At 39.2% G+C, this 144,179-nt stretch overlaps 7 protein-coding genes, 1 long non-coding RNA gene and 1 pseudogene across 12 annotated transcripts; 5 read left to right on the top strand and 4 right to left on the bottom strand.

Annotated features, from left to right (window-relative positions):
* Window positions 1-10,750: 10,750 nt before the first annotated feature.
* On the bottom strand, window positions 10,751-14,091 carry LOC149767809 (uncharacterized). The gene is made up of 4 exons (XM_089930393.1): window positions 13,006-14,091; window positions 12,430-12,723; window positions 11,642-12,297; window positions 10,751-11,108 (listed from the first exon to the last, which is right to left on the bottom strand). The coding sequence occupies exons 1-4, from the start codon at window positions 14,089-14,091 to the stop codon at window positions 10,751-10,753; spliced, it is 2,394 nt and encodes a 797-aa protein (XP_089786519.1).
* Window positions 14,092-42,127: 28,036 nt separating this feature from the next.
* LOC103708897 (transcription factor GTE9-like) lies at window positions 42,128-55,431 on the top strand. 5 transcript variants are annotated; one of them, XM_039118244.3, is made up of 11 exons: window positions 42,128-42,308; window positions 43,042-44,334; window positions 44,416-44,464; window positions 44,563-44,718; window positions 53,153-53,223; window positions 53,405-53,474; window positions 53,569-53,646; window positions 53,747-53,862; window positions 53,958-54,024; window positions 54,110-54,240; window positions 54,334-55,431. In XM_039118244.3, exons 2-11 carry the CDS (start codon window positions 43,096-43,098, stop codon window positions 54,598-54,600), a joined length of 2,244 nt encoding a protein of 747 aa, XP_038974172.3. In that variant the 5' UTR covers window positions 42,128-42,308; window positions 43,042-43,095; the 3' UTR covers window positions 54,601-55,431. The 5 variants fall into 5 exon arrangements, with proteins under 5 accessions (XP_038974172.3, XP_038974170.3, XP_038974171.3 ...); XM_039118243.3 differs by having other exon boundaries at window positions 42,142-42,308; window positions 42,419-44,334; XM_088720058.2 differs by having other exon boundaries at window positions 42,142-42,326.
* Window positions 55,432-56,071: 640 nt separating this feature from the next.
* LOC103708896 (3-oxoacyl-[acyl-carrier-protein] reductase 4) lies at window positions 56,072-74,350 on the top strand. The gene is made up of 11 exons (XM_008794000.5): window positions 56,072-56,514; window positions 58,008-58,150; window positions 60,360-60,413; window positions 64,934-65,014; window positions 65,116-65,161; window positions 65,239-65,333; window positions 65,426-65,458; window positions 72,957-73,091; window positions 73,177-73,270; window positions 73,784-73,866; window positions 74,077-74,350. The coding sequence occupies exons 1-11, from the start codon at window positions 56,352-56,354 to the stop codon at window positions 74,107-74,109; spliced, it is 960 nt and encodes a 319-aa protein (XP_008792222.1). The 5' UTR covers window positions 56,072-56,351; the 3' UTR covers window positions 74,110-74,350.
* A 5,903-nt stretch (window positions 74,351-80,253) lies between these two features.
* On the top strand, window positions 80,254-81,293 carry LOC103708895 (TLC domain-containing protein At5g14285 pseudogene; annotated as a pseudogene).
* Window positions 81,294-86,297: 5,004 nt separating this feature from the next.
* On the top strand, window positions 86,298-87,856 carry LOC148714104 (uncharacterized). The gene is made up of 2 exons (XR_016400312.1): window positions 86,298-87,471; window positions 87,574-87,856. It is a non-coding gene; the product is annotated as an uncharacterized LOC148714104 (long non-coding RNA).
* An 8,401-nt stretch (window positions 87,857-96,257) lies between these two features.
* On the bottom strand, window positions 96,258-110,042 carry POLA2 (DNA polymerase alpha 2). Its single transcript, XM_008793998.5, has 16 exons — window positions 109,860-110,042; window positions 109,670-109,745; window positions 106,818-106,949; window positions 106,306-106,672; window positions 106,132-106,227; window positions 105,811-105,890; window positions 105,609-105,684; window positions 105,344-105,514; window positions 102,662-102,766; window positions 102,478-102,573; window positions 102,302-102,394; window positions 101,941-101,982; window positions 101,820-101,861; window positions 97,232-97,362; window positions 97,013-97,139; window positions 96,258-96,673 (listed from the first exon to the last, which is right to left on the bottom strand). Exons 1-16 carry the CDS (start codon window positions 109,933-109,935, stop codon window positions 96,521-96,523), a joined length of 1,863 nt encoding a protein of 620 aa, XP_008792220.3. The 5' UTR covers window positions 109,936-110,042; the 3' UTR covers window positions 96,258-96,520.
* Window positions 110,043-115,204: 5,162 nt separating this feature from the next.
* LOC103708893 (lysine histidine transporter 1) lies at window positions 115,205-119,569 on the bottom strand. The gene is made up of 7 exons (XM_008793996.6): window positions 118,784-119,569; window positions 117,708-118,091; window positions 117,135-117,528; window positions 116,340-116,445; window positions 115,967-116,058; window positions 115,693-115,761; window positions 115,205-115,607 (listed from the first exon to the last, which is right to left on the bottom strand). Exons 1-7 carry the CDS (start codon window positions 118,948-118,950, stop codon window positions 115,509-115,511), a joined length of 1,311 nt encoding a protein of 436 aa, XP_008792218.2. The 5' UTR covers window positions 118,951-119,569; the 3' UTR covers window positions 115,205-115,508.
* A 1,577-nt stretch (window positions 119,570-121,146) lies between these two features.
* On the top strand, window positions 121,147-131,057 carry LOC103708892 (stromal 70 kDa heat shock-related protein, chloroplastic-like). Its single transcript, XM_008793995.6, has 8 exons — window positions 121,147-121,811; window positions 123,700-123,952; window positions 126,129-126,208; window positions 127,348-127,490; window positions 127,581-127,679; window positions 128,058-128,247; window positions 129,300-129,698; window positions 130,323-131,057. The coding sequence occupies exons 1-8, from the start codon at window positions 121,254-121,256 to the stop codon at window positions 130,752-130,754; spliced, it is 2,154 nt and encodes a 717-aa protein (XP_008792217.3). The 5' UTR covers window positions 121,147-121,253; the 3' UTR covers window positions 130,755-131,057.
* A 1,704-nt stretch (window positions 131,058-132,761) lies between these two features.
* Window positions 132,762-138,659, bottom strand: LOC103708891 (uncharacterized). The gene is made up of 2 exons (XM_008793994.6): window positions 136,875-138,659; window positions 132,762-134,352 (listed from the first exon to the last, which is right to left on the bottom strand). The coding sequence occupies exons 1-2, from the start codon at window positions 137,583-137,585 to the stop codon at window positions 133,021-133,023; spliced, it is 2,043 nt and encodes a 680-aa protein (XP_008792216.2). The 5' UTR covers window positions 137,586-138,659; the 3' UTR covers window positions 132,762-133,020.
* Between the last annotated feature and the right edge of the window lie 5,520 nt (window positions 138,660-144,179).

The following is a 144,179-nucleotide window of genomic DNA, read 5'->3' as shown; positions in this document are numbered from 1 at the left end:
CATACTCAAATTATAATGGCTTTGTGAAAGATTTTCCTTTAAACAATATCTCATGTTTGTGATACATGTTATGATCCAAAGTCAAAAAAGTAACCCTAAAGAAGCAAGGTACATTGGATGATAATCTAACATATTGCCATTTAAATTTTTAATAAATTCACCTAGCTTCACATCAGGACTCAAAACACATCAAGTTTGGTGCAATCTGTCATGAGGTATAATCATGTCCTTTTGGAAGTAAAGCTCCAAAAAAAAAAGGGACATCATAGTGAATTATGAGACATACACAGTTGTTAGAAGTCAGTGGATGGTAGTGACATCTCTACCAAAAAAGCAAAGCTGATTTAGTGACATCTGTTAGCTTGTTGAGCAAAAAGTTGATTGCTAAATTGAGATGATTGCTCTTCCAGTAATCTTAGAAGCATTGACATTGTTTGGTGGAAGGTCCCTTTCATAGTTATTATTGGCAAATCAAGGTTTGTTGCAATGTATTTGCATAAAGTTGCTCTCTAAGCTGCTCTGTGTTAATTAAATTAATAGCAAACTTTTAGGGCTTTATGAATTCTATAATTTATTTATGAGTCATTCATTCAGCACTTTTAAAATTCAAAAATGTATTAATGAATGAAAAATATTTTTTAAATCTGTCATTTTAGTATCTACTAAACACCTAAGGACTCGTTTGATTTACAGAAAAAAAAAGGGAAAAATATGGTCAACGAAAAAACTAAGAAATACCTATTGTTTGGTTGGAGTTTTCAAAGAAGAGAGATGAGAAGGTAGCATTCCCATAGGAATAAGATTCTCATGTTTCATGAGAAAGAAAATTACATAGGAGACATGGAAAAGCTACTTTTCCATGATTGAAATTAGAATTTTTTTTCCAAAAATATCTTTAAGCCATCAAAATCCATAAGATTTTTTCTTTTATTAAGGATATAATAGGTATTTTATATAACTTTTCCAAAAAAGTATATACTCAAGCAAATATAAGTTACTCTAGGATGTGTCACCTTTTCATTATCAACCAAACATGCTAAAACTCTTTTTTCAGGCATTATATTTGCAGGAATCATCTTTCCAGAAAAAACATTCTAGTGAAAAGAAAATTTTCTTGTGAACCAAACAAGCCCTAAATTCTTTCTAACCTTTTGGTAGAAGTACTTTATTTTTTTTTTTTAAAATTTCAAATATTCCTCCTGCACATATTGTCCCCAAATGCCAAGCTTGTGATTGTTCTCTCAACCATCTTCAAATTTCCTTGTAATCTAGGTTTGGTTGATTTAAATTCCAAAGCACTGCATGAGTGTAGCTTTGAATGGTTCAAGTCCATAAATAATGTTTACCTGTTTTTTTTTCCTAAAAAAACAAAATCTATGATGCAAATGACTTTGACAAGTGGTTTAGGTATACATCACACATCACATACTGCATCATCATCAAATGTCATGTGAGCAAAATCACATATGAACCCACATAAAGTTACCCTGGTCCACTACATGCATTAGCCTGTAAAAGCAATCTCTAGCAAATTTTCATCATTTGCACCACTTATCTTTGTGGTAACTGGTGGAATGAAATGCAAACATCTAATCATCCATATTTGGTCTTAAAGATATACAAGTGACCAACTTACTTGTAAACGATAAGCTTTTCTCAAATTATTTATGAGAGTAACCTGATCTTGAAGGTGAGAGATCGGTGGGTGATACAATACCTTTGGCAATATATATAGATCGAATACCAAAAATATAAGAAAAAAATAAAAAGATGGCAAACAACACAGTTTCTTGGCTTTTTCAAGAGAAAAGTGAACTTCTCGTTCTTCTTCCTATAAAATAAAGAAAGAGCAAAGAGAAGCGTATTTGATGACGGAGAGAGAGCATGAACATGAGGTGAGAAATACAGTGTCAAATGCTACTATGAGCTAAGGCTGCAAATAGGTCGGGTTAACCTGTGACCCGACCCAACCCGACTCATTTTGGAGGACCCATAGGGTCGGGTCGCATCCTAAAATTGGACGCATTTCATTTTCTGGATCGAGAATGGGTTTACTAAATTCAGACCCAACCCGACCCATTTGAAATTTTAATAGTTTGGGATTTTCAATCCTTTGACGACCCGACCCGATCTGAATATGTAAAATTATTTGAGCCCACAGGAGTGCAAACAAGTTCTGAAGCTATGGATGAGTTGATTTGAACTGGATCCGAACTGGATTCAATTTTTTTTTGTTACGTCCAGGTTATACATGGGCCCGACTCGACCCGAATGACCCGTTGGGTCAAAAATTGTAACAGTGGACCCAACTCGATTTTCTATTGAGTTGGATCTGGGTCCAAAATTAGAATCCGAACAAGAAACCATCCGACCCATTTGCACCCCTACTCTAGGTTTATGTAGATCAATCAGATTATAGAGGGGGAAAGAAAAGAAAAAAAAAGGCAAGACTTTTCAGGAGCACGGTTAATGAGGGAAAAAGTATCACACATCCAATGGATATCTTTAGAAGCTGTTTCGGAGCTTCTGGTACCACAGGCAGCATAAGCTGAGAGGGATAATCCTCTAAGAGCTTGCAGCTGAAATTCACTATGGAGAAAAATAACATTGCCTGAACTGCAAATATCTTACAAGTTGAAAACAAAAACACGAGCTATTTACATTTGGACATATTTGGCACTTCGACATATGACAACTAAAACACAATTTGATGTAATGGCTGACCTGAAGTTAGGAAAATGCAAGCAATCCAATGCTAGTTTACTTTTAATTTAAACTTTGGGATTCAAAACTTATATGCCTCCATGAAATTGGATATAGTCTTTGTGTAATATCATTAGCAAAAACTAAAAGGACCATTTATAAAATTGAAAGAAATTGCATTCCATATCTGCATCCCAAAAGTCATGTGCTTTGTGAGGTAGTAGATCGAAAGCAAACCTACCACCAAAAGCAGAGATGTATTTGGCTGATCAGAGGTTGGTAAGTGGCTTCCCCGTTTTTCATGTTAGGGACTCAGGGCACAGTCTCATGCAAGCTCTCTCAGCCGGCCCTCCACAGCCTCTACAGCGGGGCAGCCATCAATGACCATAGTTTAACACATTATTTTATCCCGACAATGTGAGGGCTGAGACATATATTTCATCCCACATCGACTATGCATAGGATAGATCTTAAGGGCTCGTTTGGTTCGCAGGAAGTATTTTCAAAGTACTTTTGGCATAGGATACCTAGGAAAGTACTTTTGGCATGTTTGGTTGACGATGGGAAAGTGATAAATTTTCAAAGTGCTTATGTTTGGTTGACCATCCACTTTCCTAGGAAAGTTATATATAATTCCTATTATGCCCTTAATAAAAATTAGGTCTTTAATGCCTCTTTAATGCTTCTTTAATGCTGAAGGGTCTTTTTGGGAAAAAAAAAAGAAGTGATTCCCACCTCATGGGAAAGTAACTTTTCCATGTTTCTCATGGGAAAGACTTTCCCATGAAATGTAGGAATCATATTCCCATGGGAATACAACTTTCCCATCTCTCTCCTTTGAAAACTCCAACCAAACAAGAGGCATTTCATTACTTTCCCGTTGACCACACTTTCCCCCCTCCTTTTCCTGCGAACCAAACGAGCCCTAAATACTTATACAGGGCCAAGAAACCTAAATAATACCTTTTAGGTAGATATTTTGGGTGAGGCACTAGATTGGGACAATTGATATTAGAGCAGATTTGGTCCATGACCTATGTGCACTAGGGGACACTAGGAGCTGATCATGGGTTGATTATAGTGCTTATAATTACATTTGAATAGATTTGAACTCTTAGCCTAACAAGAACGCCACAACTTAAACAGGATTAGTATGAGAGAATTTATGCGGTGATGTGTTTAGTCCCACATTGACTATAGATAGGGCAGATCTTGGATACTTATATAGGGCGAGTAACCTAAATAATATTTTTTGGCTAATTTTTTTGAGTGCAATAACATTTAGTCATTTAGGTCAGTAGATGGCAAATACACACACAAAGATAGACAGAGAGAGAGAGAGAGAGAGAGAGAGAGAGAGAGAGCTTCCAAAGAATGTGACGTGTAGAAGAAAAATGAATAATCATAATAAGGATCGAAGAGAAGCATGTGAACACAACTTATAATGTATTTGAATGATGCAAGTTGGTTCTAAAACTTAGGATAAACCTTGCTACAATGGTTGAGACGAGACTAAATCATGGACTAGACTCGTAAATTAGGTTAGATAGCATGCATTCCCCACTAACGAGTAACTAACTAAAGCAATTAGTGGGTCCAAAATTAGATTACCCAAATAAAGATTTGCCCAGCTTTAGAAACAGACCTGGTTCCAGATCTTGCGCAAATCTGAATCATTCACTTGAGTATGGATTAAAGTATTGAATTGCTTATTACATTTGATTAGTATCTGACAAAATTTTTGCAGATTATCTGCCACTCTGACCAGATTTTAGCATAGCTTCTCTATGGTGAAACCAAGTTCTAGTGAGAGAAAATGCTTTGCTATCAAAATAGAACATTGGGCTCTTTTGCCTAGGTTTCTGCTTCCCATGCACATCAATAACCTGGTCTTCTTGCCCACAGGGGCTGAGTATACCAAAATGACTGCAAAAAACTTAGCCCAATTCAAACCCATACCATACCCAAGTCCACACTTAGATTTGCCAATATTTGGCCCAAGGCCTAGCCATCCCAAGTCTAGGGCACATATAAGGGGGCATATTCAGTGAAAACTCACAAAGACAAAGTTTCTCAGAAAAATTTTTGGTGATGGTTTGAAGCCAGGATTTGGTGTTTTGTGAAGCCCCAGCTGATAGTCCATGCCGATGTTTTAAAAGGTGGCATGGTAATGCATGCGATCAAGAGACGGTATAGCGCATTTGTATACAAGTCCCCATATACAACTAGAATTTTTAAAATAATTCAAATAAATAAATTACAAAAAGAAGACAAGTATTAATAGTATTTTGATAAATAATAACTATGTTAATAACAATAGCAACAAATATTTAATGCTTAATACCAATAACAATAGTTATAAGAGAAGCAGAAAAAATAAAATAACATCTCAAGCAAATAAAGAGCATGTCATCTAGTTTATCACTAAGATACACTTACCTCCCAAGAAGCATCACGTAGGGTATGGTATTGCTCTGCAACTTTCCATTGGAACTGAAGGAGCTCATACCTCTCAGTGCCAATAGCCTCCCCATTCTGCTGCTTACCATACCAATGTCATGGAGATCTGTTAACCATAAAGAGAGAGTCAAAATGTCATGCCCCGAGCCTAACATCCAGGTCGAGGCACGTAATACGGCCGCACACTCCCTAAGATCGAGCCCTAGAGAATGTGCTAGAACTGAGATAAACAAAATTTATACAAGGCCAACAATTATAAATAAATCAATCCATTAGCGTTAAATCATCAACTAGTTTAATTACAAATTTTTCGATGTCCATCAATATCAGTAAAATAAAAGCAATTATTAACTAACAATGACTAGCTGCATGAACTCCATATTCCTCCCATTCGAAATTATGCCTCATGTGACTCTAGAAGAAAAAAAAAAAGTAAGAAGAGTATGAGCTTTTTCAACCTAGTAAGAATATTAAATTGCTACACCATAAGTAATAAGAAAATAATCAACTAGTAATACCAGATAATAGGAATATCGCATCAATCCCCGAAAAGCTCATACAATAATAAGCATATTATCATTTTCTCATAAGGCATATGTACACACACACGCATATATATATATATATATATATATATATATATATATATATATATATATATATATATATATATATATATATATATATATACACATATATATATATACATACATATATATATATATACACACACATATATATATATATATATATATATATATATATATATATATATATATATATATATATATATATATATATATATATATATATCAATGTATCCAATTGTTCAACAACAATATCTTATGTCATTTCATCTGTTTCTTATTAAACTTGATTTTTATTTGTTATCTTTTAATTATCTTCCGGCTGTGGACTAACCAAGATTATGACTTAGTCCAAGACTGATACAAACCCACGTGTTAGCTCGTGGTCGCTATCCCACGTATAAGCTCATGAAGGCCCCATGCATCAGCCCATAGTTGCTATACCATGCTTAAGCTTATAAAGACTATCCCACATATAAGCTTATGGAGGCTATTTCCATGTGTCAGCCTATAGTCACTATACCACGCTTAAACCCATGGAGATTGTCCCACACATAAGCTCGTGGAGATTATCCCCATACATCAGCCCATGGGTGTTATGACGAGGTTAGTCCACATCATATTTTATTTGTATTTTTGTTAAATCAGTTTCTACTTATACAATGAATTTTTCACAAACTCAAGGTATCTTTGTTCACATAATCATATTTTCAATATCTAATATGTATAATAACCATATGAATATATTTATATGGAAAATCAGTTAAAACATAATATCACATGCCAAAACAAATTTATCAATGTAAATCTCAGGATGCAAATCCAGCGGTACAAACCAATATATGTCACGCCCCGGACCCGGATCCGTGACACGGCCGTGCTATTGCCGACTATCGCCCACAGTAGCACGCAGCCTCATACAGGAGTAACAGGTAGCCAAAAGGATTCAAACTTATATATATATTAAAAGTTTTGCAGTATAACCTTCAAGTTTGAAACCAAAAAGACAGAACTTCTATGCTATTCAAATGTACAAAAGTATATAAGCTTCTCCAAAAATACGAAGCTCTGTAACAAAATAAAAACATATCTGGTGGCGATCACTGATGAGGATCTGAAAGAAAACGAAGCATAAACAGATGTGAGCTACACGGCTCAGTAAGTAATCCTGCATAATCCTACCGGATCAACCAGTAGGCTAAACATGTAAATCAGGGTTTGAGAAGCTGACATGCATGTTTATCTAATAATCATCATGGTATAATATGTATGCAATTTAAACAAGGTAGTAGTGCAAATCACAAAATTTTCATAATATATGTATATGAAACCGTGCCCCCGGCATGCCGTGGTCTTTTTTTCTCTCGGATGCTACTGCGAAGTCAGACTCGACCACTAGCGGGGCCAGCTCAGTTACTATTCAGCCACTGGCGGGGCAGGCTCAGTTACTATTCAGCCACTGGCGGGGCAGGCCCAGTTACTATTCAGCCACTGGCGAGGCAAGCCCAGTTACTATTCAGCCACTGGCGGGGCAGGCCCAATTACTATTCAGCCACTGGCGGGGCAGGCTCAGTTACTATTCAGCCACTGGCGGGGCAGCTCAGTTACTATTCAGCCACTGGCGGGGCAAGCTCAGTTACTATTCAGCCACTGGCGGCTCAGTCATTCTCAGTAGCATCTTCGAGCCCATTATAGTGCCTCTGGGCTAGCTAAGACTTTATAAACTTACATGCATGATTAAAATATCAGTATCATCATGTAGCATACATAGCCATAGCTTCTGGGATCATGCAAGTTACTTATGCATTGTAACATATCATGCATGAAACATATATAAATGCTTGGGAAACATTAATAACATGGCATGATCCATAACAGGATTTGGACAGGTTACTTACTTTCTTCACAAATCATGTATGCAATTCAAATTGTATAAAAAAAACACTGGTTCATCTTATAAAACGTAATACAAGATCTACGATAGGATTAAGACAGATTACTTACAATAAGTTGTCAATTCTTGAGTCCAGACGGCGGGTCTTTAATTCCTAGAACCATATAAGACCTGCATTATCCTCTATTTATCCTAAATTTTAGCTCAATTTAAGTAAATTTGAGTCTACCAGGCCTGATTGGGCCTCTAAGGGAAAGGTTGGGCCTGATTTGTGGTTAAGTCCACTTTTTCCTAGCCAATTTGGCCTTCTGCCAATTTAATTGGGCCTGGTCTGGGCCTGTTTTAGGGCTAATTGGGCCTGCTGGGGTCAACCTGTTATGAACATGGTTCGGACCCAGCTGAATTGAGTTTAATTGGGTTCACATTTAGCCCAATTGCTTACTTTGGGTTCATTCAGGCTTGGTCGGGTTCAGATCCAACATCAATCAGGCTTAGTCGACCCGTTTAATTCGATTGGGCTTGGATCATTGGGCTCACCCAAACCTATTTGCATTTATTTGGGCCTAACGGGTTTCGGATCCGAACTTGGATCCGACGCGCTAGGCAGCCCGTTAAGGGCCTTCTCCCCTTTTTTTTTCTTTCTTTCTTTCTTTCTTCTTCTTCTGGGGGCTTCCAGAGACTTCAGCCCCCTTCTTCGCCCGTGTCTCTCCATCTTCCCCTTCCTCCGGTCTCTTCGTCTCCCCCGCTTTCCGCCGAGGCCCTTCCCGGCCTCCTCCGCCTCCGGTTCCCTCCTGTTCTAGCCGAAGCCCCTTCCCGGCCGCCTTCCCTCCTTCGCAGTCGACCGGGGAGATGCTGCGCCCCCCGATCCATCGGCCGAAAGGGTTCTCCTCCCTCGGGCAACGACGGTGGGAGGCCGACCCCTTCTTCCCTTCTCCGAAGTGATGCCGGAGAAGAGGGGGAGGGCCGGGAGGCGAGGTCGAGGCCGGACCTCCTCCGGGGGTCTTCACCGGCTCCGACCACGGCGAGGTAAGGCCGTGGTCCGAGGTAAGTTCTCTCTTTTTTTTTTGTGTGTGTGTGTGTGTGCCGTGCCGCCACCTCTTCGCCGACGGAGAGGCGGGGGCTCGGCTGAGGCTGGCGGCCTCGGGGCCGCGTCTGTCGCCGGTACGGCCAGACCCGGCGGCCCCTTGGCTGCCCCTCTGCCCGAGGGCGGCCCCGGCCGGGGCCGGTCATCCGCAGGCCGAGTCCGGGTGGGCTCGGCCCGGGTGACATTGGGCTCGGGTTCGGGCCGTTCTCAGGCCGGCTCGCGGCCTGTTGGTCCGGCCCGCAGCCCGTGGGTCCGGCCCACGGCCCTCCTCCTGTTTTTTTTTTTTTCTCCCGTGCCGGTCTCCTCTTCTCTGTGCCAGTCTCCTCCCCTCTGTTTCATCAGTGAAACAGAGGGGAGAATACCCCACAGAGGGGTACCTCCACTCTGTCCTTGCCTAGAGACCTACTTACAGAGCCTTACCTTGATTCGGTTGACTGGAGTTGGGCAGTATCTCCTTCTCGGCAACTCCCTCCTTCCTCTCCTAGGGCTGCAGGGTCCCTTCCGCCTCCAGCTCCAAGGCTTGGCTCTCTGGTGCAGTAGATCCAGAGGGTTAGAGGTTTAGGGAGGGTACATTCAGTTCGGGGTTAGCAAATCTTAGGGGTTTTAAATACAGAGCTTATGACTTGACCCCAAAGGAGAGGTGGCATTCTCTCCTTCCTCACTGCTCCGGGAGCCACCAGTTGCCCCTCCTCCTCAGGCCAGCTCACAGCTCATTTGCCGAGGGGGAGGAGGTGGCGGGCTCCTGTTTTGCATGCCGGTGGGGGTTTCTCCGTTGGCCATCTGGTGGTCTTGTCTTTTCAGCCCTCAGGCGGGAGATTATGGCCATCTTGGGCCAGCTAACCCCTCCCTGGCCCAATACTATTCAACTGGGCCCTACAGTATTGGGCCCGGTCTGTATTGGGCCCGGACATTACATCCTTCCCCCCTTAAATAAATTTCGTCCCCGAAATTAAGCATACCTTGGTTCTCGAAGAGCTGAGGGTAACACTGTCGCATCTCTTCTTCCAATTCCCAGGTGGCTTTCCTTTCAGTGTGATTGGTCCACTGGACCTTAACGTAGGAAATGGTGCGCCTTCGGAGGATCTGTTCTTTTCTGTCGACGATGCGCAGGGGAGCCTCCTCATAGGTTAAATCTCTATTTAATTGCAGGGGCTCATGTGGCACCACATGGCTGGGATCCGGAATGTACCTCCGCAGTAGTGAGACATGGAAGACGTCGTGTACGCCCGATAGCTCCGGGGGTAGGGCCAATTTGTAGGCAACCTTGCCTATCCTGGCAAGAATCTCGAATGGGCCGATGTAGCGGGGACTTAGCTTGCCGTGTCTTCCGAATCGGGTGATACCCTTCGATGGAGAAATTTTTAGAAAGACAAAGTTTCCCTCCAAAAATTGCAAGGCCCTTCTTCCTCTATCAGCCCATCTTTTCTGTCTGTCTTGGGCAGCCTGAAGCCTTTGCTTAATTAGTAGTACCTTGTCTCTGGTGTGCTGGACCAGTTCGGGGCCTAGCATTTTCCGCTCCCCGACATCATCCCAGTGTAAGGGGGACCGGCATTTTCTCCCATAGAGGGCTTCGTAGGGGGCCATCTGGATACTGGAATGGTAACTATTGTTATAAGCAAATTCCACCAGTGGTATATGACTATCCCAATTTCCACCTAGGTCCACAGTGCAAGCCCTCAACATGTCTTCCAGAGTTTGGATTGTCCGCTCTGACTGGCCGTCAGTCTGGGGGTGGTATGCTGTACTGAGCCTCAGTCCGGTACCCATGGCCTTCTGAAAGCTTCCCCAGAATCTGGACACGAATCGGGGGTCACGATCAGAAATGATACTCACTGGTACTCCGTGCAGGTGTACAATCTCGTCGATGTATAATTGGGCTAGCTTGTCTAAAGGAGTACCAATTCTGAATGGTAGAAAGTGGGCCGATTTTGTGAGACGGTCAACTATCACCCATACCGCATCATTCTTCCTTACTGTTCTAGGAAGTCCTGTAACAAAATCCATCGTGATGTGCTCCCACTTTCATTCAGGAATTTCTATTGGTTCCAGCAACCCTGCCGGCCTCTGGTGCTCTGCTTTTACCAGCTGACAGGTCAAACATCGGGCCACAAACTCAGCTATCTCTCTCTTCATCCCCTTCCACCAGTAATGTTCCCGAAGGTCCCGGTACATCTTAGTACTGCCTGGGTGAATAGAGAAACGGGATTGGTGGGCCTCTTCCATGATTTCCCTTCTTAGGTCAACATTTGCCGGTACACACAGTCGGTGGCCAAACCTTAGAGTGCCATCTGGGTGCATTTGGAGCTCGGGTCGCAACCCTTTCTCCACTTCATCCTTGAGCTGGCAGATGTGCTCATCAGACTGCTGGGCGACCTTTATCCTGTCGATCAAGGTTGGTTGTATGCTCAAAGTGGCCAGCAAACTTTTGTAGTTCGGGTAACCACCTCAACCTGCAGTTTATTGAGATCCCCCTGAATCTGTGGTTGAGTGGTGAGTAATGCGGCGGAGCCCACTACTGATTTCCTGCTTAGGGCATCAGCCACCACATTGGCCTTCCCTGGGTGGTACTTAATGCTCAGGTCATAATCCTTCAGGAGTTCTAACCACCTTCTTTGCCTCATATTCAATTCCTTCTGGGTGAATATATACTTTAGGCTCTTGTGGTCGGTGTACACTTCACAGTGTTCGCCATACAAATAATGTCTCCAAAGTTTCAAGGCGAACACTACTGCGGCCAACTCCAGGTCATGTGTCGGGTAGTTCTGTTCATAGGGTTTCAGCTGTCTCGAGGCATAGGCTACCACCTTGTCATCTTGCATCAGCACACAGCCTAGCCCGTTCTTGGAAGCATCACTGTAGATGGTAAATTCTCCAGTTAAGGACGACAATGTTAAAATTGGGGCAGAAACTAACCTTTGTTTAAGCTCCTGGAAGCTCCTCTCACACTTGCCGTCCCAGATAAACTTGGCCCGTTTCTTAGTCAACTGGGTCAAGGGGGTAGCTATTTTGGAGAACCCTTCCACAAATCGCCGGTAATACCCGGCTAATCCCAAAAAGCTTCTTATTTCCTTGGCGTTGGTAGGACGAGGCCAATCCACCACCGCTTCTATCTTCTTGGGGTCCACTGACACTCCTTCCTTGGAGATTATATGGCCGAGAAACGCCACACTGTCCAGCCAGAACTCACATTTGTTCAGCTTGGCGTACAGCCTCTTCTCTCGAAGGATTTGTAGCACCACCCTCAAATGGTCTTCATGTTCCTTCCGGCTCTTTGAGTATATCAAAATGTCATCGATGAAAACTATCACGAACTGATCCAAATATTGTTTAAAGACTCTGTTCATCAAGTCCATAAATGCAGCCGGGGCATTGGTCAGTCCAAAAGGCATAACCAGAAATTCATAATGCCCATACCTGGTTCGAAATGCAGTTTTTGGCACATCCTCAGATTTGATCTTCAGCTGATGGTAACCCGACCTCAAATCTATCTTGGAGAAGACTTGGGCGCCTTGCAGCTGATCAACCAGGTCATCGATCCGGGGTAGGGGATATTTGTTCTTTATGGTTATCTTGTTCAATTCCCGGTAATCGATGCATAGCCGCATACTCCCGTCTTTCTTTTTCACAAACAGGACAGGAGCTCCCCATGGCGACGCACTAGGCTGGATGAACTTTTTATCTAGGAGTTCTTGTAGTTGTACCTTCAATTCCCTTAACTCAGCAGGGGCCATCCGATAAGGAGCCTTGGAGACTGGCCCCTCTCCTGGTGCGAGGTCGATAGTGAATTCGATCTCTCGGTCTGGGGGTAATTCTGGTAATTCCTCCGGGAAGACATCCGGATATTCTTTGACTACTGGAATATCTTCCAGTTTGGTCTCTTTTTGGGTATCCACTACACAGGCCAGATAGGCCATACACCCTTTTCTCAAAGCCTTTCCAGCTTTCAAGGCAGAAATAAAGTGTAGTGTAGGAGCATCTTGAAGGGGTATATCGCCCTGAAAGAAAAATTCTTGCTCCCCAGGTATCCGAAATACCACCCTCTTGTGGTAACAATCAATGTGGGCGTGATACTGTGACATCCAGTCCATGCCCAAGATAATATCAAAGTCTTGCATGTCAAGCTGTAAAAGATTTGTCTCTAATTCTTTTTTCCCTATTTGAATTATGCAATCTTTATATTTAGTGTCAACAATTGCGGTTTTCTGAAGGGGTGTAGCAACATGCCATGGTTCCACTAATTTCTCAGATGTGCTATGTAATTGTCTGGAAAAGCTAACTGACACGAAAGAATGTGTAGAACCAGTATCAAATAGAATGAGGGCAGGAACCAAGTTGACCAGAAGTGTACCTGTCACCACTTGATCACTAGCACTGGCATCCTGTCGAGTCAGTGTGAAAACTCGAGGGTTACCCCTCGATCTCTGGTCCTCTGGTGCAGTATGTCTGGGCTCGTCCTTCTTTCGGCTAGGGCAGTTGCGAGCGATGTGTCCTGTCTGCCCGCAAGAATAACAAGCTCCGGTCTTCTTCATGCAGGTACCCTTGTGGTTTCCGCCACAGGTGGGGCAGCCTCTGCTCTGTCTCTTCTTGGGCACAGACCCCTTGCTGCCTCCAGACCCACTACTCGGTGCTCCCGATGACCGGGTCCTCTTCAGGTCCTCCCTCTCTCTCCCGGACCGTATCAGGTCAGCCTCAACCTTCAAGGCTCGGTCCAGTACATCTTTGTAGCTTGAGAATAGATGGGAGGATATTCGGGACCGAATCCCGTACCTCAATCCCTGCTCAAACCGGTTCACCTTACTTCTCTCATCCTCCATGAACTGGGGGCAAAATCGTCCCAGTTCGTTAAATTTATTGGCGTACTCCAGAACGGACATCTGGTCAGTCTGGGTCAGCGTCAAAAACTCATTCTGCTTCGCCAGGTGAACTGAGTCCGGAAAGTATTGATTGTAGAACATCCTCTTAAAGTCCCTCCAGGTGAGTCCGTCAACGGCATAAGCCGTCTCCATGGCCGTCCACCAGTATTCGGCGTTTCCTGTCAGCATAGAGGTCGCCAGTCGGACTGTCACCTCATCAGGAAAGTGGAGGGCTCGGAACATCTTTTCCATCTCCCGGATCCATGTTTCTGCCGCCATAGGGTCAGACCCACCCTCAAAGGTCGGGGGGTTCAGTCGGCGGAACCTCTCATAGCAGGAGTCTGCTGATGGCATAGCGGCCAGCTGCATCATCTGCTGCTGTTGCAGCACTTGTGCCATGAGCTGATACACTCCGGCTAGGCCTGCCTGACCCGCTGCAGACCGTGGAGTATCCGGGGAAGCTGACCGCTCGCTGGGCTCCGGGGAGGGTGGTCTCCGGTCGTCGTCCATATCTTCCTAATGATAGCCTAGCAGTCAAAAATTTTTACAGTGAGATTATGATAAACTAGCATATTATAACATTTTCTATGACAGTGACATTCTTAACTACCCCTTTCCTTAGGCATTTTATGATTATTCTATTGTTTAACCTAAGGCTCTGATACCACTAGATGTCACGCCCCGGACCCGGATCCGTGACACGGCCGTGCTATTGCCGACTATCGCCCACAGTAGCACGCAGCCTCATACAGGGGTAACAGGTAGCCAAAAGGATTCAAACTTATATATATATATTAAAAGTTTTGCAGTACAACCTTCAAGTTTGAAACCAAAAATACAGAACTTCTATGCTATTCAAATGTACAAAAGTATATAAGCTTCTCCAAAAATACGAAGCTCTGTAACAAAATAAAAACATATCTGGTGGCGATCACTGATGAGGATCTGAAAAAAAACGAAGCATAAACAGATGTGAGCTACACGGCTCAGTAAGTAATCCTGCATAATCCTACCGGATCAACCAGTAGGCTAAACATGTAAATCAGGGTTTGAGAAGCTGACATGCATGTTTATCTAATAATCATCATGGTATAATATGTATGCAATTTAAACAAGGTAGTAGTGCAAATCACAAAATTTTCATAATATATGCATATGAAACCGTGCCCCCGGCATGCCGTGGTCTTTTTTTCTCTCGGATGCTACTGCGAAGTCAGACTCGACCACTGGCGGGGCCAGCTCAGTTACTATTCAGCCACTGGCGGGGCAGGCTCAGTTACTATTCAGCCACTGGCGGGACAAGCCCAGTTACTATTCAGCCACTGGCGGGGCAGGCCCAATTACTATTCAGCCACTGGCGGGGCAGGCTCAGTTACTATTCAGCCACTGGCGGGGCAGCTCAGTTACTATTCAGCCACTGGCGGGGCAAGCTCAGTTACTATTCAGCCACTGGCGGCTCAGTCATTCTCAGTAGCATCTTCGAGCCCATTATAGTGCCTCTGGGCTAGCTAAGACTTTATAAACTTACATGCATGATTAAAATATCAGTATCATCATGTCGCATACATAGCCATAGCTTCTGGGATCATGCAAGTTACTTATGCATTGTAACATATCATGCATGAAACATATATAAATGCTTGGGAAACATTAATAACATGGCATGATCCATAACAGGATTTGGACAGGTTACTTACTTTCTTCACAAATCATGTATGCAATTCAAATTGTATAAAAAAAACACTGGTTCATCTTATAAAACGTAATACAAGATCTACGATAGGATTAAGACAGATTACTTACAATAAGTTGTTGTCAATTCTTGAGTCCAGACGGCGGGTCTTTAATTCCTAGAACCATATAAGACCTGCATTATCCTCTATTTATCCTAAATTTTAGCTCAATTTAAGTAAATTTGAGTCTACCAGGCCTGATTGGGCCTCTAAGGGAAAGGTTGGGCCTGATTTGTGGTTAAGTCCACTTTTTCCTAGCCAATTTGGCCTTCTGCCAATTTAATTGGGCCTGGTCTGGGCCTGTTTTAGGGCTAATTGGGCCTGCTGGGGTCAACCTGTTATGAACATGGTTCGGACCCAGCTGAATTGAGTTTAATTGGGTTCACATTTAGCCCAATTGCTTACTTTGGGTTCATTCAGGCTTGGTCGGGTTCAGATCCAACATCAATCAGGCTTAGTCGACCCGTTTAATTCGATTGGGCTTGGATCATTGGGCTCACCCAAACCTATTTGCATTTATTTGGGCCTAACGGGTTTCGGATCCGAACTTGGATCCGACGCGCTAGGCAGCCCGTTAAGGGCCTTCTCCCCTTTTTTTTTTTTCTTTCTTTCTTTCTTCTTCTTCCGGGGGCTTCCAGAGACTTCGGCCCCCTTCTTCGCCCGTGTCTCTCCATCTTCCCCTTCCTCCGGTCTCTTCGTCTCCCCCGCTTTCCGCCGAGGCCCTTCCCGGCCTCCTCCACCTCCGGTTCCCTCCTGTTCCGGCCGAAGCCCCTTCCCGGCCGCCTTCTCTCCTTCGCAGTCGACCGGGGAGATGCTGCGCCCCCCGATCCATCGGCCGAAAGGGTTCTCCTCCCTCGAGCAACGACGGCGGGAGGCCGACCCCTTCTTCCCTTCTCCGAAGTGATGCCGGAGAAGAGGGGGAGGGCCGGGAGGCGAGGTCGAGGCCGGACCTCCTCCGGGGGTCTTCACCGGCTCCGACCACGGCGAGGTAAGGCCGTGGTCCGAGGTAAGTTCTCTCTTTTTTTTTTTTTGTGTGTGTGTGTGTGCCGTGCCGCCACCTCTTCGCCGACGGAGAGGCGGGGGCTCGGCTGAGGCTGGCGGCCTCGGGGCCGCTTCTGTCGCCGGTACGGCCAGACCCGGCGGCCCCTTGGCTGCCCCTCTGCTCGAGGGCGGCCCCGGCCGGGGCCGGTCATCCGCAGGCCGAGTCCGGGTGGGCTCGGCCCGGGTGACATTGGGCTCGGGTTCGGGCCGTTCTCAGGCCGGCCCGCGGCCTGTTGGTCCGGCCCACAGCCCGTGGGTCCGGCCCACGGCCCTCCTCCTGTTTTTTTATTTTTTTTTTTCTCCCGTGCCGGTCTCCTCTTCTCTGTGCCAGTCTCCTCCCCTCTGTTTCATCAGTGAAACAGAGGGGAGAATACCCCACAGAGGGGTACCTCCACTCTGTCCTTGCCTAGAGACCTACTTACAGAGCCTTACCTTGATTCGGTTGACTGGAGTTTGGCAGTATCTCCTTCTCGGCAACTCCCTCCTTCCTCTCCTAGGGCTGCAGGGTCCCTTCCGCCTCCAGCTCCAAGGCTTGGCTTTTTGGTGCAGTAGATCCAGCGGGTTAGAGGTTTAGAGAGGGTACATTCAGTTCGGGGTTAGCAAATCTTAGGGGTTTTAAATACAGAGCTTATGACTTGACCCCAAAGGAGAGGTGGCGTTCTCTCCTTCCTCACTGCTCTGGGAGCCACCAGTTGCCCCTCCTCCTCAGGCCAGCTCACAGCTCATTTGCCGAGGGGGAGGAGGTGGCGGGCTCCTGTTTTGCATGCCGGTGGGGGTTTCTCCGTTGGCCATCTGGTGGTCTTGTCTTTTCAGCCCTCAGGCGGGAGATTATGGCCATCTTGGGCCAGCTAACCCCTCCCTGGCCCAATACTATTCAACTGGGCCCTACAGTATTGGGTCCGGTCTGTATTGGGCCCGGACATTACAATATATATATATATATGATCGAGTATAGAGATTCTTACTTTTATCGCAATCCAATGCAGCTACAATGTTGTCAATCCATAGGCAACATATCCAAACAATTTAATATCAATATAACACCAACTTATTCCTTATCAATCACTCAATATTTAATAAATCAATTATTCAGTAATTACCTAATTTTAAAGTTATGATACTTGAATTATCCATATTCTCTATTTTTTAATGAAAAATTAAAATAAAATGTTAAGGCCTTACCTCGGTTTAGAAACTAGAGTATAAGATCTTATTAGGCTTTTTTCTGTTCGAATATCTGCAGCCCCATACAAAATCAAGGTTGCCTATGAAAATAAATTTGTATAGAAAGATATACAAGGCCAGCTAGATGACAATGCCCAATTATTCAAATCAATCAGCATAATGTAACTCGATTTATTTGAACAAAAAACATATATATCCAATCAAAAAAAATGTAATAGATCAAGAGTTATCAATTATGGGTTTAATAGTAGCTGACAACAGTCGGAGTGAAGGAAAAACAGGGTCGACTAGGTAATAGTGTCCGACGATCTGGGTTAGTCTGCTCTGACCAATCACACCAGTTAACTCATGAAACAAGAATTAGACCATGATACAGGTAACACAGCAAGAATTCATAATAATGGAGTCCAACGGTACTGGACGATAGTCGGAGTAAGGCTAGCGCAATGGGTCATCGCATCGACACTAGTCTAGAACCATCTACTAGGGTCAACCTAGGTCCGCAATAAGAATATCTAGGACCCTCCTACTAAGGTGCAAAGTATCTCGATTAGAACCTACATACGCAAATGACTCTCCCTCTACGCAATCAAATTCGATTATCAAAAGAAAATCAAACAATGGACTAGTAATCTAAACCATCTACTGATGTCCAGGAGAGGTCTATCCCCAAGTCCTCTGAGACTCTGTTACCATCTATCTGGGTCAACTAGAGAGAAAGAGGCACCAAGAAGGAAGAGGAAGAAGGAAGAGAGAGAAATTATAGAGAGAAAATGAGGGGAGAGAGAAAGAGAGGGAAGACGAGAAGAAGAGTGAGAAACTCTCTCTCCTCTCTTCACGAACTGCCCGCCCCTTCCTCTCTTCCTCCTCGCAGATCCAAGGGCGTGGTGGCCATGGTGGCCCACCCCCCACTCGACGGCGGCCATGGCGGCCGCAGCCCCAGCCATTGGGCAGCCAGCGATGGCGAAATAAGGACAATGAAGACTGAAATAGGGCACCTCTGCTTCGGTGATTTTCCAGCGATTTGCTGGCTCCAATCATGACGAACAAGGACGGAAACAATAGAGAAGAAAGAGAAGGATATCGACGTACTCCGGTGATCCTTCCCGACGAAAAAATAGAGGAATGCTTGGAAAGGAGAGCTCGAAATCAGAGTGATTTCTTGCCTAATCTTTGGTGGAAATCAGAGGAGGAGGATGGGGATCTTAAATAGGCCAAGATCCCATGTTTTCTAGTGTTTGGATTGCTCTATAATACTAGGTTTCAGTCGCAATCACAGTTGAATGAAGGGATGGAGTCCCTGCTGGAGTCTTGTGCAGCGCACGTGAGGTGTTGGGCTGACCTCTTCGGGCCAACCCACAGGCGCAACTCTTGCTACGGGCTACTACACAAATCAATATTAAGTAGTCATAACGACAAATGTTTCAAGATGAAATTCCATTGCAATGTTATCAGAAACTACAAGCTCCTCATGTTAAAGTGATAGTCTGCTGCAATCAATGTCATAAGAAAGTTAACGATTCAATGTAGAAAATGTAAAACAATTATACTGTTTATTGGCAAAAATGAAATAAAAGAGCTAGCTGCGTACAATATGTCTGGATTATTAAAAAAAAAAAAAAAGAAGAAGAAGAAAAAGGTACGCGAGGATTATCCAACTAGCTCTGAGATGAAGGCCGTTCTCATGATGACACTCATGTAGTAAAGCAAGTAGCATTAGCAGGTAGGGAAGAGGGGAACCTGAAAAGCAGAAGAACCTGTACTATCACTAGTACTGCCTGACCTATTTTACTAAACAGTACTTTTAAAACTGCTCCTTGCTATTTAGATCATGTCTCAGGATCATAATGTATTTTATGTACATCCAAGGCCAACTTCCGAGTCAAATCAAGCCCTCTTCAAGTCCTTTCCATCTCACCTCTATCCATGTAATCTTAGGTTTACGGTTTACCATTCTCTTTGCCCTCAGACACTTCTTTTCCTCACATTTCAAGCATCCATTTGGTGGGAAACAGTGAGAGAGGGAGAGAGAGAGAGAGAGAGAGAGTCATGGGTTTTTCCTTTCCTTGTCCAAAGTCTTCTGGTAAACAAAACAAACCTATGGAAAAAATTGGAATCATTATGATCAATAATATAAGGAATTATTTTTGTATAATTTCAAAAGCTTCCAGTCTTTTCCACTCTAATGAAGTTCAAATCCATTGCTACATTACCTATTTTGGAGAATTGAGTTCATGGCTCTATGCCTAGCTAATTCTTAAGAACACGCACGTGTGTGTTCTTTCTTCGTTGCTCTTGAAAGGGTATAATAATATTATTGTAAAAAATAAACCTTATCACAAGAAAGAAAGCACATGGAAATACATATGGTTTAAGCAGTGTGCCCTTACGTGGTATTTCCATGCATGTGGGAGCCAAGCCAGGTTAAACGAGTTAAATAGATTTTTAATGAATTAAATGTATTTAAATAGGTTAAACAAATTGAGTAGGTCTGGTTAAATAGGTATTAAACAGATTTTAAATAGGTTAAATGGGTCGAATTATGATCTGACCTAATTATTAAATGAGTCAAAATAGATTAAATAGGTCAAAAATCTAAACCTAACCCCATAATTAGATAGCGCTCACACCATACATGGAGTAGTATGGGTGTAGAGCCCATCCAATTGCAGACACCGTGCAATTTGAAATGACCATAATGGGAGAATCCACATCTCTAATTTATATATGAATCTCGTTTATGTTTCCTATACGTATCCATTTGTTAACAAGAGAGAGGTGGGAGGGAGATAGTGGGGTTGGAGGGATATGCCAAGAAGATAGGCTTTTTGTTTTTCTCAGTGGATACACTTGGGAAGGAGAAGGAGAGGTGATTCTTTTGAGAATTCTAATGAGAAAAAAAAAAGCTACAATGACATGGAAATTTTGCATAAAAAGTTATATTTCAAAATTGAACCAAAGTGACAAACACTAACACTTGCCAAACTCTATTGGGGGCATTTGGTAACCCCAACAGGATCACCACGGTGATCTAAGATCCCCAATGATTCAAATACTGGGGTGATTTGATCCCCAGTGATCTAAGATCATTGTGTTTGGTTGGCCATGGTCCAGTGATTAATAATCCCTGGGTATCCATGAGTAACTTGTTTGGTATGGTACGGGGATCCAAGATCACCGACCACATAATACCACAAATACCCCTGATATATCTTAGTTAGATTTTTTATGTGTTTTTAATTTTCATAAATTAAAAATATAAGTCCATATGCTAATTCCTATAATAGCTTCATAATTTTGGCACATATTCTACTTTTAGTATCCCTTAATAAGTTTCTTTTGCTTATTCCCCTATAAAAAATTTCTTTTTAATTCTTTGACGACCATTCATGTTAATAAAATTTACTATAGAGACAATGACCAGGCGATCTAGCGAAATGCCACATATTTTCAGAGTGACCAATTATCCTTAATGCAATATGCCGCCAATTTTGGTACTGCAAAATTCCAAGATGAGCTGTTGCAGCACATAATTTCCATTTGATCGTGAGAAAAGAGAGGGGAATGGTTGAATGTCCTGGATATAATTTAGATAGAAAAAGTAAAACAGCAGCATATATACTGCTAACACTAAGAATGCAGAATCGGCAATGACCAAAAGAGACAAATTACTTATGAATAATCAGCAATATCCAAGCGATGTAGCGAAATGCCACATATTTCCATTGTCACCAATTATCCTTAATGCAATATGCCGCCAATTTTGGTATTGCAAAATTCCAAGATGAGGTGTTGCAGCCATAATTTCCATTTGATCATGAGAAAAGAAAGAGGAATGGTTCAATGTCCTGGATATAATTTAGATAGAAAAGACAAAACAGCAGCATATATACTGATAACACTAAAAATTGTAACACCCAAATCAATAAAAAGCCATAAACATCAAAACTCCACCAAATCCACAAGCATCTAAAGTATAACTGTGAGGAGGTCTAGGTAGCATCACACTGGATCAAAGTCAAATGAGGGTCTATATGGACCGCCCTCTAACTGTTTTAGCACATATCTTCCCTTGAACTGTTGAGGCAGGGTAAAAAAGAAGTCAATTTTGGACTTATCTTTGCTAATGACCTCGCCAGCAATCAACATATCATCCTCACTCAAATCTTCAATCTTCATAATCTCCTCAAACAAAGCCACACGCCTCTCATCACTTTGCCCCTTCTTCTCAAAAAAGTTTGCAATTTTTTTGAAGTCTTCCTTACTCCCTTCACATGCACTGCTTATCTTTCCCATCTCAGTGACCAAGTTCTCTATGATAGTATCATTGTGCTTTCTCTTTTTACTTACTAAGCTTCCTTTTTTCTTGCCAATTGTTGCAGTACTAGTACCAACGCCTGTAGGTTGGCAAATAGATGGCGGTGAATCTATTGCATTCGGAGAACCTCTCTCAGCATCCATATCATCTCCCAAACTCATAGTATCACCTAAAGCTTCCTCCTCTTTCTCAATTTGTTCACAAGCATCAGCTGGATCCTCTGCACCCTCCCCATTTGCTCTATCCTTACCAAACACAATTGACAAGTCTTCATAATAAGGAAAAGGCTTGTTTCTCAGGCCAGCTGCATGGGGATGACTCTGTCAACACAAAACAAAAATTATTAAACAATTTTAGAGATACAAACAAGTGAAGAATTATATTGAAAAGGCATTAGTTGAAAGCAAACTTAGAAAGCATATATTTTTGTAATACCTTCACCCATAGGTCATAAATATCTTTGTCTGCCACCACACATTTCTCTCTATCATTCCATCCAAATCCCGAGCAGTTTGGTCCTAACATTTCTGCAATTGCATTGTATTGCTTTTTTAGTAACTTCACATGATTTTCAATGTGTGGATTTCCTCTCAGTCCACAACCAGGAAGCTTTTTTTCCATCATTCTCTCCAAACGCTGGTGAAATCCTGGCCTAAATGTACCATTATCATCCTTCCAACCACCAGCATTCACTACCTCAATAAGGCACTCAACCAGCTTTGCATCTTCAGTCTTTGTCCAAATTCTTTTCAAGGAAGTAGTTATGTCTGCTCTTGTATTTGCTTTTTTATTCCCTTGAAAAAGTTGTTCTTCCATCCTAAAAATTAGACAAAAAGAATAATATATTGCACACATTGGACATAAGTAATTGTACATAATAGATAAAACAATAGCAAAATAGATGATGATGTTACAAAAATAACAGAAAAAAATTGTTCAAGTACAAATAAAAATTTCATTAAACATATTAGCCTATACATTTCGACTATTCATCCATTGCTCGAACATATCATTCGCCAAATTCTCTCTGAAAGCAGCCCGAGCATCACTTGTCTCTACATAGGTTATCCTATCAATAACTTCTTCCTCTTGTGAGCTAGTGACATCCTCAACAACCTCGATGTCCATTGGGTCAATAGGCATTTCTTCTCTGATAAAGTTGCGAAGAAGACAACAAGCACTAATGATTCTACATTGGGTTTTTACAGAGTAAAAAGACTTAGACCTTAGAATTGCCCATCTTCCTTTTAGCAACCCAAAGCACCTTTCTATAACATTCCTAGCTCGAGAGTGCTTCAAGTTCTTACTCATGAGCATTTGTGGGTTGTTGACTCTGTCTCCACTCATTCAAATGGTATCTTTGTCTTTTATAAGAAGCCAAAAAGCCTTCAGCATTTGCATATCCAGCATCACATAGATAATAGTAACCTGTATATTGTAAAATGCGATAATTACTTTCAAAATAAATAATGCATCACTTGGTATGAGAATTTGGCTATTCTATTTATCATTTTTTTTACTTACCTTCGGGCACCTTTAAGCCATTTCTCCTCAAAATAGCATCTCGAAGCACTCGAGAATCAGTAGCTGATCCTTCCCACCCAAGCAATACATAAATGAATTGCATGTCTCGAGTACAAACACCAAGGACATTAGTAGCAATCTCACCCTTGCGGCTTCGATACCTAGGCTTGTCGGCCTCCTCTACATTGACCTTTTTGTATGTTCCATCAAGTGCTCCGAGGTAGTTCTACATTTATAAAATAGTTTATTTAGTTTAGTAGTATAATTTAATTGATACAACTAAAAGTAGTGGTAAAGAGTACCTTGAACCACTTCCACCTTTCATCGGTGCAGTTCTCCGTCACAGCTTCAGGTTTCCGTAACAACATGGAATGGAGACGTAGTATAGAGTTGAGAACAACATAAAATTGTCTACTTATTGTCTCGCTGGAACGGGCGACTTGTCTCTTAATTATCCTATTCTTCACATCATGTAAAATTATATGTAAAAAATATGGCAACCATTTCCTCTACATCCATATTTTTAGAGGATTTGAGTCTTCCTTGTGTTTTTAGTAAATGACATAATTTGTGAAAGGCTCTCCTATCCATCTGCATATTTTCAACAGAGGCTAAGTCACTATCAAATACAATTTTATCCAAATTCATAGACCTTATGTACTGCCTACTAACTAAATCCATTTTCCATCTTAATCTCAAATTAGATTGATTGCTAAATATGAGAGTAGTAAGCAATTGTATGCTGAAGTATATGTGTTCCATCATTTTCATTCGAAAAAGTAAGTCATCAAGTAATTGCAAATGCCTTGACCTTGGAAATCGAGCCATTACTGCAAACAATTTAATTTTACATGGCAAGCTTTCTTTTAATCTCAAAAGAAAACCACATAAGGAACTTATCTATGAACTTATCTATGAACTTATCTTTACCATGCCAAGCAAGACCATAATAGGAATAGGTTATCCCATGGCACTTCATGGTCAAGGTGAAGGAAAGAATTTGTCCAGAAAAGGACAAATTCACAGGCATGGTACATAAATTCACAGCACAGCAACCATTCACTGGCAAGGGCATTATGATACTTTCACTCCATCTAACTAATAAAAATCTCATCCCACCATCTCTTGTACTCGAAGCAGCAACTGCAACATCACAACACAACAACTATCAACCCCTCTGCAAGCCAGGAAACTCTCCACCTCCCTTCCATCAAGGGGGAAGACTCGTAGCCAGCTCCTATTCCTGTTTTATATGAGTCCTTTGCTTCACACTGGATCAGGTAAGGAGCCTCCCTCTCCTCTCCCCCCTGCAGGCCAGGAAACTCTCCACCTCCCTTCCATCAAGGGGGAAGACTCGTAGGCAGCTCATGTTCCCATTTTATATGGGGCCTTTGCTTCCTTTTGGTCAGGCTTTGAAAGCCTCCATCTCCTCCAACACCCCCCCCCCCCCCCCCCCCTCTGCAGGCAAGGAAACTCTCCACCTCCCTTCCATCAAGGGGGAAGACCCGTAGGCAGCTCATGTTCCCATTTTATATGGGGCCTTTGCTTCCTTTTGGTCAGGCTTTGAAAGCCTCCCTCTCCTCCACACCCCCCCTCCCCCCCCCTCCCCTCTGCAGGCCAGGAAACTCTCCACCTCCCTTCCATCAAGGGGGAAGACCCGTAGGCAGCTCCTGTTCCCGTTTTATATGGGGTCTTTGCTCCCTCTCCTTCGCACCCCGCACCCCTCCCCTCTGCAGGCCAGGAAACTCTCCACCTCCCTTCCATCAAGGGGGAAGACCCGTGGGCAGCTCCTGTTCCTGTTTTATATGGAGCCTTTGCTTCCTTTTGGTCAGGCTTAGAAAGCCTCCCTCTCCTCTGCCGCCCCCCACCCCTCTGCAGGCCAGGAAACAAGAACATGATGGAGAGCAGAGTACATACCTGAATCTTTGAGGCCTCTCGGATCTCCGTCGGAAGTCGCCGTTGAATGCCTTCAGACTCCTTGACGCTCGCTGGAAAGGAGGGCAGAGAGATGGGAGAGATTGGAGCAAAGATAGGAAGAGGTAACGACTCAAGATAAAAATGGTTGAGGGGTATTTTGGTCTATAATTTTCAACTTAAGATCACCCCCAACCTCAAGGACGAGTATCCCATCACCGGGTTGGGGGTGATTTGAGGAGTGGAGGTGATTTAGGATCATCGCCACGTAGGATCATCGTGGTGCAACCAAACGCAGTGATCTCATCACCTCCACCCCCATCACCCTTGATCCTGGGCTGATCACCCCATACCAAACGCCCCCATTGTTCTCTCTCTCAAGCCTACTCTTTTCTTCATCTCCTGCACCCAAAGATCATCCTTTCCACTTCTCCTTCTCTTCCAAGAGGACCATCTCTTCATTCCATGTCCTTCCCACTGTCGATTCCACTTGATCTCACCACCCCTCCTTCCCACCATCCCACCAAGCTAAACAATCCCATCCTTCCTCTTCTCCCACCATCCCAGCCAATTTATCTTATATAACCATCTCCTTATTTCCTTTCTCCTCTCCTATATATCATCCAATACGGCCATCCTTTCCTCTCTATTTTAGGTTGCCCCACTCTTACATGCCAAAGCTGCTCCCACCTCACCTATTTTTCGCCAACTTCTTGATTATAATATGCACTTGATTTTGCTTATGCAATATATTACTCAACAGCTAGCATTTAAAAATAGATTCTTTTTAAACTTCTTAGGCATAGATTCTATTCACTTATATTGAGATCTTCGAAATCTTGTAGGCAAGGGCTAGTGCTTCTTTAAATGAACTATTACATGAGATGTAGTGGCAAAGTTTCGGGTAGAAATATAATTTCAAATAATGGAAAAGAACCATGTGTTGTGAATCCTATGAAGAGGTTTGTGAATTTTACAATAATTATGCCAAGGATAAAGGATTTGGAAGAAGAAGAAGAAGGAGGAGGACATGTTACAATGATAACAAATAGCTTTTGCATTTCATACTTGCATGTTGTGGGAGGGTATAGCATGACATACTGCATCCACTAATTATCAATCGAGACCATTAGCAAGAATTGATTGTTCAACTAGAATTATAGTGAGTGTAAAATAGGATAAGTTTTTCAATATAACAAAAGTTGAAAATGAATGTAAATTATAAGGCCATCCCTATATAAGATGGTCCTTCTGATGACATAAATTATTACATGAAAGAATGATTCAAGAGGATCCTCAAACTCGATATGGATTACTTTGGCTATTACGAGTATCCAAGAGGAATATCAAACTTGATATAGAACACTTAGCCACTACGAGTATTCAGGAGGATCACTAGATTCGATGTGGACTAGTTGGACCACTACAAGCAAAGCTGGATAGGATCCAGGAGCAAGATCTGTCACATCAGAAAGCCAAATCGCCAAACTTTCGAAGGCCATAACTTGGTCATACGATGCCCAATTGAGATGATATTTTTTTAAAAAAAATAGGTAGCTTTTCAAGATCTATAACTAGAAAAGTTAAACTAGGCTGATTGTCACGACCCCCGCCCTATTCCGGCGGACCGCCGCGACGGTCCTAGGGTGCGGATAGGCATAAGGCCACCAGTCACCACGTAGAACCCTACTACCTATCAATCATCAATAAATTCTGAAAATTTTGGCATGATGCATGCATAAAATGATCACCTTTCCTATATTGACCTGTCATAATTATCTCAATACATACAACAACACTACCTGTCAGAGTAGCAATCATATAATCTGTCACATAATAAACCTGGACAATATATAGCAATATATTATCACAGGCACACAACTAATCTGCACACATATATATATACTTGCTTTCCAATCCATCCATGGTCAACCCATATCCACAACAGGATCTATGACTGTAACTATACACTATATACAACAGAAGGTTTATAATACACCAAAATGTATAAACCTCTATCTACATTATACTATGGAGCGGCACAGCTAGCAGGCAATCTCTAACCCTGCTCCTCTCTATACAACACCTGCCCTGCAATCAAAAACACCAAACTGGGAAGTGAGTATATGAATACTCAGTGAGTGGAGTAGAGAGTACTATGCACATGAGACAAGATATAATCATGGCTCGAGGTGAAATCTCAAGAGCATATGAGCAGTTCTCTTTCTATTAATTAACTTGCTATTCTTTCTCTTTCTAAAATTTTTCTGACTTCCGAGTCATCTCCGACTTTCCGAGTCGACTCCGGCACCTCCCGAGTCGACTCCGCTTAGCTCGAGTCGACCCCAATCTGCCCCGAATCGACTCTAGTTGATCTCAAGTCGACTCCGGCACGTTTCGAGGTGACTCCTATCATTTTTCTTACCTTCTTCATCTTGGATGAACAGTAATCCGGACTGACAGCGGGTTACTTCATCCCGATTTTGATCCACTTTCCAAACTCCAAATTTTATGAAATTTATACCTAATATTTTACATTTATAGGAGTTTCCAGAGAGGTAAATGCATCACCATCAGAGGTCAATTGGCCTCCGAAATAATTCACCGAAGTTGGAACTTCGGCACAGTTTTTCTGCAGCCTCGGAAAAACTTGTCGAAATCCGATTTTCTCTCCTTTAACCACTTCTAACACTTCTATCTAACCTCTCTTGACCAAATCCACCCTTTGTATAGCCTGATTTCATTAGAAGACTAGGTAGGGATGGGTATTTACCTTTTTCTTTTCGAAAAATCGAGGTCTTTGCGTAGAGGGGAAGGAGACCTACGCTTTTTTCTTAACTGGCAGCGCAACCGAGACTTCCTTGCACCTCAAATTCCCTCCCTCTTTCTTTTTTTTCTTGTTCTTGTTCTTCTCTTTTTTTTTCTTCCTTTCTGTTTGATTCCACCGCCTGAGACCTCCCTCTCCTACTCTGTTTCATTCCATCGACACAACACCCAAACTCCCCATTTAAATCACATAAAATATTTTTAAAAAAGTTAAAATTTAGAAATATTTTTAAAAAATAAAATTCTTAAGGAGGTAGATCTTGACTTCTATATCAACTCTTCCTTCTGTCGCTCCGCCTGATTCTTCTCAGATAAGATCTATACCTGATCAAAATCTTATTTAAAAGAAAAAAATTTTAGTTAGACTGGTCTATTTTAGGCCCTAAATGATAGAATTTCAGTGTAATAACCCCAATTTTTTTTTATATATATAAAGAAGGATAGAATAGTCTTTAAAAATTGATATAAGGGGTAAAATTGGAAGGAATCAAAAGATAATGACATAATTGTAGATGCATTGAAGTGGCAAAGGCAAAATGAAAATTTAGCTATTAGTTATATTTATTTGAAGATACCTTGTCCTATTCGAATTAGGAGAGGAGTCCAACCCAAGTTATGAAAGGAAAGACTTAGCTAGTATTATAAATGGGGGCTACATGTCTCAGTTTAAGAGGTGCGGATGATCAATGAAAGAAAAGGAGACTTAAGCCCTACTTTTGTGAATCTTCTATCTTTTTCTAGTTTTCTTTTGAAAGATCCGAGGTGAGTAGGTTGAAGAAAATATTTCTTTTCCTCGGTTGATTAAAGAGTCAAAGAGTAACTAGAGTATAGAGCTAATTGCGTGCTGGGCCTTAGCTCTAAACTCTATTTATTTTTAATTGGGCTTCGGGCTGGGCCTATTTATAATTTGACCTTTTCTATGCCCAAGAACGGCCCATGATCAACTCTACTAGATTATAATGACATCAAGTTAGGATACCAGACAAATCATTTGATTCAATTGTTGTTGCAGATAAGGTGGACATAAGAACATTCAATATAGTGAAAAGAAGTTTGGCAATCATGTCAAGAAAATGAGAAACATAATGCTTCGAGAAGGTGATGCAAAGCAATCAACCAATATTTTACTCACATGCACACTCAAAATTCAATTTTTTTATTTGATGGATTTTGACAAGGACCATTGATTAAAGAATGAATTTAGGATGATGACCGTTCGAGCATAGTATATTAATCTTTCAACACAACCTATTAAATAAATAGATATGATACGTCATTTGTGCTTTTTTTATTGGAGTAAACCATCATAGTTAATCCACGCTTATGTGATGTGATCTACTTTCAAATGAAGCCATTAAGTCATGTGTTTGATTATTCAAGAAATAGCTATGAAGTACATAGGCATGCTCTCTAAATGCAATAACGGCCAATGAATTTATAGTCATAAAAGGTGCAGTAGCAAAGGTGTTTCCGGGAATCACCTTCACTTATACCTATGGCATATAATGTAAAGATTCTAGAAAAATTAGAAAAGTTTTCAACATATAAAACTATTAAGAAGATATTGAAGAAATTAGTTTATGACTCCCTATAGGTTGAGGAGTTTGAAGAAATTGGAGATTAATGAGAGAGGTTTGTTTGGACCTCAACATAATGATTGATTTAATTCATTACAGGAAGATCGCTACTATCCTGTTTCTATTTATGTGGAAGGTACATTTTGGATGCAGATGCCCATGATCAAATGATTAAGAGTGTGAATGCATGGTGTGATGGGTACATTCATTCAAATATTTTTATAAAGCAATTTGCTGCAAAGTATGTTGTAGCTTTCAAAGGTAAGCATAAGAAAGAAACATTAGTAGATTTAAATCATTTTATAAGAGTTCAAAATTATTTTCAGAACTTTTATAAAAGAGTAATCCAGCAAAATTTATACAATGGGCACTGTTGCCACTAAAACCTAATCTGGAGGTTGGAAGGCTTTTGGTCAATTGGCACTTTGCTGGGACAATAGTTCACAGCACGCTTGTTGCTTTGTATACCAAAGAAGAAAGAAATGTTCACTGGATTGACTCCAGCTAGGCTTTCCAATGCTTAAGTCAAAAAAAGGCTAAGGGGAACAATAAAGAAATAAAGCGAGAAGACTAGAGAAAATAAAGAAATTATAAAAGAAAAAAATACCATCTCTCCTACACCTAGTATCCGGGCCTTCTTTTATAAATCAGGAGTCCTCCTCTAGACCCGGGCTCTAGAGTCCTTATTTGATGGGGAGATACAGGCTTTTCTTATTTGGATCTGCCCAAGAATTTGAATACGAATAAAATTAAGTTGATGTTGTGCCATGTGTCACCTCATCATTGGTTGACCTATTTTGGTCATGCCAGATATATTCTAGAAATTTCAAGATGATACGAAGGAAATGGTATATTGCAGCTCTTCATTAATTTTTGAGAAGATATAGTAGTTTTCCTTTAATATTAGAGAAAATAGTTTGGATTTTTAGAAAAAAAAGAAACCTCTAGGAATGCAATAATTTAAATAGCTCCTATTAGTTGCCTTTCCTCTCCCCCTAAAAAAAATTAATAGCCTTAACTTTATACCTATTAAATGGATAGGAGAGAGAAAGCTCTAGCCTCCAAAATTTAGAAAAAAATCACTGAAAAATCGAGTATGCCACATCATAAAGGACTATGCACAAAATCTTATTTCAGATAATATTTTGTATACAAGAAACCATCTTTATTAGAAGTACTATCTGGGTTAGTCTTCGATAGATATAAAACCATCCAACTTCCAATGGAGTTTATGTGGATGGCGAGATAAACTTGGAGGGCTTGAGAGATAAATAGGCCTCTTGAAATAGAACGTATGGGAGCTGTTATGACCCAATGAAGCAGTGATGAAAGGCTATGATGGACTCTTCCAAAGAAGCATTGCCTATCACATTTGAGTTTCCCGATCAACTTGAGAAGTAACTTGATGTAGGTTGGAGGAGGATAAAATTTTATCTTAAATTGATATAAGGCAGCGAGGTGGACTTTATTGAGGACGGAAATGTCAACAGAATCTAGGAATCAAGAATAGATTCAAGCCATGATCTTAGCAATCAAGAGTCAACTTAGCAGTGCTACCTTTGAATATTTACCACTTTTGTTTAGTCACACTTATCATTTTTATACGGCTACACTTGCCATTTTTGTTATCCTTTGTACTTATATATAAACCCATGATTGGGTTAGGAAATGAACAAGAAATGTTTCCGCTAATATTGTCATGGTATCATAGCCATCACGCAACTCATCTTCCTTCTATTATCTTGCCAAAAGCTTTAATCTTTGGCAATTCTCATCTCCTTTTACAATCCTACATTTTTTCTTGGCCAGATGATTGGTTTTGATCCAATCATTCTTTGTTCCTATGGATCATTTCGGCATTATCTCTATCAAGTTTGATGGTAAGAACTATCGTCTCTGGGAATTTCAATTTCGTGTATTTGTTGATGGCAAAGATTTGTTAGAGATTCTGGATGACACAAGTCTATAACTTGAGGAGGCACAAGAAAAGGTGAAATGGAAGATGAAGAATGCCCACATCATAACTTGGCTTCTTAACTCAGTGAAGGTGATGAGCTTGCAGGCTTATGGAAAAGCTTCAGACATGTGAAAGCACTTGAAGAACATTTATTCTCAGTGAAACCAAGCATGCGAGTTTTAACTAGAATTTGACATCACTTAGTATAGTCAAGGTGACAACAATATTTAGACCTATTACTCTAGTTTCATAGCTCTCTGGTCTGAACAAGTTTTGTAACAATGTAGGATCTCACTCAAAATAGCTAACCGGAAGAAATATTTAGTTCCTTGATCCTGAAAATGGCTAGCCAGAACATATTATTTAGGTTTCTCTATCCTGTATGAGTACTCAAGATCTACCCAGCGAATAATCGATGTAAGATTAAACATACGACCGCACGAATCCTCACAAGTTTTAATTATGGCAAAACTTATTAAACAACCAGCCTTTGAACACATCACAAAAGAATGCAAAAAGAGTAGAGTGATACAATTTTTGATGAAACTACGTACAGAATTCGAATAAGTATGTGCGAATATTATTAATTATCAGACAATACCAGATCTAAATGCTTTTGTTTCGGATCTCCTTGGAGAAGAAACTCGGCTGCACACCCAAGCCCCAATTGATCATTCAACAACAAATTTTGATGGTGCTTTATTTACATTAAGATATCCGGATAAGTCAAAGCTAAAGCAAAAAGATCAGCTGCATTCAGTGCCATCAACGTAAAGAATATGGTCACATAGTCTAACATTACAAGAAGCAGAATTTCTGCAATTATTGTCAAAAAAAAAGTGCGACATCATTTCTGAACGTCACCATTTGAGTGAACGAAGACAAAGGAATAAAGCTTATCATACATTGGCTGCCAACTCAACCAATGCTGATCTTGGTACTCAAACCTCTCTTATTTTTGAAACCATTCAGGAAATGGTAGAAGCACAATTTAGCATTCGCATTAAACTCTTTCATTCAGATTCAAAGGGAGAATGTTGTGAGTCAAGTTTATTAAATTATTTTAATGAAAATGGAACCATTTATCAACATTCATATCTCAGTACACCATGTTAAAATGTATATGTTGAAATGTATCCACATAGTCAGTTTTTTCAGCCTTGACCTGGAAAAAGCTTCCTTACTTCAAGAACAGAGCACCTGGAAGAACTACCCGAATAACTGTTTTAACCAATCTCAGTTAGACTGTTAGTATTTATGTTAGTTGGTTATTTAGTTTATGAGTTATTATAAATAGATTCTATCATGTAAGAACAGGATCTTGAATTCATTTTTCATATGAAATAAAGAAGTTCTTCTTTCTTCATCTTCTCTGTTTTCGGACAGAATCCTTTGAAATTTCATTACATGGTATCAGAGCTACTAAAGGTATCTTCCCATGGCTGCATCCAACCACAGTAGTACTAGTTCAGTGCCATCGCCAGTTCTAAGCATGACTGAAGACCCGGCAAGCCCATACTTTCTGCATCACGGCGATAACACAGGTTTGCAGCTCATCTCTTTAGTTTTAAACGAGGAAAACTATTCCACTTGGAGCAGGTCGATGATCATGGCCCTGAGTGTCAAAAACAAGGAAGGATTCGTCGATGGAAGTATCCTCCAACCTCCACTGAATGATTCACACCATGCAGCCTGGAGGAGATGAAACATGGTAGTTTCCGCATGGATGCTAAATTCCATTCCAAAGGAGATGAGCATTAGTGTAATTTACATGGAAACAGCTAGAAAAATCTGGCTCGATCTGAAAGAAAGATTCGGTCAAAGCAATGGCCCAAGGATTTACCAACTGCAGCAGATGATTTCCAACCTTTCCCAGAATCATGGGAGTGTGATCTCCTACTTCACTCGTTTGAAGGGACTATGGGAAGAGTTAGCGAATTTCAGACCTCGTCAGCAACAAGAGCACGAATCCGAAGAACAAGTCATCCAATTCTTGATGGAATTAGATGACTCCTACTCAAATGTACGTGGGCAAATCTTGCTGATGGACCCTCTACCGCCAGTTACAAAGTATTTGCACTCGTATTGCGAGAAGAAAGGCAACGTGAGATCGCTGCCACGGTTCAAAGCTCTGAGGTTGCTGCATTCGCCAGTAAAACCTGTGAAAGGTTAGTTCCCAATGATCATCCTTCTTCCAATCTGAAACTCATTCAAAAGCAAAATGCTATGGGACAACTTCGCAAGAAGGAAAGACCCATATGCAGTCATTGTGGAAAATCAGGTCACACAAAAGATAAGTGCTATAGACTTCATAGTTTTCCGCCTGGTTTTAACTTCACAAAGAGAAAAGCCCCTGCAACTAATCAGATCTTTAGTGTTATAGCTCCAGATCTCTCATATGATATCTCTAAGCTCGCTATCACTCCGGATCAATGTCAAAAGATACTCTCAATACTTCTGCAACCTCAAATGCAATCTTTCGGGATGATGGATGTTGTAAAGGATGTGCCGCAACCTTCCGTGAATCAGGTTGAGCGCCTTCAAATGACAACCAAAAATGCCCGGCCGCCATCTATTCACAGTTTCTCAGATAATTTAGCCTATCTGATGAATGTTCTTGCTTCAAACCAAAGCCGTGTCCCTTAGATTATAGATACTGGAGCAACAGACCACATGGTATGCTCTATCTCCCATTTTTCTACAATCAAAGCTAGCATCAATGCCACTGTGAAGCTTCCCACCGGAGAAAGAACACCTGCAACACATGTGGGAACGGTTAAAATCTCAAAGTTTATCACATTGACAGATGTGCTTTGTGTTCCTAAGTTCTCATTTAACCTCATTTTAGCCAGCAAACTTATAGCTTCCAACCACTGTTGTTTGATGTTCACATCTGCATACTGTTTTATACAGGACCTATTGAATTGGAGGACGATTGGAATGGGGAAGCTTGAAGATGGATTATATCATCTTCAACTAAATGAAATCCAAACTGTTGCTGGTACTCTGAACTCTTCACTGTCAAAATCCTCTCCACAGTCAAACTCGTTTGCTACTGTCAATTCCCATGAGTTTGATCTTTGGCATTACCAGGACATCTTTCCTTCTCACGTCTTAGTATGTTGAATAAATCTGTTCCGGAAATAAACGTTTGCTTGAACAGCCATTGTAGCATTTGCCCTATTGCTAAACAACAAAGAATGAGTTTTTCTCACAGTAGTCATGTTTCAAATTCAGCTTTTGAATTGATACACTGCGACATATGGGGACCTTTTTCCACACCTTCTCTTGATGGCTCCAGATACTTTCTTACCATTGTGGATGATTGTAGTAGAGCTACTTGGGTTTACCTCATGCAATCTAAGGCACAAACTAGAGACATCATTAGGTCCTTCTATGTTTTAATTGAGGTTCAGTTTTCAGCCAAAATTAAGGTAATTAGATCAGATAATGGTAAGGAGTTTGACATGAAAGACTTCTATAGCTCAAAAGGAATTATACATCAAGTTAGTTGTGTTGATACCCCTCAACAAAATGGCGTGGTTGAGAGAAAGCATCAACATAAACTTAATATAGCTAGAGCATTACGATTTCAATCAAACTTACCTTTGAAATTCTGGGGAGAGTGTGTTCTAACAGCAGTGTACCTAATAAATATAACACCAACTCCAAAATTATCTGGTAAATCCCCTTATGAAGTGTTATTCTCCTCAAGACCATCTTATAAGCACTTAAGGGTGTTTGGTTGCCTATGTTATGCTTCCACTCTAAAAAGGGATAGGTCTAAGTTTGATCCAAGAGCCAGACAATGTATCTTTATTGGCTACCCCCATGGCATAAAGGGCTATAAGCTATATGATGTTCAATCTAAACAAACATTTGTTTCTCGGGACGTAGTGTTTCATGAATCTGAATTTCCTTTTCAACATATTACTTCTCCTACATTGCAGAAGCCAATTCAATCTTGTGAGACCATATTTTTTCCCTCATCTGTTGTTGTTCCTGAATATTCATATCCAATTAGACCTAATCCCATTGTTACACCATATACTGAAGAATGTGCTTCGAGTGGCACACCCACTGGCACGCATGATGGCACACCCCTTAACTCAGTTTGTTTCCCTCCTTCTCCTTCACTCCCTCTTACAAGTGTAATGCCAAATCAGCCTGCCAAAATTCAGCCCCTTCGGAGATCTTCTAGGCTCAATCCCACACATAATTCAAAACCTGTACACTACCCAATCATTCTCCTACTCAGCACCTTAGAAGATCTTCTAGGATTAAGAAACCTCCTACTTATCTAAAAGAGTACCATTGCAGTTTGGCTTCTTCAAATTCTCATCCTCACTCACTCCAATATCAGCAAAGGTCCAATGCAAATTATGGAGAACCTTATGACATCTCACCCTTTTTGAACTATACACGGCTTTCTCCATCTCACCATGCTTTCACTCTGTCCATTTCATCATCAGCTGATCCAAAGAACTATGCAGTAGCTTCTATGTATCCTGAATGGTGTGATGCTATGGAAAAGGAATTAAAGGCGCTGAATGACAATCAAACCTGGACCATCACTCCATTGCCAGAAGGAAAGAAATCAGTGGACTGTAAATGGATATATAAAACCAAGTTCAAAGCAGACGGGACTGAGGAAAGAAAGAAAGCAAGGTTAGTTGCAAAGGGGTATACTCAACAAGCCGGCTTAGATTATCAAGATACCTTCTCCCCGGTTGCTAAGATGGTTACTGTTAAGACTCTGTTAGCAGTTGCAGCAATTAAAGATTGGCATTTACATCAGCTAGATGTTAACAATGCGTTTTTACATGGGGATTTGCATGAAGAAGTATATATGAATTTGCCTCCGGGATATGAGTTTCAGGGGGAGAAAGGAAGGAAGATGGTGTGTCGCCTACACAAATCCATCTATGGATTAAAACAAGCCTCAAGACAATGGTTTGCCAAACTCTCTACCTTCATCATGTCTCATGGTTTTACTCAGTCTAAGGCCGACTATTCATTATTTGTAAAAACGAATACATGCCCTTACACTGCAATTCTTGTCTACGTTGATGACATAATACTTGCAGGGAATGATCTTTCATATATAAATGATCTCAAGAGCATTCTTGATGCAAGGTTCAAGGTCAAAGATCTAGGAACTCTGAAATTCTTCCTCGGTCTTGAGATAGCCAGGAGTTCTAAAGGAATCTCCATAAACCAACGAAAGTATGCCTTAGAAGTCTTGGAAGATGCTGGTTACCTCGGCTCAAAGCCTGTGAAATGTCCCATGATACAGAATTTGAAATTGAGTAGGTTTGAAGGACAATTGCTTGAGGATCCTACAGTTTATAGAAGACCGATAGGTAGGCTTTTGTATCTCACTATAACAAGGCCCGATCTAAGTTACTCCATGCAGGTTCTCAGTCAGTTCATGGATTCACCTAGGCAGCCACACCTAGATGCTGCTTATAGAGTATTAAGATACTTAAAAGCCACACCGGGACAAGGCCTGTTTTTCCCAACACATTCCGAGGTTCACTTGAAAGCATTTTGTGATGCAGATTGGGCAGCTTGCCAGGATACGCGCCGTTCAGTCACTGGTTTTTGTATTTTTCTTGGCAATTCCCTCATTTCATGAAAGTCGAAGAAACAACATACTGTTTCCCGTTCCTCTACTGAGGCTGAATACCGATCAATGGCATCTACGTGTTGTGATGTTCAATGGCTATTGCATCTTCTCAATGATTTGAATATTCACCATCCTAAACCGGCACTGTTATTTTGTGATAACCAGGTAGCTTTACACATTGCTGCAAATCCAGTGTTCCATGAACGAACCAAACACATTGAGATTGACTGTCACATAGTGCGCGATAAAATTCAACTGGGGATCATCTGAACTCTTCATGTATCAGGCACTATGCAGCTTGCTGACCTGCTTACTAAAGCACTCGGAACAAGCCAATTTTATACTCTGTTGTGCAAGATGGGTGTACATAATTTGTACTCTCCATCTTGAGGGGGAGTGTTGAAATGTATCCACATAGTCAGTTTTTTCAGCCTTGACCTGAAAAAAGCTTCCTTACTTCAAGAACAGAGCACCTGGGAGAACTACCCGAATAACTGTTTTAACCAATCTCAGTTAGACTGTTAGTTGGTTATTTAGTTTATGAGTTATTATAAATAGATTCTATCATGTAAGAACAGGATCTTGAATTCATTTTTCATATAAAATAAAGAAGTTCTTCTTTCTTCATCTTCTCTGTTTTCGGACAGAATCCTTTAAAATTTCATTACACACCACAATAAAATGGGTTTGTTGAACAAAAAAAATAGACATATTTTAGAATTAACCCGTGCCTTACTTATTGAGTCAAATACACCTCATAAAATCTTTTGGGGAGAAGACATCAAAACTACTGGGTACTTGATCAATAGGCAACTATCTCCAAGTGTTAGCCAGCAATCTCCATTTGATTGCCTGTACCACAATTCTCGTGACTATTTGCACCTTCATGTTTTTGGCTGCACTTGCTTTGTTCTCCTCCCACCTCATGTGCATGACAAGTTGTCTCCAACTCCAAAGGCTGCAGTGTGTACGTAACCAAAAAGGATCTATTTGTTATGATCCACATAAATGAAGGATTCGTATCTCTCGGCATGTTACGTTCTTTGAAAATATACATATTATTACTCCTCTTCATTTTTGAATTCAACCCCATCACCTTCATCTTCGGCATCGATCATGCTTACCCCATTTTTCAAACCTTGGTCTCAAATTGTCACGTCCCTCATCTGAGATCACGAGCCGAGAATCACGGCAACTGCTGTGTACTTATAAGGAACTCTCCCCACAAATATGCAAGATATCTCACAATTCTTAAATGATAATATGCAACTTTATTTTAATAACTAGCTTAAAATTTAAGTATCTCACAATTCTAACAATGTTCTGAGGTAGTACGTCAATTTAAATAAACTCTAATCTAAGATAATTTGTGCCAAAGTTCTGCTAGTCGCTCTCTCATATTAAACCCCAGTCTTGCTAGTTCTTCGGATTTGTAAAAACAGTAAGAAATTGTATAATGAGTTAGATAGCTCAGTAAGTAATGGATACCTTAACTAGATAATTCATGTAATAACATAAAATATAAATACAAATTATAATGAATCAATATAAAGACATAATCAATTCCGTTTCAAGACACAAATCTGTTAAAATCTATATCTTTCAAATATTTGTATATATAATCATATATAAATTCAATTCGAAACAAATCACGTTCAACTCAACAACCTTAAATTATAGATAACTTATATCCTGTGTCTATGCCACAAAGAAAACCATATTTATATCCTGCGAAGTGGGTCAGAATACTATAGTTATACCCTATAGTAGGGTCAGAAACAAAATCAATAAGCTCAATAATAATCAAAATGCCAATGTATAACTCCTAATTAGTAGGGTCCAAAAACATAATCAACCTGAGAGTTCAAATCTAATACATATCAAAATTCTTTTTATAAAATAACAAATTTATCATAATCCAATCAATATAACAATAGTCCAGAAAATATTATTTTGAATTACATATCTATTTTTTCATTCGAAACACTATCTCATAAAATTCATAAATCACATATAAATTGATTAACAATTTCTTTAATATAAAAATAGTATTATATAAATAAAAAATCTAAAAAAGATAGATCATTACTTACTTTGCATGAACAACGAGCGGACAATCCTACTAATCCTGAAATCCTCCTTTAGAACCAAATATCCAAAATTGCACTATTATTTTATTAAGATTTAATCATGATTAATTTAAAAATAAAAATTCTAAGTCTCGATGCCCTCATAGACTAACTAAGCGGAAGTGCCTGACATCCCCGTCGATCCGATCAAAGTGGAATTCATCTGATCATGCTCAGACTAAGATATAGGTGGTTCAATAGAGATTAAAAATGACTAATTCCAATAGTATCCAAAAAGGGCCAAGATGGAGCTGGTGTGCAGCCGCCAACCATGGATCAGAGCTCTTCACAGGGTTAATCCAAAATCACGGAGAAATGTACCATACTAGATCCAGCATCTCTAGAGAGAGTATAGAGATAAAGGATGGAGAAGAGATAGGAAAGAGAGAAAAGCAAGCTTCTTTCTCTAACTAAGAAAGAGGAAGGAAGAAGGTGGTTGTGGTTGGTGCCCGGGGTTAGTGACCCATGGCCGGTGGCAATAGGTGGCTGTGGCGCTACAACTGATAAAAAATAAGGGTTCCAACCCCTTAAATCACAGAATCGAGGCGTCTCAACTGTCGAAACTCTGGCTAAGCCACCATGGAGAACCGGAGGGGGATCTTGGCGACGAGCACCGGTAGCAGAAACAGACGGAATCGGAAGAAAAAAGGTTGGTTTCTAAAAACAAAGGAAGCAAAGCATCCCCTTTCATTCAAAATCCAGCAATCACCGGCCATAATCAATGCTCTAAGGAGTCTGGAAATGGAGGTGAAGGATAGATCAAAGCTAGCTAGGTCCTTACCTAGTTCTCGGCGGCGAATGGCAACGACAACAGTGTCGGTAATAGCCGGCAAACAAAGAGAAAAACTAAGAAATTACTCTGGTTGGTGAGCTCCGTTCAGGGTTGGATCTCTGGTGGGATGGACAGAAGGATGGGAGGAGCTCTAAATAGAGCTTGGTTGTGATCAGAATCCGACTCTAAGTCGAATTCCGTCCATCAAACTTAAGAGGAAGAAGACTCCCATCAGAAGTCTTCTTTTCTTCTCGCACGTGCGTAGCACGTATGTCATTTTTTTCTTTCCTTTTTGGGCCAAAACATGCTTCTAGGCTAGTCAAATGGACCTGGTCCAATTCGTAATCAAGCTCTAAAAGGGCAAGGTATTACACGTATGATTCATCATTATTTGGTCAAAATAATGAGCAGAGTGAAGATGTTAAACCTATGCTTTTTTCAAATAATCCACTTTTTCATTAACATACTAAGCACATAGAAATGGATTGCTATTATATAAGAGAGCTTCAGCGAGGAGGTATTATTATTTTATCTCATGTTCTCTTTGAATATCATATTGCAAATATATTTACCAAGGCTATGACTAGAAATCAGCATAATTTGCTAGTTGACAAATTGATGCTTCTGCCTTCCTAGCATCAATTTGAGGAGTATCAATGGAATCTAGGAATTAATGATAGAATCAAGCCATTATCTCGGCAATCAAGGGCACTACAATCTCAAGAGTCAACTTAAGCCATAATTAGCCATAATCAACAATACTATCTTTGAATATTCTCTTCTAATTTTTTGTTAACAAAATCTCTAAGAAGCGAGGATAGAATCAAGAAATGATTTCGACAATCAAGAATCAACTTAAACCATAATTAGTAGTACTATATTTGAATATTGTCCTCTATTTTTCTCTTCCAACTGTATATGTAAATATCTCATAGTTATCGCAACCAAACTTACCATTTTTGTACAGCCACACCTGCCATTTTTGTACAGCCACACTTATCATTTTTTATAACTACTTGTACCATTTTTATTGTCCTCTTTATTTATATATAAACCCATGCTTGGGTTAGAAAATAAACAATATATATATATATATATATATATATATATATATATATATATATATATATAGACTTTTAAGTACCAAAAATAAATCCACTTTTTAGTGGTGAGGACATAGACCTAGTGTAAATAAATTTGGCTTCTGCATCTATTTTTAATTTGATAGGCGCATGTGGGACCAGGACTTTTTTGCTTTTTTTTAAGGGTTGGGACGAGGGTCCTACCTCTTGCGTAAATAAACATCCCATCCAAACTAGATCCGGAGCCGCGGACCCCTTAATCGGTGCACGGGGACCAAAGCCGACTGCCGCTTTCTCACCTGCGGTAACTCTAACCATCCCGTACTGCCCCGCAGCACCGCCCACGGACCCCATCACGAGTTCCTCCATCACGTGCGCGCATCACATGGGGTCCATATCTAGGACGGGACACATGTCTACACGTGGCCAGCCGCACCAAGTTTCCCTACAACCACGCCAACTGATGATCGCACCGCAAATCACGTCTCAAGTCAAAAGAAACGTGCGGTTTAATCACTTCTCCCACCGCGTAACCCTAGACGTCGATTCGATTCTAATAATCTAATAAGCCCAAAAACATCACCAAAAACTTCCATGACATACGGCACAATTCTATTGGATAAATTTAATTGGCTTCGGTTTGAAATGCCAATAATTTGATGACACGTTGGGATGGACGGCTTGGTAAGGAAATTGCGCTGCGCAGCGCTTTCGTTTCGAGACGAAAAGGGATCCAGCGAAGCGGACGCAGGAACCGACCAGAGCCGTCCGATCGCGTTGAGATCGGAAGGGACGAGCGGCGTGGATCGGCGGGGCACCGACCATGGGGGAGGGTGGGGCCTATAAATAGAGCGGGAGGGGGTAGGGCAGGCTGCGATCGCTGTTCTCTATTGCGGGGTTTTTTCGCGTTCCGCCTATGCGCTCGTTCGTTCGCTCTCTTGAAGGCCGGGAAGAAACCAAGAGGGGGGAGAGAGAGAGAGAGGTGGACAAGGAGGAGGACAGGATTTCGATTTCTAGGGTTTTGCTCTGCTCGGATCCAGGTTTTGTATTGGATTTCGGTAGCGTTTCTGTTGATTTTTTGTTTTTTCTCTATCTTTTCTCTCCATGTCGCTGTCTATGATTTGATTTCTTGGTCCCGATCTTTATCTAGGGTTTTCTTCGAGCTGGATTGGTTGGAGCTAGGGCTTGATTTTTCTGGCATCCTTTTGGTTTGGGGTCTTGCTTCTTGCTAGCCCTACCGGGGAGTTCGTGGTTGGAGTCTGATTTAGGGCTAGGGTTTTGATTCTTGTACGGTCCTTTTTGTTTTTGGGGTGGGGGGTGGGGGTGGGGGTTGGTTGCATGTTGGGGGAGATTTAGGGTTTTGAGTTGCTTGTTTTGGTGGAAGATTTGGGGTTGGATTCCTCTGTTTATGTGATCTAGGGTTGGGAGGTCCATTGAGGGATGGGGGAATCTGGTGAAATTTAGGGTTTGATGTTGTTTGTAAGGCAATACTTGATGTTTGTTGATAATGAATCGGGATTAATTGCTGCATTAATCGCGCGTTTTGTATTCCGTGATAGCAGATAAATTCTTGCTGAATCATAATTTAATCCTGTATCGCCACTAAACTAGCTATAACAAAGTCCATAAAAAAAGGGAGAAAAGGAAGGATTCGAAACAACTGATTTGGTGGGAAAATTTGAATTTGTAACTCAACGTGAACGATTAATTTCAGCACCTATCTGGGACTTATACTGCAAGGCATTAACTAACTGTAATCTGGATGCCACTTAGGGAACTGAATGATGGTGGCGTGGTCGGCGTGCCTATATTTGGTGGATTGACCTTATGGCACCGACAGTTCTTTTAGAGTACACTAAAGAAAAGAAGCTGAAGAAAAGTTTACAGGATCTTTCATTCACGATGATGGGGAAATCACATAAGTTCTCAAAAGGATACTCTTCTGGTTTTGTCCCAGACTATCGACATGCTGTGGATACAATGGGTGAGTCAGAAGGGTTTGGTAGCTCAGGACGGGCCGATTCAGAGGATTCCTGTGCCCCAAAAAGGAAGTGCATAAGTTTAAATATGGACAGAAATTATCACTTCAATGTCCCTCTGCAAGTCATTTCTTTGTCCAAGATGTCTAGTTCAGAGAGAAAGGATTTGGAAATGAGACTGAGGTCAGAGCTCGAGCAGATTCAGATGTTTCAGAAGAAAGTGCTTTCAAGGTGTGTGAACACTGGTGGTGTTGCCCTATCATCCTCTGCTGGTGTGCATGGGAAGAAACGGGATCCTGTGGGGCAGAATGCTTCCCAGGTGAAGCGTGGGATATCAGGAAGGTTTGAGTCCATGAAACAGGCTCGACCATGTTCTGTCAGCAATTCAGATGCAATGCTGATAAAACAATGTGAGGCACTCCTCAAGCGCTTGATGTCACACCAGTATGGTTGGGTCTTCAATACTCCTGTTGATCCGGTGAAGTTGAAGATACCAGATTATTACACTGTTATTAAACATCCGATGGATTTGGGAACTATTAAGTCTAAAATAACTTCGGGTGCTTACTCCAGTCCAGGGGGTTTTGTTGCAGATGTGAGGCTTACTTTTACTAATGCCATGACATATAACCCTCCTGGTAATGATGTTCATCTCATGGCAGATACCTTGAGAAAATTCTTTGAAACAAGATGGAAGCCTATAGAAAAGAAGCTGGCTGCAGCTGATGCACGCATTAAACAGGAAACAGAAGCTCCTAATTTGAAGCTGCCATCAAAGAAGCGGAAAGCCCCTGATATGAACCATAATATTGTTGTGCCAGAGAAGGTGGAACCAAAGATGACGGATGAGGAGAAACGGGTTCTGAGTAGGCGTTTAGAGTCTATGCTGGGGGATTTACCAGATCACATTATTGATTTTCTGAGGCAGCACAGTGACAATGGAAATCAGACCAATGAAGAGGAGATAGAAATTGATATTGATTCTCTTAGCGATGATACATTGTTCGAGTTAAGGAAGCTTTTAGATGATTACTTGCGGGATAAACAGGCAAGAGAGCAGGCAAAACCTGAGCCATGTGAAATGGAGGTATTCCATTTCATTCAAGCTCTTAGATTTTGGTTTCTTACATTTCTCAGTATCTGTGCTAATTTCCATTTTCTTTTGCAGATTTTGAATGAATCTGGCCTCAGCAATTCATCGATGCATCCTTGCAAAGGTTTACCTTCTTGATTCATGCCGATCCTTTTCAGAAGAATAGATATAGACACATCAAATAAGAAACTAAAACTTTTCTTTCATCTTGTTTGTGCATAGGCAATGAGCCTGCTGATGAGGATGTAGATATCGGTGGCAATGATCCTCCCATGTCAAGCTATCCTCCAGTGGAGATAGAAAAAGATACACAGCTCAGAAATAGCAAGTACAGCAGTTCAAGCAGTTCCAGTAGTGATTCTAGTTCTTCTTCCAGTGGTCTGTGTTTGTTTCTACACCTCATGTTCACCTTTTCTTTTTTGCTTTTGCATCATTGTTTGATCTGCACATTGCTTTGGATTGATTCATTTTTCTGTGGCCCTTTTTCTTATACCTTTTGAGATACTCATTCATCTAGGTGCTAATTCATTCTAGTATTCTACCAAACACTGGCACTGCTTGCAATGCTAATTCTTATTGTTTATTTAGACACATATTTCTAGGGCATGAGATACGCATGATTGTGATGGCTTCATGCCATTTGCTAAATAATGTTTGATCATGCTTATGCTCTGTGCGCAAATGATTGTTTTAGTTTTTGAATTCCTAACTACCATGTCTGGTTGTAGTAGAGTGTTCAACATTCTCAAAGCCTTTATCGAATGGAGTATGTTTCATTAGATGTAACTTCCCCCTTATTATTAGCATATAGCATGTTCAGTGCATATGGGGAGAGTGGAAAAAATTTGAAGGAATAATAAACCATACTTCTTCTGATTTTATGAATTATGGATGCTAAAGATTGAAAGCTGTGATTTGGACTCCATAATTAGCTTCATTTGCAGGATATGACCATCTCAGACAAAACTTTCTGAGAAAATATTTGATAAGGATATCTTCACCATTTTTAAAAGAAAAAAAAACATTGTTTGAACTACTGGATTTTGGCAAAAGAAGAGAATATGAGTGGATTCTATTTTAAATGACCTATGGAAAGGTTATGTTTTGTGTTCCGAGGGGAACTTTTGGAGAGTTTTCTGCAAAAACTTTTTAAAACTGTAAGAAATGGTATCTAGGACTTCTAGTTGTTAGTGATAGAGTTGAGAAAAATTGTATGGGATGATCCCGAGAGAGAGGGCATAGAAGACTCTTAGAAAGCTGAATGAGTAAAAAGAGGATGTGCTTTTTATTTTTCTATGTTTCCTTTTTAGTAAAACTTATTATGTAAGTTAGTTGATTTTCGATTTAGGGGAAAATTTGACAGACCCAATGCCCCCATATGCTCCATGTATAAACTTTGTTAGAGAATTTCTGATTTTATAGGCGATACAATTATTATCTGTTTTTTGTGTGTGTAAGATACCAAGATATCTAATTAATGTTAGATGTGTGTTTTTCAAGTTACACGTACCAAGAAAATGTTGCCTTAAATATTAGGTTTCTCTATTTCTATTAATTTGTGAAGAGCCTGATATTTTAATTTGTGAAGAGCCTTAAATATCAGGATTTATGAGGTTATAAGAGGTGTTGGCAGCCTTTCCATAGTTCTTTTTAAATTGTAACCCATCATGTAAAATTTTAGATGTTCCATGACTGGATGTCATGGTGTTAAGGATTGTCATGCTCTATCCCACCCCTTCTTGCCTCCTGCCCTCTATGATTCGTGACATAAGTGTAGGAGTTTAACTCACCAGCTTTATGCTTTAGTTTGATAAACCTTTTCTCTAGGTTCTTCATTTGAATCTATATATGTTGGTTCCATGTTGGAGAAGACACTGTTCCCACATTATTGTGAATTGCATGTTCTCGAAGTCACAAGCTTACAAAGGGATGGCCTGCTTGGTTGAAAAATTGTTTGTTTGTTTGAGTTTTACTACCACAAAATACTTGATTTCTTTTTAATAGTCATAAAAGAGACACGGGGTTGGATGGTTGAGATTTTAAGTAAGATATATGATTTGGTACTTGTAACTGGTTTGTTTGAGTTTTTCAAAACTACAAAGATAAAAAAAAATCTATTTATTAATGGGACTATTTGTGATCGGAGTCTGTTGGGAATGCTGAAGTTGATTTGCTCTGTCTATGAAATGAAATTTTGTTTGGGAGGCCAGATTGTGCTTTAATGGCTTACTAAACTGAGACTGGGACTGAAATTGCTGTGCGAAATTGCGGTGCATGAGTTTAGGCATCTTATGGGTAAGTTCATATTTTTTTCTAGAACAAAACACATTCTTACGAACAAAACACTTGGATCCTGTTAGACTTATAGTTTAGCCAGTTTTAAGCTTTTGTCAGTATTTCCTTGTTTCATATCTACACTATTAGCTACTTGCTTTTGTTTTTAATTTTAATGCAAAAGTATTGCATTTGCAATTTGATTTATATTTCGTCATTACTCGCTGTGAACATTGACTACTAACTTCAAAGTTTGAATTTTTCTTCTTAAATAAATGCAATTGCTATTACATGATTTCAATTTTTTTGTATTTTCCTGCTCAAATATTGTTGGCACATGTCATGAGTTGAAGGATGGACTTAAATGTGATCTATACCATTTAAGACCTTGGATTTGTTGAAGGAAAACTTATCCACACGAAGAATTTTGGTCTCTTGAATCCGTGACAACATAAGCAAATTTGTGAAGTTACCTGTAGCAAAAAGGTTTTGGACAAGTTGATTGCATGGTGTTGGAAAGTCCATCCATAGGATAATGTTTCCAATATCTCTTAGACTAAACAACTTCTAAAAATATTTGTTGCTTTTTCTGTGTTTTGCTACTCCTTGGTGTCTTTCTTTTTTAGTTGGTTAATATTTCCAAAAGGGTGCTAACTCAACATGCAAGTTAAAATTTGACTAGATTAATCTAGCAGATGAAAATTGCTATAGATTCTAAGAATTACCATAACAATCATAAAATGATAGGTCAAGATCATAACTGTTGTGGTTCAAATCTAGCCTGAGGGTGACCACGCGGGAGGAGTTGGAGGAGCCGTCGAAGTGTAGAGGAAGAGGATGAAAGCCACCTCCCGCGATCGACGATGTACCTACACAAAGTCTTACTGGTGATCCGATGAGGGCCCTCCGACGATCAAGTTAGAGTGGGGGCTAGTTGGTCCAGCCCAAAAGTCTCTTAGGCGTTACCTGTTGGGGTTCTTTATAGTCCCAGTAGGAGCGTTTAGGTGGCGGAGGTATGGCCTGTTCCTATTATGAGTGGGAGTGGCGCGCAGCCAGAGCTTGCTTGTGGTGCGCGGTGGAGTCCGTTCTTAGGAACGGTAAGGCGTTGACAGCTGTAGCAGGGTATGGCCGGTTCCCATCATGAGTGGGAGTGCACGCACTCAGAGCTTGCTTATGGCGCATGGTGGAATCCGTTCTTGGGAACGGTAAAGCATTGACAGCCATAGCAGGGTATGGCTGGAGTAGCATGGCGTTGTCATTGGCTATCGTGGGCCGGTAAGCAAAGCATGGCGTGGTGGTGTCGTAATGTACGGCCACGTAAGAGGGTGTAGGCACGCACATGGATGCGGCCATTGGCGAGGCCGAGCTCATGGAGAGGTCGCATCAGGTATTTGGAGAGGTCGGCTAGACAGGTGCTAAGGCCAGTCTAGAATCGCGGATTCTGAGGTGTGCTCGGTGGAGCGCCCTGAGCTCGAGGGTCGGGGCGTATTACTGGAGAGGGGCCCCGAGCTCGGTCGGGACGAGTCCGTGAATACATGAGGCGCCCCGAACTTGATCGGGCGAGTCGGCGAATACAGGAGGCGCTTCGAACTTGGTCGGGCGAGTCGGCGAATATTCGAGGTTGAAGGAGTTTTCGGCGGAGTCCGAGGTCAGGCTGATTCTGGGCCTGACCGAGGACACGTCTGATCGGTGTTGGTGGCTATTGGGCCGAAATTGGATGGCCCTTTTGTTGTGGGCTGGACAATTCATTTTGTCCCCCATCAATAACCATAGTGTCAAGTTTTTCTTAAACTCTGAAAAACCAAATCAAAACCTAAAAACTTCGGTTTCAGCAGGAGCTGAAAAGGAGAACGATTTTTGGAGTTTCAGTTGAAAGTGATTTGTGGGAAGAAATTAAGTGTACAAATTGGCTATATTTGCTAGTTTTGCCATTTTTTCATTCCTTTAATAGCCAGGAAACATTTTTCTCTAGAAGATGTTATTATGTTTAAGGATATTTGTTTTCCTTAAGGTTGAATTGAGAGAAAATCTCTACCAGAGATCTTCGACATGCTCATCATCAGGGCATTGGTTACTGTAATAGAATGGAACCGGTTTTATTAGCTACCCTGGAAATGTGCTTGCTGTTGTAGGTATATCCATGTATTGACCGAAGATGGTATTGGCTATATGTTTTATCACACAGGATGTCCAGGGTTTTCTGGTTCTTCATGATTTTATGGTTGATTTAGTTTAATTACCATCAGAAGAGTTTATCAGCGGCTAGTTATAATTCCTAGTAATTTTTATTTTTTCAAAAATTTCAAAATGATTGTCATTCTTATTTTGAAACCATAGAATATGCCAAGAGTTACCCTGTTATCCCAAAAGTTGTGGTTAGTCTTAACTGTTGTTAATATCCTATGTGGACTAGGACACCTGCACTCCTCAAGGCTTTTTTGTTTACAGATTCTTCATTTATCACCATGGTAAAAAAGATTAATGAAAAAATAAAAGAGGATGGAGTGGTCAGATCATGGAATAACTCCGTATTTGTTTGTCCATCATTAAAATGGAATCCTGGTCCTTAATGAGGCCAATTTAACAATTACAGAATAGGTAGCTATTACCCTTATTACTCTGTAAGACTTTCACACTGTTTGAAACAAAAAAAGAAAGAAAATCCTATAGTCCAAAATAACCTATAAAAGACTCCAGAAAATGTAAGCTTGAAGTGAGTTAATTTTGATTGCACTAAATTATAATTGGCTTTGAAACTTAACTTGTCAGGACATGCAATGCAGTATACTTTAGTTTAGAAATCGATATCATTTGCCTAGTGTAATGTGCTGCATATTTTAAACCTCAAGACTAAGTATTATCCTCGTATTTCATTGAATCCATGTAGTTGGTGCATTTTCATTGATGATTTGTTAATTTGGTATAGCCATCCATAGTGGAGTGGTAATACTCTTTTCACCATCATAAGGTTTTTAACAATTTGAAAAATGTTCCGTATTATCTTTATGCTCATTGAATCCAGTGTTAGTCTGGTATAGCCATCCATAGTGAAGTGGTTATATTCATTTCACCATTATCTTCCTTAAGGTTTATAACAATTTGAAAAAGCTTTCATATACTACCAAAAAAAGGATCTTGGTTGGGATACAGGTTGTTCAAGGTTAGCCTAATATTATTGTAGACTTGAAAGTTGCTACTGCTTTAAGCCTACTTTTAACACTCTAGGCTCAAATGAAGGTAGTGACCATGACTGGTCCAAAATCATTAACAACCCCAGTTGTATCTCAAGCAATTGCTTTGAGGAAGAGGGGCGATAATATTCCTTCTAAAGGCTTGCTAATCAGTTACATAGTGCAGAAAGAACAAGGTGTTACTTCTTAGTGAGTTTCATGTGAGAACCTTGTTACTTTGTTACTGCTTATTGTTCTTGGAATCTGGAAGGACACCATTGCAACATTACGGTCTTTATGTTCATAGTCTAATGAGATGGGAATGTGCAAGTGGTTGAAAAATTTCAATGCAATGTTATTGGACATGACTAAGTGTCATAACAATGCAACTTGTTTTTTCTTTAAACGGGGAGAAGGGGCAAAAGGAAAAAATTACCAAGTGAAATGTTTCTCAAGTCGCCTTTTTTTGGGTACCAAAAGAGAGCTCACAGTGCTCTTTGAAACATATGCACCCCATCCTACCATGGTCAACCCTCACCAAGTGAACCCCATCCTCCCATGGTCAACCCTCACCAAGTGAACAACACAAGGGGGATAATTCTCCACCCAAAAATGAGTACAGCTGTTTACGAGCCCAAAATTAGCCAAGCTAAGCAGTTGGTTGGGTTCCTTCTCTATGCAGGTCTGATACCTTGAAAAGAAGTAGGTTGCTGGGACAATGCCCAAATGTTTAAATTCTATAAGTCAAGGATGATGAACACATTATGGAACTGAACAATTACTGTTCCAGTTTATGACATTAGGTGAATCACCTAAAAGTTATAACTTGGTGGCCCATAGCTGTTCAATGGCATAAGCGATACCTCTCCATGCTGCTAGAAGTTTCACCATTGGAATGAAATCGCAGAATGGGAATACTCCCTTAGCTGCGATGGTTGATCCCCATGTTTCAGGAATTATGAAATCTACCCACAATCATGGATGTATCTTCCATTAATCATCAAAATCAATCTTAGGAACTCGATGGTGAGGGAAAGAAATGAGTATAATAATTGGGAGTGGCCTAATGGGCCAATAGATGCCTAGAGCCTGACAGTGCCAAGATAAACTCATTGGGTATTTACCTGCATGTCTTAGCCGAGAGAAACTCAGTGGTCTGTTTCAAAGACAAAACAGCCAAATTTTAGGTGACATGACTTTTCCATTAAAGCCAAGTCCTTACACAACACGAGTACCATCATAACAGTTGATTGAAGGTAAACATTTGGCGGTATACTGATGATGGTGATGATGATTATCCTATTAATTCAGGGCTTCTCTACTTTATTGTTAGTTTCAAATACACCAATTTATGGAGTGGATAAGAGCCTATAATATGAGGAAAGTTTTAATGGGCATGATGCATTATGAATTTCCAAAGGTTGGCACTAAGTTGATAATGATCCAGCGTGACTAAATTCGATTTGTTATGCACTATAGAACCTAAAGGTTATGGTTTCCAAGGATGGTAATGCTTGTGATGGAAGGTAAATGGGTTGGAGGAACTTAGATGGTTTAAGGGTAATTATCAAGGTGGACTCACATATTAGTGAAGGTGGTTCTCTATCTTTGAGTATAGGAGTTTTGCAGGCAAACAAGTCATGGCTGTTAAGCAACACTTTGTGTGTCTTACTGGTTATTGGAAGTTCATGGGCTTTTGTGAGGCCGTGCATGTCTGTTGTTATTTATGTTGAAGCTAACTGGAATTTGGAATGTAGTCTTATTTAAAGAAAAATGGCAGAATTCTGGAATTGAGGGAAAGACAGCTTCTTTGGTTGAAGTGGATGGGGGATTTCAAGTGCTTGTATCAGCTTTAATAACGACTTGCATATAGTTTAATCAAATTCTGCAAGCCTTTTTTTTTTCTTTAAATATTTGAATGACCTAGAGAAAGCCTTAAGGGAACGTGCCAGCTTATCAAGGTGGTAAAGTGCTTGGCAGTTGGACCAAATGACCTGGGATCAAATCTTGCCTTCATCAAGGTTTGAAAGATTAAGGGTATTTGGGGGCTACCCCTGTTGCGGAGCTTATTGCATACAGGCCCTTTCTTTGTGTGTGTGCGTGCGCGCGCGCGCGCGCGTGTGTGTGTGAGAGAGAGAGAGAGAGACTTAAGGTGTCTTTAAAGAACCGATGTCGAATGTCAACATTGTAATGATACAACAGCCCATATTTTGTGGGGTCAATGAGGACATTAGGATGGCTTATCCAGTTCGGTTTGATGGTCTCAATTATTAGATATTGTTTCATTTATGTAGTGAATTTTGATGTCTATAAATGTTGACAACTGATGCAAGTCACTTTCATATGTAAATATGGGCTTCCAGTGCTTAATGATCAAAGAAATGGTCATGCCACGGTGCATATGCATTGTCCATTATGGCTACCATATGAGTTGGTCCCCGCATCACGTATTGCAGAGTATCATTTTAGGTGTGGGAACATATTGGTCCTTGCTTTAGTTCATTAACATTCGAATGATATGGTCTCTGTAGACTCTTTCAGTTCCAAGCCAAGATATGTTGGCCCTATTGAAAGGATATGAACAAAAGGGTGAAACCAATTAAGACATTGTTAGGAATGTTTCATCATCCATCAAGTGTTAGGTTATAAGACTCCATTGTGTCATCAGACTCTAAGACCTGTTCCAGGCCTCCTCTGAAGTTGGTTTCTGATGGTGATTATTTATTCTTCTACATTTTAATATTTAAGTAGCACTATTTCTATATGATTGAAAAAACAAACAAACTAATATTTGAGTAATTTTTGCAAATTAGATGCGTGCATAGCTTGTGGCTGCAGAAAATGCTTGCATAATGCGTGCATTCTTCATTGTTTACTTGGGAAACTGTCTTGGTTTGTTTCTTCATATTTTTCCTGTGTTTATTTTTCTTTTTTGACGTTCTAATTTATAGAACATGAAAAGTTTGAATAAGAGGCTTGTTAGGCAGTTATAGGAGCCCATGGCATAGAAGTGAGACATGCACCCTGAGTTATTTTTAGTCCTAATTCACTGTCGAGAAAATAATTACACCAAATCATCGTTCATCCTTCTTCTTCTTATGAGATTGGTTAGTCTGATTCATTAGTTAAGGAATGAATTAAAAAGTATTGCTTATTTTTAGTATCTACCAGTAATTTAGCAATAGCTGAGTTTTGAACAAGGTTGTTTATTATTGTTGCAGAGATGATATGTTCAATTTTTTCGTCTTCTTAAGCATCTGCTGTTCTTGTTTTTTCCTCCATCTTCTGCTGTTATGGTTTTTGTTCCTGTGATAGTTTTTTTTTGGCTTTGTACATAAAAAGTCTTAAGTTATTTACTTTTCCAACAGATTCAGACTCTGGTAGTTCATCAGAAAGTGAATCAGATGATAGAGTTGCTAGTCCTACGAAGACTGCGAAGGTATATGCAACCTTACATCATTGTATTTTATTTCATCAGCATTAACCATTTCTAATCCAACCAGCACCCCCATGGGGTGCTCCTCCACATATTGTCTTTGTAAATTGTCCATGCTTGCTCATACTTTTTCCACTCTATTAGAATTAAATTATGCATTACTGTTGTTTAAATATCTGTTCAGGAACATGCAATAACTGAGGCAATGCTTGACCAAGAAAAGAGTGAGATAATGAATCCACTTGATGTAAACAGTGAGTATTCAAGCTTGCAATACCATTTGAGAAAAACTTATTGTCATGTCTTTGACTCTTTTGTTTCTGTTCTTGCATTATTGGTTACATACAGGACCTGTTAGTGGGATGGATCACCCAGAACAGGATGCTCGCCCTAAACTACCAGTGGAGGCAGATGGGCATCAAGAGGGTAAGCATGAATTTCCAGGAAGAAACATGTGAGACTTTAAAGGGGTCCTGAGCATTTAATTTGGATGGATCTGCTTATAATTACCCTATGAAAATTTTAGGGGAGAATGCTCCATCAGAGAGGCAGGTCTCCCCAGAAAAGCTTTATCGAGCAGCTTTACTGAGGAGTCGCTTTGCTGATACAATTCTCAAAGCTCGTGAGAAAACATTGGGTCAGGTTGGTTATGCACAAGTGACTAATCTATTGCAATAATATGTTCTTTCATTCAAGTAATTTTACTATATTGTTGACTGGTAATGATCTTTTATCAGGGAGAAAAGGGAGATCCTGAAAAGCTGCAGCGCGAGAAGGAGGAACTCGAAAAGCAGCGAAGGGAAGGTACTAAAGCTTTGAAAACTAAGATGAATTCTTTAAATTTCTCCTTTGCTTCTTATGGTTAGGAGTTTCACTTGTATGGATGCAGAGAAAGCACGGCTTCAAGCTGAAGCTAAAGCTGCTGAGGAAGCCCGTAGACAAGCAGAAGCAGAAGCTGCAGCTGAAGCTAAACGCAAACGTGAACTTGAGAGAGAAGCAGCACGTCAGGCCTTGCTGAAGGCAAGTACCTTTTGTTTCAATTTATTAGGCACCTGTCTGACTTTTGTTCTTTTCCATCATTTGATGGTAGATACATATGGGGAATTATTGCAGATGGAAAAGACAGTGGAGATCAGTAATGACTGTAGAATTCTTAAAGATCTCGAAATGCTTAGAACTGTTCCAGCTGAGCATGTTCCAAGTTCGGTTGATGAGACAAGCCCGGATCTATCCCCAGATGGCATGGGTGGTTTTACGCTTGGTGGAAGTAACCCTTTAGAGCAACTTGGGTTGTACATGAAAAAAGATGATGAAGAGGAAGAAGAGGGTGAGCCAAGCGGTGTTCCTGTAAATGATGTTGAGGAAGGAGAGATTGATTGACAGCATTCTGCTCTGCTTGGCTTTGTATACACTTTTGAAGATTTGAATATATTTCATCTCCAGAAGGTACAGCAGCAGGGAATGTTGATTTGGGCCATCAGATGCTCGCATACAATCCATTCTTTCTTGGGTTGGCTTTAGGTGATCACCACCAAAAACTTTTGCCAACTGCTTATTATTGGAGATTACCTTTCTGGTTCCTGGCTGCTTATGGCAGCCGTCAATTTTGGGAGCGGAAGTTTTACACACCCACTGGTAGGGAAGTTTTGTGCTTTGTAAATGTTGGACAGGGAAAGATCTATTTATGATGCATTTATGGTGGAACCCAGTTGCTGGATTTGATATTGTTCTCGCACTCGTCCTTGCTGTTTGATATTCAAAATGGGAAATGTTGCCAGATATGTTACTTCATTAGTTTATACTGGGTGATATAGGGGTTGTACATTGCTGTTGATAATTGAAGTTTTGAGATGTGCTCCCCAAACTGTACACATATGGCTGCTGATATATGGAAACGAATTTCTTGATTCCAGGTTTCCATGTACTACTGGTCACTTATGAGCCGTACGTCAGATTATATGCTCTCAAGTTGGAGGTTGTCCTTTGGAAATGTACTAGTTTGTTTTACTCCTCGCTTGGTGCATTTCAATGAGATTAACAGTCATTCTAAGGTCTATAGTTGTGGATTGGCACTGTTATTCTCCTGTGTGCAGATTTTTTCTTTTTTTTTTTAAATTATTATTGTTGTCACATGTTGGAGTGAGCATCATCGTATCATCTATGCACTCAGCAAGTAAGGGAAGAAATAAAAAAAAAAAGAATTGATGTGTAGGGCTGTTGCCTCCTTCAGTGAGATGGTTTTTTGTTCTACTGTGATCATATAGCATGATTAAATGCTAATGATAATTATGTATAATTACTAAACTGCCAGATTGCGAAACCACGCACGGCTTGGCTGTCCCATTTGAAGGAACTACTCTTACTGATTACAGCGTTAAATTTACAGTTGAGCTCACGACCCTTCTGGTTTTGTTTCCGCTTTCCCGATTGCCTTTGAACTAGGCCCAACGTGTGCTTTGATGTGCGGTCGTTTTGTATTGTCTCTCAATTATGGGAAATAAAAATGGACTACTACCTTTTGATCTGGAATATTGGGATGATGACGAAAAATGAGATGGCCTTTTAGATGAAGCATGTATTTAGAAGTCTATGTGGCTCATCATTTAGGGAAGAGGGGAGCCGGGCATTCAAAAAAGAAAAAAATCATGGAAAATGAAATGAGCAGTGGGTGTGCTCAAAACGTGGGGAAGAGATTATTATGCATCTATTGCGGATGACAGGAAATGATAAACAGTAGGTTGTTAAGGGCATGTCTTCGAGCATTGACAGCCCACTGATTAGTGATTACAGTACTAACACAGCAACGTGGCTCAAAACATATCATCTCAAACCCGCTGAGACAAAATCGGTTGGCGTAAATCTCAAAGCAAAAGCACCTCCCAGCCGTCCTCCAAACCTCCGCCCGCTGCTCCAAGCCAAATAGCGGACCCACCCCCAACCTCCAAGCTTCGGTTCTTCCGCCCTCCCTCCCTCTCCCCCCTCTCTTTCATTCACACCCACGCCGCCGCCTAACTCTTCGGAGCTTCCAAAGACTCCTCCCTTTATATACTCTCTTCTCTTCTCTGGCGACTTTCCTACCCTACGGCTCCAGGCTCTTCTCCTCCTTTTTTCGCCCCTCCATATCTTCTCCCATGGCCGCCTCCATCGCCTTCAACCCCCCCGTCATCCCGGCGAGATCCGCCGCCCCAAGGAGGATTGCACCTCTCCAGACCCTCTCCGCCGCCCCCGGCCTCGCTGCCCGGTCCCTTTGCTTCAATTCCAGCCTGAGATCGGATGGGACCGCTTCCTTCTCTGGTAACCGTCTCTTTCTCTTGCTCGCGCTCCTACTTGATTAATTTGGGCCGTCTGATTGAGGTTTGTGTCGAGATCGGCTGGAAAGCCCCATTTTTGGGTGGTGGGTTTTACTGAGAATAGCTCGGGTGGTTGGTTGGTCCGGATTAGTTAGAAAACTAGCGTTTTTTTTTTTTTTGAAGTCGTACTAAGAAGTGGCGGTGAAAAACATGCTGCTTTAATAATGCATGGGTATTGTAATGTTTCAACATTGGGAAGATTTGGTTCTTCCTTCATGTTTCTTGTTGCAGTGAGTTTATCGGTTAAATACATTTTGATATTGAGTTTGTGTTCCTTTATGATACATTATTCAAGTTTAGGCAGTATGAATGCTTCGCCTGTAAATTTGAGCATAATATTTAAATTTTTGCTCTGTCGCACTTCAAAATTCATGTTAGATAGTCAGATACATGAAAAAGCCAACAAATCTTTGAGTTGGGGGTATGTGTGAATGTGTCTTTTTTTAGAAATAAATTCTAAGATTGCGAGATCATTTGAGATCCGGTGTTTTTTTAAAAAAAATTATTCAGCATGGTGTAGTTTCCCGTTATAACATTCTGCCCAGTTCCATTCTTCATTGAAACGTGCCACAAGCTCAGTACTTGGCTTAAAAGTCTTAAATCCTCTTGCTTGTGGACCTTTCTATACAGGATGACTACTTGAAGCCTTTAAATGACAGAGTACTTCTTTCCTCTACTCCTTGGATTTTTAAGTATAGCTGTCCATGCAGAGGTTTGATTTTAAAGGGAAATTTGAAGTTCAGGTCAGCTGATATCCCAAGCTTGCAAGTTTAGTCCATCCTTTTTCATTGGATGAGCTGAATATTCGCATGGAAAGGGCACATTACATTGGTACTATGTGGAGGCTCGAGAGAATCAAAGATAAAAAATAGGGAAAATGAGGGTTTATTGTTGTGATTGTTTTACTCCTCCTGGAAGCAAGAAGCTCTTTCTTTTCTCGAATATTATCAAGATGCAGAAGATTTAGCTATGATCAAGTTTATGTTGTGATATTTTATCATAGTAATTTGCTTTCCTTTTGGACATCATCAGGAATGCTTGAGAAAATCCAATTTAGCATTGGTTTTGCTATTAGTGGTAGCTGAGAAGTAATTTTTTCTTATTCGACAAAATGGAAGTGTTTGTGATCCCTTTTGAGGGAAAAATTTGATGCAATATGGCTATGTTTGGTTGAAAAGGATAATTCTCATTGTACAGGACCTTACAACTATTCAGGTCCTTGCGACATGTGTATCTACAACTTTTAATACAAAGTATTTTATATATTATAATTTCAATGATTAATGAGGTATTGGATCATATTTAAACATCATTGATATTTCATTATGTAGATTTAGTCCTGCCTGTTTACTTAATCAATAATTTAATCATAAATTTCCTTTGACATTAACCTTAACATGCTAATAATTATGTCCTATTCGCTAATGGCCCGAACAGGTGTGAGAACTCGGGTGGCAGCTGTTGAGCAAGCAAACATTGATGAGGCTCAAAAAGTGGAAGCTCCTATTGCTATAATCACTGGAGCTTCTAGAGGAATTGGAAAAGCGATAGCATTAGCCTTGGGCAAAGCTGGTTGCAAGGTGAGTAAGTTTATGTCACATTTTGGCTCTCCTACTATAGTTAAGATTGAGCATTTTGGCATATGGAATCTCAGCAATTTTAAAGATGTAAATAATCTATAAGCAGAAAATAAGGGCTCCATTTTGTAGGAAGTTGTTTGGGGCTTTAATTAACTTTTAGATTTCTAGTGTTTTTTGGTTTATTTTTTTAAGAAATATACTTACACAGTCTCTCTCTCTCTCTCCCTCCCTCCTTATATATATGTGTATATGTATGTATGTATGTTTGTGTGTGTATGCATGTATAAGGATGGACTATGCTCTTCTCGAGATGAGAGGGTATTTGTTCATTTCAAGTCCAAAATCAATAATGGTCATTTAAATTGATGAACCACAACATTGATCATGATCTATACGACTAAAATGCTTTACAACAAAGTATCATATATTTTGGTAGTCTCTAACCTATGCATTATGTGGACAAAAAAAAGAATAGTTCTATCGTACTAGTGTGCTAATATACATGTAAAATATTTAAGTTGAGAATCCAAGTTTTTGATCATGATCTACACATGTTACAACATTTGTAGATTGAGTCTAAACAATTTTAATGTTTAGATCATGGCAAAACATAGTCTCACATTGTCTTAAATGTTCATTTTTTTCATCCATTTGATGCATAGGTTAAAGACTATTAAAACATATGATTTTTGGTTTCTAAGCATTTTAATAGTATAGATCATGACTAGTGATGTGATCTTTAATTTGGATGCCCCATTATTAATTTTGCACTTGGGAGTAGCCCCTCCACTTTAGGGGAGCATAATCCATTCCTGATATATGAATATGTATGTATGTATATTTATATACATGAACATATACACATGTATGTCTTTGTATATGTGTATATACACGCGCACACATATATATCCATTCCTGATATATGAATATGTATGTATGTATATTTATATACATGAACATATACACATGTTTGTCTTTGTATATGTGTATATACACGCGCATACATATATACATGCATATATAGGGTTGGATTATGCTCCTTTGGAGAGGGGAGGGTATGAACTCCTCTCAAGTCGAAAATCAGTAATGGAACATCTAGATTAAAGATCCACATACCATTGATTATGATCTATACCACTAAAAAAATGTCTAGAAATACAATATCACATATTTTGGTGGTCTCTAATTTATGTATCTTTTGCACACAAAAATGAAAAGTTTCTATTGTGCTAACATACTAAAATGCATGATAAAGTATTAAATTAAGAAATCATTTTATTGATCATGATCTACACATGTTAAAACATATGTAGAATGAAAATCTGTAGATTTTAGTATTCAAATCATAGTAAAATATGGTCTCACATTATTTTAACTATTCATTTTTGCAATGCTTGACGCATAGGTTAGAGACTATCAAAACATGTAAATTTTTGGTCTCTAAGCATTTTTCATGATATAAATCATGGTTAATCATGTGGATCGTTAATTTGGATATCCCATTATTCATTTTGGACTCAAGAGGAGTAGATACCCTCTTCTCTCGAAAGGAGTAAAGTCTATTAGTTCAGAATCAATAATGGAGCATTTAAATCGAAGATCCTCATCGTTGATCATGATCTATACTAGTAAAAATGTTTAGAAATCAAATATTACACATTCTGGTGGTCTCTAATCTATGTATCAGATGGATACAAAAATGGATCTTTTCGATTTGGCTAGTATGCTAAAATACATGACTAAATATTAAATTGAGAATTGATCTTTATTGATCATGATGTGCACACGTTAAAACATATATACATTGAAAATTAATGGATTTTAGTGCTTATATCATAGCAAAACATGGTCTTATTTTATTTTAATAGTTTATTTTTGCACTTGCTGGATGCATATGTTAGGGACAACTAAAACATGTGATTTTTGGTTTGTAAGCATTTTTCGAGATATAGATCCGGATTAATTGCATGGACTGTTAATTTGGATGCCTGAAGTCCATCTTATACACACACATACATATATTTACGCGGATGGTGTTGCGGGCAGAGTGGGGTTTGGTTTTCTTTTTTTCTGGGGGGCTGTGAATCGGATCTATAATCTGTCTGATCCATTGGGGTTGGTGGGGTGTTGATTAAATTATAGTCATTATCAGCGCTGCTTTTGTTGTGCTAATTTTGCCCATGCTAAGGTTTTTTAAAATTCTATTCAGGTCCTTGTAAATTATGCCAGGTCAGCAAAGGAAGCTGAAGAAGTCTCGCAAGAAGTAAGCCTAACTGTTTCCTTACATAATAGTTTATCTACTATGTAATTCTGCAAGTACTTTATCTACTTGCTACCATTCATATTTGCTGCAATATCTTTCTTATAATTAGGATGACCCTGTGATATGTTCAAGAAGCCTTGAAATTAATTGCTTGTGTTGAATAATTTATCGTGTGATAAATTTATTCATATTTTTTTAAAGTATTATTTCTTTATATCATCAAACTTTCATGCATACTGAACCTGCAGTTGCGTAAGGTGCACAGTAACATGATAAACTGTGTTACCACTGCCACCGTCAGCTTTCCATTTTCCTCTTGCATTGGTTGGACGGTCTGTTAAAAACTATTTAAAATGTCAGATCAATGGAAGCCAGTTAAAATATTCAACTTGATTTCTCATTCACCTGTTAATTGCAACCAATGTGTATTGATTATTCTATTGATTAATTATTTAAATGTGATAACCTTCTTGGCTTAAATGATATGACTTGCCCAGCTACTGAAAATTAATCTGTCCACATCATGAAAGTTTCTCATTTTATAATTTGAAAGAATTTGCTCTCTTACTGTCTAAACATCTTGTTAGTTTCTGAGGAGACTTGAATTTAAACTTTTTCATTGGTCAATTATTGAGTTTTCTGACATTTGTCTGGTGTTTTGTGGTTCTGTACCAGATTTATGTCCAATCCGTATATTATCTTGACAACTGAAATAATATCGACCTGCAAGGGCCAGAGTAAACATTTTTGTTGCAAATAACAATGCTATATCTTTGGAAATTTTGTGCTGACCTTATACAATAGACTTCCAGCCTCAAGATTCTCCGCATACTCCCCACATATTTATTATGACCACCAAGTTATGTGCCTACAGGCAGGGTTTATTAAGTACCATCTTAAGTATTGAAATTGGAAATTTTGAGACATAATTTTGTAAAAAATACCACTAATATGCACAAAGATATTTCTAGAGTACGTAGCTTTTTTTGTGACTGATTCTCTATTTGCCAATAAAAAGTGAAATGCAGAATTCCTTCTTTTTTTTGATAACCCACCCCTCCCACCGGCACCCCCCCACCCCGGCGGCTCCAAAAGAGAGAGATTAACGATATCCCTATTAGATGAGTTGTTATTTTTTGAGAACTATTTTCTGGCATAAAGTATGACCCTAAACCAAGTGGGATGGTGGAAGTGAATTTATGTAACAGACCTCAAATAGTTTGGGATTAAGGCTTAGTTGAGTTGAGTTGAGTTATCTATTTTCTAGCACGTGCAATGCTAGGGGAAAGTTAAATGGGTTGTGCTATCTCATATGATTGAAACTTCTTAGAATTTGTATGTGTTCTATAATAGTGAATGATTTATTAATAAACCCAAACTTTCTACAAGGTTCAATGAAAAAAATGGAATTCTTTTCAGCTTATCAGAATTATATAGAGTGCTAGATGCAAAATTCTTTTCATATTGGTAATATCTGTCACGCCCCAAATTTAGGACATAACACGGCCATGCTACCGAGGGGTACAACCTGCGATAACACGTAACCAAATATTTTATTTAGTTTCCATATCTATATCAAACAAAATATAATAAAAAAATCCAACTTCATCATCTATCAAATAACAAAGTCAACATCGGTTCTGATAACCTACATTCAGACATAAATACCCAACTCATAAATCACAATATTTAGAAATTTTATTAAGCTACAAATCCATGACCAACTAAAGATCTAAAGCTCTGCTACATAATCGCCAAGCTTGCGAGTGCGTACTCCAAGCCTGGACCATCCTTAATTTCTATTGAACCTACTCATTTGAAAAAAGAAAAATATAAATATGCGAGCGACACAGCTCAGTAAGTAAAACTTACACTATCTTACCAGATCAAGCATAAGTTTTTCGATATCCATGCATTATTTAAAAAATATAACAGTTATTGCAAAAGTAAGCATTTCATCGTACAATATATTAAAACAAGTCATAAAGCCTAACATGCATTCATAAATCTTCAATATTTCATAAACATGGTTATAAGATCAAATAAATTTATAAACCATTCTTCTACCATTTAGCACATCATAGTTTAAAATATTGCTTACAGATATTCATGCTACAGTCACTTTATGCCTGTGACAACCATGTTTCGTAATCAATAAAGATTCATGTTCTGTATGCCAACTTTATACCCGCTAGCAGGGTCAAGATTAGGAGAAGGTCATACATAGCTATTCGAGAGCCTTTAGAAAATTTATATCTTTTTCTTAAAACATACCCATACATCGATAAAAAAAATAACTAAATGGCATGATTAGATTCATATTTCATAATAAAGCTATTTTTTTTAAAACATTTATGAAACTATTTTCATAAATAAGCATGATTTTCATTACACATATGTTGATCAATAATTTTAAGAAAAATATGATATTTCCACAAGCAAATTTTATGCAAGAAAAACTTGATAATTTGAAAAATAATGAGTGTAAGATCTACTTACCTCTTTCATCTTAGACTATCAAACTTTGCTAGACGAATCCGCTAAACCTATTTAAAATATTAAAAGCAAAATTAATTTCTATTCAACGACTTTAATAAAATTAAAAATAATAAGAGAAGATTTGACCGGATATACAGTGGTTCCGGGTGGGTCAGGTGTAAACGATTCACTATGAATCATAGGCACAGGCTCAATCGGGGCCAAGATTATGTAACAAGGTTCATCAATGATTTTTTCAGGGATGCTCTACAGGGTCGGAGTGGTCGATCTGACAAACTGCCCGGGCATGAGGACGGTTTTGGGTCTCTTTGCAGGGGTCAACCAGAGGTCCATAGGATAGGCAATTAAGACCCTTTTTACTGGGGTCCATAGGTCTTTTAGAGAGAGAGGGAGATGAGTGAGAGGGAAGAGAAAAAATGAGAGGGATGGGTTCTCTCTCTCATGTTCTTCCTTTCTTTCTTTTTTCTAATTTTCTTGGTAAACAAGGGAAGGAAGAGCCGGTGGATTGTGGTGGTTCGGCGATGGTGTCAGCTAGAGGCGGTGGCAGGAGGTGAGAAGTGGCCGATGATGGCCGGTGGGAACAGCCGTGCTCGGCTAAAACAAAGAGGACGATAGAAGAGGGGCAGCGCCCCTAGCTGCCTCGGTGGCAACCTTCTCGACCCAAGAAAGCATCAACGGGGATGGGGAACTCACCGGCGAGAGGGGTGGAGGCAATGGATTTCGGCCAGCGTTGGCGGTCTCCGGCGGAAGAAAAGCAACAACGGTCAGTTCTTGAAAATAGAGGAACTAGGTTTTAAGTGGAGGAAGAAATGGTTTCAGGCAGTGATGCTCATCCGTGGTGGCACGCCAGCCACCTGAGAGAAAGGAGAGAGCTTGGTGGTCGATCGGGCGAAGGGGAATCAATGTATTTATAGTGGGTTTTAGGAGGAGAAGATAAGCTTAACTCTCTAGGGGATTCAGCCGGCCATTCGCTAGTTGCAACGGCCCCCAACAGCTGCCGACCGTTGTTACCAGTCCCCTGGGGAGTTCGCCCTGGCCGCTCCTCCCTAACGGCGGCCTTTCGGGTGGGGGATCATGATCCCCTGCTCCGATTCTTTTTTGTTCCCCTCCAAATGGGAGCTTGGGCTAGGCCAAGCTTGGGTCAGGCCGGTCAAGCAGACCAAGCCTTGACCGGGCCATCACAATATCAGAGTGCTAGATTGATTATTTTTGTTTTTTGAATTCTTATTTTTGAATTTGGGAGATCATTCCATAATCACAAGAGACAAATATCCAGAGGCAACAGAAGCAATTAAAGTTGTCTTTATATTTTTATTTTAACAGAAATGTTGTTATATGCTGAAAACCATATTTCCTTGTTGATGTTATTGAATTGTAGATTGAGGGATGGATTTTTATAATCCATCTAAAATGATAGAGCAATCATACATTTTATTTTGGGAACTCATTTATATAAATTTAACAAAAAGACTCAAAATACAAATGGTTCTTATTGCTTGAGATCTTGGATTTCCGCTAATGGATCTGTTAAACTTTAAACCGCTTTGTTTAAATTTTGTCTATACAAATACTAACTGTTTAAAGTGGTCTGCATGTGAAAAGAGGAAGAATGTCAGAACTGTGCTTAGTTTGTTAGTAGATGCCAGACTGCATGAACTATCTTTTATATGAATGAGTTGGTAGTGCACTCACTAAATTATTTTTTGACTTTTTAAATATCACAGTCAGTTTCATAAATTTTAAATCTTTGTTTTGTTGTTGTTGATGTTGTTTCTGCATGGCTTGACCCGTGCACTGGTAGAAACAGCACAGCAAGTGCCATGCCGTCTGCCAGGTGGCAGCACTGATGCTTGAAACCTTATCTAGTTTTGACTATACACTATACAGGCTAGCCAACTACTTAATTCACAGATATTTTGCTCCTATTGTGTTTGTTTTCATCTCTTTGGGCATTCGGTTCATTATTTTTCATCAGACCGAGAGCATTAGATCATGAATTCTCATGTCTATCCCAACTGCAGATTGAGGCATCTGGCGGTCAAGCCATTGCATTTGGGGGAGATGTTTCAAAAGAAGCTGATGTGGAATCTATGATCAAAACAGTGAGTCAGATATACCGCATGCACTTAGTGATACACATAGGAGTTCTTTTAATATCATCTTATTTTCTAATCTAATGCTATGTCACATGTTATACTTCTAGGCAGTGAATGCATGGGGAACAGTTGACATTTTGGTGAACAATGCAGGTCCTTGGGACTAAACTTCTCTGCACTTGCTACTTCATCACCTTTTCTTTCTATAACCAAACTATTGATGCTTTCAGGAATTACGCGAGATACATTATTGATGAGAATGAAGAAATCACAATGGCAGGAAGTAATAGACCTGAATTTAACTGGTGTCTTTCTTTGTACACAGGTGTGCCCTCGTACTTCTTAACATTTTATTCCCAGAAATGTTAACTTATGTATCAGTTTAGTCGCCATAACTGCAATCTATTCTTTTCTCAGGCTGCAGCCAAACTTATGATGAAGAAGAAAAAGGTAACTCAAAGTCCATGTTCTCTTGTTTCATTTATGGGCAAGCCTATTTGGAATTTGTGAGTAGTACTTAAGTGGCCTTACATCTCTGCTCATATTCATGTCTTATATTACTCTGATTGACATGTGGCTGAAAACTAAAGAAATTATGACTAATGATAAATATGTTGTTGATATACTTCTGTTAATTTACTCAAAGAAACATATTATACATGGAAGGCTGCTGAAGCTTGGTGGTTATCTGAAAGATGGTAATCTTTTTTGGTAAACAAACGATGGTAATCTTAAATAACATGTTGTACATGATGACATAAGCTTATGTATATTCTGCATTAAACCATATTATATGAATAGGAGACAAGGTTGAATAGAGGGTGGTGGTTGAAATAGTTTAATTCATCATATTCCACATCTACAACTTCACATAGACGTAAGCTTATGTTTACTCTGCATTAAAGCATATCATATGCATAGGAGACAAGGTTGAATAGGGGTTGGGGCTGAAACAGTTTAATTCGACATCTACGAGTTGTCATTGTTCCCATTTCCAGGAATTATGACATATAAACACTACAATTACTTCAATTCAGTCTTCGAAATTGAATGATAACTTTTGAGGAGGAAATGGTGCATGAGATAAATGTATTATTGGCGTATCACTTTAAAGTAACTGGTAACTTTCACTAGGAGGAAGAACGCAGATAGTTTGGAAATTTGCTTTTCTGACCACAATTAAGCAAAGATCTGTAAAACATGGATACATTGGGATGCACAAGTATTGATTGTGTGCCCTATATATCTTATCTATGGGAGTGGTTGGGAAGACTACCTTGCAGTCTGGTACTTGGGCAACTTTTATGTATGGTTTTGTTGGTGGGGACAAGTCTGGGGCAGGGACAGACTATTGTTTGGAAGAGCATAAATCTAGTTGTTCATGGATCCTAAGCCGTGAAAAAATGCCATTCAGAAAATAAAGTATTATGCTATGTTTTTCATAGAAAGAATATAAAGGTTGCTAATATCTGATACATTGTTAAAATGGCTGTTATCTTTAAGTGATGATTTAGTGGTGATAAAATTTGTAAAGTATGGGTAAAAGTGGTTATATAAGTTGTCGAAATAAGATGCCTGAGAAGGATAAATTTTTGCTAGAGAGCAGTTTATTAGGTTGTGAATCAATTTTCATGTGCAATATCAAGAAAAAAGTCAATTATTTTTATTTTGCATAGGTGTCATATTATTCGTGTTTCTCATGTGCACCATGTCATATTGCAGCATAATTGATAAAAAAATAGTAGATTACTAAAAAAACATAACAGAGGGTGAGCCTTGGTGCAATGATAAAGTTGCTCCATTATGACCTGGGTGCCATGGATTCGAAACACAGAAACAACCTCCTGCACCCACGGGTAAGGCTGCATACATCTGACTTTCTCTAGACCCAGCAGTGGCAAAAGTCTTGTGCGCTAAGCTGCCTTTCTGTTATTGAAAATGCAATAGCTAAGATATGCTAAAAGAACTTTGTACGTTTCTAATATGTAAGTCAAACCTTCAAGGTGAACACATCATATCTTAAAAAATCAGCTAAAACCACCATCTATCACATATCATCATGTGAATGTAGACTATTAAACAATATTGAAGACATTGCCTATTAAAAGCTAGAAACCAGACATATATGTACTACATATATGTATATTATAATGATATCTTCTCTTTATGTATGTGAGAAGACCTAAGAAAACATTAGATAGAATTATTCCTTTTCCATCATTATCTATTTTACTTACCTTCATACCCAATAATTTTTTTGGAAAAAAATGAAATATCATCACCACTTCAAGAATTGAAAGCATGTATGTCAGCAAAGTCAGCAAATCCCACTATATCGAGTAATATCTGAAACACTTCGATCTAGGATTGGCACCTTATTATTTGGTGGTATAACTCGTCCGAGTTATCATCCTTTTTTTTTATCTTAGGGCTTGTTTGGCATCCCCTTTTATTTCTTGTTTTCTTTTTTAAAAAAAGTACAAAAACCGAGACAAAACATGTTAAATGCCATTATTTTTATTTTTTATTTTTTAAAGTTATCTTCATTATTTCTACAAAAATAAAAGTAATAAATTCTTACTTTCAATATTTTCAAAAACAAGAAGCTCATATTTTTTACCAGCACCAACAATACCGCATCTACTGCACCATGTCCACCACCATCGTCGTTGCTGCCGCCCTTGCACACCAGTGGCCTTTGCCACATAACTGGTGCCTCCGCCTCCACTATCATTACCACCACAATCACCGCGATCACTACCTCCACCGCACAATCATCACTATTATTGCTGCCTTTGTCACATTGTTGGCGCCCCTGCTACCACCACCCTTGTTGCTACCGCCACTGCCACTGCTATCGTCGCCTCTGTTGCCTCTGCCACTACTACCACTGCATCTACCATCATTGTCATGTTTGTTTCTAAAAATAATTAACTATACCAGATGTGTTTATATTTTTTAAATTAGAAATATAAAAATATAATTTTTAGTTTTCTATTTCTGAAAATAGAAAAATAAAAGTGATGCCAAACGACATCTTAGCCTTTATCTTTTGTAGTTTCCTTTAGTCTTTTCTTTGGGAGATCCAATGTCCCTATGGGTTTATCCTCCACCACATCTTGCGCTTCTTGATAACTTATTTTACACTTTAACGGGCGCCTAATTTTAAAAGTTGGCTGTGGAAATTTTCAGCAGATTCTTGTTTTATCTTTCCATTCAACCCTTTAAACTCTGAACTCAAATTGCAAATCCTCAAATCTTAGGCAAAACACTATGGCGATTCAACTCGAGAACTTTCAAGTTAAACTGAACATTCAACAATCCTCACTTTTGCTCCTTGAAGTTCTAAACCCAATCAGACCTTTTTAGGTCCTTGTCAATTTACCTTCCAATGTTGAATTTGATATTAAAGTTCAGTATCTTCGATTATCTGGCATCATCTCGGCTAAGTTGTGGTGGAATTTGACTGTGCTTTTAGGACATTTTCTTAAAAGGCTGACAATCTTTACAACTTTGAAATAACTTGGAAGATGCAATACAGAATTAAGTTCTAAATTCATTAACTTTGATTGGAATAAATTGAACAATTGAGATAGATGTCCTAGCATGCTGCAAGATTGTGAAACCAATGGTAGTAAGTTGAAGTACAGATTAGGCATGGTTGTTGGCTAGTAAGATTCCAAGGCTGGTTATCATACTTGACTCACAAAATTCCATGGGTTGAATAGAATAGAGGGGAGGAGGACAATTTGGATCCACCTTAAGAGTTCATGGAGATCTCCAGAGAGATGTGTTTGATTACAAAATTCATAAAGATAACTCAAGGATTATAGGAGGCATAAAGAATCATTTTTCGTACAAAACCAGTTACATTTTACAGGTCACCTACTAAGGCAAACCCATTATAACTTCTGATTCTACCCATACACTTAATAACTGATCAATCTGGCAGTTTGCTCCTACATCACAAGACTTCTGAATTAATATTGATCAAAAATATCATATATTTCATAAAATCAAGATCCACGTGTTTTTCTATATGCTATTGCTCGTTGCAGCATCAATTGTGTTTGTACTATTTTCTCAATTTAAGTGTGAGAAGATCTCCCGAAAAGTATTTAGTGCTCATTTTGGTCAACTCTCCATTATCTTTTTTTGGTTGAGTTGCTTGCACTTCCATGGCATCCGTTTTTCCAATTTTGAAGCATGGCTAAGTGATCCTACTCATATTGAACCCAGTGCCCTGGTAGTTTGGCCAATAGTAGGTCAAGAAATATTGAATGGTGATGTTGGCGGGGGTTTCCGAGGAATACAAATAACCTCTTTTTTTTTCAGATTTGGCAAGCATCTGGAATGACTAGTGAATTACAACTCTATTGTATCGCAATTGGTGCATTGGTCTTTGCATTGTTAATGCTTTTTGTCTGTTGGTTTCATTATCACCAAGCTGCCCCAAAATTGGCTTGGTTCCAAGATGTAGTATCTATTTTGATTCACCATTTAGCAGGGTTACTAGGACTTTCGTCTCTCTTTTGGGCGAGACACCAAATCCATGTATCTTTACTAATTAACCAATTTCTTGATGCTAGAGTTGATCCTAAAGAGATACCACTTCCTCATGAATTTATCTTAAATTGGGACCTTTTGGCTCAACTTTATCCTAGTTTTGTCGAGGGCGCAACCCCCCTTTTCACCTTGAATTGGTCAAAATATGCGGAACTCGTGAGTTTTCATGGAGGACTAGATCCAATAACAGGAGTTCTATGGCTGAGCGATATTGCACACCATCATTTAGCTATTGCTGTTCTTTCATGATCATTTGTCATATTTGTAGGACCAAGTGGGCCATCAGCTATGGCCTTAAAAACATTTTAGAGGCTCATAAAGGTCCATTTATAGGCTAGGGCTATAAGGGTCTGTATGAAATCCTAACAACGTCATGGCATGCTCAATTATTTCTTAACCTGGCTATGTTAGGTTCTTTTAACCATTGTTGCAGCTCACCATATGTATTCCATGGCTCCTGATCGATACCTAGCTATTAATTATGATACACAACTTTCGTTGTTCACACATCACGTGGATCGGTAGATTTCTCAGTTGGTCTTGCTGCACGTACGACCACTTTTTTATGGTAAGAGACCATGATCCAACTATTCGATACAACAATATATTAGATCGTGTCCATAGGCACTGCGATGCAGTCATATCACATCTTAACTGGGCATGTATCTTTTTAGGTTTTCACAGTTTTGGCTTGTATATTCATAATGATATCATGAGTGCTTTAGGGCGGCCCCAAGATATGTTTTCAGATACTGCTATACAATTACAACCCATCTTTTCTCAATGGGTGCAAAATATTCATGCTTTAGCACCTAGGTAACAGCTTCTAGTGCAACAACAAGTACCAGCTTAACTTGGGGGGTGGTGAGTTAGTAGCAATAGGTGGCAAAGTATCTTTGTTACCTATTCCACATATTATTTTGAACCCTCCTAAACACTCTCTAGACTCCCATACTCAATCTCTCTTGAGTTAATCTTTTTTACACCTAGAGTCCAACAAATTAAACATAATTCATGCAAACAAGATGACTTCCCTTGGACCAGTCATATAATATCCCTTGTTCAACTAAATGGGTCATTCAGGGGTTCCCATGCATCCCAAGCACATGAATCTTTTCTCTGTCAGGTGATCATTCATCATGAAGAAAGGACTATTGCATGATCCAGTATGCATGCCAACTGGTCTCTTTACTCAACTGTAGATTCATTGCAGAAACTACAGCAAATGACACATCCTTTTGATTTCTATTAAAAAAGAATCTTCATATTCCTTGGTGTAATCAGTTGTATGTTTTACAGATGCATTGATCTTTTAGGGATCTTCACCCCGTAAGAGTTTAACAATGACTCTTTTATTGTGAAAATCTCTACTTGGAGGAATGTCGTCATACATCACTTGAGCGAATCGTATCATGAGTAAATTCTCTCAAAGCCTGAATGGAGTGTAAGGATTTCCAGGCTTTTCATCTTGAAGTGATGCTTATGGAAATTTTAGTAGACGAAGGCTTTGTTTGGCATATGGAAAGAGAAAATATAAGGAAACCTGATCAAGAAGCCTATTTTTAGTGGTTTCTTTATTGAAGAAAATAATAAGGTAAAAAAAATCGAATAAGAAAACAATAGCCATTAGCTTGCCCACATTTTAAACTTCTACAATTGGAAAGAAAACAATAGGCTTTCCAACTTCCAGTTTTACTTGGACACAAATTCTGTTTTGTGTACTGCAATCTTGGGTGTTGTCCCAAAACCCATCCTTCTAATGGCTTCCATCTGCAGTAACCACTTTTTTTGCCCTTCACCAACAACCGTAGCCTCTCTCTTTTGCACCAAAACCAAAGACCACCATCCAAGCTCTTTTCATTGTTATAGTCTTTATCCAAAGAATCCTAACGAAGTTGACAAAAGTGGTTTCAGATGATAAAGGCATATCCCTCTCGTCTCTTTTAGGAGGCAATGGAAAGACAATGTATATATATGTCAAGCAGGAATAGTGTTAATTAGTTTGATTTTAAGATGTGTTGCTATGTTATAGGTTCAATTGCTGCTGTCAGACACTAATACAGCGTGTTGGAAGAATATTGGGAAGAAGAATTCAATTTTAGGATTGTGTATAATGTCTGCTGTATGAATATGCTCATGGTAGCTTTTTCTTACTAAAAGAAACAAATGGAAAATGGTCTGTATGTCTCCCACTGAACTGATAATAGTGCAGGCCTAGTGACAAGTCACATACAGTTTATGAAATGCTAATCCAGTTTAAACCTACTGTTATTAGCTCATACAAGAAACAAATGATGTTTCTTAAACATGTTATTTGTGTTTTTTTGGAATTTAATGTAATGAATGAGCAGATGATGTATCAGATTTTCTGAGATTTGCTTTATGTGATTTCAAGAATTTTTCTTTAATAAAATCAATTTTCTTCATTTGGGACGATTCTTGAAGAGGCAGTATCTGTATGTTTATATATATTTTCTACACGTGTAGACTATAGGTTGTAAGTTGTTTTGAGGATATGATTTTTGTAGTTTGATAATTAATTATTGAATAAACAGCACCTATTGAGAACTTTGCTCGTTCACTACTCCAACTCTGGCTGTTTTCCCTTTTATGTCCTTTTCTCTTGCTTTTTCCTTTGTTATCTAAGTTGCTCTTTTTTCCTTTTTTTGCTTAGGACAACTGATAGATCCGTTCTTGTTTCTGTCATTTCTCTAGCTATACTATTTCTTTGGGGTAAATACAAGCTATAGCTTCTACTTTCTTTGCTTATCAAAAAAGAGATGCTTGGTGAGATTTAATAATGTTTTAAGATGCACTGTTCTTCTCCTTCTCTGACCATGGATTCCCTCATCACACCCTAACTGTGATTCATTGAAATTACTTATTTTCATTTTGGAAGTTTTGGCCTGGACAGGACTAATAGCAAAGTAGGAACCAAGGTTCGCCGTACCGGTACCGGACCCCGTACTGGTGCCACACTAGCATAATGTCGGTATGGTATGGTATAAAATTTTTTTAGCATACTGAGGGTCGGTGCACCACCCGTACCGGTATTGGTACCGAACTGATACGGTACGCCCAGTACCATCTGGTACGATATGGTACGGTACGGCATACCATGGTAGGAATCATAAATTGATCAACTTGAAAAATTGATAAAGGTATGTTATGTTTATGACCACCGGTCTACCACATCTTTGTGAGGCATTACAGTGTTCCAGCTCCTTATCTGCTGTATTGATTTGATTGTACATCTTTGTCCATAATGATCAGGTGCATCAAATTTGAATTTTATGCCACCTTGTGGCTTATAGAAGTCTTTGATGTGTAATCATTCTTCTTTTACTGTTGAATTCTTATCAGTTCATGACTTTCTATGCAGGGAAAGATCATCAACATAGCATCTGTTGTTGGTCTTACTGGCAACATGGGTCAAGCTAATTACAGTGCTGCAAAGGCAGGGGTGATCGGTTTTACCAAAACTGTAGCAAGGGAATATGCAAGCAGAAATATCAATGTGAGCTTATGGTTCCACTAAGATCCAAAGTAATTTTAGCCTAGCTCTTGTAATTTGTTATAATTCTTAACTACCTATGCTGTAGGTGAATGCTGTTGCCCCTGGGTTCATTGCATCTGATATGACTGCCAAACTTGGAGAAGACATTGAGAAGAAAATCTTGCAGACCATCCCACTGGGTAAGCACAAACCACCGTGTGTCTTTATTCTGGCTTAATAGACAAGCCATTTATATTAATGCCAAAAGCTGAAAAGGTCGTGATGTAATATCTTTTGGAAGTTTGGATTATTTGTATATATATGTCACCTCATAATATTTTCTAGAAGCAATACTTGAGAATAGGTCTTATTTTCTCCTGGTTTCTCTCAACTTCAAGACATATAATACTGTGTTCTGTGTAACATGGTCATGTTGTGTTGTCGAGACCCTGAACACAAATTTGAAGTTTGAGACCCTCAAATTTCCTTTCCTATGAACTCCTCATACAGGTTTCCTCTAAAGACTGAAGCTACGCGGCTTCCTGCAGTAGACGATATTGTTTCCTTCAACTATCTTCTCCTGCTAAGCTTTTGTTTTTGTTTAACTATTAGATGGTGCAAGACTCTTCGTTATTTAAGTCTAAACCTTACAAGATGGGGTAAAGACATGGAAGTATATGAAAATCTTGTTATTTTTTGATACAAATTTTCAGGGAGATATGGCCAACCAGAAGAAGTCGCTGGCTTGGTGGAGTTCTTGGCCCTGAATCCTGCAGCAAATTACATAACTGGGCAGGTGATATAATCAATTTACCTTTCCAATTTTAAGTAGGCTACCTGTTCAGCCATTGTTTCCTTATGACCTCATGAATAGTTGGCATTTCTAATCTTACATTTTCGCATATTTCCCTTACATGAATTTCAATTTGCAAAGTGTTGTGCATAATCCGATACGGCTTTCCTTTTCCCATAAGTATCAAAAATAATTGTAAATTTTTTGATGCAGGTTTTTACCATTGATGGTGGGATGGTGATGTAAGATTGAGTGGAAGTTTGTTGATATAGTTTTCCCGTGTTTTTAAGCCTTCACTTGTTAGTTCAACGCTTTCCCACTCTTATTAGGTGATTATGGATATGTTAGTACTGTGCTCTGGCTCTTTTCTGGTCAGCCTCTTTTTTTTCCTCCTGTGTTTTGAGCCTCCATTCAGTAGTTGAGAGCTCTTGTTAAGTGATTTAGTGACAAGAATAAGAAAATGCAATCTCATTTTTGCTGTTGGGAATACTTTCCTTCAACTGATCCATGTTTCAATGGGTCGAATTTTAGTGATAAGAACAAGAAAATGCAATTTTATTTTGCTGTTTCAGGATATCGGATATCACTCTTTTGGTGGATTCATGATCCGAATAATCTAAGAATTTCAGGAACAATGGTCTTAAAATCACATACAGGATTTAACTTCTCGTTTTTGGATGAGCAGAATAGAAAGAGAGAAATCTCGACTTTTTGGATGAAAAAAAACCATATATAAATCATTCCATCCATCTTCTCCAAACGTTTTCAACGTCCAAGAGATTGAGAATTAAGCCTGGAGAGAAATCTCTTGATTCATTCATTCATTTATTTCATTTCCTGTCATTCCATAGAAAGAACAAAGAAATAAAAAAAGATCTCCCCTCCTGCTTTCACCTCTCTGTTCTCCAAATCTCCTGATTCAAAATCCATCAGTTTGGATTGCTTGAAGCTTGTCTGGTAAAATTGGTTGCTACCTGATCAGAGGCAGCCTAACCTAGCAATAATTTTTTTTTTAAAAAAAAAAAATCAGTTTATTAATTGGTTGAAATCTGCCTTCTCTTTGTCAAAACAATGGAACACCTTGTGTTGGTGCCTGGGATAAAAGCTGATGTAGGTGAAAGGCTAGATTATTTATCCTAGGCTAAGGCTTTTTTTAGAGGGGAGAAAAGGAAGGAAAAAATATCTAAGCTAAGCCAACTAGCTTGCACCTTCCATTTTTCAATCTGGCAAATTAATCCAGTTGCTCAATTGTGCAACTATGCACCATATTTTTCATGCAAGGCCATCTATTTTGCCATCAAGGATTCAAGAATGACATTGTTCTGTTCCAGCGGACTTCTGCCAAAACTCTAATTGACCATTATGGTTGTGGTTATAACAGCCATTGTTTGCCCCATCAAGTTCAAAGTATTTGGTATCAAAATATTGAGTATTTTGATGGCATTATAATGGAAAATAATGGGCAACAATAGCAATGATATTGTCCAAATCACTATTCACTCAAAAAAAAATATTCTTTTTCCAATGTTACAAGCTTTTTTGGCGAAAAGTTGATACAAAAATTTGAATTAAAAAAAAAAGATATTTTAATTAGAGGAATAATGCAAATATAAATAATAATCATTGTTTGTGTGACACATTGTCCGTTATAATAGTACAACAATTAAGTAATAATTCTTATCTTAATAAACATAATAGACTCTCTTTGAAACCATTATAACAGTCTCATTTCTTGTAAAATCAATAATTAAATACATTTTATTTTGTATTTTCTTTTCATTTGCTATCTTACATAGTTAATTTTTTATGACTATATTTTTTTATAAAATACTACATTGACAGATAATCTTTTACTTACCATTTACATGTTGCCATGTCGCTATATAATTAAGAGATCTTAAATAGAAGCAAAAAAATAAAGATGCGTCGGCCAGCGAGTTTACTCAGATTCGGAGAAGCACGGCTATTGTAGCTAGCGATTGATGGTGGCGACGCTGCGGCAATGGCGATTGGTCGGCAGCTCTTTTCATCCTCCCCGGTAGGGAAAGCAAGGCTAGCTGGTGAGGGTTTCGGCTAAGAGGGGAAAGTAGAGAAAAGATTTGCTTCGCAAATAAAAGAAAAGACAAGGTATATCCTATCTGGAATAGTTTGATTAGTGAAAAAAATCTGAATAGCACCATAAATAATATAAGGTCACAACATATATCCAGCGTGACATTTTACACAACATCATGGATCAGCATGGGATACGGGCTACAAGATAAGCCTAGGTGGCTACTTATCTGAACATATCTGAACAAGTGGATAACCCAAGCTAATAGTGTCATTTCCAAGGCACACGCACATGAATTTCTAAGGATGTACTACAAGATTGATTAATCAAGATATCTCGCAAGTATATCTCAAATAGCTCAAAAATATAATTGTTGCTATCTCGCTTTCTTTGCACGCTGGTAGGAGCAAGAGGAATACATAAAGAAGGTGGACTGAAATCCAAGATCATACAAAGATATGCATGCCAAGACCAAGAGAAAAATATAAAGCTTCTAGGTGTTCTTGTTTGCAGGGTTGAAGAAGAGTCCTGTGTGGAATTAATTTTTCTCGGCTCGGAATAAACTACTCCACCTTTGAATAGTATAGCTTGAAATAATATATTGTAAAGTAAGTTAATGGTTATCATATTCTCTAACAAGATATAGCACTTGTCACACCCTATCCGGGACGTAACGTGGCCTTGCTACGATGGGATACCGCCCATGATAGAAATTCAACTTATACAAAATATAATAATAAGAGATTCAAAGTCTTCCATCATTTAAATAAGAATTAAGTTGCTAACTAGAGCTTCTAAGTCCAAGATTTTCATATATTCAAAAACATATATTTCAAAAATTCATAAAATTATTAACTATAAAGTCATAATCAACTAATAAACTAAAATTCCTACTACTGAAGTCTTGATTCCTGAGTCTAGCTCATTTCTCACTCCTTGTGTTCTTATTCGTCTGAAAAAGATAAAAAAAAGGAGATATGAACTATACGGCCCAGTAAGTAAATCTTACACTAAGTTATCGGATCAAGCATAAGATTTTACATACATCGCTAAATCATTTTAGAAAAATAACTATCATTAAAAAGAGAGAGAAAGGAAGGTGGTTCTCGGTTATGGAGGTTTGCGGAGGGAAGGGATCTCATTCGGAGTCATCGAGGAAGAAAACTTCTACCGGGGGTCTCTTTGTTTCCCTAGCACGTGCTATGCGTGTGCCGCCCGATAAAATTAGTGACGTTCCTACCCAAGAATATGAATAGAGAATATCCATTGCGTGTGTGAGATACCAAATCCATAGCGTGTGAGATACCAAACAATTTGTAGACCAAGCAAGTTTTCGAGTAATTATTAATTTTCTGTTCATTCTCACCTCCTATTTTTAACACATTTCCCACCAAACAACGATCATTCAATCAACATTGCTCTCATTATATTTGATCTAAATCCAGAACAAGTTCCAGTTCCTTGTCTTTATCCAAATCCTCCACCTAACCAAAGAACTTTCCATCAAACACGCAACCTCAAAACTCCCCTTTTCAATTTCGAATCTCCCCCCACCCCACTTCTATCTCCTACCCATATTCCTTGATTTATGAAACTTTCCTTCCAGAGTCACTTCTATCTTGCACGTTATCAGGCATCCAAATAGAGCTGAAAATTTTTTAAAAATAAAACAATTCTCATGTAAAATAGATAATTACGGAGCTTCTACTAATTTTGTAGAGCATTGGAGGCTATAATTTTGGTCACTTCAAGTATCTAAGTGTATAATTTAGCCATTATCACCAAGAAAACAAAAACTTGAATTGCAGGCTATCCATTATATGTTTTAAGATTGACTAAAAGCTAGGAACAAGGCCTCTATCCTCTTGTGTTCTATCTAACTTATTTCGGAGATGGTTCTATACCAGAAGATTTACTGATTTCCATGGAGAAAAGATTAAATGGAAAGGTTATGCCTTATTCTTTTTTTAGTTTTTGCCTTTGAAAGTAAGTGAAGGTGACCCGAACTATAGTTGCTAAAACAAAAAGAAGAAGCACAAGCATTGGGAGGAGCCTCAATTCTATTTTTTATTTTTCTCGTCAAGTTATTTTTTTTCAGAAATAGATGTGGTCTCATTATTTAAAAGAACAGCCTCAATTCAATTTAGTGCTTGTTATGAAGATCTTGGACACCTTCATTCTCCTATATAAGCATGCAAAGGCCTATGAATGTATCAGACATAATATCAAATGGATATTTTTATCTTGGACATTTTCATTCTCATGTGTAAGCATACAAACAATGGATATTTTCAGCTAGATTCATTGCCCTTATAAGGGACATGATTTAAGTGCCTGCCTTATGTATGATGTTCTGAATTCATAAAGGTTTGGTTAAACAAACTTCTCCTGATGTTTCTAGAATATGCTTATGACATCATTATTTTTGTATCATGATAGAATGATATTTCTTAAAAATATTATTTCACTTTTTTAAGCTGTTACATGTTAATTATAACATGTAAATATGGCTATGACGAACTGACAATAACATAAATCAAAACGAAACTTTATAAAGTTTTTTGTGAAGAATCGATTTGCATAATAGCATTGCTTATGTTAAAATGAGCACGACGCCTAGATTTATGCATGTACAATTTATATTGTTTACAAGAAAGATATGTTTAAAGCATAAAGACTTACAAAAACATTCTTTTTATTGTACATGTATTCTCAATAGTTGTTCGTCCCATGCATATCATAGAGAGTAATACATACCAATAAAGTATCGTGGTTAAAATTCAGTTAGAGTAATATAATGTGGCATGGGTAAAACATGTAGCTCAAGAAATCTAGACCAAGAAGAGAAATGTAGACAATGTGCATGTCTTATAAGTAGTTTTACAAGTTTGCGCTACATAGTAGAAATGAATAAGATTTGTGCACAAGCGTGAGCTATATAGTGTTATGTATTGTAGAATTTCTTTCCCTTTTTTTTGGTTGAACTTGACTGCTCAAACTTGAAATGAGTAGAAATAACCAATGGCATCAGCTTGGAAAAGAACAATATACCAAGTGGATTGCAATTACTCCAAACATGTTTGTTAATAATGGTGCAATCATTAGCAACCAATCTGAATCTTATAATTAATTTCTTAATATAGGAGAATCTCTCTCTCTCTCTCTATGTATGTATGTATGTATATATATGTGTGCGTTATGGGTTTATTATTCGTATCAAATATCACTCTTTGTATGCATGAGACAAGCGACGAACTTAAATAACTGATGTGGCAACCATATAAATTTTGTCTAAATTTGTGATCAATTTTGGCCCAAATTAATGATATGCTATTTCTTATGCAAATACATATAAATTTCTATCGAAAAACAAAACTGAATTTTTCAATCGATTATTCAGCAAAACCAAAAAAAAAAGATTGATTTATGAATATGTGGCACAAACAAGGTTGGTAGGAGAGAAAAAGGACACTACACAGAGGAAAGATAGATGGAAAAGATAAGGCCATACAAAAACTTGCAAACTAAACCAAGAAAACAACAACAACACAACTATAATTCTCTTAGTCTTCACTCGAGAATGACATGAGATTGTTTTATTTCCCCATCCCAAGTATAACACCAGAGAATATCCAAGGCGTATGCGTGAGACACCAGACATCCATCCCCACACCACGCTGAAACTTTAAGCCGCTGTTCTGTTTCCATTGGCTCTCACCTTCCTCTATCTTATCATGATCCCCCAGTCAACTACCAACATCACGTTTTCATTATAAATCTCAACTAGAAACAAATTTCAATTCCTTGTCCTTATGGGAGCCCACCATCTAGCTTAAAGAGTTCCTCACAAACATATAACCTCACGTTTCCCTTTTTTGAGTCTCCACTCTCCTCTCCCCTCTCCCCCCCAAAATTCTCTCTCTCTCTCTCTATTTTGTTATGTGCGGGGAGCCGCTCTCCCAGTATTCTCGGTGGGCGGCTTTCAAAACCCTAACCCTAATCGTAATATCGGGGATCCAGATTATCTCTGGCTTCCAGGCGCAGGTACCTCCATTTTCTCTGTTTCTGTTCGAAATCCTAGATTTGGACCTTTGAAGAATGAAGGACTGAGTCTTGTTGATCGGATTTGAGTGGATTTGAACGCAAAAGTCCGTTGGGTTTTATCCCAAGCCGGGTTTTTTTTATCGATTTCTAAGCTGTTGAATTCGGAAAGTTTGCGCCTTTATGGGTTTGGTGTTCGGAAGGGCAACCCTGGCTTCGGTTCGCCCGGAAAGAGGAGAAGAAGGGAATTCTGCGTGGTAGAGTGGGATTCCGTGTTCTGGGTGTCTTTGGCTGCTGGAAATATCTGGACTTGAAGGCTTTTCAATTGATTTTATGCCCAAAATCCGATTTTGGGCTCTCAGGAACTCCTTAGAGGAAGAAAAGCTGTGATTTTTAGAGTATTTTATTTGGTTCAAAGTTCCTTTTTTTTTTTGTTATTTTTACGATGGAGGCTGTGATTCCTGAGTACTCGCTATTCCCCTCCTTCTTCGCAATGTTCTGTCTCATATATCTTATCGGATACTTCGTAATTTTCCGCAACTGGGGTCCGAAGCACCGCCCGGATGCATCGAGTTGCTTCATCTCCTTGTGTCATGGAACACCGGCCGTCTTCTTGGCTCTCTCTGCAATTCTATCACAACCAATTCGAGGATTTGCCTCTCCCAATACCAATTTCCAGAACCTGGTTCTTGACTTCAGCATTGCCTACTTCACAAGTGATCTGCTCCACTACCTAATTTTTGTCCCAGGAGATTATCTCTTCATTGCCCACCACCTCGCAACGCTCTTCGTGTTGGTCACCTGTCGCTGCCTTGTTCTTCATGGTGCTTTTGCAGTACTAGTCCTCCTGGTGTTTGCAGAGGTTACCAGCTTTTGCCAGAATGTGTGGGCGCTAGCCGGACTCCGGAAAGCAGAATTGCCCTCTGCTGCAAGAATGCATAGGTTCTTGTCTCCTCCTTTCTATGCTCTGTATACTGTCGCGAGGGGACTCGTCGGGCCGGTGTTCTTCTACAAGATGAGTGCTTTCTATATGAGCGGGAAGGCCGGTGATGTGATTCCGATGTGGGCTTCTGTCTCATGGATTGTTGTGGTCGGTGTGGCAATTGCAGTCAGTATCCTGTGGATTTCAAATCTTTGGATGAAGCTGTTCAGAGAGATGAGTCAGAAGGAAGAGAAGAAAGGAAGGTAAGTCGCCGGCTGGAGAACTGATATGGGTAACATTGGATGATCAGTGGCTTGGTCGATTTGCTGTATCTAGTTCCAACACGTCAACCCAAAGTCATGATTCAATGCAGTTCTTCATCAGCAAAACTTGTGCTGAGCTGAAGGTATTTAAAAGTCAATTGGGCATTGGAAAGTAGAAGATGTGGTATGGTAGTTGTTAAATTACATAGTTTTCTAATTCATCTTCTTAACCATGATTTATATTCCAAGTCTAGTACTTCTTGCTCCCTCTGGTTTGCCATATTGCAATTTGTTTTATTGGATGTAATAATTTGAAATTATTTTGTGAATATATGTGATTAATTTTCATCTGGACAAAGCACTTTCATCTGTAGGGCTGCTTTCTCTTTATTCTACCAAGAATTGCCAAGGAACCTTGAATTACCTCTGAAGAAGGAACACAAGGGAGAATCCCATATTCTATGGATGGGAAGGGAAAGAAGAGGGAGGGGCCTCCAGCTTTAGATCTTAGGTAGGAAAAGAACGATCGGGCATCTTTATTCTCCGAGAACCTCTCTCCTTTATTATATCTTCAGCTAATTATCTTGCTGAAAGCAATCACTAAAATTCTCGAATGAGTACTAGACAGCAAAGAAATTATCATTTTCATGTTTATTGAACAAGCTTGCATCTACCCCCAATTCTTTTTGTTCATATGGGCACTCACATCATTTGCACTCACTTGAATTTTTCACTCCAAACAAGGCCTAGAGAGTACCTTGATGATGTCAACCAACTTATAGAACCAGAAGCCATTGCTGATCTTCAGATTCTTAATTGAAGGTTTCGTGTGAATAAGGCATTCACCTTGACATCTCTATACCATCTTCCACCAGCTTCATATGCAGTTGTCCAAGACTTCAAAGTTACGAAGAACTTTTGTTTCCTGTATATACATTTTCGTAACCTTTCAAAGTTTGTTCTCTCATGTGAGTGTTGAGACTTCTGCAAATAGTTTTTTAAGCCTAGAGAATACCTTGATGATGTCAAACAAGTTATAGAACCAGAAACCGATCTTCAGATTTTTAAACTGAAAGTTTCATGTGAATAAGGTATTCACTTTGACATCGCTTTGCCAAGTGCCACTGGCTTCATATGCAGTTGTTCTTGAATCCATAGTCATGAAGAAAGCTTTTTTTCCTGTATGTACGTTTTTGTAACCTTCAGAAGTCTGTTCTCTCTTGCGAATTTTGAGACTTCTGCAAGTAGTTTTTAAGCCAGGACTTTGCTTTCTTATTCTTTTCTTGAATCAAGCCCAGTTGCTATTGCCTCAAGTCTTGAATAAACCTCATGAAAGCTGGGAGACAAAATAGCACCCATCTGTATCTGTCCTCACTGTTAATTTGGATCGAACACCAAGAATACTAGTCACTCAGTACTTCACTTATTCAGAAATGCTAATTCTTTGCGAAAATATGCTACAAACTAGTGGTGCACATATGTTTAAATTAAGTTACCAAATTTTCTTCTTTCATCTCCTCCATTTTTTTTCAAAAGAAGAAATTCTCCAGTCTCCTTCATAAGTGTATAAAATGATTCTTTTAGTTGGTGGCCTTGCCAGGCAATGTTATTCTATTATGAGCATAGCTTTGTTGGCATTCTTTACTAAAAGTGCCTTCAAGTAGTAAAGTTAGTGTCTGAGAACCTTTCACATGAAAAGCATCATGCTCCTTACTTTAGTATTCTAGTATTTATCAAGTTAAAGAAGGTTAACTAATCTTCAATTTATGCAATTGTTGGCGGCATTGTATTGGATTTTGCTTTAACAAGCTTTCATCCTTCGGCATCCAATATCGCCGGTGCTTAGCATAGTATGGTGCTCGAGTTGTTGGCCTTCAGGGTAGTTTGATGTAATTCGTAGTAGGGTTCGTAGTCTCTTTTGTAATATGTATGTAGCTACCGGCAGAATGAAGAAAAGAAATTGTGGTGATTGATTCTTCTCTGTTTTTAGATCACTTTCTGTAATTAGAGGATATATGCTTCTCCTATAGATATCCTTCTTGAAGAGCATGTTCTTTTGTAGTTCTGTTGCAGTGCCGTGTTTCACTTTTGTCAGAATATGCCATTCTATGATAGACCCGCTTAACGAGTGGGCCGGGCTGGATTTGGGCCACGCCCAGCCTAAAGTAGCTCTTAATTTATTTAGGCCTAAGGCTTGGCCTTCAGGCCTCTTTTCCAAGCTCGAGTTGGCTCCTTATTGGGCCTTGGGCTTTTAGACCAGGCTATGGGCTTTTTGCCAAAGAGTCTCACACACACATACACCCTCTCAAAGAAAAAAAAAGAGAATCAAACCTCACATACCGCTTGTCGATCCTCTAGTAGGTATAGAGGATGTCTTGGCAAGGGCCAACCTCGAGACCCCAATCTCCTCAATGACTAGATCCACGTAGTTTCAAGGCATGATCTTGCGTTTGTTCTCTAGATCCCTGGAGATAAGGACGCCGCCGGAGCGGGATAGGGTTTTCTTGGTGGTGCAGGTGGGGAGGCTGTTGATGGCAGTGGCTGGGAGAGGGGGTCGATGCGGCGGCAGTCGTCTTAGAGGGACTTGAGAAGGTAGAGGAAAGCCCAGCAATTGCAGACGGAGCTAGGATGAGAGCGGGTAGCGAGCTTGGAGCGGAGGTTGGCGAAGGTGAGGAGGCTAACTTCAATTTAGCCTCCAAACGGCAGCCGGCATCCTATCGTACAACTTCGGGTGGTTCTATATACACCCCCCCTATTGCTAAGGACACCCCCCAAAAACCAAAAAGAAAATACCCAAACTAACCTTTAGTGTAATTACCATATTGCCCTTGAAATTTTCTTAGTACACCCCCCTTCCTCCTCCTCCGTTTCGTTTTGAAAAGAAAAAAAAAAACACCCCTCAAACCCCCCCCTTAAACCCCTCGATCCATTTACATCGTTTAGGCGATCTTTGAAGGAGATTTAAGCCCCATTCGAAGCATGGACAAGCAACTAGTGCTTTGGGACGAAGAATCGGCCGCAAAGGTACATGTTCCACCTTGTTTCGAAATTTTTTTTTTTTCACGGTTCGTGCTCCGTTCGGCACTGGATTGCCGAACAAAAGGCTTCTGTTCGGCTGAACAGTGCCGAACAGAAGCCTTCTGTTCTGCAACCCTCAACCGAACAGAAGCCTTCTGTTCGGCTGCACAGTGCCGAACAGAAGGCTTCTGTCTGGCACTGTGCAGCCGAACAGAAGGCTTCTGGTGCCAAATCGCGTGCCGTGCTGAATTTTGTGCCGAACAGATCCTCTGATTCATTAATTCTTGGTGATAAATTATTTTATATGTAGGGCTATGCTACAACCGAATCGAGTATAATTGGATCAGAATTTGTACTGGATTACACAATCGAATTTACAACTTACGAGGTATTATAATGTATTGTGCAATTTTGTATTAGTTTAGCGAGCTATTTTTACAACTGTGTACTTACATAAATTGTTTAATGTATAGATCTTCAAGAGTAGAGAGGACTTGTGTAATTGGTGTCGTGAAGCTGGGAGGCGAAATGGTTTTGTTGTTGTAATCAAATCATCCGATGCAGGTACCATTTCTAAGAAACCCAGAATTACGTTAGGTTGTGAGAGGGGTGGGACGTACCGAACCAAAAAAGAAAAGCGAATAAAGACTGCCTGTGGGACAAAGAAGTGTGGATGCCCTTTTGCATTAAGAGGAAAGAAATTGGATACTGCGGATGATTGGATATTACTGGTCGTATGTGGAGTGCACAATCATCCCGCTGCAGAGAATCTGGAGGGGCACTCATATGCAGGGAGATTATCTGAGCAGGAGACGGAATTGTTAGTGGATATGTCGAAGAGTTTGGTTCGTCCAAAGGACATATTATCCACATTGAAGGAAAGAGATGCCCTCAATGTTACGACTATCAAGACTATCTACAATGTACGTCAACGGTTTAAGGTTGTAGAGAAAGCCGGGAGGTCTGAAATGCAACATCTATTAGGTAAATTATCAGAGGCTAAATATATTGAGTGGCATAGGAATTGTACTAATACGGATGTTGTGCATGACTTATTTTGGGCACACCCTGGCAGCATTGATTTGTTCCGTGCATTTTCCCGTGTGTTGATAATGGATTGCACGTACAAGACGAATAGGTATCGTCTTCCGCTCTTAGAGATTGTGGGGGTGACATCTACTGACATGACATTTTCAATTGCTTTTGTATACTTAAATTCTGAGCGGGAAGAAAGCTATACTTGGGCATTAGAGAGATTGCGCAGTGTCATAGCTGATGATGTTTTGCCTGAGTTGATTGTTACAGATAGAGACTTGGCTTTGATGAATGCAATTCATAGAGTATTTCCTACTGCTAGACATTTATTATGTAGATGGCATATTAGTAGGAATGTTTTGGCCAAGTGCAAAAAAATTTTCGAATTGAAGGAGAAATGGGATAAATTTATTATGAGTTGGAATGTACTAGTGCTGTCCTCCACGGAAGACGAGTATAATGATCGCTGGAGTGCACTGCAGAGAGAGTTCGGTACCTATCCAGATGCACTACAGTATGTGTCAGATACTTGGCTGAGCAAATACAAGGAAAGATTTGTTGCGGCGTGGACGGATACATGCAGGCACTACGGAAATGTGACGACAAATAGGTATCACAAATAAAGACTCATTTAATTTTAATTTGCCTCAATTGTTATATCTAACTTTCATTTGTTTACTAGGGTCGAGAGTGCACATGCAAAGCTCAAAAAGCAGCTTGGATCAAGCCAAGGAAGTTTCGAGTCATCTTGGACTAGAATACATGGATTGATTGAGTTGCAGCACAGCTCCGTTAAAGCCTCATTGGAGAAGAGTTTATTGGTAGTGCAGCACAACTTCAAGCCAGCTGAATTCAAAGAGTTGCGAGGTTTCATATCTATAAGTGCGTTAAATCATGTCCTCGCCCAATCGAAACGAGCCAATTCAGTTGGGTTTGATGATTCAAATTGTGGGTGCGCTATTCGACGCACACATGGTATACCATGTGCTCACCAGATTGCGCGGTACAGGGTGGAAGGTCGGCCCATTCCTCTCGACTGCATAGATCCTCATTGGAGGAAACTTGATATTCTGCCTACCCCCCCCCCCCCCGCCCCGTGCAGCCAATTCAGTTGAGTTGTGATGCAGAGTTAGATTTGATTGCGCTACGATTCAAGAAGTTAGATGGGGCTTCTCAATTGCAGATGATCAAGAAGTTACGAGAGATTGCAAGTCCAGATAGTACACCTCTTTTAGAGCCTACAAAACGGAAGACCGGTTCACGTGGGCGCGCTTCAATGAAGGTTGATACGTCTACTCGACGTGACCCGTCTGCGTTTGAGTTGGTTCTATCTGGACAGGATAGTTATTCACCTGGTGTTGAGAAAGTTACCATCCGCAATCCATCTACTCAGATTCAAAAGAGGCGGCCCAAGCAAAAGGTAAGTACCAAATATTTATTTCCTTACAATAGGTATCACAACGTCTACGGGACGGTCCGTGCCGTGCCGGTATGTGATGTGCCGATACGGGACATGTCGGGACGTGCCGTGCCGAGATGTGCCGATACGGGACATGTCGGGACGTGCCGTGCCGAGATGTGCCGATACGGGATGTGCCGTGCCGAGATGTGCCGATACGGGATGTGCCGTGCCGAGATGTGCCGATATGGGACATGTCGGTACGTGCCGTGCCGAGATGTGCCGATACGAGACATGTCGGGACGTGCCGTGCCGTGCCGGTACGGGATGTGCTGAGACGGATAACTATTTGGATATTTCTGCCATTGTTACATATTTTCTATCATTTGATATTATTTGCAGGTTTTTCGTACTAGAGCCCAGTCACATACGCCCATTATCTATATTGATGCTATTCCTTCTGCCTTGAGACCATACATCCAGCATATCAAGGATGTAAAAGCTGATGGGAATTGCGGATTTAGGGCAATAGCTGACTTACTGGGATTTGGAGAAGATGACTGGGTGCGTGTTAGGAAGGATTTATTGCAAGAGTTGCAATGTCATTCAGACCACTATCGCACATTATATGGTGTGGAAGGGACGATTGCTGAGATCACTCATGCATTATCATATTATGATGATTGTCCACCATATGAACAGATGGATGACTATGCCGGACATGGGTCATCTTATAGCATCCTGCTATAATGTTGTCCTATACCATCTCTCGTTGCAACAATGTCTGACCTTCCTACCTCTCCGTTCTGTGCCAGTACCTCTTCTATCCCGCAAAGATATCGCTATCGGATTCGTAAATGGAAATCATTTTGTTGAGGTACTACGTTCACAACACTTGCGAATATTTAATTTTGCTTATTTAATTTTGCTTATTTATAATTTTGTAGCTATTAATATTTTCTTATTTCTAATTTTGAAGGTGTTCTTGTTGCCGGGACATCCCGTTCCGCCAGTAGCGACCAACTGGCGAAAATATCATCTTCCTTGTGCTACCGGATGGGAAAATTCATATGAAGCCCGGATTCAACAGTTCAAAGAGAGCATCTCACCTAATGTTATAATTAGCGAGACAGTAGAGTTAGATTGATTGTTTATATATGTACAATTTTTGAAAGTTGTAAATTTTTTTGGGCTCTTAGAGTCATGTACTGTGAAACTCCATCATCAATATAAATCAAAAAATATCTGTCTTCGCATTGTTAGATTGATTGTTATGTGCACTGTTATATTTGTGTAAAATAGAACGGGCCAGGCTTTACAAAGATTACACGTAAATGTACCAAAAATATATATTTTTCATTAATATCAACAGTTTCAAATTACAAAAAAAAAAAAGTCGAAGCTACATAATCAAAATAAAGGCTCCATCATCAATCCCTATGACGCCGTCGTCGACGCGTGTACTGCTGTACGTCCGAATGAGAGGGTGCTGGATCCGAATGAGAGGGTGCTGTACTCGGGCCAGGCTCATCACCCAGAAGTAACTGATGCATCTGACAAATAGCATGAAATAGGTGCCCGGCACCTAGTGACGTAGCCTCTGAGGGACCCATCCGTACAATGTCGGTACTGATACCGAGTGCATCTGCAATACGCCGCCGGTGCATGTCAGCATCATCATGACCTCTCCTAGCTCCAGAATGAGTACTCGAGCGCAGATGAGGAGGCTGAACTGCAACGTGCGTGATACGGAGATACCACTCCATGTATCCCGGTACGCTGTCTGATGGCCGGGTAACTGGGTGGCTCCTGCTCGCCTGGCTCAGCACGTGGTCCTCCCACCGCTCCCAAAGCTGATCCATATAGGAGTAATGTATCCGGTACGAGCCTGCTGTGGAACCTCTGTTGGCTCGCGTAGGGGTTAGTGGCGCTCGAGGGATGGTCTGAATACGACCAAACTGTCTAAGAACCCTTTCTGGATAATAGGGTTCTACGATATCAAGGCACTTGATGGAGCCACTAAAAAATGCGATATCAACATATGGGCGATCTCCCCGAAGCCGATGATGGGGATCCCAAATAACCTGCAAAACAAAAGGTCCATTTCAGTTTTATACTATATCGCATATTAAAAGTACTGACAAACACAAGCAAATGGTAATATGATACGTACCTCATCGATGCTCAAAAGGTCCAATGACTCACGTAGAACCACTAAATGGTCCATCGTGGTACGGGATGGAGTACCGGGCATCCAGCGGTGCACGCGGGGACTGGCATCAGTATACTCAAGCGACGGGTGAGGACTGAGTGCTGGAAAATGCTCATAAATCCATGCCTGCAGAAGCGTCATATAACCACTGATCTGTCTCACTGATGACCTCGACGCAATCCCCAACTGCCGATACAAATATGCTAAGGCAGCTGTACCCCAGGCATATGTGCTCACCCTATCCAGATCCCGCAGTAAACACAGATACGCTATAGGCACCCTGGTCCCACTCTTATCAGCAAAGAGTGTGCAGCCTAACAAAAATAACAAATAGGCTCGTGCTGCACACTCTATCCTCTGCTGGCCGTCTCTATCAGATACAGAGTGAAACTGAGTCCTCAGCCACTCCATCCTCACAGACTGACCGCGCGATGACAGTACCTCCTGACGCGCGTCTCCAGCTGACACCCCCAACAACTCCACAAGTAGCTCCTCAGCATCCCGATCACTCATCCTCTCAGGAGAAACTGCTACTGAGGCACCTGCGACAGGAATCCCTAAAATGGCGGATACATCATCCAACGTGATAGTGATCTCGCCAAATGGTATATGGAAGGTGTTCGTCTCGGGCTGCCATCTCTCTACGAAGCCCGAAATCAGAATCTTATCGGTGAATCGATAAGAGCACTGTACTAACTCTATGAGGCCCGACTGCCTCAATAGTGCTTTGAACCTGGTATTTGGTTGGTTTGAAGACCACCACTTCCATTCACCAACCTTGGCAGTATGGTTCATGCACTTTAGTGGAGCCCGTTCCTGAAGTATAAATGTATAATTACTACTACTTTATAAAACATCAATAAACAAAATATAATGCTATAACAAATAAACAATACCTGTTGCCTCCAGATGGAAGCTGCTATATGCATCCTGAAACTGATCAGGACGGACTCATCCTCTGGACCTTCTGGACATGGTCCAACGGACTCATCGTCTTCGCCCCTAGCGGGCATATCATCATGCTCTGACTCAGGAGAGGGCGATGGCATATGAGCAGGCTCGGGAGAAGCAATCCTAGCACGACGTCTCCTAGCTGACGCCGTAGGTCTAACTCTGAAGGGACCGGGATCCATGTCTAAAAATATAGAAATTCAATGTTAGGCTATATCAAATAAAATAATTCAATTGCATACATAAATGAGAGGATCTGTTCGGCACAAAATTCAGCACGGCACGCGATTTGGCACCAGAAGCCTTCTGTTCGGCTGCACAGTGCCGGACAGAAGGCTTCTGTTCGGCTGCACAGTGCCGGACAGAACCCTTCTGTTCGGCTGCACAGTGCCGGACAGAAGCCTTCTGTTCGGTTGAGGGTTGCCGAACAGAAGGCTTCTGTTCGGCACTGTTCAGCCGAACAGAAGCCTTTTGTTCGGCGATCCAGTGCCGAACGGAGCACGAACCGTGAAAATAAAAAATGCCAGCGGGGGGGGGGGGGGCTACCTCGAGGTGGTCGTGGAGGCGCCGGCGAGGTGCTCGTTGCTCGGGAGATGGCCGGGGAGGTGGTTCCGGGAGAAGCCGGCGAGGTGGTCGGAGATCGGGAGAATGCCGGCGACGAGAGGGAGAAGGGGGAACGGGGGGGTTTTGGGCATTGCCGAGGTGCTTTGGGCGGAACAGTTCAAAGGGAGACGGAGGGGGTTTGGCCGCCGGCGAGGTGCTTGAGGCAAGGTTTTTTGGGCGGAAGGGAGAAGCCGGCGGGTGTTTTGGAGGGGAAGAGCGGGGTGGGGGGGGTTTGGGGGGTGTAGAGAGCAATTTAGGTGAGGGGGTGGGGAGGGTGGGGGGTAATTTAGGAATTTTTAATTTTTTAGGGGTGTCCTTAGCAAATGGGGGGGTGTAGAGAGTATTTAATTTTTTTTTAATTTTTGGGGGGTGTCCTGAGCAATAGGGGGGGTGTATATAGAACCACCCTACAACTTCGCTGACCAGGAGCTGCCACCCCTCCCCTTAATCAAAACATGATATTGGAATTATATATATATATATATATATGATAAGTTTCGAGCTCTAGATGAATCGGTGTAAATCTGAGTCCAGCCCATTTAGTAGACGAGCTCAAATTTCAGGCATGGCCCTGCCCATCGGACTTGAAATCCAAGCCCGGGTTGTCTAAAACTCTTCGGGCTTGAATGGGCCGTCCGAAATTTGAAAAGATCTACGCAAGAATAGCGTCAGTGCTGCTTCTAAAAGTCGTCTGCTGATTAAAAACTTTTTGCAAACAAAGGAATTGGACGTGCGCTCATCATTTGCAAGGAGCACACTGTTTCCCAGTGGCTTTCTTTCTTACCATTACGGTTTGCTCATTTGCCCGTAAGCTCAGGTGCATGCTAGGAAGAGAGGGAAAAGGGCATATTCTCAGCCTTACAAATAGATTTAGAGTCTTTTTTTTATGCATACCCTCCAAAATATATAAAATTATATTAATATTTTTGTAAAATATTTATTTTGCTTATATATATATATATATATATATATATATATATATATATATACACACCCCCATACCATCTAACATCGTTAAAAAAAATAACTATAATATCCTTATAGGTAGACGCGTAAAAAGAATACTTTATAAGGATACCCATACAAATAGCAACTTTGCAAGGATTTTCATGCAATTACGCATATTTAGGAGGATGTATACTTAAAAAAATAATAAAAATAATTAAAATTTAGTAAATCAGTTGTTCTTAATAAAAAATGTGGCAAAAAATATTAATATTACTATATCATATGATCTCATATTAATATCAACTCTTATAGAATGAATCATGCTGCTTTTGCGAAATTTTGGTCTCAAAAAGAAACAATAACTCAATATTTACAAATCACTAAAAAATATTTTACTAATCTAAGCTTCTAAAATTAATTTAAATTTGATATGTTTTAATACTTTAAAAATAATGAAATATATATAGATATCGTAGATTCAATAACGATAATTATATCAAAAACCAATAAAGAATAATATTACCAAATTGATCACCTAATATTCCAATTTAACTGAGTCATACTCTTAAAAAAAAAAAATTGACAATGTGGCTCAATTTTTTTTTGACTTGTCGATCCAACTGAATCATAAAAGACTTAGTAAGTTCCAACCGAGTTTTGATTTTTTTTAAATAAATTTTTTAAATATATACCCTTCTAAATATGAAAAATTGCATGAATACTTTTGTAAAATTACTATTTATATGTATATGCTTATAACTTTTTTTTGTATATCTACCCATAAAAGTATTTCGGTCATTTTAGTTTGAAGCCGTTTAATTTTTAACGGCGTTAGATGATATTGGTACATATGCGAAAAAGAAAAAAAGAAGGATGTACAAGAAGATAGTAATTTTACAAGAATATTTATAAAATTTCATATATTTAGGAGAGTATACATGTAAAAAAACTTATAGATTTTTTACTTGTGCAAAGTAGGACATATTCCGTATGCCTTGAAACATTATTATTGTAAAAGGGTTAGTGACATCAGTTGATGTTATTATTGTTTGAACTTCTCTGGATGTAGTCATGCATATACTTGATGACATAATGCAGTCCAGGCATTAGTTTATGCAGTTCAAAAGCCACAGATTATTTTGTGTTTGTGCTAGGAGTTCACTTATCCAATCTTTTTTATGTCAAGTGAAAATACACCATGGGCCATTATGTGCATATGAAAGAAGTTCCTCTGGCTATTAAAGCTGGCTTGGCAGCTAAATATTCAATTACCCACATGTAACCCATAACTTAACCAATGCCCTTCTTGCACCTTGTGGCAGGATAACTTTTTATTTGGCATGAAACAAGAGCCTCCTAGCATTAGTAGATATTTTTAAAAAAAAGTATCAGGTAGCTGTTAGTGCTGTGTGGAACCTTGGTTGGTGATTCTTATTATTAAACATGTTGAAGGCTGGACTTGGATTTTTGCCAAATGTTTGTGTGGGTTAAGCCTTTTTAAACTCCATGGAACTCTTTTGTCGTACCTGTACATTTTAAACATAAAAAATAACGTGTACTTAAAAAAAAAATGTAGTCAAATACTTTTCTGCAATTTTAAAATATCATTCCAATTTTTGTAATTGGGTGCAGATATTCTTTTAGTAGTTTCTTCTCCTTGAAACTTTTCTTTTAGCTCTAAACAATGAAATAGAAACTTCGCTCTAATAAGCTCTTCTTTTCTTTCACTTTGTTGGCAACCCTAACAATTATAGAGACATCCAACCTCACTAGTCATTAAGGGCTCGTTTGGTTCGTAGAAAAAGAAGGGGAAAAGATGTGGTCAACGAGAAAGTAATGAGATGCCTCTTGTTTGGTTGGAGTTTTCAAAAAAGAGAGACGGAAAAGTTGTATTCCCATGGGAATATGATTCCCACATGAGATGGGAATCACTCAATTTTTATTTTTTTTCCAAAAAGGCTCTTCAGCATTAAAGAAGCATTAAAGAGACATTAAAGATCTAATTTTTATTAAGGGTATAATAGGAATTATATATAACTTTCCCAGCTGGAAAATGGATGGTCAACCAAACATAAGCACTTTGGAAATTTGTCACTTTCTCATGGTCACCCAAACATGCCAAAAGTACTTTCCTAAGCATCCTCTTCCTAGGAATCTGCTTCCCTAGGAAAAATGCTTCCCGCGAACCAAACGAGCCCTAAGAGATTCTCCAATCCACTTTACCACCTGGTTATGTACTCTAAATTATTAGCCTCTATCATATATTACATTAATACTATTTCAGATAAATATATTAGGATAATACTGCTGTTGAATTAATAACATCATTGATCTACAAACCTTGAGCTCTACCATCCTTGTCAGTGCCAGTTTCTTGTATGGAATAAATTGCCATCCAGGGAATTGCTGGTTGATCGTGGCATGCAGATCTCAAGACAATACATGGTTGTTACTTTGGTGAGGATGAAATTTTGATGCATCTCTTTGTCGCCCACAATCGACGAGATATGGAACAAACTGGCTACTAGTCTCTTTGTTGCTTTCTATTGGCGTTTGATCGAAATGATTTTGTTGAAGCACTTCATTGAAGTACATTTGATCTTCTGCTGCACAGCTTACAACATATCGAGGATGAACTTCTATGTCATCAAACTGGAATTAGAAATGCTTCGCTAGCTGCGAGTGAAGAACTCAACTCGCCTTCGCAGATCAGGCCCTCTCAACTAGCTCATGGGGATATTGCCATATTTGCTAGAGCAGGCTGCCTCATTAGAAACCAGTATTGTCGAATATTTTGCATGCTCGGAGGATTTCTTGGATTCATATATCGTTGTGGCTGATTGGCTTGTTGGTACGGTACTAGGGGTTGGATAGGAAATTACCTATCATGCTCCGAATCCAACATCCAGGTCCGGGCACGTAACACAACCACACACTCTCTAAAGTCGAACTCTAGAAAATATGATAGACCTGAGATGAACAAAATTCACATAACGCCAATAATTATAATTAAATCAATTTACTAACATTAAATCATCAACTAGTTCAATTACAAATATCTCAATGTCCATCGATACCAGCAAAATAAGAAAAAAAATAACTAACTAATGACTAGTTGTACGAACTCTACATCCCTCCCATTCGAAACTATGCCCCTTATGACAAAAAAAAAAAAAAAAAGTAGAAGAGTATGAGCTTTTTCAACTCAATAAGAATTTCAAACTGCTACACCATGAGTAATAAGAAAATAATCGACCAGTAATATAAGATAACATGAATATCGCATCAATACTCGGAAAGCTCATACAATAATAAGCACATTATTATTTTATCATAAAGCACATATATATATATATATATATATATGTGTGTGTGTGTGTGTGTGTGTCAATGTATCCAATTGTTGAACAACAATATTTTATGTTATTTCAATCCAAGATTAATACAAACCCACGCGTCAGCGGTCGCTATCCCACGCATAAACTCGCAAAAGCTCCATGCATCAGCTCATAGTCGTTATACCATACTTAAGCTCGTGAAGGCTATCCCACGCATAAGCTTGTGGAGGCTATCCTCATGCTTCGGCCCATAGTCACTATACCACACTTAAGCCCGTGGAAGTTGTCCCACACAAGCTCGTGGAGGCTATCTCCTTGCGTCAGCCCATGGGCACTATGACGAGATTAGTCCACACCATATTTTATTTGTCTGATTTACATTTTACTCTTGTCAAATCAGTTTCTACTTATACGATGAATTTTTCTCAAACTTAAGGTATCTTTGTTTACATAATCATATTTTCAATATCTAATATGTATAATAATCATACGAATATATTTGTATAGAAAATTATGTAAAACATACCATCACATACCAAACCAAATTTATTGATGCAAATCTCACAATTAGCGGCACAAACCAATATATATATATATGTATATATATATATACACACACACACACATATATATATATATATATACACATATATATATACATACACACACATACATAGACATGCACATACATACATACATACATGCATACATACATACATACATGGTACTTATCTCTACCTAAAACTAACTAACACAATAATTACTGACCTGCTTTACGGTCTACGAGCTGGAGTGCAAAGTATCCCGATCAGAACCTTCTTGTGTAGATGACTCCCTTCTATAGAATCAAACTCGATTATCAAAAAAAAATCAAATACTAGACTAGTAACCTAGATCGCCTACCAGTGTCTACCAAAAGTCCACCACCAAATCCCTTGAGTCCCAGTTACCACATACCCGAGTCAACTAGAGAGAGAAACTAAGAGAAAAAGATAAAGAAGAAAGAGAAAATAGAGAGAAATAGAGGGTGCAGTGAGAAAGAGAGAGAGAAGAGAGAAGTAGAGAGAGAAACCTTCACTCTCCTCTCTTCACGAACGAGAAAGCTCAACTTCCCCTTCTCCTTTCCCTTCCCTCGTAGGTCCAAGAGGGTGGCAGCCATGGTGGCCCAGCCCCACTCGATGACAACCATAGGCAGCTGCAACCCCGACCAAACTAGCGGTCGATGGTAGTGAAACCCAGAAGAGACCAAAACAATGCACCCTTGTTTCAGATCAAATCCCAGCAATTTGCCGATGTAAAAACAAGATAAATCATGGCTAAAAGACCAAAAGAAAGGAGGAAAGAGAGAAGTGGAAAATCTTAGATCGATCTGGCGAGGTTCCGACGATGTTTCCATTGAGGAATTGAGGGAATCCTTAAGTAGGCAAAAATCCTTGTTTGTATCGCCTTAAACTTCAGATTTTATGGTGTGATCATATCAAGATTGGGGAGGAAGAACTCCCAGCCAAAGTATTCCTCCTTGTCTCCTCACGTGCGCGGCACGTGAGGCATTGTGGACCTGGCCACTCCGGGCTGGCCCACAAGCCAATGGGCATCACATTACCAAAGATGGAAGAAGAATGATAGTTACCTTTATAAATTAGAAATTCTTTGTACAAGTTGCCATCATGATGAAACCCTAACTCTTAATAGTGAGTAGCTGACATGTTGAAGCAAATATTACATGCTAACAAAGGTTTCAGGCTTCCCTGACGACACAAGTGATGCTAAACCTACAAGCATCCAAAACAAATTTGCTGATTCAGCTATACTCCAGCTGATAATAGAGCCTCTTGACAAATCACGAGACTTCTTCGATGCCTTTGCATCTAAAACTAGATACGAATGATTGATGCATTTGCCTTGTCAGGATCACCATGGTAGTAAATCTCCACAAAAGTACCCCCTCCAATGCCCTTGGCTAATCTCCCAGGGTTCACACACATGCACCTTATTGCTTCCCTATCATCTCCTCCAAGGGACAATACCTGCATTGTCAAATGGATCATTTCACATCACTAAAAAGGATTAAGCCACCGGATAGCTATTTTAATATGTCAGTGTGTCTCTTATGTATTATTTATCGGTGTGCAGCAACTAAGTTAACCAACCCATGACTGATGCACAGTAGGAGATTGCTCAGCTCTACTTCATCAAAAAGAATGCATGGATTTTTAGGAGATAAGATGGACACCAGAAAACTAATCATGCACTGCAGAAAAAACTACCATTTTGATGGCCTGTGAATAGATATGAATACTTCTTACATGTGGGCTGCAGATGTAAACTAATCATTATTACCTTACATTAAAAATAATTGTTATTACCTTCACAAACGGAGCAAGATCCGAGGGGAGTAGTAGGAGATCTGGAATAGAAGGAATCTCCAAGGCTTCTGGTGCAAGTGAAAGATCCAAAGGAACTCCTCCTGAGGGTGGATACAGAGGATAGTAGCTGTTCGGAAAGAAATATCACTCTCAGAGTTCCTCGATAAGAATTAATTTGCCTGCTTTGGTTTTGATGCAATTAGCAGCTATCAAGCTTACCTGCGCTGTCTCAATAGGTGACTCGCAAGCCGCCCCATGCGATCTACAGGCTGCATATTAGCTGAAACCCGTGAAATCTCTTCACTGCTCAGCTGCTTCAACATATCCAAAGTACAGCAGCTAACAATGATCTGGCACATAAAAGAGATCAAGTCAACTGCACACAACAAGGTGGATGTATAAATAAAGTCCAGGTACCATAATGATGAATGCTAACTGACCACAAGCCAAAGTATAGCACAAGAAACAGATCAGTATTCATGCTCCAACTGCATCATACTCTCAATAGCTGTTGAGTAATATTTTTTTTCTGAGCAAACAAACTTATGTCTAGAAAAAGTTCAGCTTTGTACATCAAGTGAAAGAATTATTAAAAACAGACTGACCTTGGATGTTCAACAAAACAGGCTAAGGTAAAATCAAGGGAGGTACAAACTGGTATCCCTAATATTTGGAAGTTACAGCAGACATGATAATTTTTTATCAGTATATAACATTCTAAACTAGAACTCTATTGAATTCTAGGGGATTTTGGAGGAAAGTTCCACTTGATTGTCAAATTGCAGAAAAGGACCACTTTCTTTTGCAAAGAAATCCCTTTTGAATTTTACTAGACCATTCTATCCTTGCCCTCTTAACAACTCAAAACAAACGTTTTAAAGTGTGTCAACATATAATTATGTTTTCATCCATTAATAGTGGGTGTGCATTGGCTTAGGTTATGTGCATTTACCTAAGGGTAGTGGCATCATGTAAGTCCAAACTGGACTGTTTCTGTGAACAAATAAACGTGGCCCTTCTCTGCAATTATGAAAATAAGATGGAGTATTTTTCCTGCAAATTCCCTTAAATTCTATTGTTGACAGTTGATTTGTATATAAAAGGTCTTGGACAAGTTCTATGTCAGGAAAGAAAACTTCACTGTCATATGAATTGTTGCCATCCATACCTAGCCATGGCTCAAGAGTAGATCAAAAATGCTAATGTAAGTGAAAAACAAACAGAAGTTTGAGAGAATAGAAAAGAAAAAGGGAAGAAAAGAGTGAAAGGTGGGAAAAAGATATGTGCAAGCTTCCACTCTAAGACACTAAACCTTATACACAAGTTAAACCTTAGTAGCAAAGCCTCGACACTCAGCTTTAATTTCAAAGACCTCTATAAAGTTATTCATGGAAAACATTTAGAGCATTAATAAAATCTACATACAATCCTCACCTGAAATCATCAGTACCCATCAAAGACCTCATTCCTAGGCTTTAGGGGCTGGCTTCCACACAAACCAAACAAAAGCCAAACTCAAAATGACTTAGAACTTAAATTCCATTTGGAACAGTCATAAGCCTATTCCTACTTGCATAGTAACTGCTACGATTTGTACGGGTAATAGTAAAGGCAAAAGAACTGAATCTTCTGACAAATTCAATGGCTTCTTCGTATAAAGGCCAGAACACCTCCACCCAAACTCTAAATTGTGCAATTCATGTCATGAGAAAGCTTGCTGAATAAGCTCTCCGCTGTGGCTGGCCTTTCCAGTTTATGAAATATTTTCCTTGATGAAAGAGCCTTTCTCTATTACAATACAAGATGCATCCTGCCCTTAGGATCAAGATGACGCTGCTTTTACCAAAACATTGCTCCATGCTTCTTTGCATGAAATACAATCTATTTAACAGAAAATGAAAACCCCTAAATTTATAATAGTAAAGTTGAAAGGTAATAGATAGTCTCTACTTTGACACTTCCTCATAGTCTCTACCTTGACATAGTCTCTACTTTGACACTTCCTCATAGTCTCTACCTTGACACTTCCTCATGCTTATAAAGTGCAATATTAGATGGATAATCTCTAGTATGATCCTTCCCACTGTTTCTAATATGGCCTAAAGTGATGATGGGCTTCAAAAAATGGACGAAGCACCATAACCAACAATAATCATATGAATGACAATGAACAAAATCATGCTGCTGAATGAGCATCCATCTAGGAGCATAACTAGAATAACTCTTAGCAAAGAAAGCACTCAGATTGGCATGACAAAAATGTTACAAGAAATAGCCCGTGTGAATGGTCAAAAGAAGGGTACAATAGGCTTCCTCTTAGAGCAGCTCATCGAAAAAGAATCACATCTATCAGGCCAAAAGGATAACAACTGCAACCACCATGATCGGAGCCAAACCAAAATCACTTTAATTAAGTATGAAGTCAAGTAGAGGTCTTTGTATAGTCAACAAGTACTCGGAAGCAAGAAATTAATAAGCTTCGCACTCTTTCTCCAAAAAAAGAAAGCAAAAATTCTCAGCAATCTGCCTCCAACCATCCAAAAGTGTTGCTTACAAATCCAGTAATGGAAAATTTCAGCTGGAAAGGGAATAAGGTGATATCTTCATGCCTGTTAAAAAGATTGAAGTTCCTCAGTCACTAGTTGCCACCACACCATAAGTTGAGCTGCCTCTTGATAGGATTAACTTCTGATGGCATGCACCTAGGAAGGACCAAAATTATGGAATAACCATTATAATGCCAAAATGATCAAGAACGTGTTGGTTCTTTACTTGGGTTGGTGACCTCAGAGCTACATACATCATCTAGGGGAGAAAAAGACACTGAAAATAACTGAAGCACATTAAGACATTTTAGGGTAGGAGCGGAAGGAAGAGAAGCACTGGAGATAGATATGACATATGAGGAATAAAATAAGCTTGACTGTTGGATAAAGACAAATATGCAGATACTCAGCAGGGAGAAGAAGCAACCATAAGATAGAGGAAGGTCCAAGAACAAATAAAACAGAGAAAATTTGAATGGACATTCTAGAAGGTACATGTATCATCTAGAGGAGAAAAAGATACCGAAAATAGCTGAAGCACATTAAGACATATTAGCATACGAGCTGAAGGAAGAGAAGCTCTGAAGATAGATATAAGCAATAAAATAAGCTTGAGATTGTTGGGAAAAGACAATTATATGTAGGTACTCGGAAGGGAGAAGAAACAACCTTAAGATAGAGGACGGTGCAAGAACAGATAAAACAGAGAAAATTTGAATGGGCACTCTAGAAGGTTATCTTAGCATTTTGAAGATCCCATAATTATCGGTTGATTTATATAGTACTATCTCAAAGAAGGTGACTTACAGAGTTAGATGACATGCAGGCATGATAGCAGCTATAACTTTATAAAAGATGCACCAATGATGTTTCTCCTGATTCAATCTACTACACATTATGACTTCATTCAGTTTTTGATCAATTGGTTAAAGAGATTCATGAGGATTAAAATTTTAATGGTAACTGGAATCAAATATTTATAGACTGTCCTTAAGCATAGAAACTTCATTTCTCTTTCTTTTTTTGCTAAAATTAATTGGAACCATCAAAATTATAATTAGTTTGAGTTTTTTCTTCATTTTATGCCCCATATTGGCAATGAAAGCATAGATACTTTGTGGTGAATTCTTATCTGCATTTTGAACCTTCTGTGCCGTCAAATATCTAAGAGAAATGAGTGCTAGTTACTGAAAGCACAATATAATATCTTCTAATGGAAGCACAATCTTCGAGCAAGGCTAGCATTAATTCTTTTAGTGAGACAATTGTAACTTAAGTAATAGCATCTTTATCTAATCTTCAGGTCTCTATAAATATGTAAGAGACTAATTTCCCAAGGTTTTTTCATTTGGTCAGGAACAGAAGATTAGTAAAATTATCCAAAAACCACAATAAAAACATTGCATCTGGTTGTAAAATAAGTTAACCCAGAGTAAATAGGTGAACTTACTCCTGACCTCTTCACCCAGAATAAATTACTCCATCATGGGGCAGTAGTTTATTCCAGGTTAAGTGGAAAAAGTAGCTTTTGGTTTTGCAATACCAAGCTTACTTGGGCTAAATAGATTTTTTAGCATTTGTGGGTTAAAATGGGGTAAATGGGTGTTCATTCCACTTAAACTCAACTTCAATTACAACTAAATGCAGCAAAGTCCCTAGTATAAATGTAATCAATGGGCAGTCGCATGGAACCTGAAACACTCAACCTCTTGATCTGAGTAAAGCTCATTGAAGATGTTTACAGCACCAAGCAAAAGAATATCAGGCAGCATATTCTCATTTTAGAAGTATCCTCCACTTTATAGCTTAGTATTCTAGCGAGACTAGTAGACCACAAGTAAATGCAGCAGAGTCCCTAGTATAAATGTAATCAATGGGTTGTCGGATGGAACCTGAAACATTCAACCTCATGATCTGCATAAAGCTCATCGAAGATGCATCCAGCACCAAACAAAAGAAATATTAGGCAGCGTATTCTCATTATAGAAGTATCCTTCACTTTATAACTTTATTCTAGTGAGATTAGTAGAACACGCATCATTTTGATAATACAAAATTTCATTTCAAGGAAATATGATAACTCAATAGAATTTTTCTTGCTACTTGAAAGAGCAGCATTTAGTGCAAGTTTACGACAGTAAACATACTAGATGTGATTTGCATACTGTAAGGAAATATGCAGTATACTCAGTTAAATAACAAGTTTACACTAACCATAATTAATTCTTTATATAAGATCAAAGTTTTTTGAAAAAATGTACCTCATTTGAACTGAAAAGACATGGATTTGCAACACAAGTTATCTGCATGGAACAAATATTTATCTAAGATACAATAAGATAGAGTTTTTAGATAAAAAATTTCCAGATCCACTGGAAATACCTGACGTGTGATATCTTCAGGCAGATGAATATCAAATGCAGGCTGCGGAAATCATATGAACAATGCGAATATTAATAACATTAAGAGATGACTTATAACCTGATATGTGCAGAAAAATGAGCTTCTTCACTATTTAGTGTCCTAGAAATCCTTGCTTTCTACAAAACATCACTGAAAAAACATTTTTTATGTGTGTGCAACTCCTTCAAGAAGTTTCATCATGGTGATTGCATGTCCGAGACTACATGAATTGATGACAGAAGATCTTTAAAGATATATAAACTATATCAATATTATCTAAATGCCAAATAACCCATAACAAAATGAGGAGATACGACAATAAAGACACCAAGATGAGAACCTGAGGAAAAACAAAGTCATGGTGAGCATCGCGTATGGATGGTACAAGGATCACACGGGCAGCAGACCCCATATAATCAGTATAATCTTGCAACTGCATCACAAGATATCAAGAAAGACATAATTACTTTACCATATATTATCTAAAAGATCGGTGTAAACTATGTTGGTACCGACCTTTCTAAGAATTTCAACATGGAAAATGTCATCAAAGCTTCTCCCAACAGTTCCCTTTTTGATCTCAGGATGCTCAGAATCAATAAATGGACCCATCTGCCAAAACAATTAGTAAAAGTTTTGAGATTAAAGACAGAAGGATTTTTCAAATATTAGAACCTGGAACAATCAAGTCAAGCCTCACCAAGATAAGCAGTTGCAGCTGTCTTCTACTAGCATATGCAAGCAGTTCTGTTAAAGGCTCAAAGAGTAGATTATCAGTTGTTGTAAAAGGGCCTGCTGCAATAACCTATTAAAGAGCCATAGTAATGCATTAGATATATTGATAAAGCATGTTTGGTAGAGTTAGTCAATAGCTTATTGCCTAATATTATATCATGGCTTGGACATTAGTGACTTAGTTTGTTGCCTGCATGCATTCTTTATGAATCTATGCTTGGATTGTAAATTACACTATAAGCATGGAATCCAAACATGTACCCCTTTGTGTGCTATCTTACATGATTGTTGAGTGATTCAAACAATATATATCTGGCTTGGTCTCCTTATGAGAATTGTATTCGCTCCATAATACTAAACTACCAATAATCAATATCTCTTCAGAAACACTATTCTGGAAGATTTAAAGACCCTAGGATGAAGTTTCATCGAAAATGAAGTCACCAGAAGAGAGTAAGTTGGTGAGTATGTTAAAGATTTATGTGGCATTTCTAAACAAACTAGTCCAGTATGTGATTAACTCCACTTCTTATGCTGCACAGGTCGTACTCTAATTTGAAGAAGCTAGGAAGGTTGACAAAACCTTTTGGCCCAGATTTGCTAGACAAATCTCATTGGAAGAGAGATCCACATCGAATGGTGCCAGTGAAGTTTCTAGCAATAGGGATCTAAAGAATTGAAGAAGCACATGGTACCTAACCATAGTCACAAAGAAGAAAAGGACTTGCCGAAGAAACATGACTCAACAAATACTAGATTTGGTGAAACACTGGTGGACATCTAGAAGATTGATGTTAGCAAGCTGGAGGCAACCATCATAAGGAAACTCCAACAAAAGGTATCACATAATGTTCTCAACATGTTGAAATGATTAAAATAATCATATCAAATATTGGATTCTAACTAGGCCTGTTAACGAGCCGAGCCGAGCCCGAGCTTGGGGAGGCTCGGGCTCGGCTCGTTTCACAGAACTCGGGCTCGGGCTCGGGCTCGGGCTCGGTACCGAGCTCTGTATTGAGCTCGAGCTCGGGCTTGTTTGGTAAAAGAAAAGCTCGGGCTTGGGCTTGTAAAGCTCGTTTCGAGCTTGGGCCCGAGCCCCATAACAAAAATCCATATTAAATACCACAACAGTGAGACCTTTTACGAAACGTTACATCCTGTAGATGGTGATGATTACAGTCAGATCTGGGAACAGGGTGGTTCATTCAAACTAAAAGAATATATATTAGGATTTTTATAGTATTATTGGCCATGTGTCGCGACCCAATAGGAGGAGCCTAATACTGACCGAGGGATAATTACTGTTGGCTTGCTGGGGGTGCGGGAGATGGGATGGTGCAGTGCTACAGCTGTGACGCTGTTAAGGGGGCGGCGACGTCTTTTCAAGGGGGTTTAATTGCTGCGGCTGAGTAACAGTGGCTGATTTTTTGCTTGAGGGAAGAGGAAAACTGGTCCTGTACGACATTCTGTACAGCAATGGGGTGTGGGCTTTTAAAAGCTGGCAAGTGCGGGTGAGGGGAGGGAAGAGGGAATAAAAAAATAATAATAAGATTGAAGCAAATCCAAAGCACGGAGCCCGGCGTGCTCCGTGCTTGATAGCAGACAACATTAAATCACGAGCCTGTTTGGGCTCATGAGCTGCTCGGGCTCGAGCTCAAATTTAAACGAGCCTCATTTTAGGCTCGGGCTCGTTTGACTAACGAGCCAAGCTCGAGCCGGGCTTTTAACGGGCCGAGCCCGAGCCGAGCCCGAGTAGCTCGGCTCGTTAACAGGCCTAATTCTAACTTCTGATAGTAATGATCAAAAGCAACAACAGTTGTCCGAGGCAATGACAACCGATGCTACAATACTTGGAGAGAATTTGATAAAGAAACATCAAACATGCAAAACGCATTCCACTCTGAAACAAGATTCATGGGCATCAAGCATTGGGTGCTCTAACCAGTGCCAATGATGATTAAAGTGAAATCACTAGTCAGAGGTAATGACAGCTCTAACTGAGAGACAATATCTGAGAAGAAGCAGAAAACGTGCAACTTGTATTCCACTTTAAATGGTCTGAACATCAAGGTTGTGAGCATGCTATTGCCACCAAACATACAAGCCATTTCTATATCTATAAGAAATGCATGGCATAATCCTGCAAACACAGCTTCATCCATCTGCTTTTGATTTAAAGTGACATGTTAGAAAAGTCTAAATCATTGTTTGATATCAATCTAAAGCACCACAAAACTATTGTATGGTCAGTTCATATTATCCAAAAGCCTGCACCATTATGTTCATGGAGTCTGAGGTTCATTTCTATTCATGCACATCCATTCTTACCATAAGGAATGACTCCATGATATATATATATATATATATATATATATATATATATATATATATATATACACAAATTGAAATCACTCAAACTTGCCCCCAGATTTTAAAATAAAATAAAGTGACAAATAACTGAAGGAAAAGAAAACTAATATTCACATATAGTAAATTGTGAGATCAAACAAAAACAAGAAAGTTACGTAAGATTTAAAACTAATAGTTGTACCAGCCCAACATGTAGAAGTTTGATAAATTGTATGCAAAACAAAGATTTCTAAACGAATGTGCTGAATGCATGCCATGCAGCATGAGGCATACTCACCAGTGATAGCACTCTTGATTTATCGGATGGAGGGCTTGGTTGAGTTTCTGTGTCCATGGCTTGCTTCTTAGCAGGAGGCAGATCAGCATCAAGGGAGTTTGGCAAAGAATCAACAACTTTTGATGCAATCAGGCAGTGTCCACTAGGATTATGGCCCTCAATACCGATCACCTGATACAAGTAATCCTAAGTTAAAATTAAAAAAAAAAAAAGTGGCAAGTAGTCAGCACTAGTGCTTATAAAACTGCCTAAAGCACAGGTTTACCTGACCAGGGAATAAGGTAAATTGGGTCAAGTTCTGGAGGTCAAGACGTACACGCTGCCCACAGGACTGCTCAACACTGCCAAAAGTTATTTTCATGATTAGCTACAGCTGAAATGCCTATCAAAGGACAGAAACCTTTAAAAACTTGTCAGGAATTCAAATTACAATTAGGTAGGCTCCCGAAGAGAAAAGGTACTTGTACCTGCACTGCAGCAAGATAGATTTCTCATTTACACGACCTTCTCCGTCACAACAAACCATACCGACCGCAAATACATTTTTCTGAAAGAGAGAATGATTGTAGTCATGATTTTTTTTTTTGAAATTAAAACCATAAAATTATTAGTTGTTCGGGAAACTAAGTTTTTATCATAGAACCAAAAAGGTACTAGAAACCTAAAAAATCTGCAAGGCTAACTATCTAGGCCAAACAGGTATATATCCCAGACTTCCAATTACAATGAGGGATCCACAGGCCAGGCAGGTATAAGGAAAATATTTGAACCGTATAAGAAACAATCACCTGTGAAGCCAATGTGGCATCAGTAGGTTCTCCATAAAGCCCACATGCAGCATATGCATTTGTATGCTTTCTAATCCGATTTTCCAGGGAATTAACCTAAGACATCAGAAAGATAATTTAGAAAATTAAACAGAGACAGAGGAGCATAAAATTGTACGTCAGGTGGTCACACACCCGATCTTCTGTCCTGTCATACATGAACCTGCAGCCTGATTCTGGCTGGGAACGAAGAACTTGCAAGGAACATCTTTCACTAGGTTGAACTCTTCTAATAACATCATCTTCCATGTTCTCGAGCTCTTTTTTTCTTAAGCCATTGTCTGTATTCTGAGCATTGAAAACAAACTGTGATATAAATTTGTTCATCCGTTGCCCAAAAGGAGTTATTCGATTGCTAATGACTTTGGATTCTTTTGAAGATGAGGGCCCTTCATTTGTTCCAGGTGTTGAGGTATAATTCTCCACATATTGTTTTTCATACTGACTGCTTGGAGTGTTGAGGAAACTCTCTTTGGTATCATCATATTCATCACTTAAAAGCCTGCATAAATTTATCCTTCCAGAATTTATTATGGCACCACAAACAATACTATATTAAGATGAAAAGGGATTAATCACAGCTTACAGATAAAGAGGCAGAGAAAGGAAAAAATCCATTATATAATGCAGTTTATCTATTCACTCACATATCAACATCATCACTGGAGTAAATATGCAAGTGAGGCTCTTCTTTTGTAATCCTTTCCTTCAGCTCATTTTGAAGATGTGATAAGAAACCATCCATGTGAGCGTTTTCTACCTTCAATCCATTTAGCTGCCTGAATACAATGTACACATATCAAGATACCAGCCAAACCAAACTCTAAATGAGGATAGAGGATCTAAAGAGAGGATAAAAACAGAATCCTTAAAAATTTAATGTGTTATTCAGGATAACTTAAGCAGATAGAGATTCAATCAATATCCATTAAAGAAAAGATGTCAGTCGACCAGGAGGTACTTGAATCCATGGTTTAAGTTTAACAACCCTACAATTGGAAGGAAAAAAAAAGGTAGTTCCAAGAAATTATAAGTAATTCTTGTTTTTACAAAATGTACATTGGCTTCTTAAAGAGACATGCTATATTTTTCTCAGCAATCAGATGATTTTGAAAAAAATTCTGACTGGGCCATATACCAAAAGACTTGTCTTTTTTTCTTTGTGTGTATATTTGAAAACCCTCAATTAACTGAGAATTCAGTACAAAAAAGTGATGCAAATTATGGGACAAAAAGATATATTTAAATTAACATGCATCACAAGCACAAGCTCCATGCATGGTATCTACAGGGAGGGGAGGTAAATGGAAACCTAGATAAGGTTAGAGTGCACAGATGTGGCACCACCTTTATGGACAGAATGAAACTTCGAAGTATAAAGGATCATTATGGTAGATAAAGCAAAGCGATGTTGTGGAGCATATATAAGGACTGCACAGAATAAAAGCCAATGGAATCTAGATAGTTGTGGAGTACACAGATGTAGCACCAACTGCCTATTCAGTAAAGATTCATGAGTAGAAGCAAAGTTAAGGAGTTGGTGCCCATGGGCATGCCAGCCATGCTGATAACAAAATGCAGGATATCACAGCACACATGCATGCCCAGAGCCCGCACCCTCTAAGCATGGCATGACATAGTCTGGTCAACCGGTATGGCATGGTAAGTACTTGAATCCAAGAGCAGAAGTGAATTTGCTATGGTGGATCTAGTGAGGCCGTATTGTATGTTAAAAAGCTTGTAATCGCAAAATTCTTAATAATGATGAGTGGAGACTGACTAAAAGGATACTATAACCAACTACAATTTTTTGTCATATTCTAATGGTGATCATGGATCACTCCATCTTGGTCTCCATAAGTTTATCTACAACACATGACATGGGAAAGTGGAAGAAAACAAAGTTATACACTTAATAATATAATACTAATTAATAACTTAGGTACTCAAATGAGGGAAAGAACACTTGGGATCAGTCTAGTGTTTCCTTTTTTCATCCGAGCACAAATTTTGAAAAAACATGGGGCTTGGTCTCTGATGGAGTCTATAAGTATCGGACAGGCAAGAAGGGATCAATTCATATCTAATAAAAAGAAAACAGATAAAATAAGGGGGCAGCTTTTCTTTTAACATAAGACTCGGAAAGGGATAGGGAAAGTTTCTAGTTGTTGGAGAATATTAAGATTCTCAGAACATAGTTGTATGTTTAGTTGACATTTTTGTTTCTTTACAGAAGAGAGATTTTTTTAGCAGAAAAAAAGATCTCTTTTGGAAGAAGAGAAACTTTACAAAAGCAATTCTGAGGCTGTTTTTCTATTTTCTGAAGTCATCAACTCAAAAAAGCAAAGAAGAGCAGCCCATCATTCAGTTTGCACCTGAGAATTAAGTATGTCCTTCAGTAGTAGTTTCTTTATGTTTCAAAAAAAATCATCTACATGACACAGACATCAGACAACTAAAGTAGGAGTCCAGTTGCTTTAAATAGATACTTGATCATAGGTGGCCTATTGTGCAATATGAGCACAGGCGAATCGCCTACATGGGTGCAGATAAATGGATCTTAAGTTACAACCCATCTGCCATCAATGATCACACTACACAAATAAATCATATCCATTTATATGGTTCTCTTAAAAAAAGCCAAAGTTTATGAACTGCAAACTGAGGAAGCTCTTAAGATGGTTGAAGAAAAGTTCAACTGTTTGTAATATAGTTTAAGAGAAGTAAAGCTGCCCATTTATATAACTATGCTTGAAGCACAAGTTCAAGTTGACAAAAGCAAAATTCTGTACCTCGATATGCCTGTAGTAACTTACTATAGTAGTGTTATAATCCTTCTAAACATATATAACCTCCAAGAATAGGCATGTAAAATGTATGATAAGAGTGTATGATGTTTGTGAACAAGTGAGTAAGCACAAAAGGAGCAGAATTTTAGATAATGGAGTAAGAAGAGAAAAGGTTAAACTTAAAATTGTCAACTTGCAGCATCTCCAGTTGATCAATAGCAGTTGGCATGCATGTTACTGAGTTTATTCACTCCAATTTTCAGCATATTTCCAATAAAGATTCTAACTTGCGCTAGAAATTCACACTTTCTTCCTGATTGAAGTTCTGTTTACTAGGCAACTAAAAACCCTAAAATGAAAACCCATCATCCACATCCGCACTTCTCTTGTTAATTTAAAAAACAGAAAAAAGATCCAGCTAGTTACATGTGTTGACTTAATGATTCGAGAGAGAGAGAAAGAATAAATCTACTGATAGTTCAGCATATTTCCAATAAAGGCTCCAACTTGCGCTAGAAATCAGACTTTCTTCCGGATTGAAGTTCTATTAACTACGCAACTAAAAACCCTAAAATCAAAACCCTTCATCCACATTCGCACTTTCTTGTTCATGTAGAAAACAGAAAAAAATCCAGCTAAATTACATGTCTTGACTTAATGATTAGAGAGAGACAGAGAGAGAGTAAATTTACTTATGGGTTCATGCTTACCTATTGAGATAGTATATTTCCCAGTTGGAAACCAGATCCGCCGGACTGAGCTTGTAATTGATGCAGTACGTCAGACCTAATTGAGAGAAAAAATGAAACCAATGACATTATTCTTCCAAATAGCGAAGAGAAAGGGAGTTTGGGAGCCGAAGGGAGGGGGGGGAGAGAGAGAGAGAGAGAGAGATGGTACATTTGGAGAGGATCTGCTCGTCCTGATCCAGACAGAAGCCGCTCTTCTCGAATTCGGCCTTGATCTCCTCTTCCATTATGGCGATTAGGGTTCGGAGATAGGGAGTTCCAGATAGAAAAATAGAGAGGAAGGGGAAGGGAAGGCGGGAGAGAGAGAAATGGCGGGAGAAACGAAAACGGGGATATACAGAGAGTCGTCTGGGCGCCTAAGTCGAGCGTCCGGATCCTGCCACGTGCGCTATAGTTTCAATCATAGCCGTCCATCTCGCGGATCCCACCACCCTCACCTTTTGCACCGTGAGGCTACTTTGCCACGTAGGCAAGTTTCTCATGTATAGCTAGGGCTGGAAGTGGGCCGGGCCGGGTCGGGCCAAACTCCTACCCAAGCCCGGCCCGAATTTTTTTTCGGGCTTCGGGCCGGGCCGGGGCCCGAAAAATTTTTAAGGAACAAGGCCCGAGCGCGGCCCGAGCCCATTTGGGCCAGCCCAGTTGGGCCCTAACCTGGGCCGGCCCGTTTGGGCTAGCCCGATCCCGAGCCCGGCCCGATCCCCAGTCCGGTGGTCGCCCAAATAAGTAGGCAAAGATCTGCCTTATGAATGGCCATGAGCACAACAAACTTGACGAATAGCTGATGGATCGCAACTGTGATGCAACTTTTGATTGCATAGAAAGCTATTTGCTTTATGATCAAGATGATGATCGGCACCAGGTGGAAACGCCAGGTGAAAATTGAGGGGAGTTGGACCTCCTCCCTCTAGGGAGGATATCTGTGGATGTCCTACAGATCTTAATATCAGCCAAAGATTAGTGCTGATAGGCATATACATGCAATTCATTTCCCATAATTGGCGTGATGTTATAAACCTTGCTAGTATTCTGGCTTGTGAGAATAAAAACCTATCTTACTTTCTCAATGTCTCGTGAGAGAAGCGCCAACCCATTGATGAGGACTGCAGATCTTCCTTTATTTGGCCTGAAGATCCTCCAAAGACAATGCACTGATGGATCAGCACTTTCTGCTCGAAACCCGCCCAGCGGACACCTGGAAAAAAATTGGGAAAAAAAAATGACTTTTATGTAGCCCAGGCTGTATCAATGCCCTTTTCAATGACTTCCAGTAGTTGATCAAGAATACAAGAATCTTTGTTATGAAAATTGTATATACAAGAAATCAGAAAGATGTTCTATATATTAATTACTAAAGATTAGACCATGCTCTAACCAGTTGTTACATAAGTAGCCTACCAATTTCTTGGTAATTATACAACCTTACATCTCTATGTCAGACTTAGAGAGCCATCTTCCGAATTGACATTTCCTTCAGTGTGCTCACGAGTCTCTGGAACGACTTCAGACCATGACCAATTTTCTCCTGTTGAAACAAGTACCCATGAACAAAAAACAGCTTGAGTTCACATACATACGAAGAAAAAATAAACAAAGCAACATAATGCACAAAGGAACTATCAGTGAACAGTGATACGGGCTCGGGCTTGGACGGGCCGCGTTCGGGCTGAGTATGGGCGCGAGCTTGGGTCGGGCCCGGGCCGGGCCAATGAGATACCCGAGCCCGGCCCGAAATAGAAATGGGCTTAATTATTCAGCCCGAGCCCGGCCCGAAATGCATTGGCCCTAGCCCATAGCCCGGCCCGCGGGCGGCCCGACCCGATGGGCTTCGGGCCGGCCCGAGCCCACTTCCAGCCCTATATATAGCCATCAGCTTGTCTCTAAATTCTCATCTACATTTTAATATGTAAAGAAAATTCTTGAGAGTTTTTGTTGCTTTAGGGAAAAAAAATCTCCTTCCATATAAATCTAAGGGCTCGTTTGGTTCGCGGGAAAAGAAGGGGGGAAAGTGTGGTCAACGGAAAAGTAATGAGATGCCTCTTGTTTGGTTGGAGTTTTCAAAGAAGAGAGAAGGAAAAGTTGTATTCCCATGGGAATGTGATTCCCACATTTTATGGGAAAGTCTTTCCCATGAGAAACATGAGAAAGTTACTTTCCCATGAGGCGGGAATCACTCCATTTTTACTTTTTTCCAAAAAGTCCCTTCAGCATTAAAGAAGCATTAAAGAGGCATTAAAAATCTAATTTTTATTAAGGGCATAATAGGAATTATATATAACTTTCCTAGGAAAGTGGATGGCCAACCAAACATAAGCACCTTGAAAATTTGTCACTTTCCCATGGTCAACCAAACATGCCAAAAGTACTTTCCTAGGCATTCTCTTCCTAGAAATTTGTTTCCCAGGAATCATATTCCTAGGAAGGAAAATGCTTTCCGCGAACCAAACGAGCCCTAAATTTCCCGGGAAATTGGATATAAAAAAAAAGTTGCATGGTAAATAAAAAAATATCGGGCATAAGTTACATGTTATGGACTAGGTATGGTTTAATGATGTTAAACCCACATAAACGATTCCAACTAGATATGGCATTACTTCATTGATCGGCTTATGCCTATCAAAATTTTAAAAAATATTAATAATTAATAGCATATAATTCAACAGCTACAGGTAATTAGCTGGTGTTGCGGGGACGGCGCTTTGGCCGGAGCCTCACACAACAGCATAGCCCACATTAAGCTAGCAGAGAAAGAGGACTGCGTTCCTCCCGAGGTATTGTCCGCTATAGGCGCTCCGGCCCGCGCGTCCAGCACTGATGGGGGGAGACTCGTGCCCTCACGGTTTTGTCCCACAAAAGGGCCCTCGAGAGGAAAGAATTTCCACCCTCCATTTAAGGCACAGAACATTTCCGCTACTAACCGATGTGGGACTATTTTCAGGTTCCCCCCGCAACATAGCCCCCCCAGTGGGAAGGTACTGTGCCGGTTTAACCCAGCTTTACCAGCCCCTCAGGCTGTTGCGGGGACGGCGCTTTGGCCGGAGCCTCACATAACAGCATAGCCCACATTAAGCTAGCAGAGAAAGAGGACGGCGTTCCTTCCGAGGTATTGTCCGCTTTGGGTGCTCCGGCCCCCGCGTCCAGCGCTGACGAAGGGAGACTCGTGCCCTCACGGTTTTGTCCCACAAAAGGGCCCTCGAGAGGAAAGGATTTCCACCCCCCATTCAAGGCACAAAACCTTTCCGCTACTAGCCGATGTGGGACTATTTTCAGATCCCCCCTTAGTGTGCACAATTAAAGTACTGTGATTGTATTATTTGGTTAGTATCTAAACGTCTCACGTAAACATATTTGAAATGTTAGAATTTTCTTAAGTTGGGCCTCTAAAAGATTACTACTCAGATTAAATTATAATTTTATTAGGTGGGGTTTGTCAGTTCCACTCATGGCTTGCATTCAATTAGTTTCTTTAGCTTTATCTAAGAGATGAATTTCTCATGGCTTGTATCCAATTAGCTTCTTTAGCTTTGTTCACGAGATTTTTTTTTTTCTTCGAAACTCTCTCTCTCTCTTCTCTCTATCTATGTTTTTTTGTACGAGAACATAAAATTCTAGTAGCTAGAAGGCATGATAGCAATAAACGGCAACCTTCTCTCTTGATCTTCGTACGTTACATTTCAATTTTGCAATGCTTGGGCCATTCTCTTCATAGAAAATCGACCTATATATTGTATGATAAATATGAAACGCTTGTGTTGCATTGAAAAAAATAGAAGAAATTAGTTCGCGAAGCATGTTCAATATATCATTATATATGAAACTAGCAAATATTATAATAATCATTGAATATTATTGTAGCTATTTCTTGTTCGCAATAATAATTGCCAATAATAACCCTTGCAAGGCCATAGCAAAATAACATTAAAAAAAATGAATTCTAACATATTATTGTTAAATTCTACGAAGAAAGTGGGATATTGAATTTGTAGCTTATTCAGGGTTCCCTACAACATTGCAACAACTAATGAGAATTTTGGACATGGACAGGTATCTATAATCATAGCTATATAGATGCTTCAAAACCCAAGATTACATGTTACAAAAATTGTGAAGGAATTAATCACTCATCTTGCTTGAGTTTTTCAAGCTGGCAAGACCAAGTAGAAAGCAAGAAAGCAAATCCTGTTACTTAGGTGGTGCCTAAACTTCAGCCTTAGGAAAAAGTACTATTAACATATAATTTAAGGGATACGTGTTGCTAGTTGGAGACATCTCCATTCGAAATGAGTGCTATTCACAATGGATGGTATCATGATGGTGCAACTTAGCTAGTACCTAAACTTCAGCCCTGGGACAAAGAACTGCAAGCGAAAAGGCCCTTGTGCATTTCCAATTACATGGAGCCACATCACTTTCATTTATCCAAAGCCAAATCGGGTTCACTTACATATTCATTTGATGTGCCTGCTGCATGCCAGGCTTCATAAACTCGAAGTCCAGCATCATCTGCTTGCATAAAGAGATCGTCGTTATAGGATCTAGACTCAAGATATTCTGGCTTTTGAGACCTTGCACTAAATGAATTCCTAGCAAGCAATGCAGAAGAAAGACCTCTTTTTTTTTTTTGGGTACAACTGCTGCTCACACTGCTCTAGTATAAGTGCAACCAATAGAGTCAAGAAAAAGGAGATCGCATAAGGGTGGAGGGGGCAGCTACAAAATATGTCCAAAGGATTTCTCCCGAATGGTGAGAGGTGAAGGAGGCAACCCAGTCTGTAACTCTGTTGACCTTTCAATATATATATGAAAAACTTGAAATGAATCACAGTCTCTCGCTATCCTATAAATATCCTTAAGCAGTGGGTAGCCATCATCCCTCTACTCTTCATCCCAAAATCCACTCGACCATCGTCAGTACCCTTCTAGGAAATATCGTCAGCCCCTAGAAAATGCCTCACGAAGGTGATGCCCTCTTAGGCTGCTCTCAGCTCTGCCCCAATGGCAGGCATAGAAGAAAAATCTCTTCATTTCAGGCTGAATGTCCATATATACCATCTAACTGCACGGAGTTACATCAAGCAGCAAAGACTAAGAAGATTGTAAGAGCGTGTTTCTTCTGGGGACAGTGAAAGCCATAAGCATCTTGATATTTGAACACAAAGTTCCACCATTTGGAGGAGTAATTCTAGGGGCTCTACTCATTCGTCTTGCTAGTTTGTTGTACTAACATGGAATGAGAGTTGGGGGGAATGAGATTGCTGACAGTCATGAAAGAGTGATCGAATCAAGAAATGCCAGAAAAAAAACTCGTTCTCAAATCGCATCGATGGAGTCACCGAGCAGAAAAAGGGTGAAAACCCAGTTTGAATCAGCTATAGCTCATATGAGGCAAATTTAGTTACATTCTAACAACACAATGGTTTACCCAATAAACTCATTGGTTGGCAATCCATTTAATCAACGATTTCCAGCATTCATGTAAGAAAAACAAGAGCCAAAAAGTTTAACAGAAAAAGATCGAAAAGCGCACGAACTTAATATTTATTAGCGTGTACATTGAAATGTTAGCAAATTCGGCACAGAGAATAATTTGAACAAGAGAATGAAGATGACAATATATGTATAATTGAGGTTGTCACTGGGAAATCCTCCACCCTTGGCCTCATGCAGACAAGATTTTCTCTGAACAAATAGATTACCAGACTCTCTGCAATATGAGTATAAAGTTCATTTCAGCATGTCGACACTATCATCCAACTTCAGCGATCCCATTTACATGACAAACTGATATTTTTGATCAGCAAGGTCATGAGAAGAACCGGTAATTCTTGGCATTAAGTATGATGGTCCTTAGTCCTCCAATTGGTGCTAAAATCATCAACATGACTCCAAGAATAATGCAGATCTGGAGACCATAAGCACAAGAAACATATCATCTTGATGAACCTAAACTACATGAGAAGAAAACGAAATTAATGGTGCTAACTTACCCAGTTTGTGATCCAAGATAAGCTGAACCTTCTAGGCTTGTAGATGGCCAGCCACATGATGCATGGAAGCTGTAAAACCAGATTTGATGAATAGAAGAAAAAAAATCAATAACTCACAGACACAGGTCCAAACTCCAAATAATTTTACTTTTAATCATCCTAAATGGGATCCAAGCTTTCAAAGTTACACCCAAGCTTTAAAAGTTACAAAGGAAAATGCAAAACAATGATCCTGTTTTTACATCTTCAGATAATACAAGATATAGTCACTTACATAGTAAGTTGTCGGAGCCAATGCAAAGCCTCCAAAGAATCCAAGTAACCCACCAAAGAAAGGGATGCATATACCAATGAACATTGTAAGAACTGCACAAAGAGGAGAGGCATATAAATCATAGCTTTACAACTTCAATTGCATGTTTCTTTTTGTTATCATCTTTAGTCCAGTATTTTCATTATATATTAGTGTAACAACCCAGGATCTCACCCAAATGGCTAGCCAGAAAGTATTATTTGGGTTCCTTGATTTTGTATAAGTACCCAAGATTTATCCAGCGAATAACCGATATGGAACTAAACACATGTCCACATGAGTTCTCACAATTAGAAGGCAAAAATTTGAAAAGGGAAAAGGGGAAGGACATTACCAACAAACAGACTTCGAGCAATCAAACGTAGAGCAATGCCAGGGGAGAAATGAAGTTTCTTCACGAGCACCGTTTCCATCATGTCAAACACAGGCATGGCATAAATCTGCATCAATAAATCACTTAGATTAGATCAAAGAACTTCGGCAATCAACTGCCATAAGTGTGTGTGTTTGTGTCCGTGTCTCTCTGTGTGTAAATCAGATTAAAATGATTCAGCTTATGGCTGAAGGGTGCGTTGTTGACTATTATCTCAATTTGATTACCCTCTATGCCATTCGTGATAATATATTTATTCTTGAATCTACAACATGATCAAGTAACTAAAACAAGTAAGGTGTTTTCAGATTTAATAATTTAGCAGATAAAATATTATTCTTACTTAACATTAAACAAAACAAACTGTGTGCTTTATCGTAAAACATCTTCGATCTCAAACAACTAGGTTGATAGTTATTTGAAGCAATAAAACATTATCAAGAATTAGTTTTTGTTCCTGAGCAATGTATGTGAAAATTCATCTAGTCAATCTGATAACTCAGATACTTTTACATCTCATGATTTGAGCATGTAAAAACTAGTTTTTTAAGTTGTAAAGGGATGTAAAAAATAGAGTTTCTGGCTATGGAGTACAAACTCTTCAACCTTTCAAACTTAAAAGACCTTCATTTGGGTAACCTCCATTTTCATGTTATGTATATCAGAATTGACTTGGAAAATCATAATAAAGTCCAGCATTTATATATTAATGCACTTTTGACTTTTAGATTATTGATGCTCTAAAAAAAATAGCACCTGATAGCCTCCGATAACATGAATCACAACAAACATGTTCGCAGCTGCAATCAGCCACCTCGGCCTCTCCAGTGTAATGAGAATGTTGTCGTCGACTGCGTTGCCAAAAGACCAGTATCCGATCAAAGCAACAGGGAAGTAGCAGAGGGCAACTACAATATAAGCAACAATAACACCCTTCCACATGGGTTTCTTCGAAGGCTTCTCAGGCGTAGAAGGAATGGTTGCTTGTATCTCCAACACAACGTTGTGCCCTGCAAAGGCAAAAGCAACATCTCCCAAAGCACTAAAGAAGTTAAAGACAACTCCTGACGTGTTTGAAGCTTTGTAGCCATAGTCCACCCCTTCTTGCTGACCCTTATCAGCAGCAACTCCCCAAGCAATGGTGGAGTAACTGATGAGCAAACAATAACCATACGTCAAAGCTATATTCTCCAAAACATAATCTAAACATGCACTATAAGATTTTGTGAATCTATAAGAAAGAAGGGAACCACAGCAACATTCACAAAGTCTGTGTCATTTAAACAACTGTAAGGGGAGTCGGGTGAGTTGATGGTGAAATCTGAATACCTGAGGGACATGACAGCAGCGGCCAAGGAGACACCCGAGATGGAGTTGAAGTTGGGAAGCTGAGAGAGAACAAAGTGCACGGAGGCAAAGATCATAATGAAATAGCTTAGCTTGATGGATTTGCAGCCAGGGCATACAACATTATGGAATTTCTCCAGGGATTTTCCACCGGTGACCATGTAAACGATGCAAGTGCCGACCTCCACCACCAGCTGCTGGGGAACCACAATCCAGAGGCCAAGTTTCTCTCCAAATGCATGCTGCCCAAGCTCATGGTACCGATCGAATCGTTTCCCAGGCACCATCTCATGCATCTCCACCATTTGCCAGAGGGTGTACAAGGTTATGACCCATGACAAAACAAGCACAACCACACCAGGGCCCCTGAACATAAGAGGTCAAATCTCTTAGATTTGCATGAAATTGTCAGATCTCTTATCTTAGATTATCAAAATTTTCTTCCTAATGAAACAGAGAGATTCTGGTAAAATATTAATATGTTTTTCAACAAGGTCATGTTGCTTATCTGAAAGATCCAAATTAAGCCATAAGGCTAGAAATAACTTCTCGATCATGTGAAAGTCAGCTTTCATGCAAACACACGTCAAAGATAAAAATTCAGTCATAACTACAGCAAAAGTTTTACTACTGCGTGAAATTAGATCTTTATCTGCTCAGAAAAACTCACAGCTTATTGGCCAACTTTGTTTTAATGCAAATAAGAGTTTAAGATCCTCTCCTTCAGAGGCATCGTATCGCAGTTGCCAAATAATCTTGGACTACTTCTCATATAGAATAACCGTTCAGGATTGAAAAGAATTTGAATCTCTTAATCAAAAACTTGTAAATATTCATAAGTCCTTATGTTTTTGATGACTAAAATAGTGAATATATCTTTTAACTTCAGAAATGGATTCCATTTTTCCCTGAAAGAACTGTAAGAGTCTAGAATAACATCTTTGCAATCCCATAGATTGACCACTCATTAGGGCCAAAAAGAAAAAGAAATCATAGATTGGATTGCTTCCATGGATTAACCAAAGCCAAACTTTTGATTAAGATTATTTTCCTCTTACCATCCAAGATGTGCCATGGCATATGGCAAGCTGAGAACGCCGGCGCCGACCATCGCCGTGACATTGTGAAAGGCAGAGTACCACCATTTCGCATTCCGGTCCGATGTGATCGGGAGCCAGTCGTCGAGCGACTTCTCCTTGTCGTTCTTCGTCGCCGACGAAACCATTAGGCCAGGGCCGGAAATGGAGATGGATCGAAATGCAATGGGATCTCACCTCCGTTCCTCTCCCTCTCCCTCTCTACCTTTATATCTCTAAAACTGTAATGCCCGGCGAAAAAAATAATAAGAAAAAAACAGAGGTTTAGAAATTCCCTCCGCCTTCCATCTTGGTTTGCCAGCGAGCATTTCCAAATCCGGCTGAGGTTTCCATCCTCGACCCTGCCAGCCAAGAAGTCGGCATCGGGATCTCCTCCCTTTTCGAGCCAGCCAGCCCGGAGCCACTGGCTTTCCCTTTCTTGCCGTTTCCCTTTATTGCCGCGACGTGAAGGTAGGGTAGGCAAGGATCCGCAAATCCCTCTCCCACTTTCCTTTCTCGGCGAGTCGCATCGCTGGCGAGCTCGCATTCATCCCCAAAATCTAGACTGAGTGCGACGACCGCGGTGGATACGCGCGATCTCTTTCCTCTCCCCTGTTTCATCGGCCACCAAGATCGTGTTCCCTTATCCCCTTCCTCCGTCCTTCTTCCTTTACTCTCTGCTCGCGCCGGCCGTGCCGCCGCCGACCACTTATTCCGTGTGGCCGCCGTGAATCCTCACCGGAACCGTATCATTTTTCGTTGGTCCACGTCCACCGCTGAGCTGGCGGACTCAGGTTTAAATGATTCGACTTTCGGCTGAAAAGACCTTCATTTGGGTAGCCTCCATTTTCATGCTATGTTTAGTATCCTGAGGACATAATTATATCAAAATTGACTTGAAAAATCATAATAAAGTCCAGCATATATATATATATATATATATATATATATATATATATATATATATATATATATATATATATATATATATATATATATATATATATATATATATATATATATATATTGCTTAGATGGGCGCCTCATAGTATACGAGTACGAACATATTCAATAAAATCTGAAAACAAAATACCGTCCATAGAGTACCGCTTGAGCGACTAACCACGTAAAAAGCCATCCAATTCGTAGTCCCGTTGGCCTTCTTATAAACATGCTTAGCCAGGAAGATTTCTCTATTCCTACCATGGCCCAAATATTTCGGAATAGTAAATGATCCCACCCCAACACCCTCGAACCTTTTAGATCCCTTCTATAATAACAGCCGTGTTGCACTCCATATTAATGCAGTTTTTATCATGAGATTATTGATGTTGGAAAAAAAAAAAGTAGCACCTAATAGCCTCCAATAACATGAATCACAACAAACATGTTAGCACCTGAAATTAGCCACCTCGGCCTCTCCAGTGTAATGAAAATGTTGTCATCGACAATGTTGCCAACAAATCAGGATACGATAAAAGTAATAGAGAAGTAGCAGACAGCAACTACGATATAAGCAACAATAACACCATCCTCCAAAGTCAATCAAAAAGTAACAGATGAGTGGATAATAACTATACAATATATATGCCAAAGCTATATTTTCCAAAAAATAATCTAAATATTTTAAGAGTCATCAAAGGCAATATATAATAAGATTTTGTGAATCTAACAAATATATTTTTCTCAGTAAGAAAAGTTGTTCTACCGTCTTAGTTTCTTCAACGAACCACACAACAGCATTAATAAAGTCTTTGTCATCTAAACTATTGGAAGAGGAGCCGGGTGAGGCGATCTCTCTGCGAGGCGACACCCGAAGAAAGGAAGGTCAGGCATGTCCTTCCGCATTTGTTTTTAGATGACACACGACGGATGTTGTGAGAGTGCTGTGCTGTCTAGATCAGATATATCCTCCAAAAGACGAATCGAGCTGCTAATTGGACTATCTCATTTGCCGCTCATCATTTTGAAAAATTTCTCTGAACCTATCAAATCTCTATTATTTTTGTTTTGTATAGCCTTCTTGCTAGTGATGTAGCTAGCTGTACTCATGCGAGAGCAGTGTGAGCAGCCGATATACTAAAAAAAAAAAAAAAATTTCTCTCTCTCTCTCTCTCCCCCCCTCCAGGATGTCATTTAAAAATTATACCTTACTCGTTGCACACGAGCGACGTTCCCCAGAAACCCCTGCGGCCGGCTGGATTCGTTCTCCGACTGCACACGTTTCCAATTCTGCATCACTCATCCCGTTTCACACGTGCGGAAAGGTCCCTCTCCTTCCCCGAGCGCGTGGAAGGTCCTCGGCCTTCCTAACCCTTCCAGAAGCTTCCACGTGTCCTAACCTAACTCTCTTCACCATAAAACTCACCTTCCCCCCTCCTCCCCCTTATCTCCGACTGTCGCCTGTCTCCTGGCTCCTCTCTTCCTCTTCTCGCCTTCCCACCCCCACAAAATGGCATCTTCGTCCGCTCAGATCCATATCCTTGGCTCCGCCGCGGCGTTCCCATCCTCCCGGAAGGCGTCCGCCCGAATCTCCTCCTCAAAATCTTTGTTTTTCGGCAACCGCCACTCGAATGGCATCAATGGAGCTTTTCTCAGCACAAGAAGGGGATCCGGGAGGGGGAACCGGGGCTACGGGGGTCCTCTACGGGTGGTGAGCGAGAAGGTGGTGGGGATTGACCTGGGGACCACCAACTCGGCGGTGGCGGCCATGGAGGGCGGGAAGCCGACGATCGTGACCAACGCCGAGGGGCAGAGGACCACGCCATCGGTCGTGGCGTATACGAAGAACGGTGACCGGTTGGTGGGACAGATTGCGAAGCGGCAGGCCGTGGTGAATCCTGAGAATACCTTCTTCTCTGTGAAGCGGTTTATTGGGAGAAAGATGTTTGAGGTCGATGAGGAGTCGAAGCAGGTCTCGTATCGGGTCGTGAAGGATGAGAATGGAAATGTCAAGCTTGAGTGCCCGGCCATCGGGAAGCAATTTGCTGCTGAGGAGATCTCTGCTCAGGTCGTTTTCCTCTCCTTATCCGCTTGTTTTAACTATTAAGATCTCAATATGTATCTTAAGCGTTTGGCAGTGTTGCTCATAGCTGTAGTTTGTCAAAGTTTGTAATTTTAGTCATTTATATATGAAATGTAATATAGCATGTATGACGGAGCATTCTGTTTCTTAGATGCGAACTAAGATTGTGTTGTCTTTATTGGTGCCAAAAACTTAAATGATTTGGTTTCTTTGAATTCTCATTAGTTTTTCATGGTGAATCAGCTCTTCTGATGTTGCTTAAGTAGAAGACTATGTGCCTAATTATTGATCTTCATAAATTTATAGACACAACCTTTGCATATGGGGTTTTGGTTTTCTCCTAAATGGTTCTTTGTACATGACCTTTTTGAGTAGGGCATATTAAGGGTATATTTCATTTTTTAATAAATAAGAGTTCAGAAGACCATCCTTGTAGTTGACATAGCAAGTTTTGTTTTAGAACTCACCTGCTCTCCCTTATATCTTTATAATATAAAAGTAGCTTAATTTCTCAATTTTCATACCAAAATTAGCCCTTTAATCCTATTTTGCAAAATAACTATAATCAGATTACCCTTTGCAGATTTAAATTATTCCTATTATAACCTTAATTAAATTTCTTTTCTAAAAAGGTTTAATTCATGCTACACTTCTTTAGAAGAAGGGATTCTAACATTGCTAGGCTTTGAGAATAATAATAAAAAAAGGAGTCAGCACAATATGTAGGAAGAAAACCGGTCATACTAACTTTTGAACAAATAGGCAAGTTAAAATTTAATTTATTAAGAAAGAGAATATTTAATAACTTCTATAAAAGATGTCATAGAATAACTAGACTTTTAGGAACTTCAGGGAGAGTGGAGAGAGAGAGAATCAGCGGTTAGCTGCAATGCAGGTGGTCAAGGGACTGCATAGTGCATATGCAGTATGCAGGTCGAATATGGGTGCATATGTGGCCACTATTTTTGAAGTATTTAAAAATAAAAGTATATTGAGTATAATACAAATAACCATAACAAACCGGCGGTTAGTGCTCATTATTTGGCATTTGATACTCAATAGTTCTAGCATAATCAACAATTTAGCTCTACTAAAGCAATATTGCGATATTAGGCCCACATGAAATCTATATCAAACCTGACCATCAGCTTGAACCTACCCCACCTTTGTGGGGCGACATAAGAGTGGGTTGTATACCTTCACAATGCTAAATGGGCTTACATATGCAGTTGTATGGTATTAAGCCAGCTACATATGCGGCTAATTCAATGCTAAGTGAACCTTGTTTTTAGTCCATATGTAGTATGACCTCATATAGTATTGGATATTAAAAATTGGATATTAAAAATTGCGGGCGGTCAAGGGACTGCGCTCGCATATGCAGCATTATACATCGCATTTTGGAACATTGGATAGAATGCTTCTAAATCAGGTGATAAAATGTGATTTGTTACACGTTACAAAGTTAATAATCTTTAGATCTTTTTAGGAGTTAGGTTTTGATCAAATTATCTCAAATCCTACAACTTCAGCAGCCATGTGCGTCACATGTGTGATGTCATAAGTCATGGAAGATTATTATTTAAGCTTTTATTTTGTTACTTTTCTTTGAAACTTTATATCTGCAGGTGCTGCTTAAAACAAGTTGATTTGAACTTTAGTCGACCCTTATTGTGGCTGCATAGTTGATCCTTATTGTGGTTGCATTGAATTTAGTTGAATGTTCTTTTAGATTAAGATATACTAGTTTTTAGCTACAAGTTGAGAATTTGCATAGTAATTGTGTCTTTTATGGCAGTATAGGAGTTGAAACTTGAAAGTGTATCTAATTTATTATGCTAACCTTGAGCATTTAAAATCATCGTGCCTCCAGGTTTTAAGGAAGCTTGTTGATGATGCATCTAAGTTTTTAAATGACAAGGTTACAAAAGCAGTAGTCACAGTTCCTGCATACTTCAATGACTCTCAAAGGACGGCAACAAAAGATGCTGGTCGCATTGCTGGTTTGGATGTTCTTCGTATTATCAATGAACCCACAGCTGCATCGTTGGCATATGGTTTTGAGAAGAAGAACAATGAAACAATTCTAGTGTTTGACTTGGGAGGTGGTACTTTTGATGTTTCAGGTAAACTATGTTGTAGTTGCATATTTGTGGATATGCATCTATATCCTCATTTAGTTTCAACAGCAGATTGTAGGCGAAAGCATGTAATTGTATTTGGAGAATTGTCTTTATGAAAGCATAGAATTAATTAATGAGTAGTTAAAGCTTTAGCTGCAGAGAGGCAGTTGCAAATAGATTTTCAGTTAAAAAAAATCGTTTTGTTTATTGTTTTTATATTGTTTAGCAGACACATATCGAGGGCCTAAGGGTAGTTTCCATTTTGCGTTCAGTCTGGTTACACTAGATAATGCTTATATTGAGAAAGCCACCTTAACTGGAACTAAACAAAAATTCTCTTTATTACTTATATTATTATAGATTCAGTTGCCCGTTGAATTTCATTTTCGATTAACAAGAGAGAAATCATGAAAGATTCTATGCTGTTGCAGAATGTTTCTCCTTGAAGAACGTTTCTGTTTTTGTGAGAGTAGGTCATATGTTATTGAAAGTGATCTTGCACTATGTGTTAACTCAAAGCTCTCCCTTTTGTCTTCATGGGTTTCACCATGTCATAGTGTATTCCACCTTTAAAAAGAAGTTTCTCAATAAAAACTTGTCTTATTCCATTTATTATTTTAGAGAGAAACTGATGCAAGTACAAAAATGTATAATTATGAGGTTCTAAAAAATTTACAACAACATAAAAGCCACCCAAAATATTCTAATACTTGTGATTTTCTATCATGCTTTCAAAATGAAGTTCCCTTGCTCATTTTGAATTTTCAAATGACACCCAACAGCTATAGCAAAAAATTTAAAACATTTTAAAATTCGTTACATCTGCATAAAAGCAGAAGACTCACCTATATAAAATTATAATCCACTCTTCTTTGCTTGATACCTCCCTAGTTTTCAGTCACCATTAGATAGTGAAATAAAAGAAGTGTACCCACTATAAGTGGGAGTATATCTTCCAACGCACATGATAAATGATAAAATATATGATAGTATGGGAATCTAATTCTCGTATCTTCAGTTCATTCGCTCCCTTGAATCAAAAACCTGCATTATGAGTGCTCGGTATGTTAAGTTTTAATTATTTCTGATATTAGAAAGGTATGTTGTATATGTTCATAAGATTATGTTGTATCCATCTTGCTCTACTTCTACTTTGTAGAGATTGTTGCCTACCAACAGAGATCAATAAGATCATTGTAGGATCATTATTTTAATGCAGTGCTAAATATAATAGATTATCAAGGAGATTCATATTTCTGACAAATTTTTTTGTTTTCCGATTTTATTGGGTGTATCCGTACACGTGTTGTATAGATCGCCCGGTTTAGCACAAAAAAAAAAAAAAAAAAAAAAAAAAGAAGTTATACATGGAGAAGGAATGAGATAAGCTAGAAGTCCACTTAAGAAGGGAAATTCTGTCCTTTGGATATATATTATTAAAGAATTAAAATTGAACTTAAATTTTGTTCCCAATATGATGCATGCGGTAATAAGTATTTATATTGGTATAGAACTTAGAGATGCTTTGGATGAGCTGAAAGTTGAGGATTATATGATTGATTAGATTTTCGCTGAAGAGGTTCTTAACCTAGAGGTCAGTTTCTTTTGTGAAAAATGTCAACAACATTGTACTGGAGTTGAAAATATTTGCTTTGTGAAAAAAGTCAACAACATTATATTTGAGTTGAAAATATTTCTGAAGGCTCGGTTCCCATTATTTTCATATCTTTGGGCTGGTTTTACTCTTGTCTTGTTGTAGCTTTGTCCCTGTCCTGTTGGAAAAGGTTCAAAACTTGGTTTTGGTTCTTGGATGCCAACTGAGTTTTGATTTTGGTAGTTTTGTCAGTTTTCTTCAAGTTTCCGAGTTTCAGTGAGAAGATTCAAAAAGGTTACAACATTAGGAAGCAATAGTGGAAACAAAACATGAGCTACTGGTTACCCGATGATACATACATCTCATTAATCAATTGAACATTAATTAGGTGCTATCCAACAGCGCACACTTTTGCATGGAGTCTCTAGAAATATGTTTGACAACAGATTTTCTCTAACATATATAAGTTACCAGTTAAATGTTTTAAAGAGATGTTGACGATTTTGATGTAGTACATGGCCTTGTATAACATTTTGCACAACTTACATTACGTTGCAGTAATTGCTTTATAACATTTTGCTGCAGTTCTTGAGGTTGGAGATGGTGTATTTGAGGTGCTCTCTACATCTGGAGACACACATCTTGGTGGCGATGACTTTGACAAGGTAAGTTCTTCTGTTTTGACTCAATATCACAATAATCAATACTTTGGCGCTAGCTTGCTCAGTGTGATTACTTGATGTACTTATATGTGTGCTGCTAGATTGCTCGGTGTGATTACTTGATGTACTTATATCTGTGCATATGCACGTTCCGGACCATCTCTTACGTCATTGTACTGCATGCATGTGTCCTTTATGCAACTCTCTGCCACTGAAGCTGATATTTTTCAGTTATCGCACAATATGTTGCTGCTCATTAAGTTATGCAGTGCCTTGTTTTTGCATGATCCCTGTTTGAGTAAACATCATTCTTCAAGGAGTGAGATTTGCATACATCAATCAGAAGCCCCACCAGGTGTTATCTGATGATATATGGATTTTCTGATATATACTGTGCAGTGCCATTTATTTGTTACTTGCCATGTTTATAGATCTTTCGTGAATTAAGGAATGGTTTCAGAATAATCATAACCAAACAGGCTTTTTCCCATTAACTTGGAGTCGGAGATAAATAGCTGAAATCTTTTCATTTTTCATTGGTTTCTAATGCATACATCTTTGTTATGTGAAGATTTTAAACATTTTTTATATGCGATTAGCTTCTACCTAGATGTCCTTTCTGACTACTTCTAGCTGGCTTTCCTTGGAGTCTTACCCTTTCTTTTTCAACTGCTCCCACAACAAGTGATCCTTTTGGCACATCATCCCAATAAACAACTCCACAAACCACCCCCTCCCCCACAACAACAAAAAACCCCCACCTCTTTTGGGTATTAAAGCTAATATGCTTGTCCCTGATATGGTTGTATTAAATATTGTTCATTGTTCTATGAAGTAATCCATGAGTCCTTGTCCAAATTGGTTTCAGTTACTGGATGTTCTAATATGTTTTCTACTTGATGTAATACATCATTGGCAGATTCTAAGCCTTTATTTATGTTTGATAATTCTTTGCCAAGGTAGCTAAAATTTAGTGTGTTTAAATGGCCAAAATTAAACTCACATATGGTGGGATACATTCTCAACAATGTGCATGCAGATGCTTTGCTCATGTAATCTGACAGTAATTAGTGCTTACAGCAATTGAGCTATATGCACATTGTGTTACCCAAAAAAATGCTTATTTATCTCACTTTCTGCAGAGAGTTGTTGATTGGCTTGCTGCTAACTTTAAGAGAGATGAAGGCATTGATCTTTTGAAAGACAAACAAGCCCTTCAGCGACTAACTGAGACAGCGGAGAAGGCTAAGATGGAACTATCTTCCTTGACGCAAACAAATATTAGGTTAGATTCTTATATAACTTCAATTTCCTTTTTAATTTACATGTATTTGTAACTCTTCCTAATGCAAGAAATATTGATACTGTTTGTCAGTTTACCATTCATTACTGCAACTGCTGATGGCCCCAAGCATATTGAGGCAACCCTTTCAAGGGCTAAATTTGAGGAATTGTGTTCTGATCTTCTTGACAGGTACGACTTATCTGTTGTTGTTCTGGGGACATTAAGAAAATATTGACTAGATTGTTATTTGCTTTCTATTTCTCTCCTTGTTTTTTTTCATTTTGAATGCACACTTTGTTAGAAATCATCACTTCTTTCTATTTGGTGATCTCTCTCAGCTCTTTAATTTTTGACAATGATGATTTCATACTTTGCTAGAAAACATCACTTCTTTCTATTTGGTGATATCTGCTCTTTGATTACAGTTAATAACTATAAGATATACTAAGCATGCCAAGTGTTAAATATGGGACTGTTTATGTTCTCCATTCTGTCTTGCTTCTAGACATGTGTCTGTGTATTTAACATATTTGATGCTTATATCTGCTTTTTGTGTCTTTTTTTTAGGCTTAAAACTCCAGTAGATAATGCCTTAAAAGATGCAAAACTTTCATTCAAGGATATTGATGAGGTGATACTTGTGGGTGGATCAACCCGTATGCCAGCTGTTCAGGAACTTGTTAAGAAGATAACAGGAAAGGAGCCAAATGTTACTGTCAACCCTGATGAAGTTGTTGCCCTAGGGGCTGCTGTTCAGGTCAGTATTTGATCTGAACCTGCTCACCATCTTACTTGTGCAATTATTTGTTAAAAGGTCTAACAATAATAGTTATTTGTTCAATTTACAAGTTAGTAAGCTACTCGGATAACTTTTGTTGGAGTGGTCTTCTTTAGCCAGAGCCATATGACATTTTGTCCTAAGCTGGAAAATATCTTATGCTTTGCTATTGTTATTTATTGACGACTGCTACTAGGTAGGTAAATCAACATCATTACATGTTATTGAGTCGTTGTTACTCCAAGTAATAAAATAAGGGATTAATTTTCTGGAGCACGAAACTTGTACATATTCATGGTTATTTATTTTATTACTTCTTGTATAAAATAAAGAAAGCGGTATGGTATCTTCATTCTAGATTACAAATTATGCTTTTCATGACAGTTTTAGGGACATTCAGGCGAAAAATGCTATTTAAATTATGAAAAGATTTGATTTGATATTTGCATGGAAGACATGCAAACTCATGAAAGTACATTAAGAAATGCAAAGTATATTGTATAATACAGTTTCATGCTGCAAGGGCTTTTCATCCTCTGACCTAACTATAGTCAGTGAAGGTATGGAAAAAATGTCATCTTTTAAACAGCAGAGGAATCATGCTTTGCTCTTACAGATATCTTCATTAGATAGATATTCTTGTTGTTGCTGGTATGTATCACTAAAAGATGCAGTCTAGTTCATTTCTTAATGCCACAAACTCTGGAAAATACTAAGATTGAAAATAATTTTAATGAGGAACCATGTTTTAAGTAGCATAATAGGTCTAATAGACACCTTATGTTGCTACACAGAGATGTGTTTTTGAATCACTGGTATGCTATGAACTTTGTGGATTAATATACATCCATGAATTTCTCAAATGGTTTTGCAAAAGTGACCTTCTCTTTTCCCAATTACTATAAATAAGGTACAATTTAGGTGGTTGATTGCCTTTGTGCAAGTTTTGCAGAAACTAGTCTGTTAACTAGTTCCTTTCAATACTTCTCATCTGGGATTACTTATTCACAATTTCATATTTTCCGTTTCAGGCTGGTGTTTTGTCTGGAGATGTCAGTGACATTGTTCTTCTGGATGTTACACCACTATCTCTTGGTCTGGAGACTCTGGGTGGAGTGATGACAAAGATCATCCCAAGGAACACCACATTGCCCACCTCCAAATCAGAGGTCTTCTCTACTGCTGCAGATGGGCAGACAAGTGTTGAGATAAATGTTCTTCAGGGTGAAAGAGAGTTCGTAAGGGACAACAAATCACTAGGAAGTTTCCGTCTTGATGGAATTCCCCCAGCCCCACGGGGAGTCCCACAAATTGAAGTCAAGTTTGATATTGATGCCAATGGTATTCTCTCAGTTACTGCTGTAGACAAGGGCACTGGGAAGAAGCAAGACATCACGATAACTGGTGCTAGCACCTTGCCTGGCGATGAGGTATCCTTTCTTCAAGTACTACCTGAAGATGCTCTGATTTTCATACTTCAGATTGCATATGGAGGCTCCATTGTGTATTACTTTACACTTTGGAATAGCTAGCAAGTTACATATCACAACATATTAAAGATCTGGTGTTTCTGCTGGCATTATTTGAGTGTAGTTATATACTTCATCTGATTGATTGGCCTTTTTGTTTTGATAATTATGCCACAATTGTTCCAAAAACTCATTGTTCGAGATTTCTAGCAATAATCTGAGTGGAACTGAGACTGGTTTTGTTTCTGAGGAAATTCTTTCATTGGATCTCTTGCTTAATTGTGATTTCACGTGTTCAATTTTTCTCCTCTGAATTTGCAGTAATCATCTGATGTCATGTATTTTTATGTCACCTACTAGTGCTGTTAAAAACATTCGAAAAGGTTTGCATTAGGTTTGTCCCTTAAAATTTGTTTATATGCGCTCGTTGACAACTTCGCATTGGCCATGTAAAATAGAAAATGCTTGTTTCACATTCTTGAAGTCCTGGCTACGAGTATTTGTATAGTCATTGATATTTATCCTGAAGCCTAGCATAATTATTATTTCTTTTTTTTGTTGTGGGGCTGGTGTGGAACTATGCAGGTGGAGAGAATGGTGAAGGAAGCTGAGAGGTACGCAAAGGAGGACAAGGAGAAGAGGGAGGCCATCGACACTAAGAACCAGTCTGAGTCGGTGGTCTACCAGACGGAGAAGCAATTGAAGGAGCTTGGAGACAAAGTTCCTGCTGCTGTCAAAGAAAAGGTGGAGGGAAAGCTCAAGGAGCTTAAAGATGCCATTGCAGGAGGATCTACCCAGAGCATGAAAGATGCCATGGCTGCCCTCAACCAGGAGGTGATGCAGCTCGGGCAGTCGCTCTACAACCAGCCTGGAACGGCTGGGGCCGGGGCTGGGGCCGGGGCCGGGGCCGGCCCTGGGCCAGCCCCTGGGGCGGATGCTGGGTCTGCAGGCTCAGCTGGCAAGGGACCAGATGATGGTGGGGATGTAATTGATGCAGATTTCACCGACAGCAAGTGACGATGGATTACGATTGGGTGGGGCGAAAGATCTTACACAATTTGTATAGGATATGGGCATGGTGAGTTTAGATTCTGGCATCTCCTTGATCTGTTGTGGAATTTTGAAATGAGAGAGATTCACTAGAAGGCTAGATTTTTCATATGAGATGACTTGCTGGAATTGGTTAGAGGACTAGGAAAAGTTGAAAAATATTTTCAGCCAAGCCTTATCCTTCTTGTGGAATCAGCTTTTTTTTTGTTGAAGATAAATCATTTGTATGATATCCGATGGAAACTTCTATAATTAAAATCCTTTTCTTCACCCTGGTAAACTTTCTCAGGATCCTATCTTTAGATCGTTTGTTAGTTGTTTTCCGGAAATTATTGAGCCTTGTTTTTGTTTCCTTTTACCTGCATGATGCTCCTCCAATTGGTTGATCCCCTAGAAGTATGTATAGATTACTTGGTCGTAGAAGATCTCCTCTTCCCTTGAGAAAAATATATAGCCCCCAAAACACATTGATTAATCATTTGGCAACACAATGACCTGTTCAAAAGAATGATCCATGACTGTAAATTAACCATCGTCAACAAAATCGACTAATGATTAAATAAAAAGTTGGATCGGAGCAGCAGGTTATTTCCGGGTAGTATTATGTGCACAAAGCAAGAGGAACTTTCTGGTAAAGTTTGGCATAAAAACTGCTTTATCGTACACAAACACAACGCACCCACAATAAAATTGGCATTAAAAATAGAGGCTAAATGGCCAGAGACTCTTCCTTAGACCTCTGCGTGTAACGGCTCCAAGATACAACACTTTCAAGCTTACAACGTTCCTTCTCCATGCGTGTGTTCAAAGGGAGGGGATGCAATCAAAAGATGGGATGTAGAAAGCAACGACAGTTCCAGGACAAACTCCCGGACTAGCTGTTTTCCTTTCATTTATCTTTTTTATTTTGTTCATATTTATTGTATACATATTTCACTATATTTGTTATAATTAGATTGCTCGAACTCCAACATACTCTCAGCATATAGCTAGAATTGGTACCTTTGAGAATCTAGTCAAAAACTAGGATAAGGAAATCCAGATATAGATCGGCTGGCTGCATCGCAAACAATGTGAGGAAGGGTTGGTAGTAGTAATGGTGGATCTGAGCTTCAAAGTTGCACTAGAAAAATAGTACGCCAGTAGCCATGGCCAGGCATCATCTGACACTCCCAACAATGCAACCTTATCGTTTATGTGCAAAGTTTGTTTTTTGTAGCTGGATGTGGAACGTGATATGCTTCATGGAGAGTAAGTGAGAGACCTCATCAAGTGCAGAACCAAGTTGTTTCTTGCAGAAACACTTCAATCCCATGGATATTTAGATGCATCAGATACCAAAACATTTTATCTCCTCATTTACGTTGTTCCTACCAAGTCTCAATAGCTTCAAGCCTGCTCAATGACCTCGGCACTGAAATCATCAGTCCCCCTCTATTTCTGTGTTTGCGCCTATATATCAAATTATCAGAACATAAAATGCCAGGATTCTATGTTCCATCATTGAGTAAAGGATACTGCTTTCTTTTTTGTAAGGCTAATATGGTACGAGACAAGCATTAGTAGCTTAAAAAGATGAACTTCTGGTTGAAAACAGTTTCTTTGTGGCACACTGAATTATTTTTTCCAGCTATCACTACTAATATGCTATGCAAAGTTATGGGTAAGAACCTAGATTCTGAAAATTCAATCAACAAGTGATGGGAGTTAGCCATATCAGTCACCCAGTCAGCCTTTAAGGCATCATTTAAGCTAGAAAAATACTAAAATCATGGTGGACTTTGGTGTGAAACTCCCTACCATGCATGATAGAAGTTAGTCCAAGTGGAATTTCAGAGGACTTGCTGCGGTGCTGGTTTAGCTCGAAGGTCTTCAATTCACTACTTCTGCGATGCAACTGCTTAGAGAAACATGCAAATCCCAAGTAGCCAATCCACAACCATCTGGCTAAACAAAGTGTATGAACACATGAAATGTTGCAATCAGAGTATATACTTATGGTTTCATATTATCATTTGCTCTAGTTATTAACAAAAGTTAGACATAGTTCATGCAGCAGAAAGCTATGCATATAGTAGATATACCTAGATGCAAACATGCAACATAGATGCTCTTAGGAAAACCAACACACCTTGCTAACAAAACACACCTGGTAATACTGGCTGGCCAACAGAGCAATGACCATGCCAAATACGTAGATACACCACAAACTCCATATCTTTCATCTGGTCTATCAAGCCACTGACAGAACCGAGCGTTTGAATGTCCGACTCGATCTCTGTCCATTGACTGAATCCTCTACCGTCAGACCTTGTGCCCCGAAACAAAGGTACTGATTCATCAATCTAGCATTCACAAAACCAGATTTCTGTGATGTGTTCTCTGTCGTGCCACCGCCAGTAACTGATGAATTTGAACAGGAGGCACCACCACTGGGCTCATTCTCTCCACAGATGCCCTTCTGTTTATCTGATGAGGGGGATGACATTGATGACTCCGGGAAAGAACCAGATGGATACCGTGTCGGAGGAGCAAGGTGTGGCATGGTTTGAATGACCCCATGCATTAAACCTGCAGCAAATTTCTTTTTTGTGGCTGGACTTGGCACGGAACTCCTAACAGAAAGAGTTCGCTTGTTGTTCAGGAGTGATGTTCCCCTGGAGAATCGCTGTCGGAGGGGAGTCGGTGTCTCCTCACGCTCACTCCATTTCTTCAAGGAGTCCAGTGAGTCATCATCTCCCAATTTCTTTGGTGTATCAGTTTTCTTCTCCTTCCGACGAGGCCACCTGAGAAGAATCATGAGACGCCTTGCTGCACTGTTAACAGGATTTTGTTTCTTCTTGTCCGAGAATGCTTGGTTTTCATCAATGGTGCCAAAATTTGGAAGCTCACTCCTGCTAACACTGGAGCATGAGCTAGGCCTTCCACTGGCTTCTGATGCTTCAATACCTGCGTGCAAGAATATCTCTGCGTCGGAAATTCTGAAAGACGTACCTGGGCTGTTTCCAATACCTTGCATCTTTATGTGGGAAGCAATGGCTGATCTTGCCATGTAGTCCTTTGAATTCGAGACTCCTCCAGCGGAAATCAACTGTTTAATCAGTATTTCAGAAGATGCTGATCGTGGGCGTTGTCGGAGTAGATCCAGTGGTGTCAGACAATCAGTGTCTCGAATGTTTAGGTTGATTGATTGGACAGTCATCAAGAGTTCAACAAGGTTAGAGTGCATGTTACCAATCACAGCCATGTGAAGGGCTGTCCTTCCATCATTATTCCTAACATTGATGATTTCTTGCATATTTACGATAGTTCCACAAACCAGCTTCTTCATGAGTTCCATTTGCCGGTCAAGCCTTCGGAAACCAGGAGTTCTGAAACCTGCCACGGCCATATGTAGAAAAGTATCTCCAGCATTATTTGTCAAAGTGGAGGATGATGGAGATGCAGTAATTAAGGCTTCCACAACTGACAGGTGTCCTCGAAAGGCTGCCACATGCAGTGCTGTGTTCCCTTGATTATCTCGAGAATTGATTATGTCGTAAGATGCCACTAGATCCTTGACTACCTGCACAATTAGTTTGGATTGATTAAAGTTACTACGAAATTAATTTCAAATGAAAATTTCACTGCAAATTTTTGTCAATGTGATGCAGATGATACATATCGGATACCTCCTCTATGTTTTCATTTAAATGGATTTGTTTTGGAAACTTAACTTTCTCATACTTGACATCAAGAGATCTTCCAAATAATACAGAAAACACACAACAGCGAAGAATTCCCATAAATAATAAGCAACGCAAAAGGGTAGAGGCTCAAAAAATGAATCATGTAATTAATTCAAAGTAGTACTCTATCTAAAACACAGACCAAGTGCTTCATATTATGAGAGCTCAAGAAACTCCCTTGGTTCGTGGAATAGAAGTCCACTATTAGGATAAGCAAATTACTTTGTATTCAAAAATGTAAAATCATACTGCATTTTCTTCGAAGAAGCACAATTTTCACACTATCATGCAATTTGGACAGGCATGCCACAGGATCCAATCTACAAAAATGATATGAATTTGGAAAACTGAAGTTTTGTGAATTAGAGCTTGATGTCCACATCCTTTCCTCATATTACAAATTCTAAAAATAATGAACTACTGAGATTTTGCAAAATTGTTTAAGCAGTAAACTTCCAGAGGCATTTGCCTCAGCCCTCAAATAGTTAAACAGCCTTCACAGTTCCAAAAAAAAACTATTTAGAATCATGGGTATTGAAGAAATTATGGTCTGATCAATTGCACAACTAAAAAGTGCAAATATCAAATGAGAGAAGTTAGTTAAATGCACATGCTAACCTCTATGCCTAGATCTCACCCGCATTTGTATTTTCTTCGGTGCTCACATGCGACATTTTTTTTATCTTCATTTAGTTCTTATTGATATCGACACAACCTCCCCTTTCTAGCTTTATACATATTTTTTGCTGCTAAAAGCCTCATGGTACTACTAGCCGACCATAGTGCAGAGTTCCAGTATGATACTAGAGGCTGCATACATTTCATCTGTTTCACTTGTTTCTTAACTTTCACATCAACACATAATCAACTTATCCAGAAAAGATGAACAGAAAAGGAAAAGGACAAGAAGGAAATTGCAAGTGGGCACTTAAAATAAACCAAAACATTAGCTCATTACTCATTAATTGATGCTCAAAATATGCCAAATTCCTGGTTTTGGGTTCCTAACCTTGCATTCTAATAAGAAACTTATAGTTTACAGAATCTTCTGAGTGGCGTCACTGAATCACGGTTTTGTTCTTTTTTATCCCTCTTTATATAGATGTGCTGAGAATATGCTCATGTTCACATCCCTTTAATGTTTTAGAGACTAAAGTTGATAGAATGATGAAAACTAATACTACTAGATTGCAGCTTATGCAGCTAAAATACTCAGTTCACCTACTTCATTAGATAATTGGTTCTTTCATCAGCTTGATTTGTCTATAGCCTTGTTACATTTGGTTGGGACATGGTTTTATCGATTAGTTCCACTTGTATTTATATTTTTTTCTTAGTCTATTGTATGTTTATTGAGAGACTTCTACAGCAGATAACATCAACAACTAAATGCTGATACTGATTTCCCAACAGCATGACCAAATGGTTGCTTGATGATCCTTCTAAAATTACAAATGTTTTAAGAAAATGTTTCAGATAAATAGTTCACAAATCAGTTTCCCGGCAGGTACACATTCAGGAAATTTAGCATCTTCAGTATCAACCTTAGCGACTAACAATCATAAAAGGCCTACCTGCGATAGCAAAGTGATGAAACAAAAGCCAAATTACTAATGTGGCAAGGTCCAAAATAACAGCCTGATATTCTGAAGTCTCTATCAATCGATCTGAGGGAGGAAAAAAATGTATGACCAACAAAAAAAGGATATGCTAGAAATGATATTAAACAGCTTGGTAATTTAGTAGAAAGAATGGGCAGATAAGACCAAAATAGCCTCTGACATTTTGCCTTTAGAAGGGCATTTTTTTTGTCATTTAACACTAGGAACAACCAAGTCTACGTACATACACACGTACATACTACATACACACACATGATATATAATCCTAGGAAAGAAATGCCGGTTCTTCATATCAAGGAAGTTATTTTAATCGACAATAAACTTACATGATATTATCAAATTATCATTACATGTTGTTAATAATAGAGCATATCAGATTTTTTACTTACATAAAAATATGAAGGAAACAAAGAAGTTATTTCAGCAAGGTGATAAAATGATCAGAGGGCTATATCTCCAACCAAATTCAGCAGTCTAAGAACCAAAATCATAAGATGGCAAATCTACTGCCGCTGATTTGCAACCCTTCAGAATGCATTTATTCACATTTATTCACATTTGAACTAGTATTGTAACATATCAAAAACAATACAGAGAATGTCGAAACAAACATATCTCAAGAAAAAAATTAATGGAAACCACTACTTTAAGCAAAATGCTGATATGGACCATAAATCAACACTAAATCAATTCAGCTAGATAATCCAAGTGAAAATTTAAAGTAGAAGCAGTCTCACCTCAACTTGCCCTCTGCCAGCAGCAGCATGCAAGATGGTAGATCCTTGAACATCTCTATAAGCTAAGATATCAGAGCAGTCCTCGAGAAGCTCTTTCAGGATCTCCAAGTTCCCTCCTCGAGCAGCAGCATGAACAGCCCTGTTCACCATCTCCAACTTAAAGGTCAAAACACACCCACCCGATCCATCCACCACCTCTCCGCCGCTGCCACCTACCAAGCTCTTCGGAGACGCCGCAATCTCGAACAGTAGCCTAAAAACCTCAGAATTCTTGCTCCTCGCCGCGGCATAGAGTATATCCGTCACACCATACTCTCCTTCTCCAAAGACTAAAAGTGGGGCTCTCTCAAGCAACTCTCGAACAAAGCTAATATCCCCTGCGGAGGCTGCAGTGTAGAGCAGCCAACCACCATAGCCAGCTCGAATCAGAGTATTTTTCCGGTTCTTCGTCTCGCACTCGAGAAGGAGGTTTCGGGCGACGAAGGACCGGCATTTCGCGGCATCGACAAAGCGTGTATCGTCGTCCCAGACTGTCTCGAGCCGCCGGATCCGGCGGAGGGAGGTGAGCTTGATAAGGAGGTTGGCATCAAGGTGGAGAAGCTCCCGGACCAGGTCATAGTGGCCATTGGCCGCCGCCCAGTCAATGGGGGAGGCATACCACCACTGGTCCCCGGTGCTCTCCCACCGAAGAGGGAAGTAAGATTGTGGCATTGGGAGGAGAAAATAAAGAAGAACGAGGTAGATAAAAGGAGCCAAGATGAAGAAAATATAGCAGAACAGATGTTTTAGAGAGTCTAATAAATGAGCACCAAGGCAGAAAACATCAAGCAAGCATGGAAGAGCAGGGATTGCATGGAACAAACCACAGAAGAACACAGAATACTACAGTAAACTGCAACACGAGACCTGGCAGCTTGAGCTAATATCTAAGTAGCTAAAAAGATGCAAAGAAAGTTTTTTTCTTTTTCTTTTTCTTTTCTTTTTTTTTTGCTTGGGAGAAATAAAACACAAGTAATTACTAAAGGAAGCAAAGAAGGAAAGAAGAAAAATAGGAGGAGCAGTGGAACAACATCTTGAGAGGAGCAAGAAAGTGCAGAGAGATCAGTTCATGAGAAAGGGAAAGTAAATATGACTCATATGTGAGGTTTAAGCAATAAAGAGCCCAAGAGCCAGGAAGCTTCAGCCAAGGTTAGGTGTAAGAGGGAGAAGATCCAAAGAAGTGAAGAAGATAGGGAGAGAAAAAGAAAAGAACTAAAGAGTACAGTTAGAACACAAACCTCAAAGGAGCCAGGGGTTGAAGCAAGCCCTCTAAGAAATGGATGCCAGGGCCATGAGGACTTAAAGGTGGTGGAGAAGAATATGAGGGAGGGGGAGGGGGAAGGATTCTTGCTGTGGCCCTCTACAACAACCAACCTGGTAGAAGAGAGGGGAGGTTAATAATGGTCAGAGGGAGAAAGGTCATGTAGCAGGGAGAAGAGTAAAAGATTCTTCTGGTGTCACCAGGGAAAAAAAAAATAAAAAAAAGAAAAGAAAAGGTTGGGGGAAACCAGAAGTGGGGTGTGCAGATAATGATGAAGACTTCTCCATTATATCAAATTTGGAGAAAATCTATATGAAGCACCATAAAGTTGTTGGACTGCTGAAAAGATTGGATTGGTCAGAAAGGAAAAAAGGCAGTGGTAGAATGGTTGTGCTTAAAAGTGAGTTGGCTGTGGTGTGTGAGGTGGGATTGGAGGTTTGTGGAATTGATTAGTCATTTGGATATTAGTAGGTGGAATTATGTGCAGAGTTGTCCCTCTAATTTCTATATTATAAACAGTATTCAGGTCATGTGACCTTTGGAAATTGGAATCTTGGGAGGATATGTCCTTGATAATGCAAGTTGGTAGTATACTTGCATGGGGCTTCTATTAGGAATTTGTAAGCAGCAATTAACCTGCATTGCTGCAGTGCTCATCTTCAAGCCAACCAACTTTAACTCAGTTTGTTGTCACTAGTAGTTTTTGAAAGATGAGATCTTGGTTTTTTTGGAAGGATTCTGGATGTTAGATTTTGTTCAATATATTAAGATTGAGATATTGAAATATCCATATGGTGAATCCAAAATTAATAATTATTTTTAAATATTGAGATTTATTAACTCCATAGTTCTATTTGAGAAAGTAAAAAAATTGACTGATTGATATGTACGATATTTTATTGATCAAGATCTAGAGATTTATTAATTTGTATTTACTGAGATTTCAACTGGGATGGAATTCTTTCTTCTTTTTTTTTTTAGATCTTAGTTGACATTTCTATCTACTGTAGAGAGTTCCAAAATTCAAATTCTCATTATATTTCTCAAAAAATTAAAAAACAAATATTTTTGTTACATTTTTAAAAAAAATAAAATTATCTTCACTATATACAAATCTAACAAGATATAGATCAACATATTGACCATGCATGCTAATCTCGACCCATGGCATATAGCGAAAGGAAATGATGAAAACATTGAGAAAATCTTGTTGTTTGTTCGTGATTTAATTTTATATGTTTCGTATGCATATAATGAGACGGATGCATTAAAAAACTAACTTGTAAAAAAATTAAATTGTAGAGGAAAAAGATACACCAAGTAGTTTAGGAATACATCAAGGAGGATATAGCTGAAGATGAGCACATCAGAAGAAACATGACGACAGATTTTGCATCGAATAAAAAAAAAATATTATTGGTTTGGGAGGTTAGAGGTAATAATGACAAATATGGTTGAGTTGAGGGGACCCAGAAAAAGCAAATAACAAAGGATGTAAGATAGGATCCACCACAAACTGAAAGTGGAGAAGATCTCAATGAGATATAAACCTTACAAAAATATAAAACCAAGTGGAGAGACAAAACAATGGATAACCTCTCATGGCTTCACTTCTGTTTGTAGTTCCTTTTTTTTAAAAGAAAACTTCTCTTGGTATTCTTGTGTAGCTAATGCTGCATGTTAGTTTGCAAGACTCAAACAAGGCACGCAGGCCCTTGGAAAATCCAGCCTTCTGTTTTTGTTTACTTGTGGGATGTTGTTGTCATCTTCTCGGCAAGTTTTGTTTGCATATTTTGAAGGTTTATGCTTTTATAATCAGCAGGCATTGTTCATACTTCATAACTTCCCATAGTTATTATATTATAAACGGTGTAATATGAGATTGGAATTTTTTGGATCTTCAAGGTCAGTTAGATTAGTTTTCTAACTCTAATTGAACTAACGGATATGTTACTTAGACCAAGCCATGGGACCTAGCTGTTAATTATTTTCTATATCGACCGGCATTATATGTCACAAGCCATGTTTTATAACCACACAAGCCAGGAAAAAGGAACCCTACTTTCCTTGTGGACTACAAATTGCCTGCTAGAAGTGAGCCTTGCATCAAATGTAGATTGTTAAACAATGTAACCAGTGTAGTACTCAAAGAAGTAAATGTAATTAACAAGTGGGAATCAGTTTCTTGATGTCTTTCTTGTGTTTCTATTTCATTTTTCTTAATATATCTTGCTTGTTATGTTTTTTGTGGAATTTAAATCCTCTACAACTTTGGGTGAGGAAATAGATTTATTATTTGCATGCAGGATTCTTATCTTGGATAGAACTTTGGTGTAGCGCCTAGTTGTCATCTTATGTATCAGAGTGGATGGTCCTGATGAGAGATCCTCTACCACCCAATTTGAAGAATTTTTTAATGATTTAGATATATATAAGACATATTGGGGTAAGGCCCAAATTTCCAAGTAAAATTTTCATATGCAGATCTTGCTTTGACATGCACTATAAAAACCACAGCTGTGATGCTCATGAGCAGGATTTCAGATGTAGTCTAATCATGCTTTGTAAAGCATCATCCAAGGACATACTATCAGAGTAGCAAATAATATGGCCAATGTAAGCCCCAACTCTTTTCCAATTTTTTTTAGGATTTTATGTGCATTTTTCAATTAAAAAAACCTAAAAACACATTATACGAGGCTTGAGTAATTACACAACTAATAAAACTTTGCAGTTATGCTAACTACAAGCAATTTCTAAAATTGACATGGTAGAGGATCCATGCATGGCTAGTTTTAAATGTGGAAAAATACATAATGATGGGTCATATTGGTCCTCGGCCATAGCTAAAAGTTTATGGCTTAAGTAGTGGGACCTTTTTTTTAAAAAAAAAATTCAGATTTTACATATATTTTTCAATACTTCTCCTTCTCATACCTAGATGGCTTTAGGCATTCTTTATCTGAACATCATCTTAATATATTAAAAAAATGGATACTGCTACGCACAATAGGGCAAAGAGGAAGCTTTACATTAGTCTACCAACAATTGAACCCACCAAGCGAACGAATTGTTAAGGTTTCCATAGAACGAGGTTTATAGAAAAAGAAAAAATAATTATATCCAATCAAACCTTCTCCAAGTCGCTAATCAGGAGCTCCATTGTAGTAGCCAATATGAGGAGTGGCTGCTTTGTTAATATACATCACAGCTAACGCACTCCTCTATTTCCTATGTGCCTGTAAGCTCGCCTTAATCTTAGACTTTGCCTTACTATTAAGCAAAGAGACAAAAATTTTAAGGAGCGGTTCATTTTGATTTTCTTTCTTTCTCATTTCAAATCTCAAATCTCATTCTTTGCATCTAGTATCTCTATCTTCATGTAAGTTGAGAAATTTTATACATGGATTCAGAATTTTTATTCCAAGTTCATCTCTTAATGGAATACTAGACACCACCCAGCATCTTTAAAAAAAATTGCATTTCAATGAGGCAAATGAGTCCATATAGCGCATCAATAGACTCGAAAGCAAAACTGTATCTAGAAAGGAGGAAAGCCTTCTGTTTAAGATAACTAGTGAGGTTGCACATGAAATATTGAAGATAGAGTTAGAGTGGATCTTGAAAGGTGATGAAGCACCTAAGCTTTCTAAATACCAGTTCTAAAACAATACATATGATGCGAATTCATAGGGTTGTCCCAACCTAGCCTTGCTGCCCAGATTGGTTGGCCTCCACCTTTTCTTTCTTCTTTCCCTTTTCTTTCTCCTCAAATGTCTAAGTAAGGAGACTCGTTCTTATAAGTTTGATGTATCAACTCCATCCCTATATAAGATTTAAGTAACATATCACATAAGGCAATGGTTCTGGTCACATATTTGAAGCAATAAGCTGTCATAGGCAATGACAAGTACTCCTATATCTCCTCTATAATGGTCGAGGGATGTTATAGATTTTGGCAATCTTTCACATGACATTTTTCTTTTGGTAAAAAGGACTAAAGTCATTAAAAAAAAAGGAGCTAAAGTCATTCATATGGCTTGTAACTACAGTCGCTTGTAAAAGTATGGTGATTTTTTATTCTCTAATGCACTAAGCGAAGATTGTGCATTTTCATGATACATTACTATGGAGGACCCTATATTTCATAAAATACGTAATCTTTTGTAAACAACAATTATTATAATGGCAATAACATTGATAGAAGTTTTATAGTAGAAGTAAAGAACTAGTAATATTGTTGACATTTTTCTATATTTAGTAAATTGAGTATTTGGGCTTATATTGCATATTATATTTGGGATGCTAGAAATAGCCGAGTGTTCGAGAATAGTTCGTTGCTATCCATACTTATCATTGAGAGAGCTATTATATAGTCAATTAAAATATTAGCGAATCTTTCTATGGGAGAATTTTTGATTGCTAGGGACATTTGGGATTCTTCTTCAGCACATGCTATAATGCAGAAAGTGTTCATCACTTGAGAGCCCCATCCCCTAGTTTTTACAAAGTGAACTTCGATGGAAGCATGGATGCTGGTGGTGTTAGAGGTGGTGCTGCTTTTGTAATTAGAGGGCTAAACTCTGAGTTTGTCATTGTAGAGGGATCTCAATTGTTTGATATCATTGTTCTTGGTGTAGAACTGAGAGGAGCATAGGACAATCTTAGGTTCGCAAAGGTAATCCTGAGGGCGAGCCACATTCTCCTTGAAGGTGATTCCTCCACTATAGTTGGGTGGGTGTTGAAACAAGCACTGCAAGCAGACAATCATCCTCTTTTGATGGATATCTGGAGGCTAGCTAGTCAATGTGTTTCTTTCTATGCTAGGCATATGTATCAGGAAGCGAACAACGTGGCAGGTTCACTTATTGCGGATTACTTTGGTAGCATACTTTAGATGGATTCTTCTAATTTACCTTTATAGTTTTGTGATAGTTTATTTTCTAACTATATGGGATGTATTCATACTAGATATAGACTAGTATGAATGCATCCAGTTCATCACATAAAACCATGAGTTATATGAATTTATGTACCAGCTTAAGTTGGTAATAGGATTACATAATGTTATTGAAGAAGGGAAATGCTCTGAGAAAAGTTTTTAGATTTGGTGTGAGAATGTCCTTCTGTAAAAGGGGACCATTGGAACTGATATTTCTTTTCATAAAATTATTCATGATAGTTATTTCATAATCCTACATCATAACCAAGTCCTTAGTTAAACTTCCTCTGGGTGAATTTAGGGTTGCGATTCTAATTATCACATGGATATACAGAGTTGCATGAATTAAAATATTGCAATAAAGATGCATGCTTTTAATTTTTTAAAATTCATCCAAAAGTTTCGATTGTAATTACCAACCACCAACAAAGACCAAGATCCATCTATTTAGGTTTCAAATTGTGTGCCCCCCAAACTCCAATAGGCGTTGGTACTCTCCAAATCACATCCAAATCACAAGAAAATCCATAAGCTAACATGCTTACAATGTTAAATCATCAGGAACTAATCATAGCTTATATTGCCACATTAATTAAGCAATAAAGAATTTAACATATAAGTAGCACAGATGGTGGTGCAGGTGGTTTGGGAGACAGGCCATGAGGCTCCCCTGTTTCACTTTAATCAGACCCCAAGTAGGTAGTGGTGGTGGTAGAAAGTCAGTGTGGAATAAAAGCAGTTTATATCTATGTACTTTTCCAAGGAAAAAATACCACATCTCACCACAGAATCTATATGTGGATGAATTCTGGTAGAATCACATGACATAACCTTCTTTCTAGGCATCTTGCCATGTGCTCTGAGGGCCATGCTTGTTAAATGACAGGGAGAAACTTTATTTATTTATCTAAGAATGTGAGTGCATGGTCTACATTATGTGTATCTTTATTGTGATGGCTCACACTCAAACCCAAGTGAGCCATGTGAGACAGGGGAGATCAATTAGGTAGCAATGGCCTTTTTGGTCCTCCAAGACACAACATGTTCACTTCCCTCATGGTGT

The sequence above is a fragment of the Phoenix dactylifera genome, chromosome 4 (assembly GCF_051530095.1).
Source record: "Phoenix dactylifera cultivar Ajwa chromosome 4, Ajwa_hap1_PhDact_Kaust_v1.1, whole genome shotgun sequence".
Lineage (NCBI taxonomy): Eukaryota > Viridiplantae > Streptophyta > Magnoliopsida > Arecales > Arecaceae > Phoenix > Phoenix dactylifera.
The sequence above is the reverse complement of the archived record's forward strand: the minus strand, read 5'-3'. Positions and strand labels throughout refer to the sequence as shown.

Excerpts from the sequence above, each read along its gene's own strand:
- LOC149767809 (XM_089930393.1), bottom strand. The coding sequence starts at position 14,091 with ATGGACGACGACCGGAGACCACCCTCCCCGGAGCCCAGCGAGCGGTCA. Across the intron at positions 12,724-13,005 it reads CTACACATTCTTTCGTGTCA|GGCGATATACCCCTTCAAGA; the intron begins GTTAGCTTTTCC and ends TTTTTCTTTCAG. Across the intron at positions 11,109-11,641 it reads TTCCAGGAGCTTAAACAAAG|GATAAAGGTCGCCCAGCAGT; the intron begins GTTAGTTTCTGC and ends CTTGATCGACAG.
- LOC103708897 (XM_039118244.3), top strand. The coding sequence starts at position 43,096 with ATGGCACCGACAGTTCTTTTAGAGTACACTAAAGAAAAGAAGCTGAAG. Across the intron at positions 44,465-44,562 it reads ATCGATGCATCCTTGCAAAG|GCAATGAGCCTGCTGATGAG; the intron begins GTTTACCTTCTT and ends GTTTGTGCATAG. Across the intron at positions 53,863-53,957 it reads GTGAGAAAACATTGGGTCAG|GGAGAAAAGGGAGATCCTGA; the intron begins GTTGGTTATGCA and ends ATCTTTTATCAG.
- LOC103708896 (XM_008794000.5), top strand. The coding sequence starts at position 56,352 with ATGGCCGCCTCCATCGCCTTCAACCCCCCCGTCATCCCGGCGAGATCC. Across the intron at positions 60,414-64,933 it reads CTGAAGAAGTCTCGCAAGAA|ATTGAGGCATCTGGCGGTCA; the intron begins GTAAGCCTAACT and ends TCCCAACTGCAG. Across the intron at positions 65,162-65,238 it reads CATTTTGGTGAACAATGCAG|GAATTACGCGAGATACATTA; the intron begins GTCCTTGGGACT and ends TGATGCTTTCAG.
- POLA2 (XM_008793998.5), bottom strand. The coding sequence starts at position 109,935 with ATGGAAGAGGAGATCAAGGCCGAATTCGAGAAGAGCGGCTTCTGTCTG. Across the intron at positions 102,767-105,343 it reads AATCAAGAGTGCTATCACTG|GTTATTGCAGCAGGCCCTTT; the intron begins GTGAGTATGCCT and ends GCTCTTTAATAG. Across the intron at positions 96,674-97,012 it reads ATCTTGCTCCGTTTGTGAAG|GTATTGTCCCTTGGAGGAGA; the intron begins GTAATAACAATT and ends TTGACAATGCAG.
- LOC103708893 (XM_008793996.6), bottom strand. The coding sequence starts at position 118,950 with ATGGTTTCGTCGGCGACGAAGAACGACAAGGAGAAGTCGCTCGACGAC. Across the intron at positions 116,446-117,134 it reads ATGTTATCGGAGGCTATCAG|ATTTATGCCATGCCTGTGTT; the intron begins GTGCTATTTTTT and ends TTATTGATGCAG. Across the intron at positions 116,059-116,339 it reads TGCTCGAAGTCTGTTTGTTG|TTCTTACAATGTTCATTGGT; the intron begins GTAATGTCCTTC and ends CTCTTTGTGCAG.
- LOC103708892 (XM_008793995.6), top strand. The coding sequence starts at position 121,254 with ATGGCATCTTCGTCCGCTCAGATCCATATCCTTGGCTCCGCCGCGGCG. Across the intron at positions 121,812-123,699 it reads CTGAGGAGATCTCTGCTCAG|GTTTTAAGGAAGCTTGTTGA; the intron begins GTCGTTTTCCTC and ends TCGTGCCTCCAG. Across the intron at positions 127,491-127,580 it reads TTGACGCAAACAAATATTAG|TTTACCATTCATTACTGCAA; the intron begins GTTAGATTCTTA and ends ACTGTTTGTCAG.
- LOC103708891 (XM_008793994.6), bottom strand. The coding sequence starts at position 137,585 with ATGCCACAATCTTACTTCCCTCTTCGGTGGGAGAGCACCGGGGACCAG. Across the intron at positions 134,353-136,874 it reads CTGGCAGAGGGCAAGTTGAG|GTAGTCAAGGATCTAGTGGC; the intron begins GTGAGACTGCTT and ends CTAATTGTGCAG.